This window comes from Leptinotarsa decemlineata, unplaced genomic scaffold, assembly GCF_025532065.1.
Source record: "Leptinotarsa decemlineata unplaced genomic scaffold, Ldec_3_MD MMD2_tig00000505_RagTag_RagTag, whole genome shotgun sequence".
Classification (NCBI taxonomy): Eukaryota; Metazoa; Arthropoda; class Insecta; order Coleoptera; family Chrysomelidae; genus Leptinotarsa; species Leptinotarsa decemlineata.
Genome location: NW_027412549.1, coordinates 9,642,607 through 9,777,260, shown reverse-complemented (window position 1 = coordinate 9,777,260; position 134,654 = coordinate 9,642,607). Strand labels below are relative to the sequence as shown.

The 134,654-nt window shown below is 35.5% G+C and overlaps 2 protein-coding genes and 1 long non-coding RNA gene across 6 annotated transcripts; 1 reads left to right on the top strand and 2 right to left on the bottom strand.

Moving 5' to 3' along the window:
- The first annotated feature begins 33,216 nt into the window (after positions 1-33,216).
- grnd (grindelwald) lies at positions 33,217-56,333 on the top strand. Its single transcript, XM_074173907.1, has 4 exons — positions 33,217-33,582; positions 41,272-41,340; positions 41,545-41,717; positions 54,897-56,333. The coding sequence occupies exons 1-4, from the start codon at positions 33,375-33,377 to the stop codon at positions 55,098-55,100; spliced, it is 654 nt and encodes a 217-aa protein (XP_074030008.1). The 5' UTR covers positions 33,217-33,374; the 3' UTR covers positions 55,101-56,333.
- A 2,408-nt stretch (positions 56,334-58,741) lies between these two features.
- LOC111510317 (equilibrative nucleoside transporter 3) lies at positions 58,742-119,847 on the bottom strand. 4 transcript variants are annotated; one of them, XM_074173903.1, is made up of 8 exons: positions 119,596-119,845; positions 94,071-94,234; positions 87,991-88,234; positions 73,689-73,739; positions 65,964-66,404; positions 62,353-62,438; positions 60,145-60,344; positions 58,742-59,066 (listed from the first exon to the last, which is right to left on the bottom strand). In XM_074173903.1, exons 1-8 carry the CDS (start codon positions 119,624-119,626, stop codon positions 58,958-58,960), a joined length of 1,326 nt encoding a protein of 441 aa, XP_074030004.1. In that variant the 5' UTR covers positions 119,627-119,845; the 3' UTR covers positions 58,742-58,957. The 4 variants fall into 4 exon arrangements, with proteins under 4 accessions (XP_074030004.1, XP_074030006.1, XP_074030005.1 ...); XM_074173905.1 differs by lacking the exon at positions 119,596-119,845 and adding an exon at positions 119,455-119,549; XM_074173904.1 differs by lacking the exon at positions 73,689-73,739 and having other exon boundaries at positions 119,596-119,847.
- LOC141481903 (uncharacterized) lies at positions 110,797-111,926 on the bottom strand. Its single transcript, XR_012465232.1, has 3 exons — positions 111,822-111,926; positions 111,297-111,600; positions 110,797-110,953 (listed from the first exon to the last, which is right to left on the bottom strand). It is a non-coding gene; the product is annotated as an uncharacterized lncRNA (long non-coding RNA).
- Positions 119,848-134,654: the final 14,807 nt, after the last annotated feature.

Genomic DNA, 134,654 nt, shown 5'->3' with positions numbered 1-134,654 from the left:
GTAAGTAAGACACTCGCCTTGAAAACCTCATGAAGTTTCTGAAAACCAAAGTTGAAAACGAGCAGCGTATTGAATTAGCTTCGGAGGGTTTCGGTTTCGTCAATCAAGGTAACGCCAGTGCTAATTTATCGAGAACTGTTTCGAACTCTCTGGATAAGAAAAATGTTAGTTCGCTGGTACCCACCGCCGCAAACTTGGTTTCTTTCAATTCGAATTCTGCATTTTGTGGGGGTTCTAATCACATTGGTAAACACTGTTTCAAAACACAGAACCGTCTTTGGAGCTAAACGTATTTTGATCAGTAACAAACTCTGTTTTAGATGCCTGAAAGCTGGTCATACTTCAGAAAGATGTCGTGGATATCCTAGATGTGCTATGTGTCAAAAGTCTCATCTGGTGATAATGTGCCCTGTTTTGCCTAGCAACAAGGAGTCTCTTGATACTCTTGATTATAGTAAGAAACCAGAGGCGGATCCTAACATTGACAAATTTTTAGCCACCTACAACAACTCACGAACCCATGTATTTTTGCAAACTATGAGAGTGAACATATTTGGTGCTAATGGGTCAAAGTACGTGAGGGTTCTGATCGATAATGATTCTCAACGATCATACATTCTTAAGTCAACTGCTGAGAAATTGGGATGCCAATCAGTGGTTAAGGAAACAATTATTCAATTGTTTATTTGGGGACTCTCAAAATGAATGACTTCATGAATGATATGTGATAAAATTGAAGAATCAGAATCATTTATATAATTTAGAGGTTTCAGACCAACCAATAATATGAAGCGAGGTTTCGCCTGTCTGTTCTGGACCATGAATTGAAAAGCTCAGAGATCTCAATATTGAGTTGTCAGACATTAGATCTGCTAGACCTATTGAGATTTTGATTGATGCTGATTCTGTCGATCAAATCTTCTTAGGAAATCGTCATCCATCATCCAATGGTCTAGTAGTTTATGAAACTTTAATCGGTTTGGGTTCTTCTTGGAAAAATACCAATGCACAATAATCTGAATACAGCCAACTCTTTGATCCGCTCTACCTTGTCGCTCAGTGAAGAATTCCGTCATCAATTCTTTGTATGATCTTGGTGTATTAGGTATTGAAGAACCAATCGAGCTCAGAACATGGGAGGAATTGGTATCAGTCGCCAAAGATATTTTTTCAAACACCGTGACAATAATGGAGGTCGTTATGAGGTCCCGTTACCTTGGATTGATGGTCACCCACCATTATCAGAAAACTATCGCCTTGCCAAAAGTAGACTACACAATACTGTTAAAAAATTACAGAATCAAAATATTGTTCCATCCTATGACCAAATCTTCAAAGGGTGGCTAGAGGAAGGAATAATTGAGATAATTCCATCTGAACATGACAAAAGCGGCATTTATTACCTGCCTCACAGACCATTTATAAAAGAAAATAGCTTTACAACAAAGATCCGGCCTATGTTTGATGCGTCTGCTCATGAAAAAGACAAACTTTCTTTGAATGATCGTTTGGAAAAAGGTAAAAATTACATCGAATTAATTCCGTCAATTTTGCTCAAATTTGGAAAATACAAGTTTGGAGTAGTTTCAGACATCCGTAAGGTATTTCTGCCAATTAGTCTTCACGAGAGAGATCGAGATTTTCTTCACTTCTTATGGGTTGATCAAGATTGAAATGAGTTGACATTCCGCCACTGTAGGGTTGTTATTGGCGTTAATCGCAGCCCTTTTCCCTTATAAGCAACAATTGAACATCACCTTGAAGAAATGTTGGGAAGGACTGGCGACACCAGATATTCCTGTAAAGTAATATTGAAGCTGGCAAATGAAGAATTTTATGTCGACAACTGCGTTACAAGTGCTTCTGATGAATTGACTCTCAATAGGTTATTGCAAGAAGCCGCTATGATTATAGCAGAAGGTAAGTTTGACTTAAAAGGGGGGGAGTTCACTAGAAAGGACAGTAACCATAACAATAAAGATGTAGTGCCTTTGCCAGTACGAGATACACTGAATATTAATCCAAGCTGCCTGAAATAAATGATCTCAGAAAAAGAATACATTACCAAAAGAATAATTTTGTCAATAGCTCAACGTGTCTTTGATCCTATAGGCTTTGTGTGCCCTGCTACATTAGTTCCAAAATTGCTGTTACAAGAATTGTGAGATAAGAACCTTACCTTGGACGAGCCTCTGGATGAAGACACGTCTGTTGAATTAAGAAATTGGTTTCATGAACTGTCTAGTCTATTAGAAACAGTTATACCTAAATGGGTAGATATTGCTCCAACTTCTAATTTCGTTTGCTCTATTCATACATTCTGTGATGCCAGTACCACAGGCTACTCTGCAGTTATATTTCAAAGTGTTGATAAGAATCAACAAGTATCTGACCATCTCCTAGTAGCTAAGTCTAGATTGGCTCCTATACAGAAGAAAGGGAAAATTTTTACAATTCCAAGGATAGAGTTAAGTGCAGCGACAATTGGCGCAAGATTGTTCAGGAATGTGATAAATAATTTTAAATTCAAACAAATAACGGGCTATTTCTGGAGTGATTTGTCTACGGTAATTTCCTGGATACAAAGAAAAAAACAATGGGCCACATTTGTGTGGAATAGAATTGCTGAAATCCGTAGTTTAACTCCTTCAGATGCATGGAGACATATTCCTGGGTTTCACAATCCTGCAGACCTTTCATCACGTAGTTATTCTCCAAAAATTTTACTCCGCTCGAAATGGTGGGAAGGGCCAGCATGGCTCTATGAAATGCCAGATAGGTGGCCTAGTGACACTGTCAACTGCAATGAAGAAGAAGTCTACAGTGTGCGTAAGAAAAAGTTGATTACTACACTTCTCGATAATGATTGCTATGATTTTTGGCATTTAACTGTTTTCTAAGAATTCTTCCAAACAGGAAAGGTAGTGGCTGCTGTCTTCAGATTTATATTCAATCTGAAATCTGAAAAACTAGACGTAATTGTGGACCACTGACTCGCGAGGAATTGAACGCCGCTGAAATCTTCATTTTGAAAATTGTTCAAGAAAAAAAAATTTCAGATAAAGAAAAGGATGAAACCATCATTAGTCTTTCTCCTTTATGTGATGAAAATGTGTTGATTTGTCTTGAATCTAGAGTATCATCTCGTACAGACTCCGACTGTTTTCGTTTTACTATTTTACTTCCTGCTAAACATCCTACAGTTCATCAAATCATTTTCCAGGAGCACGTACTGGACTATGAAGATTAAACAACTTTGGTTTGCGAGTGTGACGCTATAGTAAATAATACATCAATTACTTATGTTACTAACGATCCAGCAGATCTAGTTGCCTTGACTCCTGCTATGTTTTTAAATGATCTTGGTAATGAGTATGGTATGCCTGATTGTGATCAAATAGACAGAAATTCTCTCGTCGTAAAATGAGACACAAACAGAAATTGAGAGATGATCGACGTTTTAGAGTCGACGTTTTAGAAATGAATATTTGGGTACGCCAAAAATTGCATCAAATAAAGAGTGTCTTCCTTGGTGAGATTGTTCTGGTGGGTAACGACAATCAGAAGCGCATTGAGTGGTCAATTGGTCGAATTATTGAACTTTTACCTGGGAAAGATGGTGAAGTTCGCCTGGTTCGTGTTCAAACTAAGAACGGTCAAGTTCTTTGGTCAGTACAGTACGGATGTTTCTGTGAAATCACGCTCAGAAGAATCCCAGCCGCCATGTCTCCCAGTTGAAGAAGATGATAGTGCGGGAGTGAATTCAAAAAGCAGAGTATCCGATTACGATAGTGTTCCGCAAGTGCATTCGGGCGAATCGGGAGTGTCAAGAAGCAGAGTACCCGATTCCGTTATAAAAACGCGTGGTGGCAGAATTTCGAAAAAACCTGCCAGATTTGATACTTGATATAATGTGAGAAATAATATTACGAATAATAATATTTCTCAGGTGGGAGAATATAACGAAAATGTTAAGAAATCTATTTTGAATTTTGTACCAAACAATCCTGTAATATTTTTAATATTGAAAATACTATTTCTGTCACAAAAGTTGTCAATTTTTCCCAATGTATTAACGTCAATAAAAAGTAAGAAAGTTTTTGCCGAAAAATCGCATTGTTGTTGGGGTTTGCAGTAATCGCTGTACGAACAGCAGACACACATTTGAAAATTTCCATTGAACTGAGAGAACCGGAGTTGAAGGGTAGTTTTTCCTTCTGGACTCTACACTTTCCTTGATATGAAACCGTTGAGTACATGAGAAATTTCTTTCGAATCGTCAGCTATAATCTTTACGAAGTCAATCTTTACGAAGTCAACCTATTTTTTATTTCATATTTCATTCAGATGCTCGGGATCTGCATCGACAGGATTATCGACATTATTACTTGATCTATTCGCGGGTAAATCGTGAGGTAAGTGACTTTCTTGGTATAATCCAAACTCACTTTTTATGTACTTCTTCAATTGAAAAAAGTACTATGGTGAAATGTTCAGCACTGTACGATCCATCTGAAACTGGATTCGTCGTAGTGGATTTCGCGTATTATAAATGCAAAAGAGTTTTTCCTGAACCTTAGCGGTGTTTGAAAATAATCATTTTAAACTTTTCTGCCTTGTCTAGGTATGTTATACATCAAGATGTAAGAAAGATTATATATGTTCCTGTTTTCGTTTTCTTGAAACTTACTCTTATTTTCAACAAATTTTTGTAATACTATACAACTGACTGGAAATATAATATCTACCCTGTACGATCTAATTTTTTCCACACCCCTTCATCTGGCACCCAACGTGGAGCCAAGCAGTTAGGGGAAATAGGTTCGGACTATTCCCCATATAATTTCAGAAAACGTGATCACGGTAATGCTGGCGAAAATCAATTTCCTCAGATGACCACTAATGGAACTCCTGTGAAGCCAACATCGATACTGAAGAATCAGATGAAGTAGCGACAAGGGATCTTCGCGATTCTGACCAAGGTAGGACGAACAATTTATTCAATGCGGCCCACAATCTTTCTGCATCGGTCAGGGCAAACGTTCTGCATGAGGCGCCTAAAAGTAGTAGTATTTGGCCACACGGTGTGAGGTACAACATGAACTTTATCCTGCCTCTTCCCAGATGATTTATCTCGAATAACAGCAGAAGTCGTTCATTTGTTGAACTTGATGCCTAAAAATGCAAATAATGTTTGTAACGATAATAACTCACGCAATGCGAACATTTGAAAAAAAAGTTATAATTTTTCACACAACAGTTCCTTTCTGGGAAATGATATTGGCCCTAATGTAAATAATGAATAGGGTCATAGTAATGAAGGCAGCAACATTTTCAACTAACTTTCAATGATTCAAAAGACCTCCATCCAGTAGACTTTTCACTGAGTTGTAACAAAATTTGTATACCGCTCAGATCCCTTTTCATGTTGTAAGATTCTGCGAAAACTTGGGAAAATGCTTTCCTGAAATTCAAAAACGAGTTTTTACTTCAATGTTGGGGACCACGAAAGCAAATAAATGCCATTTTAATGAATGCGTGGCAGTCTCGCGTTACTTAGACCCACCTTTTTCTGATCAGAAAATTATAGCTCTGATAGCGATTCATTTCCCTCCCAATACTCCTGCAACTTTAATCGGTGCACAAAGTTCGTCTGAAGCCCTGGATAGACTTCGTCCAGCAGATTATCATTGTGGAATCGTGCTATTAGATACTTTTCTGACTATAAAAATAACTTAGTTTCCCGAAACAGAGGTGTTGAAAACGGTGCAAGCATTAATAAACATGTCCCTTCAGTAGAAGTAGGAGATCTGATAGTTGAATCGAAAAACTTCCTCCTACCTGAATGGGCCTACAGATAGGATCGATTTCAAATAGGGCCGAAGTCGTACTAGACAGTCCCCAGCAGGAGTTGTTGTCTGATGACTGTGACTCACGACATAGTCCACCGGATGACAGGGTCCCTGTCATATCTATTAAAATTTTTGGCTTCTGTTTCCCGGCGTTGTTTGATACAGCATGTTTGATATTTCAGCATTTCCTCTGAGAGTATGAAATTAATTGGAAATTTTTCACAAAAAATTTTTTTTTTTGCACTGGAGTGAAAATATGTGGAGCTTTCAAGGCTGAACATAGAAAAGTTATTCTCGTATCCTCACTCATGAGTTTCTGTTGATTACCGACTCAATGTATTAATTCATTTCAGGAATTGACTTTTTGAGAAAATTTCATGCTAAATCAGACCTGGAAAATAAAATTTTACTTTGCAAAATCAATAATGTTGAAGTTAGTATACCTGAAGTTTTCTACCTTCATGAAGATAGTCCCCTTGATGGAGTTTGTCTTTCAGTAGTCTTGAAAAGCGGTCCTATAAAAAGCAATACAATTTTTGATGTAGAAAAAAACAAAACTATTTCGGACGCAAATTTTCTGAAACATACTGGAAAAAATGACTTCTGTGGGTTAATGGAATAGTTTACTGATATTTTCTCAAATATTTCGGGTAAGATAGAGGAATCCTTTCACGAAATTCACTTAAGAGATGAAAGCGAATTTTTTTTCAAACCTCATCCTTTTCCTATGTCCCTTCGGGAGGCTGTTAATCGAGCTTCAGATCAGATGGACTCTTGGGGTGTTATTCAGCGCTGTGTGAAAGCTCCGTTTGTATCACGTCTTATGATAACTATGAAAAAGAATGGAACTGTCAGAATCTGCCTAGATGATACACATCTCAACACCTTGTTCTGGAAAGAGAATGTCCGAAACCTATTGACAAAATCCTTAGATCAATTCAAGGGCGTAAAATAATGAGTTCCGTTGATCTTGCTCACGGTTATTATCAGATTCGAGTAAAAGAAAAACACAAAATGTTATCGTTTTTGTCGTCTTCCCTTTGGTCAGCAGTCAGTTGTTTTGAACGCTGTATGCAGACTATTTTCAATCACTAATTTAGTTTGTTCTTGTACATGTATCTGAATGATTTGCTGATCCTGTCAGAAACTGTAGAAGAACATCTGAGGCATATAAGTGGGATATTCGAACGCCTCGGAACAGCGGGTTCCACTATTAAACTAGAAAAGTTTCACTTTTTCAGGAAGGAAATCACTTTTGAGCCAGACCCCTTGCGTATACAGGCCATTTTAGATTACGAAGTACTTGAAAATATGAAACAGTTACAGGTTTTTAGGTATATGTAATTATGACCGTTTTTTCTGTCCGAAGTTTTCTGCTCTTACAAAGCGATACTTTGCTGTATCTATTGAAGAACACATAAAATTAGAATGGAGAGCTAAAAATAACAATTATATACAATATATAATAAAACGAATAAATAAATCAAAATATGAAATGGAAATGACAATAAAGTAAAAAGAAATAAGAAATAAGATAAAAATTAACAAAAAATAAAAAAAAAAATAAAATATTTCGAATCAAGTTAAGAATATTGGTTCGTAAGTTTTTCAAAAAAAAAGTCAATGCAATTAAATAATAATGAACATTACAATAATGCTTAATATTAAAATAATAAATTAGTCGTGGAGTTTTCAGCTCCTGGCGAGACGATTATCGTCAGAAAAGAGGAAGAGAAACAGATAAAATATCGAGATTTCCTCTTCGAACTCCACAGGCTCTATCCAGATCACTCTGTTAAGATGGTTGTTCTGATTATTGGAGTCCTTGGTGGAATGATGTCCTCTACTCTCGAATCTTAAAATCATGCCAGCTTGCCGCACTAAGGCAGAAATCTCATCCACACAGATGCAGAAGGCTGTCATTCTTGGCTCACTGCGCTTGCTCAGGGCACATGATTCTCGGACCCAATGATCACTTAACCTACGATGTGGGGAGTGGTCATTGGTTGATAATGCTGGCGCGCCCTCCCGAATGTATCGAGGCTTCGGAGGATAGGGCCTGACCAGCGCACACTACGATACAGTATACGAAATAATTAGAACTACAATGGTACATAATAATCAGAGAGTAATACATATAATAATAATAATAATATAATAATAATAATTTATTCTCCTCTTATTTTACATTTTTGTACATACATATGACACAGTGCAGAAGATAAGCGGGGAAGGGGAAAAAATGGGCAAACCTACAGAAGATCAAGTCTGTGCGTAGGGGATTAGACGGGAAAATTCAATTGAATCAGAAGTTGCTAATGTACATATAAAGAATACAAAATACAAAATATCCAAATAAACAATATAAACAATATATAGTTGATAAAAGTAATATATATATATATATAATAATATATAAGAAATATAAAATAATAATAACAAAACATAACGAAGTACATACAAGGAATATAAAAATATATAAACATTAAGTATATAGTTGATGAAATAATATATATTTAATAATATATATGCTATATATAATATAATATAATATATAATAATATAATAATATATATATATGACATAAAATCAATTACTTATAATTTAAAAATTCAAATAAGCTCAACCATGTTATCCAAATATAAAAAAAATGGTCAACGGTTAAAACGTTTGAATTTATAAATGGATATTATATGGACAGATGAGCAACAAGGGGTTTCTATAAATTATTTTCTACAATTCTATGGATTTCATTCCTTGGTGTGTTTTCAATAAAGTTTTTCAGTTCTCTTTTGAATGAGATCTTTGGCGATATTTGCTTCAGTTTTTGTGGTCCAAGATACAGGTACGCTCGCTGCATGATATTCTTTTCGGGTTTGATGAGGAAAAAATTATTTGCATTTCTATACCTAGTGTTGTGGTGGTGTTCTATCGCTAGGAGCTCATATTTTCTAGAGTGTTGATAAACGGTAACCTTTAGGAAATACAGTTGACGTATTTCTAACATTTTGGAAATTTTGAAAAGTTCTTCTGTTGTGTATCTTTTGGGTTTTCGGTAGAAGGTTTTTAATATATATTTTTGGGTAGTTTCGAGTGCTGATATATGAGTTCTCAAAGCTGCACCCCATGCTATGATACCGTAGGTTAAATGGCTTTCTTTTAGTGTGGAGTATATTATACGCATTTGTCCGGTGTTATAAATGGAGGTAAGAATCCTCATTTTATATAATATAGTTCTTAATTTTCTCATCACGAAGTTTATATGAACATTCCATTTCAGGTTGTTATCAATATATACTCCAAGATATTTGATGTTTGTAACCGAGGATATAGTGATTGTCTGTTCATTTTTTTCAGTATGATCAATGTATTTTAGTTAGGTAGGTATTTTGTGTAGGAAGTAAAGGGTATATAGTGATTCTTTTTCACATTTATCGTTAAGAGTCTGCTATCGAACCATTCTGTAATTTTGGGAAAGTCATTTTCTGCAATTGATTTTGAATTTTGCCAGGTATCGGCTTTGTATATGATTGTCGTATCATCTGCAAAGCTCACTTTGTCACCTTCAAATCCTGCTTTGAATATATCATTCAGATAAACACTAAATAGTATTGGTCCTAATACGGTTCCTTGGGGAACTTCATATATCATTGTTCTGAATTTACTGATGTTGTCACCAATTTTGACACATTGCTGTCTGTTTTCAAGATAGCTTTCAACTAGTGAGTATGGTGTTCCTCTCATACCGTATCCTTCCAAAACTTCGAGAAGTTGACTGTGACTAACTGTATCGAACGCATTTTCCAGGTCGACGAAAATACAAAGGGTGGGTGTTCTTTTGTCAATACTTCCAACTATTTTATTTAGCACTGTTGATAGTGCATCTTGCGTAGACTTTCCCTGTCGAAATCCATATTGTTCATGAGAAAGAATATTATTTTTTCACAGAAATCAACTATCCGATTTTTCGGGGCTTTCTCAAAAATTTCAGCTAGGGTTGATATTAATGAAATGGGACGATAATTAGCCATATTCAACTTCTCTCCATTTTTGTAAACTGGACTAACAACTGAATTTTTAAAGGCTGTTGGACAATACCCTTCTTTGAACGACTTATTGATTAGATATGTTATTGTAGTAGTTATTTCATTAATAATAATTTTCAGGTGTTCTGCCCTCAGTTTATCTAGTCCTGGCGACTTTTTTTTTTTTATGAGATAATCAAATTGTATACTTCAACTTCATTTACATCTTGCAGAAATAGTGAATGGACGAGGTTTATGTTCGTTTTAAAGAAGGGTTTTGTACCTTTTTTTATATTATTTGCTAACCTTTCTCCTACAGATATGAAATAATCATTGGATTTCTTTTTTGTCATTCGTTAAACACCAATTGTTCAGTTTTATTTTTGCCATAGTTTTGTCTTGTGTTTTTTATTTGTCGATTCATTTACTGATTTCCATAGTTTCGATATATCCGTTTTGTTACTGTTCAATTCATTTTGGTAATAGTGTGTTTTTGCTTCTTTTACAAGTTTTCCGAAAATATTTTTGTATCGATTATATATTCTTTTATTTTCCACATTATTATCATTTTTCATGTTTCTATAAAGTTTCTCTTTGTTATTTACTGCTTTCAATAGACCATTTGTTATCCAAGGATTCCTTTTGATTTTTCCTTTTTTAATTCTTACTTTATTCGTACTTCTACCTATCATATTTCTATCATATTTTCGATTTTATGTACGAATATATTTGTTGCTTTTTCGATATTTTCGGCATCGTACACTTCGATCCCAGTTTCTTCTTGTGCAAAACTTAGTAATTTTTTATTATCAACAAAATATATATATGTCTCATGATTATTATATTGTTTTTGTTTTTCAGATATTATTTGTAGTATCATTGAGAAATGGTCAGTAACATCAGATTCTATTATTATTGGGTTGTAACGAAATATACTCGTAAAATCGTTTATAAAACAATGATCTATACATGAATTTGTATCTCTTTCTATTCTAGTGTATTCATTGAAATATGATCTGTATCCATAACTACTCATGATATTCAGATATTCATTACTGGTATTTGTGTTTCTTGTTATGTCTATGTTGATATCACCAATAAAGATATGTATAGTAGAGTTATTATTTTTATTGTTATTTAAATAGTGATCGATTTCATCAACAAATTCATTTTCTGGTGTTGAAGGTGAACGATATAAAGCAGATATTTTGAAATGTTTATTTTCAAATTCCAGTTCGATTTCTATTATATTCATATTATTGCTCAATGTTATGATTCTGTTTTCATGATCGATTTTTTTTCAACATATACGAATACACCATCATTTTGATTTATTCTACCTCCATTATAAACCATGTTATATCCCTCAATTTCATGCAGTGAGATATCCTGTATCTGCCAAGTTTCCGTTAGAACTATAATATCAAAATCGTGTTTTATTGTTTCTAATAACATTTTTATCGAATCTAGATTTTTGCCGATGCTTTTTAAAAAAATTTGAAATTACTGCTGGTACATTTCACATTCAGTTCACTGGTATTTCTAAAAACATTAGTTTCAATAACTTCGATTTCGAAGTTATTGATGTATTCGTCCATCTTCGACGTATACAAGTAATACAATGGATCACATAAAAGAGACACTTACAGAGAAAAAATATGATGATATTGCACGTGGTATGTTTGGGGAAGTGTGGATACGTTCACTGTTTCCTAGTTGACCGTGTTCGTTTTTCAAGCACTTGTGTTGGAGCTGCTTTAATTTGTTTTTTGTTTACTTCTGAGATTTTCGAATTGTTAGTTTTCTTTGTTGGCTGAGTAATGGTGTGTTGTTGATATTTTCACCATGCGTTATTTTTAGATCTATAGTTTCTCCAGTATATAGATTTAATACTACTGTATCTTTGTCATCTAGATCAAATACTGTAGTAACTGTAGAGGTGGTTGGTGCACTTTGGGACTTGGATATGTCAATGTTCCTTTCAATTTCCAAAAGTCCTTCAACAGTATACACTTTGTCATTCACATAAAGTATATTTTCCTCAATATATAACTTTTTTCTGGATTTCCCCTATGCGTTTTCAGGTGTGTTCTCAGAATATTATTTTCTTTCCGCTGTTCCAGGGTTAAATTATTAACAATGCTGATATTTGTGTTTTTTTGTTTCTCACAGTTTTTGAGAATCTCTATTTTTTTCAGGTAGGACACGAATTCTAGTTTGATTGGATTATTTTGAGTATTCTTCAGCTTGTAAAAATTATTGATATCTGAGATTTCGATATCTACACTTAATAAGTTTTTGATCTCGTCTTTGATGTAGGCGAATGAAAGTTCTCCTTGGTCTCGAAGACCTAATATGATGATGTTGTTCTTTTTGATGTACCTCTCTGTTCTTTCGTTTTTTTTCTGTAGTTCTCGATTTTCTTTCTCCAAATATGATACTTTTTCATTTATTGATTCGATTCTCATCAATACTATAGTTTCGCTTGCTTCTATCGAATTTTTTAATTCATTTCTGCTCCTGGAGCTGTTTCAACAAGTTGAAAATTGCTTGTCCATCCATATCACATTGAGTATTTCACGTGCGTGGTATCCTTTATTCAATTTCTAGTATCGTTTTTCCGCAACAAATCTTATCACTTTGGGTCACTTCTGTCTTTTGTTAGAATCTTACAAGAAATTGTGTTTTATTTTTTGTTAGGAAGTCACTGGAATTCAATTAATACTTTCTTTGAAATACCGACCCTCGCAAAACACGTCCGTTTGTTTGGATACTGATACTGATACTGATATACTCATAGTAACTACAAACGGAGACAATGGCAGTATCAGACTTTACAATAATATAGTAATATTAACAACCTCAGACGATAATACCAATATTGGAAGATTGTTATAGCTTTATTGAAAAAAGTACATAAAATCAAGATAACAATTTTGTTCACCATATACACTCAAGGTGGGGTATACAGGGTGATCCTCAAACACATGCTAATATTTAAGGAGGTAATTCTTAGACCCATTTTAAGAAAAAAACTTTCCATGGACGTATGTCCTAAACGCCTTAACTTTTGAGATACAGGGTGGCAAAGTTTTCAAAAATCAGTTTTTTAATAATAACTGAGATAATTCTGTAGACATCTTTGGCATATTTGGTACATAAGTTACATGCCTCAAGGCGCATTTTCTGATATACACAAATTTGTATTTTTTCAAACAGTGGCATCCCTACGGGTTTCGCATTGAATATTTTTGGGGAAAAAGTACTACGCCAATGCTTTCTTTTCAAAATAAAATCATTTTTGAAATTCTCATTTATTTTTGAGAAAATTTGATCTCGTGGTATTTCTTTGTGCGACGCATGATTTTCACTCAAAAAAATAAAAATCGACAGAAAGCAAATTAAGAAATTAGATCAATTCTAAAATGAATGAGAATCTGAAAATTGCTTCATAACGCATTACCAATTTCCTAATAATATTTGAAGACATAATCTGCAAAAAAATAAATTTTTCACAAAAACGAGTTTTATTTTATTTTGTGACAGTAAGTCTAAACGAATAACACAAATTTGTTAATTAGTAATAATACCAAAACTGATTATAAAAATTGTTGGACGTGGCCACCTGCACTTGGTATGCATGCTTCCGCCCTTCTACGCATGGAATTACGCACCCGTTCAAATATTCCCGGCGTATTTCGTATAGTTTCACACGAGGCAACTATTCGCTCTCTTTAATCTTCTGAAGTATTAACGGGAGTTTTATACACAAGAGTTTTAAGGTGACCCCATAAAAAAAAACTTAACTGTTGAGATCGCGGGATCTTGCTGGCCATTGCTGAGGTCCTCCGCGACCTATCCAACGATTAGGATAAACTGTATTTGAATGGTTTCGGACAATTACACTGAAATGAGCAGGGGCGCCATCGTGCATGTACCATATTCGATTCCTTAACGCAAGTGGCACATCTTCCAATAACCCAGGAACGTCTTCTTCAAGAAAGTGTAAATAAGAACGAACATTAAGGCGTCCTGGTAGAAAAAATGGGCCTATTAGATGATAACCTATAATTCCTGCCCATACATTAACCGAAAATTGGTGTTGGAAATGGGTTTCGGTTATTGCATGGAAATTTTCTTCAGCCCACACATGATTGTTATGGAAATTTTGAATGGCATTCCGAGAAAAATTTGCTTCGTCTGTGAACAAAATTTGTGTCTCAAACTGCGGATTTAGTGCAATACTTTGTAGATACCACTGACTGAAGTTCACACGCTGTGGAAAATCTCTGGGGAGTAATGCCTGCACTCTTGAAATATGGTATGGGTATAACAAAAAATCAACTAAAATACGCCAAACAATTTGATGACAAATATCCAGAGTTCTAGCGATCTTCCTCGTACTCGTCTCAGGATGTTCCTCAATTTCTTGCAGCACCGCTTCCTCAATTTCAGGAGTTCTTACTACACGAGGTCTACCTTCCGGAGTCCCTTTCTTGAAACTACCAGTTTCCCCAAGTCGACGATGAATATTTGAAAAGGTTCGGTTATCTGGTAAGGCACGATTAGGATATATTTTCTGATAAATGCGCCTGGCTTCTGTTCCATTACCATCGGCAAGGCCATATACGTAATGCATCTGCGCCATTTCCGCATTCGTGTAATATACCATATTTACTGATATGCAGAAAAACAGCGGACTACCAAAATAACTTCAATAACACTTCAAAATCAATCAAAACGCGCTGTGACAGTTTTTAACACCAACACCTTACTTTAAACCAACATCAATATTAGCTACTGACGTTTGTACATACAGAAAATTCGTTTTTTATTGCTATGGTGGGTACGCTGTTTTTTCTGCTTTCAATCTTTAAAAGAAATCACATATCGACAAACTCCATATTTCCAAGAGGTGCAGTAAATAAATTCTGCTACACGTCATTTATTCCAGGATAACTAAATTTATGTTTTCAAAAATTATTAAGCGGTGCTGCGTTATGACGTAATTTTAATTGAGAACAGTGCATCTGACAACAAACAAATACCTTTTAGATCTTCAATTATTTTGCAACAAATCTGATCTCTTAGTTTGCTTTCAGTCGATGCACGATACCGCATCAGATTTTTAAGGAATTTATCCTTTAGTAAAGCGATTTTAATTTTTTGAGCGAAAACCATGCGTCGGACAAAGAAAACCCAGCAAATCAAATGTGCTCAAAAATGTATGGAGATTTCAAAAATAATTTTTAATTCAAGATAAAGCAGTGGCGTAGTATTTTTTTCGCCAAAAATATACATTTCAAAACTCGTACGTACGCCACCGACAGAGAAAATTAGGAAAATTGTACATCAGAAAATGCGCCTTGAGGCATGGAACATATGTACCAAATATGTCAAAGATGTCTACAAAATTATATCAGTTATTATTAAAAAACTGATTATTTTTGAGAACTTTGCCACCCTGTATCTCAGAAGTTGAGGCGTTTAGGACATACATCCATAGGACGTTTTTTCCTTAAAATGGGTCTAAGAATTACCTCCTTAAATATTAGCATGTGTTTAAGGAGCACCCTGTATATTAAGGCTAAACAGATTTTTCAGGCATGATTGAACTTAATTCAAATAGTAAATTCATTTGTACTTTGAACGTAAAAACCGAACTGGAGGTCTCCGTTCCGATGGTAGAACGGAGACAGTCCTCTAGCTCTTTGTATAATTCACTGTTGTGGAAAACTCAATCCTGAATGAGGAGGTGGATCAGGGGATTTATGAACGCTTTATGTCATTGATCATACATTGTTTTGCTGACAAACTTTTAGTCTGAATTTCATTAAACTCATCCCCTGATAACACCTTATCAGCCAGAGATAACATACTAAGAGAGTTTCGAGCTTTAATACCCAAGATCATGTCTTTGTTACTGACTAGAGAGTAGATAATAAGCAATCATATAACTTTCTCGGTAAATCAGTCGCTATACTTTTGGCTACCACTGATCTTGATAAAAGTTTTTTATAGTTTGGCCACTACGTTCTGCTTTCCCATTGGAAGCAGAATGGTATCGTGGATTAGTACATGTTCAATGTAACGTTTTTAAGAAAATGACTCCAGTTCTTCTGCTGCAAATGGGGGCCCATTATCAGATACCACACATTGAGGAAGACCGAACTTACAAAAATACTCTTACAATTTTCGCATACTACTGAGAATGACGTTTGGGTCATAATCCAAGCTTCATGCCAGTTGCTGAACTCATCGACCAACAGAATGTGTCCAGGAAAAATTTGTTAATGAAAAAAACTGAGTATTGACCGTACTTTGGAAGGTCAACTCTCTTTGACCCACTGGCACACTTTGGAGGAAAAATCATCCTGTAAGGTAGCCCGCGAGACTTCTCCAAACGTGAAAAATTCATTTTCAAAATCTTCAGAAATAAAAAGACGTGGGCATTTGAAATTTTTGAAGCTTTTTTGTACCTAATCCGATAATTGTAGGCTTACAAGATGAAAGAACAACGTTGAAGACGAGCATTGGCAACCAACGGAATACCTTGACGGTCTGCAAAAATAGAGTGAAGTGGTTGGTGGTCTGTTACCAAAGTGAAGTGACGTCCTACCAGAAAATTATGGAAGTGTTTGCCACCAAACACCAACGAAAAGGCTTCTCGGTTAGTTGAAGAATAAATTTTTTCGGCAGGTGAAAGTTTTGTGGAGGTGGATGTAATTGGCTGCTTCATACAGGGGTTCATCAGGATCATACAACAATATAAAATATTTCTCACAAATCGACGACTTAGCTTCATCAAAAGCTACATCACATTCTTGAGACCAAAACCTACCAGAAAGTGTGTACTCCGTGGAAGGAAAGGATTAAGGGTGAGAGAAAGGATCACATATCGTCATCCGGATTGAGGACCTCATCAAATAGGATAGGGGATGGTGGAGGACTATCCTCGATAAGGATTGGGGATGGTGGAGGACTATTCTTGACTTCCTCGGACTCATCGTCATCGTCTCCATAGGGCAGTAGGTAATCAGAATCGGAATCCCATCAACCGGCAGGATCTGGATACTCCCCATCTGAAAGGTCCGCTTCATCGCTACCGGTTACATGCTGCACCTGCATTCTACGATCATGATTCATGTATTCAAATCCAAGACTGTGAGATGCAGTGGTCGAATGAACGAAACCTTCTTGGAGAGACATGTAGTATGGTAACTGAGGCTGCGAGAGGCTGTATGGCTTGGTAGTTGAATCAGGTTTCATGTTGGAGGTGGCTGATCAACTGAATATTCCCCCCCATCCCCCCCCGGTTTAGTGCCCTGAAGTAGGAGCTTCCCCCCTCATTTGTTAGCGAGGAGAACCTACTACCCCACTCCTTCCACCCCCGCTCTCCAAGCGGTCCTCAACTTACTGCTGGCTACTTCAGCAAGATTGACATCTATCCTCATTTTGGTAGAAAGTCAGCCTTTAGGTGCTTTTACCTTCTTATCCAATTATTATTTTATCTTTCTATTCCTAACTGAATTTAAGCATGAGGGCCCCCAAAAACTAACCGGCGGCTTTACTTTTAATGTCGGGCGTTCCTTATAAGAATACTAGAATCGCGGTCGAGTTGTTCTGCGGTGAACTCGCTGAAAGAAAATCTGATTAGTGTACTTACCGGAGTCTCTGGTTCTGTTTCGTCGGCCTTGGATGTTTGTCCCTTTCTGGGAACCTGGGGTCATCCATATTCAACGCATCGTGTAGATCGCGAAACGCTGGATTTAAGTGCGATCTGATTCTATCGAACGTGCTTTCTGCATGTTCTCTCATATACACGTCCACATATTACGTGTCCAGGTCTAGATCTCTGTATATGAATCTATTTGGTATATAGTAAGGTGCATTTACAGCGGCCCTCACGCTCGCATTCATAAATGATTGGATCTTCTTTCTGTCTGTCTGCGCACACTGGCCCCAGGCAGTGCATGCATACAGTATTATTGGCATTAGAATCGTTCTGATCATTAGTAGCTTGACTTTCAGTGCCATGTTACTACTTCTTCCTATGATCGGCGCCAGGCGTCTTCTGGCCTGTTTGGCTATTCCTATTCTCTGCTGTACGTGGTCCTGGAATGTTAGTTTCTTGTCTAGGATGACCCCGAGATATGTCGCTTTGTTTGTCCACGGAATCTCTTGTCCGTTGAAGATGACGTTGCCTTCCGGTTGTACGAACCTGCGAGTGAACAGTATCGCCTGACTCTTGTCAGGGTTGATACTGATCTTCCACAGGTTAGCCCACTCCTCTAATCTGTTTGCCTGCTGTTGTAGGTATCTCGTAACGAGTGCTTGACTCCTAGATCTCGCCAGCAGGGCCGTGTCGTCCGCGTAGAGCGCCAACTTGTTAAAGTTGTTCTCTGGCTTGGGTTGTACGAACCTGCGAGTGAACAGTATCGCCTGACTCTTGTCAGGGTTGATACTGATCTTCCACAGGTTAGCCCACTCCTCTAATCTGTTTGCCTGCTGTTGTAGGTATCTCGTAACGAGTGCTTGACTCCTAGATCTCGCCAGCAGGGCCGTGTCGTCCGCGTAGAGCGCCAACTTGTTAAAGTTGTTCTCTGGCTTGGGCACGTCTGCCGTGTATACGGAGTAGAGGTGTGGCGAAAGGACTGCACCTTGCGGGACTCCTGCCTCCAGTAGTCGAACTGTTGATAATTCGTCTCCTACTTTGCAGCGGCATCGCCTGTCAGCTAGAAAAGACTAAATTAATCTTACCATTGGTTTTGAGTATCCAAAATCTCTCGTCTTGGCCAGTAGCCCGTCATGCCAAACTCTGTCGAACGCCTTGGAGACGTCTAAGAAGATAGCTCCGGTGTTGTATCCTTTGCCAAGGTTGAAGCCTTCTGTCGCAAAGTCCACTACCCTCAGGACTTGTAGCTCTGTTGAGTGTTCTGATCTAAAACCGAATTGTTCGTCGGGGAGGATCCCTAACTCTCTGGTTTGTTCTTCTAGTCTCTTGAGGATGACGCGTTCCGCCACTTTGCTTACGGATGGCAGTAAGCTTATTGGCTGGTGGTTCGCTGGAAACAGGTGGTTCTTCTTGGGCTTTGGTATGTGGATTACCGTTGCCTCTTTGAACTGGTACGGAAAGTGTTGCAGTCTGAGTATAGCATTTATGATGTTAGTTATGGATGCTATACCCTTTCGTGGTAGCACTTTCAGTGCTCGGTTTGTTATGTTATCTGGGCCTGGTGCTTTCCGAGTGATAAGGCGTCTCAGAATGTCCTTCACTTCCTCAGGCGATGTCGGGGCCAGGGGTTGCGCATTATCTGTCCGTCGATTAAGCCTCCGTACCGTTCTTTTCACCTGGTTTTCTATTTCTTCTACCTCGTCTATGAACGGGACGTCATTCTCTTTGCACTGCCTTTCGAAGTTGTCCGCGAATGCTTCCGCCTTCTCATGGTCAGTGTAGACAATTCCTTGCTCGCCATGTATTGGTGGGCAGGGTTGTCGAGGTCCGTTTCTGAGTTTTTTTCTGCATTTGCCATGCAGATCTATCTTCTGTGCTCAGTTCTTCCGGACGGGTGGTCCACTGTCTTTCTCGGATTGCTTTCAGTTCTTCTTTCAGTATCCTGTTTGCTCTATGCATGCACCTTTGTCCATCGGTGCACGTGTTCTTTGGTACTGTCTTTTCAGGCGTCTTCTTATTCTGATTAGTTCCATCGTTTCTGGTGAAAGGTGCTCTTGGAAGTTATAGCGCGTGGCTGGGACTTCCCTCGCGCTTCTTTCCATTGTTTGTATGATCGCCTGTTGAAGCTGGTCCGTGGCGTTCTCCAGATCTGTTGTTGTCTCGATGCGTGGTATCTCACCCAGCGCGTCGTGTATGGCTCGCTGGAATTTTGTCCAGTCTATGACTCGCTTTGTTGGGTTGTCTGTTTCCACTTCTCCCCTTCCTATTGTGAATAGGATGGGGTTGGGGTCTGACGAACCTTCATCTAGTACTTCCATCTTCGTAGTATCGACGTTCTGTACTAGCGCGATGTCAAGAGTGCTTGGGACTGCGTTTGCTTGCGGGTGGAACGTTGGGCTGTTTGATGCTACCACCTCGATGTCTTCAAATTCTTCTAGTAATCTTACTATATCTCTGCCTCTTGTGTTTGAAAATCTGCAGTTCCAGTCTGGCGACTTTGCGTTGAAGTCGCCGATGGCCACTGTGGGATGGTGATCTGGGAATAGTTCTGCCATGTCGGTTCTTTCTATTCTTCTGTCTGTGAAACCGTTTATGTTCCACGACCCTATGACTAGTCTGCCAGGCACTCGTGCTGGCATTACTGTCGTCCGGGTGCTTGTGTTAGTGCGACTAAGACCGCTTGCGCGATCTTTTGCTGCTCGGCTGTCAGGCTGCTAAGTATTTTTACTAGATCGTTTTCGTTGCTTGATGGTGTTAGTCTCGTTGGAGCTTTTTTAGCCGATTGTTGTTGTGGTTTCGGCGTTGGTCTTCCCGCCTCTCTGGGCTTGTTCCAAGCTGAAGTTTTCTGCTTCGGGAACATCTTGCAGCCTCTGTAGCTTGCCGGATGCGCCTCCATACAGTTCGCGCATTTGGCCGGCGTGTCCATTGTTTTTTTACACTCTCTAGTGTAGTGGTTTTCTCCACACTTGACGCAGCGTGCCGTCGAGTGGCAGCATCTCTGCGAGTGGCCGAAGAACTGGCATCGATGGCATTGGGATACCAGTCCCTTGTTGATTCTCTGGGGTTCTGCCCGTACTATCAAATTTACGCATGTTCTTGGCGTAAAAATCCTCTCTTCACTTTTTGGTACTTTCACCAAAAACAGTGGCAGTACCTTCCTATATTTTCTAGAGGTCATCCTGTGACACTCTATCACCGTGTAGCCCTGTTTTGCCAAATCATTGGCGACGTCTGCGGGTTCTACGTTTTCCGGTATTCCGCGGATGACCGCGTGCAGTGGCATTTCTTTCTTCACTGTGTATGTATGGAAGTCCAGTTTCTCGGCTTCCAGGTATTTGGTGGCTTTTCGCCACTCGACTCTGAATATTCCAACACATACTTTTATACTCTTGAAAGGGAGTGGGGGAAGAGTGAGGAGGAGTGGGAAATAAGTGGGAATGAATTGCAAAATGACATAAGCTATATTCAATAAAAGAGATAATTGAATGGATGAAATGGAGTGATTAATTTTTGAGAAAGAAAGTTTTTGGCTTTCTACTACTCCATCTTGATACAAAAAACAAGGATGAGGGAATCTTCCAAGGAAAGGAAGGAAGTAATCAATTTTAAAATAAGTAACTCTATACATGGATGTGTAGATCATGCAAAGAAGTAACTTTCAGACACAAACTGAAAGAAAGTCCTCTTGAAACAGCTACTTTCATATAAACATTGAATTACACGAAAGAAAAAAATTCTTTCGAAACAAATACTTCTATATGAACACTGAATTATACAGAAGATACTTTTCTCTACCCAGTTTGTATTTCAAACATTCGTTGTGGAATAAAAATCAGATATCATTCACATGAGTTCTACTTTAAATGAATAGTATTGAACTGGTATGCACCGATGTTTCGCCTTAAGACACTTGCCCCAAGGCTCTTCAGTACCAAATTGGATAACATTATAGAAAATACAGTTCATTCATGAATTACGATTTTTTGATGTCACGGAATAAGCTTGATCTGCTTATGTCATCGATGATATCGTAATGTCATTCATTCACTTATTTGATTCAATCCCAGGAAAGAGGAATCTTATTTGAATTGAAGGGGTTATATTTTTAGGAGTGATTAATTTTTGGGAAAGAAAGTTTTTGGCTTTTTACAACTCCATCTTGATACAAAACACAAGGATGAGGGAATCTTCCAAGGAAAGGAAGAAAGTAATCAATTTTAAAATAAGTAACTCTATACATGGATGTGTAGATCATGCAAAGGAGTTCATCACTATCGAACTATGATTGACAGCTTGCTGTAAGTTTCTTTAGTGAACAATATATTTTCTTTTATCGTTTAAATTCGGAATTAATTTGGGAACTTTCGATTTTGCATATGGAGGTATCAATCGTTCAACTAAAAATGGAAAATTGGAATGTTCATCGTGAAGTTTTCGGGACTATCAACATCCACATTCATTATATCAAGATTGGGAATTTCATGAAAATTCCATGAAAATTCACCTGTTGGTAATGGTTGTGACATGATGTGACCAAATAGATTTGTTGCATCCAAATATGAAATGAATGAAGATGGTTCATTTGGATTATAATTCGGTAAAAATGTATCGTTTGCTTTATGTTTCCTTTCACTACATTGACTGATTCCACCGCGAATATCTTTTTGAAAGAAATGAACCATATCAATGTCAGTTAGTAGTTCAAATTCAATATTAGTATATTTCAACATGGCATCCCACGACAATCCGGATGCGGTGAAGTATTGTGCCGGATCCAATTTATATTTATCAACAGATATATTTCTGAAGTTTTCAAAAATATCACATAATAGCAACACATCTGACTTTAAATATAAATCAGAGTATTCACCCAAATTCTCACATTCGAACAAATTCCAAACAAGTTGAGCTCTCCCATAATCATTATCTGATATATGTTCACAATTGAGTTTATCGTAAAATTGATTTTTGGTTGGAAGTCTTGGATGATTCAGTTTGTCGATGTTATCAACGAAACTATAGGGAAATACACCTTTCTTTCTCATTAAATTGAAATTTTCAATTTTGGGAAATGTTTGCGCATCTCGATACACTGATCAGATGTTAAACTTGCTCCTAAATTCTCCAAAGAACTAGGCATGAATCTGAAATTATCAATGAATCTCAGTTTCAAATAATTCTCCTTCACCCTACCATCTTTATCCGTATAGAAGTGTGTATGGAGATGTTTCGTGAAAGATATATATTTCTCATTAGTTTGTGGGGTGACATACACTTTATCTTTGTTTTCATACAATTCCTTTATGAATAAGTGACAAACATATCCTCTCAGATTGTGAAAAATAATAGGAATGAAATTTGGTAAGTTGAAATTCAAATTACGTGATGAATGAGCAGCAGGGTACCATTTTTCTCCTGTGAGGATAACAATGATCCCTCACTTTAACTTCGCCATCATTGAATTGTATAGAACAAATGCCACAATTTGTAGCAGAAGCAAACTGTTCCTCTTCCTCAGGAGTTTGTGCATTCATAGGAATAGGAAACCTAAGATGATTTTCATAAATATTTTTCAAATCATCTTCAATTTTGCTGACGAATTTCTGGGCTGCATCCACACCCCTATAGAATACAAATTTTGACAAATCATCATTGTATGAACATTTAATCAAATAAGCAAATGAATAAGGCTCATGTTGAATGTCTTGATCGAGTACGAGTATTCAGGATTTGGCTTAGTGGTTTGAATCGGCTTGAGTACTGATTCAAAATCGGCATGCACTACAAATGGTACCTTCATTTGTTTCTGCAAGTTTTTAAACGTTAATATATTTTCAGGCACCATTTTCCCATATTCATTGACTTTGAAATTGGTTAATGGTGTTATAGTACTCAAGTGATCACATTCATCTATCTTATGACGTAATAGTAATTGCTCATTAGAAAAATATAATAAACATCCATCACAAAAATATTTCTTATGTTTATGAGCCGATTATTGGCTTGAAACTGATCTTGAAAGATCTTTGATCCAACAATAATGACTATTACCGAAATCATCTGTGATAAGTAACGAATTGATATCTCTCCTAAGTCTTCTCTAAGAGTAACGTAATGGTCCAATTATTTCACATATTATTTACCCTTCTCGAATTTACTTTCTAAACCGTACACATCAACTGAAATATTATTATTGTCCTCAAATTTCACAATATCCTTCAAATTTACCGGAAAATTCATACCTGTTACATCTATGACAGTATCGAAATGTGGATATAATGAAACTTCTGACGTTCTATCGATTGCAAGATGTAGTGCTGAAGTGATAGCCCATGCAAAACAATGCTGATCTTCATTACGAACATTAACCACGGCCTTCCTACGCTCGATTTTTTCACAAGTCCAACCTTAAATACAAATCGAAATTGCTGATACATCCAATCAAAACTTGGTAGAAATTCTTACCTGAATCACGCTCCTGGAATTATGTAGTTTGAGTGATAATTGATTGTTGAATGATTTGGTTTCCTTCAGGTCTTGTGTTTGCAGAATATAACTCCCAAATACTTCCATATTCACTTTGATGATTTTGTGAACCCTTATAGCTGATTCCAATAATTCTATAACTTTCTGGCTGATTTCATTAAAGAATAACATGTAATCGGTGGAAACAATGGAACTCTGCACCCTGTATGTAGCAATCCGACGCTTGAAGGCACTCTTTATAATTTGAACATCATCACTGAATTGTACACATGCATTATTCTCATGTTGCAGACTTCTTTTGTGAGAATTCACTTGAGTCAATGGAATCATCAAATTACAACAATTACATGTGTACATATGTGTTTCAGCGTCATCTAATCTCACTCGTTTCACTGATGGACCTCCTTGGCAACTCTGGAGCTGATGACGACGAAGGTTATCACTACGAGTAAATGATTTACCACAGTCACAAGAATACATTTTCTATTATATGCTCTCACTAACTCACTCGATGGAAACTGACATAACCAACACTCGCCCGCTTCTTGAATACCATAATCCACGTCGCCTGCGCGTCACCGTCGAGAGTGAGGGTAGAGCCATGCGTTACGTCATAGCCATCGCCACATCGAGGGAGGTAAGGGCACATCGATGAATCCGCATTACTCAGCCACATGCCGTGGAGTGCACATCTAGCTCTCCTAACGTTGAACGGTTGCTGCTGGGGTAGAGCGATGCGTTACGTCACAGCCTTCACCGTATCGAGAGAGGTGAAGGCAGACTGATGAATACTCAGCCACACGTCGTCAAGTAAACATCTCGCTCTCTTTCCGTTGAACGGTTGCTGCTGTGACGTCACACCACTTCTAACTTGGTTGGCTCACACCGATGGAACATTCATTATTTGGAGGATCTTTGAAGTATACAGACATATGTTTGTACAGAGACACGCGCATGATAAACCCTGTACCGTGCATTCTCTCACACACACACAAAATCCCATATGAAAAAAATCTGAACGATACTAGCACCAGACACTTCACGCCTTGACTTCACTAAACAACAAAAAAAAGGGAGGAGGGGAGGCTCAGAACCGGGAAAAAAATTCTGAATGATCCATGCATCAAACACTTCAAAGTCACATCGCCTTGACTTCACTAAACAACAACCAAAAAAAAGCAATTAATACGTCATAGTGGTGAGGGGAGGCTTAGACCCGCTCAAATCTCCTACTTGAATGTTTTGAATATTGTGAAACTGAATAATTTTTTAAATTTTGACAATCACTTTGAATATATACATAAGAAAATATAGAAAAAACTATATTTTCTCAGTAGAATAGCACAAAATTTTTCAATGCAGTCCAAAGTAACAGTTTACAATACTATTATTCAACCACACTCTGGTTATTGTGCGTCATCATTATTTTTATTTAACCTCAATAAATTGAATACAAGATCGAGGGATGAGAATAATCTTGATAACAAATCGCCGTACTCCCATGAAAAGTATGCTTGATTGTTTGAATTGGTTATCAGTTGAAAGTAGACTCTACTATTTTACAATGACTCTAGTATACAAAATTGTAAATGTAATGGCACCAGAATATTTTGAAGATTACATCAAATTCAATAAAAACATTCATAATTATAATTACAAGAAATTCCAATAATATATATATATAAACAGACCGGCATTCGCAAGTACCATGAACTCGTCAATTTTTGAGGGCTTCCACGAGTTCAATGAATCAACTGAAGAAATAAAAAAATATCTATTTTGAAAGATTTTAAAAGAGCACTCAAAGAATTCAAAATTGTATAGTTATGTGGAATTATTTGGGACATTATTGGCTATCATTTATTGTTTTTTCATTTATTGTTTTTGATTGTTTTCAATTGTTCACTAGGGTATTTGTATCTGTAATGGAACCAAATATCACTGTTTTAATAATAATTTAATGTTTATATGTATCTATATTTCATTATCTATTTAAATGTTACTTAACATATGATACTGAAATCTTTATACAGAGTGGTCCAACGAAAAGTATGCACCTTGCTTTCCTCCTTTTTTTGTAACTTAACGCAAAAATGCTCAGACAGGTCAATTTTGTTTTTGAGGGGTACACATTTCAGATGTATTTTTCTACCTGTACCTTCAACCCCCTAGCGAGGGTGAGTAACAACCCTAAAATTTGGAATAGAAAGTGGGGTCGAGTGATATATCATTTGAAATGGCACAAAATTATCTTTCCAATGATACCTAATTTATTGTATTTCACTCAAACATGTAGGTATTATGAAGAAAAACAACTACAACCCAGTACTTTGAAATGTGTAATTGACTTAGTGGAATATCCTACTCCAGCAAGTATTGAAAATGTGACCCATTTGCTTTCAAACAATAATACAGATTTTGTTCAAATCTATTCCTAACATTCTGTAGCATATCAGGTGTTATACTTCTGCACTCTGCTGTAATTCGTTGGCGAAGATCTTCTATGGACTCGGGCTGTGTAGCAAAACATTTATTTTTCAAGTGTCCCCAAAGGAAAAAGTCTAAAGGCGATAAATCAGGTGACCTGGCAGGCCATTCGATGGGGCCTCTCCTTCCAATCCACATTCCAGGAAACGGTCATCTAAAAACTCTCTTACCGGAGCAACATAGTGAGGAGGTGCTCCATCTTGCTGGAAATGAAGCCGATCATCATTATGATTTTGGTCATTTTCAATTATTTCTGTTATGAGAGGATCAATTATATCTTCAAGCATGTTCAGGTAGACCGCACCACTTAAATTCCCAGGAATAAAAAGTGGCCCTACGATATGACTACCTAATATGCCAGACATTGATTTTTTGAGGGTACTGGGTATGGACCTCTCGGAATAAATGTGGGTTACTGTCATCCCAGTAACGGCAATTATGCCTATTATGCCAAAAAATGTACTCTCATCGGAAAAGCACGTGATGAATGATAGGTGCGGATCATCAATTAGTAGCTGGCTCAGTTGTTCACAAATTTGCAGCCTTCTATCAGGATCATCTTCATTGAGTTCCTGTACTAATTTAATTTTGTACGGATGAAATTTATAGGTTTTTAATATCCGTATTATGGACGAACGGGAGACACCTGAGGCTGCAGCAAGCTGACGGGTACTTTGAGTATGATCCAATTCAACATGTCCCAAAACAGCGACTTCCACTGCTTCATTTCTAATCGGTTTCCGTGGCTGGTGTTTCACATTACAGACAGATCCTGTATCGACAAACTTTTGGACTAACTTGGCAACGTACGAATCATTCACATTTTTTCCGGGATGACTGTTATTAAAGACGCGAGCAGTGAGTCTAGCACAACTATTATGTAGATAATAAAGTTTAACACTTTCAACTCGTTCAGGAATAGAATAAACCATTTTTACAGTGAAGTTGAAATAATTTCAAAAGTAACCGAACTGAATCAATGAACGTTTGCCTAAATTCTTTTTGTACACTTATCTGCTGTTTTTATTTGAACCAAAAAACGCATGAGAGAAATTGAGGAATGTAGTAGTGATATAAATGCCGTTTTTTCCGCATTTTCATTAACACCAAAAATATCGAGAAAATGTTCTTGCTTTTTTTAAAACTATTCAAATAAATACAACAAATTAGGTATCATTGGAAAGAGAATTGTGTGCCCTTTCAAATGATATATCACTCGAACCCACTTTCCATTTGAAATTTTAGGGTTGTTACTCACCCTCGCTAGGGGGTTGAAGGCACAGGTAGAAAAGTACATTTAAAATGTGTCCCCATCGAAAGCAAAATTAACCTGTGCGAGCATTTTTGCGTTAAGTTACAAAAAAAGGAGAAAAGCAAGGTGCATACTTTTCGTTGGACCACTCGATATGTAATATTCACTGTCTGGCTACATGCTAGTTTAAATCTCAAACTGTTCAAAATAAAAATTTTTAACATACATTTTTTTATATTTCATTGTGCTAGTGTTATCATTACACTCGTAGATATGTATATTAGATTTCCTATTTCAATAAAAATTATTATATTATTATAAACACAGTAAATGTCAATGAAAAGTTGAATAAATTTCGTTTGGAAGCTATCTTGATTCGAAGAATGCATTGAAATAAGAACTGATAATTGGAATAGCCAATATTTTAAAAACTATTCGGGTTAGGTATAAGAAACTCCATAATGAAATGAAAAATAATTGAATTTTATATTGTTCAGACCAAAAACATACAGGTATTCTGTTTGAAATAACGAAGTTACCTTCGTCCGAAATTATAAAAATGTGACAATGAGTTTTGAACCATCTGTACAATATTAAGAAACGGGTTATATCTAACTCGATAGCCCAAAACCTTTTCATGCTCAGTCAGAATTCGAAGGCATGATTTATATACATTTCGATGTTATTTAGTTTCCAATTGTAAGGGTAAGTAGGGTAAAATGGCCATCCTAAGCTTTGAACCCACGTCAACCGAATAAGTGTTAACCTTTTTAAAGTTTATTCGTTTATTATTATTGGTGTACTTATTAACTTTCGATAGTATATTGTTTACACACCAATATTCTGATAATTTTAGCATAATTCAAGATCGAAATGGGAAATTGGCCACTTCACCTATCCTGGTCGGGCAAAATGGCATATACAAATTCATAAACGAGTAAAGTAGCCTACTTCAAATAAAACATCAAAATTATGGTATTTTAATAGATTTATTGAAATTTTGCATGAAAAAAATATTCAACTCAAACAACAGTTTCATAAAACTTTTTAAGTCAAAAGTATTGTAATTCTACATATTAATTCACAACAATCAACAGTCTTTCATTTTTCTCAATCTAAATATACTGACGTTTACTTATCACAAACAGTCTTTATTTACTTATTAACAGCCTTTCATATTAATTGCAAAAATCAAGTCTTAACTTGTTAGCTCCATCCCAATTATTCATTAATAACAAATTAAATCAACTTTCAGTTACTAATCTATAGAATATAAGTAACAACCTCTTCATTTGTACTTGTTCATTCATAATCGCAATAGAAAATATTCTTAGGAACAAAATTCACAATAAAAGTTATCATCGTTGTCATCACAACCCGAGCACGCTTCATTGGCCCATCACTTACAACTAGAACACTGTATCCAACCATCTACATGAGTTGATTTAGACCAAACTTCACCACAGTAAAAGCATTCAGGGTCATCATCATCCCATTGCCTCTGAACTGCATTCCTGCTGCTGTGACGTCCGTGTGTATTTATTTGGCATACCTAAAATAACACAAGACATTCTTTTTTTGCAGAAAAAATGAGCACTGAGGAGGTAAATTGACCTGTTGTGCCACTTTACCTCCTCAATGCTTATTTTTTGTTCCCTATTGGTGGGCCATTTTACCCGGTTTAGCATGCGGTGAAAAAAAATACAAAAATGACTAATGAGGTTATATTGATCTACTTTGCAGCGAAATGGATAGATCAATTAGTCCACTAAGTCTATAAAATCGTGCATTTTTTTTCTATGAACCTAATGACATTACTTTTCAACTATGTTCGTTTCACTCACCAATTATTTCACCATAACATCTGAAGACGAGCACTGACCCGGTATTTTTGGAGGCAATGTGGCGTCAACCAATGAATTATTTCCATATGTCGTTGACAGATAGCTCTTATCAGTTCATCCGGTAACAAAAGGTGGCTGGCCACTTTACCTGCCTGCGCCACTTTATCCATCCTTCCCCTACCTAGAATTTTCGTAAATAAAAAATCAATAACTCAAGAACCGTCAAGGTATAATAATTGTCAAACAAAAAAATATTTTATATGTTCTATTTCTTTTTTCCAATTCATCTGTTCAATTCACTGTTTATTACTCATTTCAACTATGAGTATAATTTTGTAGTGTTATTAAAAGGGAAACATTAAAAGCGAAAGCTTGGCAAAGTAGAGCAGAGTTTTGATTTCTGACTGAGAGACCCCGTTATCCCTTTTTTGTATAATCTCTTCAAGTAGTAACATGCTCTAAAGGTTTAGTGGCTTTTACTCTGGGTCTCAAACTTCCTACTACCAAGCGATTCCACAGGTATTTATGACCCTGAACGAGTGAAGTGGCGAACTGGTAGTGAGAACAGGGTTGTGGCTTGCAGAAGCGAAGTATGCAATGTTGTGAGATGTATGGCATGATAGTAAAACATCTTCGTGAATGCTTCGAAAACACCAAAAGCATTGCCAAAAAATCTGTTGAAATCTGGTAAAATCTATTATTTAGTTAACCCGCTGTCGGCCCCTTACGAACGACTACTCTTTACAGTCGAAACTTGTGCAAGCTGAGGACTAACGAGGTCTTACCTTTTAACTTGTGATTCCTAACACTGAGTGGAGCTGACCACCTACGTCAACCCACTGGGCTACCGTCCTACCAACTGCGTCAACAAACGAGATGATTTACGTAGATTACGTCATTCATGGAGATCATTACTGCCCGCCTCTCCACTCGTCTAGTGAACCTGTGAAACCATAGTCGACGCATGAGATTATGCAGAATGAGACCCTTGCAGAGATCAGTGAAGAGACCCGGGGAGTAGGCAGCTCGAAAGTGGATCCCCACTGTAGTCAAAGCTTCTTGAAAATGGCTTCATAGTCGAAGCAGAAACAACTAAAAACAACCAGACGACGAATCAAATCATCAGATTGCTGACTGCGGAAAATTTTCTGGTTAGCCGTATTTTGAAATTCTTGAAAGTTCTCATCTATATTGGGAAAAGAAGCATATATTTCACTGAGGTGTTTGATGTCAGATTTTTGTTAAGGCAATTAGTCGATTGAGAGATGAAAGCCATTTCCAGGAAAAAACCCTTGGACTCATTCTGTTCAATTGTGAGAACTCTCGTTGAATTGTAATCCATTAAGTATACTACCTGAAGACATTGTTGCCGAGAGTACATCTCTTAGGATGTTATCGACTATCACTTTTATGAGACTAAGTGCCGTATGCTCATCACAGATATGGCATGGTGTTGAATAAACTAATTCAGACTGCAAATTGATGGGAGTTATATCTCCAAATTACGAAAATAATGATAGTTCCTGTGTAAATTCAATGAATTCTTCACAAAGCAAAATGCACTATTTATCAGCAACTCGTTCATTTATTTTACATATCGAAAAAAGATTCAAGAATTGCACGGATATAGGTACTCATCTTTCAACGTTTCAGATTCCAAAATCTGCATCCGCTCTGAAAACTGAATGAATCAATTACAGCTGGCAGGTTTCTTCTTTGATTTGATGTATTTTCAAACTGTTTGATAAATGTTGAAACAGTTTTTAAATGTTAAATAAATCATTATCATTAATCGACATTCGATATAGTATCAGGTGTTCTCTTATATATTGGTCTATTGTAATTCCACAACTTTTCATAAGTATATTATAGGTCGATAAGTACAGCTTATCAAATCTAGCAAGAGACTTGAGAAATCTTTTCTCTCTCTCTCTCTCTTTTCTCTCACTCACTCTCACTGTCTTCTAACGAATGCAGATCTAGCGAGCGGGGTCATAACGGAATTCTTAAAGCTCTTTGTATATTTGACAAGCTGTACAATAAATTTCTGAAGAGATGTTTGAGATACACTCATCTTCAGATATGAGAATGCACGCTAAGTCCTTGAGTTCACGACTCTTATCGTGTGGTGAGTGAGAATTACAAGAAAAATACATGAAAAACGATTTTCATTCAACGTTCATATTCAACTTCATACTTTCTCGACTGTTCTATATTTTATTGTTTATTTTATATGGGGCATATCTACTTCAAAAATTAAACTTACCCTTTAGTAACCTTTTGAACCTTTTTCAGTAAATCATCCCACATACTCGTATTTGACCTTTGGTAGACTGACACTGATTGCAGATTTTTTCAATGAGAAACATACTTTTTTTCAACTATCAGTACAAAGGAATGATGCCTTTTCAAGTCGTGTAGATCAAAAATTTCTATGAACGTAATACTGGAGTCATTTTTTTGTTATTCCATACACAATCTGATAAAATATTTATTTTATGGGAACAAAATTTTGGCTTGTGTGACTGTGGTTGATAATAGATATGTTTCATGGTTAATTTTATCAGTTTGGACTTACATTTTCTAATATTATTCTACTATGATTCGAAATCTAAGATGGAACATGTGGAATTAGAATGAATAGCTAAAATATCGATTATATCAAACAATAACACATGATTTAAAAATACAATGAAACGAATGGTATAATAAAGATTAAAAAAATTCAACCTTTTTGGCATTCTTCTTCCCCATATGATAACAAAAAATGTGGTTTTCCTGTGAATGATGTCTGTCTCAATTCTATCGAATATTTGGGAAACAAACAGAATGGAAGAAGTGTTTTTCAAATAATTCAATGTTCATATGAAAGTAGATGTTTCGAAAGGGTTCTTTCTTTCATTTTGTATCTGAAAGAAACTTCTGTACAGGATCTGCACATCTTACAATTTCAAATTTTTTGTTGCCTTCTTCCTTTCTATGGAAGTTTCACACATTACTAGTGTATAGAGACGGAGAAGTAGAACGTCAAAGTGCTTTTTCCCCAAAAGCTAATCTTCCCTATGAAACATATCAGCTTTCGATTTGAATAGAGTTCGCTTATTTTGAACTCAATTGCTTTTTTCCTTTCATTGAAAGTTTCCCACATATTCCATATAAAGATGGGGAAGTAGAACCCCATTTATTTTGTGTTTATGCTCGAATTTGACGGGGTCGTTCCTCATTCAACAAATTGTTACACTTTCAAGTCCAGGATTGAAATAGGTACATTACATCAAATTAATTTTCATTTCAACAGAAAACGAACTGCGGTCGTCAAATGAAACGTCTTGAAAGAATTACGAAAGTAAGAAGTACGAAAAGGAAATGCCCTATGGATTTCACCGAAACGCATTCAACAAACATTTCAATAATCATTATTTAAGTAACAATACAATATATTAATTACTTTCTACAATGCTATTCACATTCAGGTACGGTCAAACGAGGTACCCCTCTCCGAATACCACTGTGGCTGCGCCCAAAAACGGTCTGTATTCACTGTAACAATACGATTCAAAATGGAAGCCAGCGAGACAATGACTCATACAGGTAAAAACGTAGCAGCAGTGTTACATAGAAGTCAACCAAAGACAACACCTGTTGCGTTCAGTGCACAAAAATTTTTGAATAGTGTACATTTTTCCAACTCAACGATGTGAAATTGGGCCCAAATACTAAACTCAAACATCACAATATTTCAACATCTCAAAAATGTTGAAGGGTGCATTGATTTTGACTTTGTGCGGGTTATCTCTTGTGGAATGCGGGCTTAGCCTGGCAGGTGTAAAATGCGGCGTCAAATCTTGCAAGTTGAATGAATATTGTTCAGAATTTGATAGGACCTGCCAACCTTGTTCTACTATCTGCAACGACAGTAGCCACAATTACGACAGGAGCCTATGTGAAAAAGAATGTCAAGGTAGGTGCCTCTTATCTCTCAAGGTGATAATTTCATTTTGTTTATTTATTGAATTCTTTTCGGTAACAAGTGACTCTTGTTTACTGATATCTATCGTAATAAGTAGGTACTTATGACGCCATTTTGCCTCAGTCTTGCCCGACTTGTCATGATAACATTTGCTTGGATTAGAGTTGATTCCGTTGAAAACTTTTAACATTTGCAAATAAATATTTCTAATTAGGTTAGTTTGAATTCTTTTCACATGTGAAAGTCGTTTTTGAAATCTTAGCGAATTGAATTCAGTACCCTATCCATGGTTATATAATAGAAATGCTAGTGTAGTTTCTAAATAACTGTATGGATTCAGAAAGGGCTATTATTTGTATATTCGTTTTTAAGAAAGAACTTCTTGGCTTCATTTCAGATTCAAGACTTTCAGATTAATTAACATTTCATGAAAAGCACTTTTTCTATTCAGTCCATATCAAATGTTTGAAGTACAAACTGAATAAAAATTATAGGTTTCGTGAGATTCAATATTTATATATTTGAAAGTATATGTTTCGAATGATCTCTTTCTTTCAGTTTGTATCAAAAAAGGACTTCAGTGTATGATCAAGAAATCTTTATGAAAAGTTCATCTGGTAATCTTAATTACTTTTTTCCTTCCTTTGGAAGTTTTTTCACATTTCTTATAGAGATGGAGAATTGGAAAATCAATAAGTTTTCTTGAAATGACGGTTTTATTCACTTCATTATTTTCAGAAAATCTTGTTATGAATGAATAATTGCAATGAACCTCCATTAAAAAGGTTATTCCCTTCATATCGACATCGAGTCAAAAATACCTTCGTTGGCTGTGAAACTCATTACATTTGTACATTTTTCAAATCAAAAGGTCGAGAATTGATATGACAATAATGAAAACTGTTCAATAGCCCAATTGTTCAGGCAGAATCAATCCCAACAATGGATTATGAGTATATCCACAAAACAATGTCTTTCAGACCAGAAAAAATCAAATTATCAGATATGTGATATGTTTCGCACTAAAACTTGTGACAAAACACATTCGAGAATCATTTTGAAGAATTTCCTCTAAACAAAAAAGAAACCAACAAACGTATTGAATGTAAAACTAATGAATTCTTATGGTTGAATCGACATCCATCAATGATTATACTGTTCGTAACTCAATTTTGAATAGAAAACTTCTGGAGGAAGGGTAACGTATTCAGAAGTAACTTTTTGTTCATTCCTCATTTTAATTACCGAATACATATTAGTTAACCCTCAAATATTTGAATTTTTGTAATATTTCTCACAAAATATTAACAACCGATATCAATTCTAGATCAGTTTGTTATGACCCATGTGCACGATATACTTTACTTTGCCAAGCTTTCGCTTCTGATTGGAAACTTCTTATGATTGTTTTAATAACATTACAAATTATACTTACAGTGGAAACGAGTATGACACAATGAATTAATATAATAACGTTTATTCATACTTTTTCATTACATATTTCAATTCTACCAATCATAAAATGAACAAAACAGAAAAAAACCATAAGGAAATGATTCCGCGCGTGGCATGAAATCTTTGTCCGAACATTTGACGTGAACATCATTAAAGTACAAATATTCTCTAATTTTTTTTAAATATAAAAACATACAAATCTAAAAATTGTTAATACTGGAAAATTCAAAATCCAAACCAAAGACTAAACAATTTAAAGTGGAATAAGATTATAAAAGTTTAAACTGTCACATTTCTAAAATATTGAATTTCATATCAGATTAAAGAAAAATTTTGGCACTAATATCACATTCCAATAATTACATCCGAATAATTATATTTGCAGATTATATTATGAGCAACACCTCATGCAAATCTGACCCTTTTCTTGAACATTTCGTATGAGTTGATCGTTTTGAGTTCGAGCGGTAGCTCATTAAAAAGTTTTGGTCCCAAAAAAGTATAACATTTCTGCCCTTTCGTTTTTTTTAGTTCTGGGTATCACAGCGTTAGTTTTATGCCTTGTGTTGTAATGGTGCTGAAGAGGTACCAACGACGATTTATGTCTATACTGCCTCAAGAGAATCGCAAAAACAAATATCTAACTTACATTCATTATCGTCGTTTCTCTATATAGGCTACATGACGGATATTCTCGCGGTTTTTTATATATCATTTTAAGAATGCATTTTTGAATTTTTTGTAGATTTTCGATAAGTGTTTTTGAGGCTCCTCCCCATGCAATTGGGAGCCTTGAACATATAAAGTGAAACATGTGAAGATATTTTTTTGTTTGATAAATGTCATGCCTGTCATGCCTTCACATATATGTCATTTTTCAATGAAACATGATGATTTGATAAAATAATAGTTAATTCTGAAGATACGATTTTCATGATTATTATGTTTTTGATATAGTTTCATTAAGTTACTATATATGCTGCTGAGATTATCAATGTGATTTATTCTATTCAAACAATCAGAAGACATACTGATTTCGGTCATTGAAAAAAAAAGGCGTTTGGAAATATTATTTCTGTGAACAGGCCGTTTCTTTCATCATGTGGTAACATTGCTATATTCTGAACCGTAACAGATACGAAAACGTTTAAATGGGAAAAAAGGTAACTGTCATCGGGAATAATACAATGGTCGAAAAAAATTCACGGGGATTCTCGCCCTTCTCGAGTTATATGGATAAACAAAAATGCTGTTTTTCGTTTTTTTTTGAATGGAATTGTTATTTCGGAGAATATAAAAAGATGGATGAAGAATGTTATTGTATTCGAAGTTTACTATGACGATGTAATGATAAATATTCGATAAAACGTTTCGTGTCAGCATGGCCACCATCAACTTTTTTTTTGAACGGACCTGTCTTTTTTATTACAAATATTGATAAAGCAATAAATTCGCAATTCAAAGGTATATCACATTTGATATTTTTATAGCGTTTCATTTGAAGTAACTACTATCATCAATGACAACAATTTTGAATAACTGTCTTGTGTAATTTTTTTATAACTTGTTTCGATTTCTTCAAAATATAATTCAGACGACCCAATCAATTCGACAAGTAGGTGCCCTAACACAATGAAAATTTCGCGCTTTTACGTTTAAGAAATGTTTGTATTGCCATACCGTCCTTTTAAGGCTTATTTCTCCCTAATCAATTATAATTCGTAATATTTTTATAATTCTCAATCCTGGAAGTAACGAAAATATCAGTTTCTGATCAGAATTCGATTGTTGTATAACTTGGTATGATCAAATAGCATCTCAATTCATTTACCATCTTAAACGCGTGGGCTTTGCTTGGTTTCTATGGCAGGAAAAATGAATGCGTTGTTGATATCTGTTGAGAACTGCCAGCCGTTCATGAACATATCAAAGATGTAACCAAATGATAAAAGCACTGATATGCTATTTAGTTATGCAAAATCAATTAGAAAGAAATTTGAGGGACTATGGTACATTTGACAGAAAGAAAACAAGAAAATGTGTGGTTACTGGAAGTATGAGGAATCAAATAAATGTTGCATGTATCAGTATTACACCTATTATGCTAGAAAATTGCCACAGAAATTGTCTGGACCGACAACTTATGTGCATTCAACGAAGATGTCGTCAATTCGAGCATTAAAAGTAGATTGCCATATAGCTTTGATTTTCCGTATTGGTTTCATTTTTTCCAAAAGTTTTTGATAAAATGAATTGTTTTTCTGTTTGATTGTTGTCACTGATGATGGTGATTTCAAATTTCAAATTAACTATGAAAATATCAAAAGTAATATACCCTTGAATTGTGAATTTATTGCTTTATCAATCTCTGTAATGAAAAAGACAGGTCCGTATTTTTCTCGCTGGTGTATTCTTCATATCTAGCTTCGTTTAAAAAAATTGAAGCCACTTTGCATATCATGAACATCTTCTTTGGAGATCAGCTGACACTGATAGTGTTAACATATCAGTGAAAGTCAGAGTTGTCAATTAGCAGTGATTCCATCATTAATGATTTGACTAACGCTGAACTGGCTGGCATGCACTTTATTTATGGATTAGCAAAAAATGCGAAAGAAGCAAAGAGAGTTTACCAGGACATATGCATTAACAGAATTATTGCATGTGCTAAAACATTTAGTACGTGCAAGATTATGTAGAACTGGGAGTTTTGATAAAAATGCAGGTGATGGGAGACCAGAAACTCTAACGACGCCTGAACTAGAAGAAGCTAGACCTAATGTGATAAAATATTCTTCAAATAGTACCAAGAATATTGTACTGCAGCTGCCAAAATTTTCATAAAGCATACAGTGTGGACTATTCTGGTATGGCTTTTATAGCCATATCAGAAAAAAGGTGTTCTTCAGTTTTGTTTGTCCCTGTGTGAAAAAAGGGAAAATCAGCATGATTTTGAATAAAAAAACGCTATTCTTGAAATTTTTTTATTCAATTTGTTGTTAAATGAACCTATTTTCTAATATGAATCTCACAATAACTTCCAAACTTTGAGGTATAAACCCTAATAACCGTGGATTTACTAAAACAACTTTTCTCAAGAGAGTCAATTATAATGTATATACAGTTTCATTCTGAGAAACAAAACTGTAATGAGTCACACATTTATTAGGCAACCTGTATATCGCAACTTCGAACTCTGCCTTCAGTAATTGGAGCACCTTGATTTAGCAGATATCTCTTAGAAAGTTTCTTATTGATTCAAACTTCCTTTGTGGCACTCACAGTAAAAATTTCATCAATGAGTGAATGAATTTTGGTTATACAATTATAAATTCTTCTACTCTTGTATAAAAACATACATGAACTGAATTCAGATATCGTAAACTGAAAAACTTTACATAACTCGATGAATAAAAAATCCCTGATATACGTTTCAAATTATATTTTTTTTCAACTCATCATTAGAAGGAGGTAATCAATCTTTCTACTTTGTGGAAGGGTGTCTACTATTCGAACTGTTGATATTGTTTGGGTTACAATTATTTATCAGTTCAATGACAACTAAAAATATCCGACATTCGCATGCCAAAAAAATTTTCACGCATCATTCTTCCTTGAAAATAATATCTTAATGGTTAACGTTTATAATCATAAGCTAAGTAACAGTGAATAAGCAGAAAATCAGATGATAATTATTGAAAGTGTTCCATAAATGCTGTTGTAGATAAAATCGTATATCAACGAAATTCAATAGCTCGAAATATCCTTCAATTTATCACATGTTTTGTTATGAACAACTTGATAACTTCAAGATAAGCTGCAAGGTCCACGAGTACAATGTTATTCATCATACATCTGCGATATTACAAATAATTGTTTTCAGTAGAACTCTTAGATCGATAAAATATTCATGTGCGTACCATAAGGCTAATCACACACACACACACACCGATTTTGGACGGCCAGTATAAAATCGGCTGATATTTCATTGGTAGCGGGTGCTTGCAATGATTTACCGTGATTAGCACGCCCCACCAAAACTAAATTAATACATAGTAACTACAATTCCACCGAACAGTCGAGGAATGGTCGGTAAAAAACCGGTGAGTATGCAAGAGTGTATTTAGTCACGTACGCCACTACTTCCCGGTACTGCCGGCGATACAGTGGACGACTGCTTACCGGTATTTTACCGGCGACGATCACCGGTCGGCGTGTGTGCCAGGTCCCGTTCCCACATGTGGTTTACTATTGGAATTTGGACGACCGGTACAAAGTCGGCCGTCCAAAATCGGTGTGTGTGTGTGCAACTAGCGTAAGACTAATTGCACACACACCGATTTTGGACGGCCGACTTTGTACTGGTCGTCCAAATTCCAATAGTGAACCACATGTGCGAACTGGACCTTGCACACAGCCGTCCACTGCCATTGTATCGCCGGCAGTACCGGGAAGTAGTGGCGTACATGACTAAATACACTCTTGCATACTCACTGGTTTTTTGCCGACCATTCCAGTCTCGAATGTTCGGTGAAATTGTAGTTACTACGCATTAACTTCGTTTTGGTAGTGCGTGCTAATTACGACAACAAAGCAACTGATTGTTTGACCGATAAAAATCCGGTGAGTGTGCAAGTACCCGCTATCAATAAAATATCTGCCGATTTTAAACTGGCCGTCCAAAATCGGTGTGTGTGTGCAACTAGCGTTACGCTAGTTGCACACACATTTCACCGAGCATTCGAGACTGGAATGGTCGGTAAAAAACCGGTGAGTATGCAAGAGTGTATTTAGTCATGTACGCCACTATTTCCCGGTACTGCCGGCGAAACAGTGGCAGTGGACGGCTGCTCACCGGTATTTTACCGGCGACGATCACCGGTCGACGTGTGTGCCAGGTCCCGTTCCCACATGTGGTTCACTATTGGAATTTGGACGACCGGTACAAAGTCGGCCGTCCAAAATCGGTGTGTGTGCAACTAGCGTAAGACTAATTGCACACACACCGATACCAGTAAACATTGATAGTGATATAATTCTTTACATTCCGGAATAAACTTTTTGTGAATCTATCAAAACATTAAGTTTCACATATATATTTGTTATAGTACTTGTTATAGTACGGTACTTGATAAGCTATTGTTATCGAAACCTTTTAGCTACAGAAAAATTGAGATAAATACCATTAGTTAGTTTTCATTTGATATATTTTTTCACGTATAACGTAGATATATTATATAGGTGTATTTTCAACAGCGAATGAACGCTTCTTTATATCACAAGTTGATTACAACTTTTCAGCAGAAGTTTCCTCCTTCTAAACATTCCATTTCAGAACAAAGAACACATGGATGATAATTTTCAGATTAAAATTCGAAATTGTTGTGTCAACTTTAGTTTTACTATGTGATGGGCTGATCCTATTTATATTTGAAAAATATATTTGAAAATTATGATGAAAATATTTTAGATTCAACACCTTGAAATTTTTTGATATTTTTACTTATGAATACAGTTTATGTGTGTAAATTTATTTCGGTATTTTCACTTTCATGACATATTTTATTTTCATCCATTTACATGTATTGCGGCCCTGAAAAAGGTGGAAATTTCCACAGAAATATTGACTGAAGTAACACGAAGTAGTTTTTTCTGTATGATTATTCGTGAAAATATACCTACTCAACCAAGTAACTCAACATTATTATTATTCACTGCAAAAACAAGCACTTTTGCCGATCACCAGAAATATAATATGTTTCTAGACGAACTCTCTGTTCATATAAAGACCGATTTCAGAGTTAGAAATCGGTTTTCTCCATCTTCTAAAGACGCCAACTTGGTTGGTGAAACCCACATTGAGAAGAGTATTGTATTTCTGGCGATTGGGAAAACTGCTTGTTTTGGATGCACTTGTATATTCCATATTCGTTGGAAATCCATTGTTTATGCAACCAATTTTAAGTAAGAAAAGATTATTATATTGAAAGAACCCACTTTGAACACGTTATTATTTTCAAACACCAAGCCTTGATAACCAGATTTTTGATTAATCAACGTGATTCATCACGTAGAGTATCACCAAATATCTTCAATATCTTGACATTGCATGTCACTTATAGTCATTGACCTTGAGTAATAATTTTGTTCATTTCGATAAAATATCCATGAACCCGTATATACGTAACCTACACACGTTCGTAATTTCCTTCGATGTTTTTCCAGATTTCATCCACGACAACTTATATGTTAGAAAAGACTCTGTAGGAGGCACTGGAAACGATGATCTGAGAGGTAGGAAATGCAAATAAATATTCATTAGCTAAAATATTTCTTTCATGCAGACGGGGACAACTCGCACTTTTCGAAAATATAGAAATCTTTGTTGTTTGAATGAATATAACAAAAATAATATTTCCCATACACTTTTTATTGGGAAGTTGATTCAAAGGTCTTAAAATTATCACGAACTAAATCCCAGATTACTTTTTTTTTCAGGTACTGTGGAGCGTCTTTCTCGCATAGTGACCGGTACACTTATTATTGTTTGTTTGATGCTAATTGTTCTATTCTGCTTCTTGTGCTTCCAGTTCTACAGATGGAAAGATAAGAAGAATATAACATTTGCTTCTCTGAAAAATAAAATTTTTGGCAAAAAAGCTTCTACAACGGTGAGTGTTTCAAAAATACTATTCACAAGAAACTGACAAGAGACTGTCATTATGAAATTTTACATAAACATTTTTTACAGGTAGAGATTACTGAGATTACTGTTTTTATATACGCTGTATATTAGCTTCACCTGTATGTATGTATGTATGTTTGTTTGTAACTCTCCTTTTCATCTCGTATCGTGATCTATATTTGACAGAATTGTCGACATTATTGCTTGATCTATTCGCGGGCAGATGGCACTGTACGTAACCTCCTCGATGTAATTCGAAATTACTTTACATGTATTTTCTTCATTTGCCATACATAAATACAAATTTGTTTAATATAATCGCAAATCAATTTTGCCCTCATATAGAAAAGGATTTAGAGTCATTAAGGATTACAGAAAAGTGAACATTTCCTAGCTTTTCTGAATATAAACAGCTGGAATAGCCGAAAATAAATAGTGAGGTTAAGTGATGGCTTCCCTGTGCTGTAAATGCAATAATGAAATGAATTTCGACAAGGAAATCTACAAAATAGCCTGTGACTCCTGTGGTGGACGCCTCCATGAAAAGTGCTCAGGACTGTCAGCTATAGAACTGCGTTTTATACCACTAAAAGCAAGAAATTTAATGGTGCTCTGTGATAAATGCCGCTCTTGCTTGAAATCAATGCCCCAATTGATTAGAATGATCAACGAAATGTAATGTCAGATAGCAGATTTATGTAAGGAAATCAAGGAAGCAAAAGAAGTTCACAAGGGTGATGATGAGGAAATCCTAACAGAAGTTGAAGATCGTATAAATCGTTCGAAAAATGTGATATTTTATAATGTTCCAGATTCTATTGAAAATAATATGAATAAGAGAATCGAGGATGATACAACGAGGATAAAAGAGATACTGAACAAGTGTAAGTTAGAGTACAGCACCACAGACAGCACTGTAAAAAAGGTTCGACTTGGGAAAAACGCTACACATGGTAAACCTCGTCCACTCAAGGTGGTATTTCGAGATTCTGAGACAGCGAAACAAATATTAAAAAGTAGGAATCGAATTAACATTAATGGAATCAAGATTGCTAATGATTTAACCATTAAACAGAGAGATCATCTGAAGTCGTTGAGATCGGAGCTTACAGAAAGGCAGAGTAATGGTGAGAATAACTTAACGATAAAATATATAAAAAGTGTATCCAGAATTGTTGAAGTACAATTAAAAAACGAATAAACTCACAAAATATCCTAGTATATTATCAAAATGCTGGTGGAATTTGAACAAAACTTAACGAACTGCATATTAATACACTGTGTTGTGAATACAACATTATATTACTAACAGAATCATGGCTAAATAATGATTTTTCTGATTCTGAACTTGGGATGTTTAATTTTAATATTTATAGATCTGATAGATAAGTGAATTCAAACAAAAGTAGAGGTGGTGGAGTGCTAATTGCAATAACAAAAAGTATTCAGTCGAGACTTTTGAAATATTCTGACGATACCAGGTACGAAGAACTGTTTGTCGAACTCAGAAGTGAACAAGACAAATATATTATTGGCTGTGTTTATATACCTCCAAACTCCCACACAAATATTTACAAAGCACATTGTCTGTCTGTGGAAGATCTTTGTCATAAACATCCAGAGCATAAGTTCATCATTTGTGGTGACTATAACTTACCTGAAACCTCCTGGGATAATGATGATCTAGGCCTGAAAGCAACTTGCCCTATGAATTCTAATGGAAACATTCTTGCAAATGCCTTTGGTTTTTTACAGTTTCACCAAGTGAATAGTAGAGGGACTTATTTAGACTTAGTTTTCTCTCATATATATGATGTGGAAGTTATACCTGCAGCTGACTTACTTTTCCAAAACATCATTCATCATACTGCAGTATCATTTTGAATCAAAACTGGTAACAAGCCAATCCCATTGTGTCACTATTACTATGATTTTAAAAATGCAAATTTTGTAGGCATTAATGATTATCTTTCTACATTCAACTGGGTTGATATCCTTGAAAATTTGGATGTCAATGCTACTTACATATTTTATGAAATCGTACAAAAATCAATTGATATATTTGATCCATTAAAATTATACAAACCTTCAAATTTCCCTAACTGGTTCTCATCTGAATTGAAGCAAATGATTTCTGAGAAGAAACGCATTCACAAACAATTCAAAATTCACAACCGCAATGAGGATTACATGTTGTTTACTCACTTAAGATCTCAATGTAAATATCTCACGAAAGTCTGCTATGAAGCTTACTTAAACAATATCGAGCCAAACCTAAATAATGATCCGAAATATTTTTGGAAGTATGTAAGTGACAAAACAAACTCAAATGATATACCTAACTCAATGTCATATAATGAACATCTTTCTACAGATATCCATAGCACAGTTAACTATTTTGCTTTTCTCGACAGTCTGTGTAGAATCCGATCCTTTCCTTATAATTGATTTTGAATGTAATAATACAATTAATCTCTCTATTTGTGCTTTCGAATTGTCTAGTGTTTTTGAAGCCATTTGTATGATGAAATCTACATCATCTAGTGGCTCAGACGGAGTTCCTTCATGCTTATTGAAACAATGTGTTTACTCATTATCATATCCACTTTTTCTTTTATACAACAAATCCTTAGCTACTGGTATATTTCCTGATTTATGGAAACAGAGCTATATACGTCCCATTTTCAAAAGTGGCTCGAAAGAAGATGTATCCAACTATCGAGGAATATGTATACAATCAGCTATTCCTAAACTTTTGGATGGATTGGTCAGCAAAGTGATAACTAATATTTGTAGATCAATAATTATACCAGAGCAGCATGGGTTCACAAATGGTAGATCTACAGTGTCCAATCTAATTTATTACCAGCACTATATAACAAAAACACTTTAGAGATCTGCACAGGTTGATGTTATCTATACAGACTTTTCTAAAGCCTTCGATCGGGTCTCTCATGATTTATTGATTGAAAAACTATATGCCATTGGGTTAGGTGGTAGGATGTTGGATTGGATAAGCAGTTATTTGATAGGTCGTTTTTAATAAGTGAGGTTGAATGGTATAATCTCTGAACCTTATGCAGTAAAATCAGGAGTACCTCAGGGATCCCATTGTGGTCCCTTGCTGTTTTGCCTTTTCATCAATGACATTAAGACTAAAATTCAGTATTCTGATTTTCTTCTTTCCGCTAATGATCTGAAGATCTTCAGAGTAGTGGCAAATATGTATGATGCTAATCTTCTCCAAATAGATCTCAATAATATAGCAGAATGATGTTATGCAAATTGTCTTTATCTTAATATAAGAAATGTTTCTCAATGGTGTTTAGTAGATCACAATCAGCAATTCGATTTGATTACCAATTAGAAGATAATATGTTAGATAAAAAAACAAGAATGTAAAGATTTGGGAATATTATTAGACAACAAGCTTTGTTTCAATAACTATGTGAACAATGTCTCCCAAAGAGCGTTCAAAATGCTTAGTTTTATTGCGAGGTCATCAACAAATTTTTCCCCTTCTACTATAAAAGTTTTATACTGCTCTCTAGTCCGATCCATTGTTGAATACAATACCATAATTTGGAATCCATACTATGGAATGGAATCCATTCATATCCATCAAATAGAAAATATACTTCAAAGAAAAATTCTGAAAATCATAGCATACAAACTAGGTCTAGTTGTTGGTGAATATAACTACAATGAAGTAATGAACTTGATGAGTCTACCTAGTCTAAGTGATCGCAGGATCATGATATCGTTGGTTTATCTCTTCAGAATAATCTCTGGCATAATCGATTGTCCGGAAGTTCTCTCTATTATACTATTCAATGTTCCAAATAGACAAACCAGACAAAAAAACTTATTTGTTGTACCACATCACTCAACTAACTATGGTTTTTATACACCCATCTCAAATATGTTAAGATTGGGAAATACATATTGTCATAGTGTTGATTTCTTCTGCAAAAATCCAAAGATTTTTAAGAAACAAATAGCTAGATTGTTGTTCAATTGATTTCTATTTATGATTTTATGATTAGTGATAATGTTGTAAAATTGAAATTTTATTATTTTATATTTATATATTTCAGATATTATTATATTTTTGTATTCTGATGTGATTTCAATGTGATATAGTGCATAAGTTAAACGTCGCAACATATATGTTATTTCTTAACTGTATTGGGGTAACCCGTTTATGAATAAATAAATAAATAAAAGACATATCAATAAAAATTCACTGATTTTTGAAATTATAAAAACTTTCGTGTACTTCTTCAGTAATGAAATTGACATTGTTTTCATTTGGATCAAAGGCAATTCGGATATTGCCGAAAATGAAAAAGTAGGTGTGGCAGCGAAAGAAGCCATTTCTCTAGAATTGATAACTGATATCAGCTCCCCGAAGATATAGTCTCAGACGTTAGATATGAAATACGACTAATTTGGTGGAGACTTTGGAAAGAATTCTCTTCTAAATGAAAATATCATTATTCAATAATCCACCTCACCATCCTTGAAAGTATCCCCCACATAGATAACTTCAACTTTTCAAGATTTTACGCCACTACCATCACACAGCTCCATCACGCTGGAACCCGCTTTGAAAAAAATCTACTTTTTTTAGCCTACTTAACCTACAAAGTATACTAATAAATGTAGTAATGTTCATTTTTTTGTAGTCTTATCGGTTACTGAGAAAGTACTATTGATATTATTCAAACTACGAAATACAAATAATAATGTGCTAAAAAGTTTTGAAATAAATTCTTAATTGATTGTAGTTTATTGTATCAACAACACAATATCAATTTATTTTATATTCTTTTGTCAAATACAGATCCCGAGCATTCAAAAGGGAAAGGAGAGTTACAAAAAACTAACATACATACATACAGGTGAAGCTAAAATAAAGAGTGTTTTTTTTAAACCTCCCCCTGGCATCAAACTGGAGTTTATTTTGCCACAGAATTTTCGAATCAATCGAATTACTACTTTTTATATTGATTTTACAGATTTAATTATGAATTTTAGAATTGTGTTGTCTATTTTTTTCATTGAGTGTAGCTAAAAGCACTGTTACATTGGTTGGAAACGAAATATTCGAGGAAACCAAATTATTTAAGAAATCAGTCCGGTACAGTTCGAAGTTGGGACATATGAATAGGATGTGATTTATATACGCTAAAGAAAAATTGTCTCTAGAGCATAATGGATTCACATATTGCGCGCATGCTGCCTTGGGCTTGGTAGCTGACTTTCAGGCTCCCTTTCCGGAATCGGAAAATATCAGTGGTAATTTTTCTAAACAATATACGGCTGATTGATCCCAAAGTTTAGAGAAAATTAATATAGTTTGAAAAGATTACAGAACACGCTTTTATAGCATACGAAACTGAAAAATGAAAAATAAATATAGTTTAAAAAACTCAAAAACAAACTTTTAAAGAACATCGAACTAAAAAGTTGAAAATTTTTTTTTAAATGAACTTCAAACAATAACGAACGAAAAATACTAGTATTATTATGAAAAAAGCGTGGGTGCTTTGTGCCATATTTTTTGTATATCAAGCGCCCGTCATTTTTCTCACAATAATACTAATATTTTTCGTTAGTTATTGTTTCAACCTTATTTTTGAAAAAATCAACTTTTTAATTCGATTTTCTTCAAAAGTGTGTTTTTTAAACTATATTTATACCACTTTCATTTGTAAATATTTGTAACTAATACAATCAGCTAGTCCATATAGGACAAAATTGCAGTAGTTACAAGTAATAGTGGTAAAAAACAGAAAGTTTCATTTCCCATTTTTCATGAGTTACGTTTATGTACATTATACCCAAGTGTTATTGTTAGTAATGAATCAAACTTCAATACATTATTCGATGAGTCGAATTTGGAACCTTTGGTGTGAAATAAATCTATTGAAAACACTTTCTCCTAACCAGAGGACGAAGGTGAGGAAAAATTAAATCGCCCATAGATGTAGTACATGGAATAACAAAAAAAAATTATGAGAAACATTTCTGAAAGATGTTACAATTATTTCCAGGAATTCATATCTACACTAAGTGTTTGACATTTATTCACTTCGAAATACAAGGGAAGAAGGGATTCATTTTCACGTACTTTCAAGCATTTGCAAACAAAATCTCTAAATAAAGTGGAACTAGCCTACCGATTCCAATTTAATCCATTAAGAACATCTATTCGTAACAGAATATTTCAAAACAATCCTGGTAATATGATTGATTAACTACATGTTTGAAAATAAGTATTCATCAGCAAAGATCTACTCAAAATTACAGATATTTCTCTGAACGCATCTGATGATCATTTGAAAGAATGTGGCAAGTCGGAAAGAAACCGACAAGTTTCCGCCATTTTCAAAGCTACAAAAGAATCTTGGGTGAGTGAACCCTATTAATGGAATTGATAGAAATACAATATTTATTTCTTTATTTTTCTGAAATATAAATCCGTCAAGTTCAATGAGATACAAAAAAGAAATTTGGTGTGTACTTTCAATGTGCCAAACTCTTCTGATAAGGTAATAACCATTTGACTGAGTCGGTCAATCAACTCATAGATTGCCTAAACTTCACATTCACATGCGAACTTATATATTATAAAATATTTTTCCAAAAGATGTATTTCCAAAATTTTCATACAACTCAACAATATTTTTCAACGAAAACGATGTATAAGTTGATATACTTACTCTTTCATGAATATTTTAGCTCCCTTGATAATCGCAACCTCTCATAATCCCCATAGCAAATAATTCTCTTTCGTTAAAAATATTAACGAAAATATATTCGTATGGAGCGATTGGGATTTCCATTCGCAAATCTGGACCTTATTTCCATTTTTCACTATCTGCAAACATCATTTTATTCATTTTCCGTTGTGTTTGCTTCAGTACACAATTATAAAGTCTGATGAAAAATGAAAAATCACCTACAGAAAAATAGCCCTCGATTTTCCTCTTTCGCTTGTAGTAGTCTGCATGATAACTATAATTCATCATTTCCAGTCAGAGAGGACAATATAAATCCGGGCTTGCTCCGACCCAAATTATTTTCCCCACACATCAGCGTCATTGAAATCTGATTTATTATTTTGTGAATGGTGTTATTCCACGATATTAAATTTTGGACCATTCTTTTATTCAACTGTTCAGAACTTGATTCTACTTAACATATGTTATGTTATAACGATTGTTCAACCCAGCAATATTAGAATGAAATAAAATGTTTTTAGTAGAACGTTGTTTCAATGAATGGCAATAAAGTCAAATACATACGGAAGCGTAGAAGGGCAACATATTTTTATCATTTTTTTTTTTGAAAATTACGACTTTAAAACTCGAAATTTTGACTTTCATCTAGGATTGTAGGTACTTGAGCCGCATTTATTCGAATCCGAGGCCGAGTCGAAAGGTCTCGAGCCGAGCCGAATTTCGAGCCGTTTCTTGCTTTTTTGAATTATGAGAGGGTATTGTCTTTGTTCATCCCAAAAACAGTGAATGTTTATGAATAGGAATCAACTAAATTGAATAAAATTCAAATTTAACAAAATAACAAAGTTTCTAATAAGAAAACACTGGTAACTTATATAAGCAGTGAACATTAAATTTGCTAATAGGTATTAGAAACTGAAATATTTTGAAGTGAAACTTATTTACGCACGCTAGACATGGGGAGTAAGCTGGTTATTGAGTGACAACAGCGTTACAAAAAATGTGATCGGGCGATGCTAACGGAAGTTGAGAAGGAGGTATAAGTTAGTGAAGATAGATAGAGATAGAGTTGTGTTTCATATAGAACTGTAAGGGCAAGAGAGAGAGCACACATTTACGGTCGAGTAGGCTCTGAAGAATTAGCAGAAAACTATCATACGTTGCCTCTAATTTTAACAGGAGATTTCAATGTTAATTTCGCGTCCTAAAATGGACAACTCTTGGTTAACTTTCTACAAGATAAATTTTAACTACAGATAAATAATAACCGAAATTAGCCTACAAGACATAGCATAACAATCGATGTAGTTTTCTTAAGATATCTTGTCAAATTCCATTCGAGAGCATATGTATCTTATTTCTCATACAACGAGCCTTTTATTACTAGAGAAGTTTTTCTTCAGTCGTGTGGTCTAAAGCACACTCGATTTTTTTATTATGAATAATCGAATAAAAAAACATAGGTTAAATAATCAATATGAACACTTCAATATGAAATTATTCGTATTTAATATAAATATATTCAGATGATTTTGGAATATGAGAATACAGAATTAAATGATTTACATTTAATTCTGTATTTTGATTCTTTCATTTCTTCAGAAACTGTTTTATATAATAATAATTCCATCATGATGAATGGATTTGTTAAAATTACTTTTGTTTGTGTAGGGTTATGACTATGAATGTTGATTTTAATGAAATTTTGGTTCAAAACTTTTGATTTATTTGTTATTGAACAAAACAAACAACAAAATTTTTGTTTGTATAGTGTGTTCAAATCTACTGACATTTTTGGTTTAAACAAATTTACTGTCGGTTCTGGGTACGATTATTTATATATGCTTCCAATAGTTCAATTTTGCAAAGATTTCAACGGTTTTATTTTAGATTTATTGGCTGATCTCAAAATAGAAATGATATAATGCAGTTGTGAATATATAAGACTGGAATGAATATTTTTTCAAAAATTTAAGAAGAATATAATTCTTGATTTTGAAAAGAATACCAATGAAGGGTGCTACGTTTTTCGAATAATTTCAGTATGATGTGTCCACGATAAATTTCCATCAATCCTAGGAATTCAATAGAATTAATATAAGATGAATTGTCATCAATGATTATAGGATTGGTACAACTATTCGATAATCTTTTAGAAATATTTATAAATGAAGATTTTTGAAAATTTTTAATTGATTCATTCTCTTCAAGCCAACCCAAAATTGTTTACATGTCTGTTTTTATATCATCATGAATTTTGTCGAAGTAACTTGAAGAGTATAAAATTGTTGTATCATTAACAGATAATTTAACTGATCCCTCCAGAGGTAAATTTGTTAATGACCCCTATTCACGCCTTAGAGGTAGATTCATAAAATAACCAAATACATGTCTTCAAGTTTCTGAACAAGTGCAAGTTAATTTCTGCCAAACTATTTTTGCAAATTTCATAATTTCAAATACTCAGAAAAAACACGCCAATCTAAATGTTTCTGTTGTCAAATTACGCCAATATTCTCGAACAAATATTCACAAACATCAGCTATGAAATAATATACACTGAACTATACAACATTTCAATGCTTCAAAATGGTTTTGTTTCATTGAAAAACGTACATTCTGGAGCTACGCAGTTCACAACTTTTGGTATCAATATTTTTCCTTCACTATCTGTCTTAAGAAACTTCTGACAAAGTTTCTTATTTCTGATGTTGTTAATGGCTGGAGTAGCCTACTATAAAGAGGTGTAGTTGACTTATTGTGTCCTTCAAAATAGAAATTCCAAGGTGTTGTTTCATATGTAGCGAAAATGCTCTAAATTATTTTTTGTTCACAATGTTCAAAATTATGAATGTGCCAGAAGAATGTCTAGCCGCCTTTTTTCTTCAATATCTAAACAAGATGCAGAATACCATTTATAATGTTAGAAATGACGAAGGTTTCGTAATCTAGCCCTCTTTTCACCCATGTAGGGGTGGAGTTTCCGAAAATCCTTCATATTCCTTACCTTAATGTTGAAAGGTGCATGTGTATGTGTCAAATTTGTGCTTTCTAGGGTTGGACGTTGACGCATGGGTGTTTTTTTCTATATTGAAAGAAAGGAATCAGCTCGGCTCGATTTCGACACGAGCTTGGAGTCGATCCCCGAAGAAGAATTTAATTTTATTCGAAACGTCGGCAAGAAAACGATTGTTTTTTTTTTTCAGAAAAAATTGATCCTGTTATCATCCAACCTTTTTTCAGTAAAAATTTTGCTGATAACTGATAATTGAAATTACGTGTTACAAGACTACACTCCCTTGATTCTCTCGAGTAACCTGTGCAACTTTGGCCTGTCAGCTGTAAGTGACGTTACTTCAGCTATGCACGACTTTTCCACCTCTGTTTTGAACCTGATTTGGCCTGAGGATCTGCAAAGCAGATCTGAACATTTTTTCCTGATTCAGATTCTGCTTCTGCTGTTCAAGAATTTGAGACAAAGGCAGATTCATGAAGAATCCCTCTTTCGAAGAGGTAATAGATTACTTCTTGGTTGCACTACTTAGCCTTTTATATTTGTTAATAGGATCTAGGGTTGAATGACTGCGAAGCTCTTGTTCTGGATCCAATCTCACAGAGAGACCAGTTGGAGTTGTTTAATAATAATAATAGCTTTATTGTCCAACAGTTACCCATTTACAGGACAATATAAAATTTTATTCACAATGCTTAACCTTAAACGAAAAATGAATTGAACAAAAAAGAAAAACTGATTCTAATAACCTAATTCAAGTACATGTTAGCAATTCTAATAATGTTGTGGAGGTTAGTGAAGAATAAATCACCATGAGCACAAATGCTATTGAAATTTGTGCACATAACATATATTGGGGAATTGAGCATAATATTAGTTCTTGCTTTGAGAGGTCTAAGAATGGACTGAGATCGTGAAGCTGGCCGTGGTACATTGAAGTTAATTTGTTCAAGAATTTTAGGACAGTCAACTCTCTCATTCACTAACTTGAATAAAAATATGAGCGACGCACATTTTCTGCGATGCTCTAAACTAAAAAGTTCCAAACGTTCATATATAACATCATTACTGATACCTCTCTCAGGGTAAGAACCATCTATTCTGGAAATAAGTAATTTACAAACATTTCTTTGAACTCTTTCAATGGCTATGTTATGAATCTCATAGAATGGACTCCAGACGATACTTGCATATTCTATCTTCGAACGTACGTAGGTAAAATACAACAGCTTCATGGCTTCAATATTATGAAAGTTTCTGCAATTTCTAACAATGAAACCATAAGCTCTGAGAGATTCTGAAACTCCTTGTGAAATATGTCTACCAAATGTTAATTTATGATCGAATGTTACCCCTAGGTCTTTGATTTCATTACATCTCAGCAGATCTGAATCCTGTATTACATACGGGAATGTATAAACTTCTTTTTTTCGACTATAACTCACTACTTCATATCTCTCCACATTGAGTCTCAATTTATTATTGCTACACCAAGCAACAAGAAATTCTAATTGAGATTGGAGATTTACACAATCACCTACTTCCTTAATTATAGAAAATAATTTCAAGTCATCCGCGAAGCATAACCGCTCACAAGCTGAACTTCCACATAAGTCATTAATGAACAATAAAAACAGAATAGAACCTAGGTTGGAGCCCTGAGGCACACCAGAAGAAGCTATATATGTTCTAGATTTATAACCGTTATAGTAGACGAATTGTTTTCTACATGTCAGATAGGATTGCATCAGCTGACAGGCAGTATTCGAAAAACCAAAACTCATCAGTTTATTGAGCAAGATACCATGATCAATTTTATCAAATGCTTTAGAGAAATCCGTGTATATAACATCAACTTGGCCATTGTTATCTAATGCCTCGGAAATAAATTGAGTAATAATTTCTAGATTTGTAACAGCAGAACGCTTAGTAACAAATCCGTGTTGATGTTGAGATAGTTGCCGTTGAACAAAAGATTATTAGCGATTATATAAAATAATCTCAAAAATTTTAGAAACCATACATAAAATAGATATGGGTCTGTAATTCTCTATACATGACTTTTCACCGCTTTTGTATACAGAACATACTTTAGCTAATTTCCAAATATCTGGGAATGTTGTTTATTCGAGATCCATTTTCTCTGATTACTGTGACCAGTTTGGCGCTTGGTCTCTCGAAGGTTCCGTTACTGATACTGGCTGGATTCAGGGTCCTATGTCTTTCTTGACGGATACAAATATTTTAGGATGAAACGTCATTTAGGAGGACTTTCACCTCCAATGGTTAAACCTCACTCAGCAAGGTTAAACCATTGAACCTATTCGAACTGAGTATCGATTACTGGTCAATAAATTATTGTTGCAAGAATACCAAATTCACATTGCCGTGTGGCAATAAACCCAAGATTATACTTCAATAACCACGCAAGCTGGACAAATGTCTACTGTTTTTCCAGCAGACATTTGTTCATACGCTTCCATATGTTTATGGTTTTTTAGAAAGCGATTTCATTCTCAAATTGTCGACTCAATCTCCATAGTCGAAATCTATGTTGAAATGTCGCAAAAAAACGACGTGTCCACTCGCATTGATAGTTTAAATTCATTATAATGTTTTTGCAATTTTTTTATTATGAATGAGAACTATTTGTAGAGTTGACAATAAAACCAGGATTATTGAGTGCTGCCCTTTTCACACGATGAGAATCGATATACTCGTAAAGAATAGTTTATCGAATGCTTGGGACCGTATTCCTCTCTGCAAGGTTATTTGTGCTTACTTCGAGGTATTTCTATAACTTTAATGATTTTTTGGTTCTTTCATTTGGTTCTCATAATATGGAGCTTTCAAATTCCATACCATTTCTATTTCTCATGTAGTGATGTTAGACACACTAATCAAATACATATATCACGTGATGAATCGAATCAATCGTATTAACAAATGGGAGATATAAAGGAGGAAAGTTTCAATAAGAGAAAGAGAGTGATGTAGAGGTTCACCTTGTTTCAGTTCTGCTGTGCTGAGTTCATCTATAGTTAGTGAAATTACATCATAATATAAATCATCGAAAAGCATTCTTCTTCTGAAATACAGACAATATTTTCAACAAAAAACTTTTATTTGGGATTGACTCGGTCGTTACTTGATGAAGATCTATAGTTATTTCACAAATTACATCGAAAAACGATTTGATATTCTCAAACTTTATTTTGAAGAATATGACGACGTTTCGCTTTTTCGTTTGGGAAGATCAAGCCGTTCTCCTGTGTAGTTTATGGAACAAAAAACTCTGATGAAATGGGATTGGCAGTGTTGGTTCTTGAAGAAATATGAATAGCATTATAATCACATTAGGATTAAAAACTTCCCCAACTAATTGACCATTATTGATTTTCAGTACCCTGAAGAAAATCCTGCTGCCATGACAAATAACTCAGGAAAGAATGAAAAAGTTGACCTAAGGTTGGAAATGCCGGCCATAAACACGCAGGGATCAGATCATAGCCCTGTAACTGTTACAACATCCATAAGTAGACGACCTGCAGAAGACAGTACTCTGGAGTACGCTTATGATAACCCAGCAATGACACCTTCCCGGTGAATTTGTTTGTGAACTTCAAGAATGTTTTTTTGTGTCTTCAGCCTATTCGTTTCATTTTATCTGATGCAAGATAAGTTATTTTCATTTCAAGAGAAATACGTAGTTTTTATTAACTATGCTTGATACTCAAATGATATAAATTTTTCCCAAATAACTGAATATGAGAAAATATATGAAGTTGGAAACGGAATCAGAAGAAGAGAAAATAGTTCGTGACAAAGATTTCTTTTCAAATTCCATGTAACACCGTTATTGATTTAATTCATTGAAGTACCTTCATAATGAAAATTTGTAATAAAATATTTTCTCTGTAAAAGCAACAATTAAAATATATCTAAATTATAAACTATGATATCTCATAGAAATGTTAATGGAAAAATAGGTGTAATTTCTACTGTACTAGTACTGGACGAAATTTGTTTATTGTGAATATTGCATTGATTCGTGTTTTCCAATGATAGAGAATCATTTGATATTAATTAGGTAGTAGAAAGTTGAAATTATCCTTCTTCATCACAGAATTTGTGCAATATTTTTGACACTTTTTCATTCATTTCACATCATATTCATCAATGTACTTAAATACTAGTCAATAATGTACTGAAAGTTATTATCACTTGGTGTTTAAACATTCATTCTACAGTGTGTGTATCATCTAACATCCATTAGAAATTGGAGGTGAAGGAGTGCAGTTTCCAAATTACATCTCATTTTAAAGTTCCAATGAATCTGGCTCTTTTACGTTATTCACCAATATACTGGGAACTTACTAGAAATCGAAATATGATCTTTCTAAAGTATCTATTTCCGAAGATAAATCTGTTGAAGGATCTGTTCCACTCAGACTTTCTCCAACTCGTTTGATCATTTCTCAGTAGTTCAGTTATACCAAGGAAGAAGTCAAAGAAAGGTCTATCTGACCATTGTGGTGACCAATTATTAGAAAGACCAGTTTCATTGGCAGTATTGATTACAATTTTCTATATGTGAATAATTTCGTTCCTAAGATTACAGAAAAACTCTAGAAGCCAGTAGTATTTGATCTCAAACCAGTTTTCAATGAGTGGATATGTAATAGATAAGCAACTGAAAATGAAATTCCATATCCGTAGAGTTATACTTATCTTTTAGGCTCCGTTATTTGTTGTGCGATTTTTTCACGGAAGATGAACGGAATGAAAAAAAATCATAAACAAACTGACTGGAAGTGGAAGGCAAAATATCATTATATTACTTACTTACTTACTTCACTCAGAACACTGTATGCTTTATATTGGTGAATAATCTGAAAGCTTATTTCACTTGTTACTCAAACTCAAACTCTTATGAACATTCTTTAATAAATCTACTCCACCACAAAGTTATAATGGATGCTGCATGTGAGACTGTATATGGCAATTTCGATCTTATATAATTCATCACGCATATATCTCAGAAGAATCACATTTACTCTGGTATTTCAGAATCATATAGGTAATAACTCTAGGTTGCCATTTCTGGAAACGCCGACATCCAAATCTGTTTATGTCATGGAATCATTTTCTTTAGAATGTCTCTCCACTATCTCATTTCCGGATCTTCCCATTCAGTTGGAACACGAACTGCGTTAGAATTGAAATCGATCAGAGTTATACCATTTTCTGAGTTCATTTGACATTCGGGAAGGTGGACCCTAGAAGAGTTCCAGTATTCTTGTGGAGAACTTATTCTTCTGGAATGAATATTTGCCAATTCTCAATATCGTCATTAACCTCAATCCAAATATCAATTGTGAGATTTGTAATTTTTGAAGCGGCAATATGTACTTATTAGTTTAAGAATAAAGTGAGTTAATAGTTGAATAATTTCAATGTTATTCTTTAGTTCTAATGCAGCGGTAATCATCCATACTATACATTCCACTGTTGTGTATTGAAATTATTGTTTTATTATGTGATATATCTTAGTAATTTTACTGCCTAATCGTAAAGTGTTAATATTTGTGTAGTTTATTTTCTTATTCAACTGAGAATGGTGGGAACATCAATGAGAAGTATATGTGAGAACAATCGAAAAATCCCCAGAGTATAAATTCGAAACATCAAAAAATCATCCTGATGTATTCAAATGTAATCTCTGTAGTAATTTCGGCGAGTTAATTTGGCAATGCTTTTCAAAAAGTAGTATTTTTTAAATACATGTATTCTCGTTTGTTTTCATTCTATGAACTTTTGCTTCTTCTAGTGACCCCAACAAACGCTAGTTGATATATCCTTTTCGAATAATCATACACTTTAGGATTATTTTAGATTTAATGTTGAAATATTTATAATATGATTTGTCCTTTATCGTGTCCGTCCATATGCATGTTTGTCCAATGTGTAATTTGTAAGTTAGTCAGTATAAGTATGTTCATAGTACTCATTTAGGATTTTTAAAATTTCACTTGTTTCGTAGCAGTGTTGAGAAATCGTATATTGTATGTTTTCAAATGTTGAATAAATGACTAAAATACCAGTTTTATTATTTGGGTGCTATGTCACACGAAAAGTGAAGCATCAATCTGCTCATTATATGATGCGGACGTAAAAAGTAGACCTTCTCTGAACTTCCGAACGGGACTAGATATCAAAGTGGAACATTATTAACGTAAAAAGGCTTGATTTGTAGTACTTTTTGATGAATAAGAAAAGAGTTCCCGAAAGGGAAATGGAATTGAGAAACTTCTGATAACTACTTGTATTTCAGTTTGTTATTCGACACAGGTTCATTTTTGAAAATCGAATTAGCCGTTCCTGAGTAATTAACAAATTCATATTTGTTTGTGGAACCTGCAAACAAACCAAAATTTCATTACAATTATAATTACCCCCCCCTTCCTGAAAATAATGTCTGTTCACATTTTTTTTTTACATTACGATACATGTTGTTGGGGTAGTTTCGTTGCAAACACCTCTTTTTCTCTTCACGATTGCTGAAAAGGACTGGCGGATGTGTTTCGTACCACAAGATGTCACCTATCTTCTAGAAAACATCTGGTGGACCCTTAGGAGAAACTACGTTCGCATATTAACCTGACTAATACAAATGAGGTTTCAACTGATGTTGAAACCGTCCTATAAGACGGGATACCTACACGTTACGTCAGGCTGATTCGAAAGAAGCTAGATGCCAAGTATCCAAATAGTTGTATAAGCAAACGTGGCCTCTGAATGACCGCTTAAATGTTTCTGAACATTCATAAAATCAGAATTCTATCTATTTCAGAGACCGATTTCATTATTGTCATTTTACTCGAAATTGGAATATTTATTGATTGTTTGCAAATTGCTGGTACTGACGCGTTCGAAACATTATGAGCATTCGAGAAGTGTCTCATGCAAGTTTATCTGGTTCATCACAGTAATATTTAAACTGATCACGATAAAGTTAAGGAGTTATGCCAAAATTACCATCAAAAAGTTCATCTATTCAACCCTCCCCATGACCTACAATTTTTTCATCACTATATTGGTTTAAAGGAAATAATCACTCTGAATTTGGTATTATTTACCTGAAGTCATCAAAAAGATCTACAAAAGCATTTTGCTTGAATCTTTTTGCAGACAAATTATTTTTTATATATCATCTCATTTTCATCAGCAGAAATCGATAAGCATTCATTTATATTTCATAAATATATTATCAAAATAATCAATTACAACTATATATTCTGAATTTCTCAGAATTACGCAATTACATGTGCTTTAATTGTTGATTTATGAACTTTTGATAAAGTTGCCATAATAATTTCATAAAGAAAGATCTTCTCCTGGTTATAAATCACAGAGAATCGCAACGAATGGGTTATCTGCATTGCTTGTCGTATGTACCTCGTTTCATAACAATTTCACAACTAACACACCATTAGCAGAAAATGCTGCCGCAGTAACCGAAATGGAAAGAGACATCAATTTCAGAGCGATTTCCGGTTTTCCTTCTGAGAGCCTGAAAAAAATTCTTACAAGTCAGTTGTGATTTTATTCGAATAAATTCACTTGTTGAATAATAAAATGATTGCTGTAAATACGACCACAAATAATTGTATATGCGTCTGTTATTTGTGATTGTGATTGGTCATGAATATATTACTTCTCTTATGATTTAGTGAAAGAAAAGGTTTGTAAAATGTGTTCATAATGGAAACTATTCTGATTATTCCAAAAAATATATATTCATCCTCAACGCAGGAATGAAAAATAACAATAATTCATTGTTCAGAAAGATCCAAAAATTCTGCAGTCAATTCCACAAATTATCTCTTAGTAGGTAGGTAATATTGTTGCGAAAAAATTAAATGAGTCTCTGTTAGTTTTCAAAAAAAATAAGTGAGAAAATTCAATTCAATAATTGTTCAATTCATCAGATCATGGTAGACAGTATGTAATTAGTTCAACCAAATTTGATTGGTATGTGTTAAAGTGCTTGATTTCTCTCATCTTGCTTTTGGATGCACCGTTCTGGCGGAGACAGGAAACACCTGTCTGTAATTCGCATTTTTGGATGCTATGCCTATGAGTTATTCTCACCAATTGCTTGTCTACCAATTCAAATATGCCACATATCTCACATAACTTCAGTGTTCTACAGATTGGTGTAAGATTTTTTAATATACAATTTCTGTCTAAAAATTTTTTAGAAAATATTTTATATCAAAGAGAATCTGCAGATTTATTTGCCAGCAAAGAAGAATCTTAACTGAGGTGATCTCTCAATACTTTACTGTTTTATACTCTTTTTTCACAGATAAGTTATAGTCATATATGTACCAAATTGTCAAATCTCTTTCTAGATACTTTGCCAAATTTGTTATTTTCAGGAACATTGCACCCTAACATAGTAATTCATCAAATTTTCACAGAAAACTTTGATTGTTTTGCGGAAATTTGTCGAAACTGAGTTTTTTGTTACATTTCTTGGGATCTACAAATCTGTTCCAGAAAATGATCTCGTGGAAGTGACTAGCAAAAAATTTAGATATGAGAGAAAAATCGTTGGAAAACTTTTTGTCAACGTTCATACTCACCTAGGCACACTAAGACAAGCGACGTTCATTAATAAACTGCCACTTATATTATATAGAACAATGAATAGAATGAACTGCCAATCTTCATCAAAAACCACCGGTAAGTGACTTCTTGGACGAGCATTGCAAAAAATAATGAATCCCACTGAAAGGACCGTTCTTATCACTGTTCCACCCATCCAAAAGATAAAATTGGATCTCTGAAAAATGAGTGTTGAAAAAGAAAAGGATAATATATATATATATATATATATATATATATATATATATATATATATATATATATATATATATATATATATATATATAACAGAATAATTAGTGACTGGATTAACTATAAATCGATTTAATTCGTGAGGTTGCAGTCAATAGCTGGGCTGTTACATGTTTGTTATATGTCAAGCTTTCGGTATATTTCACACCTTCGTCAGGACAACTACAATAATAAGATTATATATCTTGTAAAAAATATATAAATATGGAGAACTTACTAACGTGAGAATAAAATGTAAAATGGTTCAAAAACAGATAGAAAAACATTAATAAATGACAGTTGATAAAAATTTTGGCTGACAATGTCAAGTGGGAAAATTCTGAATGATACTCGAATTACTAGATTTTTTATTTTCTTTATCATATTTCAGTATATCATATCTAAAACAAATGTCACTTCTATATCTAAATTATACAGTAAAGTAAAAGCTCCAATTTCAAATAAACAAAAATCCAATTTAGTATACAAAATTTCTTGTATGGATTGTTCTAAAACATATATAGGACAAACATCTAGACCTCTAAGTAGTCGCATCACTTCCCATAAGAGCGACTGTAGACGAAATGTTAATTCTTGTGCATTAACAGAACATGTTAATTCGGAGGATCATAAAATGAATTTTGAAAATCCAAATATTTTAGATAGAGAAACTAATACAACGAAAAGAATATTTTTGGAAATGATACATATTAATAACGAAGAACATTCAATGAATAAACGAACTGATATTGATAGTCTTAGCAAAATTTACACGTACCTACTGAAATATGATAAAGAAAATAAAAAATCTAGTAATTCGAGTATCATTCAGAATTTTCCCACTTGACATTGTCAGCCAAAATTTTTATCAACTGTCATTTATTAATGTTTTTCTATCTGTTTTTGAACCATTTTACATTTTATTCTCACGTTAGTAAGTTCTCCATATTTATATATTTTTTACAAGATATATAATCTTATTATTGTAGTTGTCCTGACGAAGGTGTGAAATATACCGAAAGCTTGACATATAACAAAGAGTTTTCTTTGTAACAGCCCAGCTATTGACTGCAACCTCACGAATTAAATCGATTTATATATATATATATATATATATATATATATATATATATATATATATATATATATATATCGGTATAACACAGTCATAACTGAAAGACAGTATTTCTAAATTCAGCAACAAAATGAATATACAAAAGCAACTCACAAAAGTTCACAATTGTTTATGAGGATGACAAATTTTGAAATACTCCATATTACTTTATGATAAGGCATAATTGTAAACTAAAAAGAAAAATTGACTAGTTTCTTTATCTTCATAATCATCTCACTCCTAGTAATCCTGATCTATTATATATACGAGTCGTTAGATTTTTTAAATTTCTTGATAACATAAGTTTCAGCATAATTATTTCTGAATCATGTAGCTTTTTGATTTAGCTCCTATCTGAGTATTCTGAAAGATATGTGACTCACTATCTCTTATGTTTTAGATCAGGATTATCTGTGAAAATTCATGAAGTACGAATCGAAACATTTTGCAAATTCAATCAAGAAACTTTTGCATAGGAGATTCTGTTGAATTGGGACAAATTGGTCTATTTCAGAAGACTATCAAATGATGACAAAAAACGGAGTGGTTTTTTGTTTAATTATCTGATATACAATCAGAAATTTTTTCATATCAGACATCATCAGACTGTATATATGAACTTTCGAAGAGAGTGTCTTCCGACGTGCGCCACCCTAAACTTTGAAATTTTAAACACAGACCTTCCTATTATTTTAGAATTTTTTTTTTCAACGTCACATATCTTACAATAGCTTCTGACGAAAGCTTCATTGAAATGCATCCTTTACCAGTCGAAAACAAAGTATCATTCATTGAATATTGAAACTACAGTACCTATCCTTCATCACGTGAAATATCTTACCTTTATTTTTCCCAGAGAAATTATTCTTCCCACCATGCCACTAACATCGGTTAACAGAAAAGCAATAACTGGTGTGAAATATTTATCTGAAAAAAAAAATGAAAAGAGAACAATATTATGATTATTTTCTCAAGATCGACTATTATAGTGGGAATGTTTAGTCATATTATATGGATGAACTAATCCTTCACTTGATGAAAATCAATAACACTATCCAGAAAATGCAATGTCTTTCATTTTACTGAGAAAATCAACAACAAACAACATCAGTGGAAATGAAATCAAGACATGAATAAATGATGCAGTCGACTATCGAAAGCTTTTAATTACATTATTTAAGATGTTCGGAGTCAACAATCAACATTCGCCAACAATTCTCTGTCGCAACTCTTATAGACTTATAGAATTTACAGTAACCCTATTGACATGTACGAGACTGTTAGATTTTCCTGCAATGGTAGTTTTTCCTGGAGCCAATAATCAACAATAATATTCAAACAATTGTTTTCAAAACACGTCCAACTACACGATAGTTCCATCAAGTTGAATTGGTACATCAAACTATTCTACAATATTTTTCATACAGGCGTTCTAACGAAAACTTAACCGTCAGTAAAAAATGAATGTGTGATCTGAAATATCGAAGAATACGTGGATTTTTCTTTCTAGCGAGACTGATTTTGTTATGAAAATCATACACGAAATTTCATTACCTTGCAGTCAGCGGATAGCAGCTAACCCCACAATTTTTGTTTCAATAGCATGGGAGTCGAGTGATACATTGCGTGACATATCTTCAGTTTCTTTATTACCGCTATAGGTTTTTTCAAAACTGTTATCGTTGACTGTTGAACGTATTATTACGCCGTTTCTTATAGTGAGGAAATCAAAAACAAACAATATCAATGGGAACAAAATCAACAGATTAATTGTTCGAATTGATCTCCACTCACAGTCGACTTTCGAAAGCTTTCCTTATATTATTCAAAATGTTTGGGGTCAGCAATCGACATTTTCGAAGAGTTCTCTGTCACAGCTCATATAAATTTGCAGAATTCACTCAATAGTCGCCCTGTAACCGTTTTGATATGGACGAGTCTGTTAGTTTTTCTAGTAACTAGGTGTTGTAGAACAAAAAGAAGATTTTCGACCACTGTCACTTTGTCACAAATTATTATTTATCCACTTTTGTCCACAACTCCAGGTTCTGTTCAACATGAAGTATTCCCTCTTGTCAAAACTGAAGAAGTTGAAGTTGAACTTTCAGAACATGTACAAATGGAAAATCAACAATCTATCAGACAAGTAGCTCAAGCTTCTGGTGAATCGGCTACTAGTATTTTTTTAGTATTGAAAGCCCACAGATTCTTGCTCGCCGACTTCAGTTTCGTGAGAAGTGCAGCGAGAAATGGACCAATAACCGGAAGGTGATGTCAATGTAGATAGTAGTAGGATTCAGCAGAATGATGCACCTTCACTTTTCCATGTTCTGATAAGACTGTCTTTTGAACGAATGCTTTCCAATGCGTTAGATTTGCAAAAGGGGTCCAGTGAAATGACCAGTGTATTCACCTGATCTTACACAATAGAAATACTTTCTGTGGGGACACCTGAAGTCGATAGTTCAACCTACTATGCTTACAAATATAGGAAAGCTGCCACAAAGAATTGTTCGGAAACGCAGATTACTGACCCCTCGAGATCTTGAATAATGAAAGGAAAGCTTTCCGAACTCGACTCTATTATTGTATGGAAGTAGGTGAAGATCATTTTGAGTAATTTATTTGTTGATTTTGCTCTAATTGATAATGTTTGTGTTTATTTCCTCAATAAAAAAACAACAACATATTTTCAATACATTCGACATTTGAATTTTCGTTAACATATTATTTACTATCGGAAAAACTCCATTTCTGACCCACTGAGGAGGGTTAAGCTTTCTTTGGAACTCCTTGTATAACAATTACAGGTAGATTTTGAAAAAATAATCACAACGTAATATTGGAATTTTATGAAATTTAAATTCATATATGATAACATAAATTCTCCTTTATCGAAAGTAACTTAATCTTTCTTAAGAATGAGTATATTTTGGACTACTGAAAAGTAAAAATTGCCCATGAATCTATTATTTAATTTGGATTTGGAATGTGAAATAATGATGGGAAAAAAATAAAAAGGTATTTCACGAATGTGTGAACACAACCAAACTGGAGAAAAAAATATCTATAAAAATCCAAAAATTTAAACAGATAACAAGATTTTGAAAGAAAATGATGTGAAAATAAATGAAAGAACAAAAAGTAACAAGAATATAATTTAAAACATTCATTTTCAAATTATCCGAGAGATTCCAGAAAGATAATAGGTCAGTGAAGCGAAAGAAATTGCAAAGAAAAGAAAATTCAGTGACAAAAAGAGGGGAAATAATAAAATGAGCCGATATATTTTGGAAACTTTTTGAGGAAAAAGATTTTCAATAGGTATTGTATCAAATTATTTAGCATAATTTGATTTGCCAATTCCATTTTTGAAAAACTATAATCACAGTAACATAGTCATCATAATGATCCAAGTTGAGTTAAACTCTGTAATTGGAATTGTCACGAGAAAATATCAAATCAGAGTTTGTGATGAATCTTAAAAAGGTAAAATATCAAGCGATACTGTGAAAAATAAGTATTGAACCATTCGAATTGGTCGAAATCAAATATCTGAGACACCAAATATTCCATATTAACGCGTCCATTATAAAGTTCACTTCTATCTGGACATGCGGAAATGTTCTACAAAATCGACCTCCTGATATCTGAATGTGGACCAGAAGCGTGTAAGGATAGAAACATCGCGTTCGATCCGTGTTCGGTTTGAAGAAGGTGCAGATTTCGTTACTGTAGATGAAACCTTTTACGATTTAGAAACAACGCATCAATAGATATAATAGAGACGATCTGGTTCTCAAAAGCCTGGAAAATTCGTGTTGGCAAAGCCCTTGGTTGAATTTTTTGGGATTGCCAGTTATCACGATTGATTTCCTGGAGAAGGATAGAACAATAACTGGGAATCAGTATTCAATAATACTGACCACTGTATGAGAAAAATCATATTAATTTGTCCAAAGGTATTTTATTTTTGTAGAACTAATTATCCGCGAACATTTCGTATGTTGCCATGCAAACAGTCCAAGATGAAGGGTTCAAGTTACTAGAACACCCTCCTCATTCTTCAGATCTGACTCCGTCTATTGTCAACTAAAAAAAAGGTTGTAAATTTTTTTCACCGAGTAAGTTGGGGAAACCTGGTTTGCACACATAGAGTTCTATGTTATTACAATAATTGAATCAAAAAATTATAAATTCAACTTCCATTTCTCATGTTTCACGATGATCTTCTATCACGTAGTAACGGCTAAATCCATAAATTCAATGATTGAATAATATTTTTTTTACAAATTTCATTTGCTCTTATAGTAGGCTGAGAATTTTTCAATATATCCTTTCACATACAATCGCAAACAGAATATTTCAGGCTTGTGATTTGTTATTGAAATAGTACTTCTTATTTTTAGGCATGAAAAGTATCAAACTTAGTAATAAAATTATTGTACTTACTTCCCCAAGCACTCCCATCTCCATGTTTCTGAGATACAACCAAGCTTGTGACTGAAGGATGAACGCAATTCATTGTAAACATCACGATGCCGATGATAGTAACTGCAGGCCATATCAACTTCATAACCTCTTTCATTTCTGACCAAGATAATGTATCTTCTTTCGTTTCATGGTCTCCTGCGCAGTCTTCCGTGTAATAAGCATATAATTTAGAGTATTTTATGCCAAGAGAAATAATAAACTTTACCGCTATCAAAACAGTTCCTGTTAAGAAATAAATGAGGGCTCCATCTTCGTCTGAGTCGGTGACAGATATAGAAATGACTTGAAGTAGGCCTGTAAGTATTCCTCCACCTTGTCCCAACAGAAACCATTTCATGAAATTACTAGGAAATTTTGCCACTAATACCACTGAAAACAGTTGGTAACCGGCAAGTGCAGCTGGAAGTCAAGAAAATAAATTTTATGTTCATATTTATGTTAACTCAATTTCACCTAAAATGGGTATCACTAATTACTATTATATTGGATATGCCCGGTAGAGTTTACTACATTAATGAGAATTTCCAAGATATTTTCATAATCTAGTATGTCACCATATTTTTATTCGTAAGAATACTAATTTCTGGTACCAACCAGTATGAAACCATACACCTGTGCTATTTAATTGAAATACCGTAATCAGTCATCAGGGCGTAAGATCTTCATCGGGGTCGAATACAAAGATAAAAATGACCCTTAAAATTATAATGATGAATTTTCAGAATTTCAAATCGCAAAAAAAATCCGGGCAACAAGGAAGTTGTGATTCACTATGAATACTTTGAAGAACTGATAAAGTACAATAGTTGCCCCTATGATATGACATATCATCTGCATTTTGCCACCTCTTATTCAATAGTTTCTGATCTGAAGAAGAATGCCTCAGGAAATGGGGTGGAGTCAAAATGATACTAATTCTCAAACCAGATCAACCATAGTTAAGTTGCACAAACATATCGGCCTATATTTTTTTTCAACATGTTCAGTGTATAAAATTCTGAAATTATATTTGGAATAAGCTCATTCATAGCCAAGAACGCTCAGAATTTTCTCAGCAGGCAAAGTCCGAATCTTTATCCGAATCAAAAGGCAATGATTCATATAAGCATAAACGTTTATCGGATACAAACTTTGTAAAGAATGTGAAGGTTGGCGGATACCCACCAAATGAACAAAACCACAACAAAACAGAAACTGTGTCGATCTCGACAAAACAAAAACTTGAGTCGAAGTGTCCTCTCAGCAGGTGGAAAGATCAAGAGGTGTTGGTGTTTTGTCTGTGTTTTTATAAACAAAATTTGTTATATGGAAACGGTAGGGGACATTATTATTTTAATTGAAGTGTTCATCTGTGGTGGGTATACATTTTGATTATCGTTACCTAAGAAGGCTATTTTTATTGATTTGTTGAGTTTTTTATTTCAAACAAGAAGGATAGTTAATTTTCCATTGTAGAACATGGGCAAAAAAGCAATGGACAGTAGAATGACGGAGCAATTTAATCGCTGTTCATGTAGTTACTGTCGGTAAACTCACCTAAACTTACCTGTTTTCCACCTGTATTTACGTGAGAGTGTGAACAAAGAACTCATTCGTTTGGGAATAAACATTCAAAATTGAGTAGTAATTAGGCTAGGAGAATTCCAGCGCAAAATCCCATGTATTTTCTTATGGCGCTTCATTCTGGCGTTTTTTGGACCTCAGGCCCACTCCACACGGAAGGGGCAAAGGTCAGCGCCTCGTCTCTGCCAGACGTTCATTATGTGTAAACTGAGCCTTAGCCTTCAAAGCTCACTTCAGACCATCTCCACTTTTGAAGTCATTCAGTCAACCAATCAGAAGCTATCGCGCATATAGCGGGAAATTCAAACCAGTAGATGAACAAAGAGACTGCTGGCTCAAAACCCCATGTATTTTCTTATGGAGCTAAACTTTTTGCAATTTTTGGTTCAAACAGGAGTGGGGAACCGTGTGACGTCATCGACGCAGGATGGAACGAGTATTGGAAAGCGTAGAACTCCGTCCCTTGGTACTCCGCCCAACCTATCAGCCCCCCTTGGAACTCCGCATCACCCCTCGGCCCCCTTGTCACGTTCCAGTCACGTGATTTTAATTAAAAAAAGTTTATAGTTATGAGATTCGAACCTGTATCGTCCGCGCGGTAGGCATTGTCCTTAGCCTCTACACCAACGTAAGATATTGAAAGTAACTGCGAATGTTGGGTATTTATAGCGTTAGTTTTGTCGGGACCGAAATTGACTCATTCATTATACTTGACAGCATTTTTTTTTATTTCCGTAGACTGTATTCATCATTATCATGTTGAAGATAGGAAAATATACTTAGATTTGGGGAAGAATTAACATTTCATGTAAAGATGTGTATGTGTGTGCAAAAGCGAGAGACGCGTGTGACGTAATCGAGGCAAATAGAAATGGAGATGGTATCGAGGTCTTACTGGTTGCTCGCGCAGGCAGGTGTTGCCGGTTGTACAATAAATCGTTGTTTATGGGGCAATGTAGCGTTGCCGGTTTTGACATTAAACGTGAACAACTCGATGAAAATTGGAAACGCGAAAGTGATATATTAATAATAATGAATCAGATTTAAGAAAAAACATTACAGATTAATGAGGCTATATCGTTTCAAAGTGCGATCCCTCAATGTTACAAGGTATCTTAAAATACATCATTGAAAACGAACATGGCGTCGAAGTGTACAGGATGCGTCAAAATACATCATTCGAGAAAAAAAAAACATAACAGTTCCACGAGGCTGTAAGTTTTCAACGTCCGATCCCTCAATGTGTACAAGGTATCTCAAAATACATCATTGAAAACATAATGGCGTCGAAGTGTACAGGGTGCGTCGAAATATATCATTTGAGGAAAAAAACATGTCGGTTTAAAATATGATATTAATGTGTATACAGGGCGTTTCAAAATACATCATTTGAAAAATGAACATGTCGATTTAACAGAAGTCTAGCGTTCCAACATGCCAGAAGGACACTAAGTCTCGTTCCTTTGTTAACCAAGTTAGCGTCATCAGGAGAAGGAGGAGGTGGCACTAAAGGTGTCGAGGGTTACGGGTTATGGACTCAACGTGAGGGCAATGAGAGAGCGGAGTATCCGACCGTTTAACAAACGTTCCGACCGTTTTACGTGCGACCGTTTTGCGTGCGATCGTTTTACGTGCGTTTTCGACCGTTTTCGATCGTTTGCGTGCGTTTTCGATCGTTTTCCGTGCGTTTTCGATCATATGCGTGCGTTTATTCGTTATCGTTTCATCTTTATTGTCGTAACGGTTTTTCGTGTTTCAATATGACAGTCATTTATTATTTAACGCGTTCCGCTAACCAAGTAAGCATCATTAGGAAATGACTAAAGTCCATGCTTTGTCGTATGAAGAATAATTTTGCGAATTTTCAGAATCTTGAACGGAACCTTGTGGAACACGCAACCTAACTTCTGTTACAGAGTAGTGTCGGTTAGCTAATCAGAATGAAGAAATCAAATATCGCTCGATTGATTGTGCTAGATGAAATTGAACTAGAGAATGTGGATCGAATAATAATAATGATAGTGATAAAATCTTGAAAGTGACGTAGTCAGCGTGGGAGGTGGTGGCGTGTGTGAGGGTTTGAGGAAATCAATGGGTTATTACAAAAACTAATAGCGCAACTGTCAGAAGGGCACTAAGTTGTATATTCACTAAAAATGATCGGATCGTCGCATACAGCACGTCAAATGAAAGGATAAAAAATGCAGAATTCATCGACAAAGGAAAATCAAAGATGACGCAACATGTCAGGTAAGCACTAAGCCAAATCTGCGTTAATGATAGTTGAATCTCAACGTGCAGCACATCAAATGGAAAAAAAAGAATACAGAGTCTACCGACAGAGAAAAAACAAAGATGGCATAACGAATATAAAGCCAACGTCTGATGTGAAATAGCATAGGAAGAATTGCAAATTCAACAAAAATCATTGAAAAAACTTGGAATTGAAAAATGCTGGGTTATCAACAACAATAAGTTTATTTCAATTGCAGAAGCTTCATTCAAAACGCAGAATTTATTGACAAAGAAAATGAAAAAATCATTATATACTGAAACATATGATACATTTGGATTCCTTAGGGTGAGAAGGTTTCGATTCCATCAAAAAACGACCACTTCTGGTTTCCACTTCCGGTCGTCCGATTTCGATGATTTCGTAAGTAATTCAACCAACATCAAGTACATTCCATCGCCCAATACAAGATTGCCCTCAGCCCTGAAGATGATAAGCGTTATATTATTCCAGATTCATACAATACGCTTCCTTGGGGTCACTATTTTATCTCTCAAACATCAAATGCTATGGATATAGACGATTAGCCCATGATTACTAGTATATATGTATTTGGCTGCAGTTCAGCTGAGAAAAGATTTATATATTATTATTGAATGTTCAAATACCTACTTTATTTCATCAGTGAATTCAAGGTATAGAGATTTAAAAAACTTTTATAGCGGCAAAATGTATCGATACTTCTAGAATATTTTGTAGAAGATTTTTTGAATTCATGAATAATTTTCAAACCCATCCCCTTTTCCGGTTGAACTAACATTCACTCATAACTAACATGATGATAATTACAGTCAACGAGCAATTTATATCTATTCGAAAGGTGGAATATTGCTTCTTTACGTGGCGGCACCGTTACGAATCTATATGATTCAACCAAAGTAGACTGATTTTCTATTTTTACTAATATCCTGAGTGACAACTCTCTATACAGAAAAAGTTTTTGATTGACTCAATTTCAATTGTTTGACTAAATAACAATTTCCAACATCTGTGGATGGTTCAAACTGACACGTAATGTTACATTACATATGGGTTTTTGGAGAAAATGGGTTTTCAAAAATACGTGTTTTTTTTGCTGCGGTTGAAATGATCAGAATAATAGTTTTATCGCGTTATATTTCTATGAGAGAAATGACCGCTTCATATAATAATACGTCACTTTTTTTATTATATTGGCATTACCTACCCTAATCACTAAATTGGACGTGTAGGACTACATAATTAGCCGGTTCGCAGTCCTGATATGATTCCTTTAGATTTTTCATTTAAAGGGTCATCGTTTGTTTATCAAAACTTCTGTACTAGGTATGAATCACTTGAGGAGTCGAATAATTGACAGATGCAATAACATAAGGAACTGGTATTTTTGAACGTGTCAGATAATCAATGTCAGATCGATCGCAGTCGTGTATTTTATCGGACATTTCGCTCATTCACTTCAGGCTCGAAATAGTTTATTATTTACTTTTGGTCTTCACCCCACCATCAACTACACACAACTTCACGCCAACCTAGCCAGTTTAGTGATGACAGTGTGATAGTGAAACTCCAAGTTTTAAGGCCCCTTCTGGTTTGATTATGATTCAAATTGCTGTTATTGAATTTCACTTATAGTTGTTGGTAACCTAACAATATTGAATTTCAATTTTTTTCAATGTTTTTTCTTTGTATTTGCAATTCTCCCCTTGTTATTTCACAATGGATGTACGATTCTATATTTTTCATAATCAGCAAATAAAATCATTTGAAATGAGTACTAGAATAGCGAAAATAGGTTATGAGGTTCTTTTGGCTTCGTGAAATGAATAACTATGTTTTTTTACATCTAAACAAATCCATTGATATCAAAATCATCGGAATCAGACGACCGGAAGTGAAAACCGGAAGTGACCTGTTTTTGACGGATTCGAAACCTTCTCACCCTAAGGAATCCAAAAATATCATATGTTTCAGTATACAATGATTTTTAATTTTTTTGTCAACAAATTCTGCAATTGGAATAAACTTATAGTTGTTGATAACCCAACATTTTTCAATTCCAAGTTTTTTCAATGATTTTTGTTGAATTTGCAATTCTTCCTATGCTATTTCACATTAGGCGTTGGATATTATATTCGTTACGCCTTCTACCCTCACACACGCCACCACCCCCACGCTGACTACGTCACTTTCAAAATTTTATCACTATTATTATTATTATTCGATCCACATTATCCAGTTCAATTTCATCTAGCACAATCAATCGAGCGATATTTGATTTCTTCATTCTGATTAGCTAACCGACACTACTCTGTAACAGAAGTTAGGTTGAGTGTTCCACAAGGTTCCGTTCAAGAGTCTGAAAATTCGCAAAATGAATCTTCATACAACAAAGCATGGACTTTAGTCATTTCCTGATGATGCTTACTTGGTTAGCGAAACTCGTTAAATGATAAATGACTGTCATATTAAAACACGAAAAGCCGTTACGACAATAACGATGAAACGATCACGAATAAATGCACGCATACGATCGAAAACGCACGGAAAACGATCGTAAACGCACGCAAACGATCGAAAACGTACGGAAAACGGTCGAAAACGCACGTTAAATGATCGCACGCAAAACGGTCGCACGTAAAACGGTCGAAACGTTTGTAAAACAGTCGAATACTTCGCTCCCTCATTGCCCTCACGTTGAGTCCACAACCCGTAACCCCTCGACACCTTCAGTGCCACCTCCTCCTTCTCCTGATGATGCTAACTTGGTTAACAAAGAAAGGAGACTTGGAACGCTAGACTTCTGTTGAACCGACATGTTTATTTCTTAAATGATGTATTTTGAAACGCCCTGTATACACTTTCATATCATATTTTAAACCGACATGTTTTTTTCCTTAAATGATATATTTTGACACACTCTGTACACTTCGATGTCATATTTGTTTTCAATAATGTATTTTGAGATACCTTGTACACATTGAGGGATCGCACGTTGAAAACTTACAGCCTCGTGGAACTGTTGTGTTTTTTTTCTCAAATGATGTATTTTGACGCATCCTGTACACTTCGACGCCATGTTTGTTTTCAATGATGTATTTTTAGATACCTTATAACATTAAGGGATCGTACTTTGAAACGATACAGCCTTATTAATCTGTAATGTTTTTTCCTAAATCTGATTCATTATTATTAATATATCACTTTCGCGTTTCCAATTTTCATCGAGTCGTTCACGATTAATGTCAAAACCGGCAACGCTACATTGCCCCATAAACAACGATTTATTATTCAACCGGCAACACCTGCTTGCGCCAGCAACCGGTAAAACCTCGATACCATCTCCATTTCTCTTTGCCTCGATTACGTCACACGCGTCTCTCGCTCTTTCACACACATACACATCTTTACATGAAATGTTAATTCTTTTCCAAATCTAAGTATATTTTCCTATCTTCAACATGATAATAATGGATACAGTCTACGGAAATAAAAGAAAAAATGCTGTCAAGTATAATGAATGAGTCAATTTCGGTCCCGACAAAACTAACGCTATAAATACCCAACATTCGCATTTACTTTCAATATCTTACGTTGGTGTAGAGGCTAAGGACAATGCCTACCGCGCGGACGATACAGGTTCGAATCTCATAACCCGCCAAGAAGCTAGTCACCGCCGCCAGGAAAACACCAGGAAGAAATTACAAAAATCGACGTTCTTCAAATCCAAAAAAAGAGACACTGAAAACCTCGCCCGCGAAAGCCCAAACCATTTTGTCAATATTCCCTTGTATACTGTATACTGATAATTAATGACTCTGTAGTAAAACGGAACTTCGAATACTTACAGCTATTTACTGCCAGCAGTATCATGGACACAACAAAAAATCCTGTTTGCCCTAGAAAACAAGCATGATTATTTTTTTCAATAGCAAACATGATTACATTGAGATTTTTACATTTTTGCTTCCTACCATCAGATTCAATGAGAATTATATTAAAATATTACAAGTAAATCGACAATAAATATATTCGCAATGGATATAAATGGATGATTGTCTATATCAAATTCTCCAATTTTCAACAATTTTCTGAAAGAAGTATGATTCGTTTTTACCCATCATTTAAACAATTGCATGATTTCATAGTCAATATTACTGATAATTTTTTGAAAAAATCAATTTTCACTGTATGAAAATGAAAAAAAGGCCAATTTTGCGGACGTTCCGTTAATAAAAAAATCACTTTAACGCGTCAAATTTTATTTTGAGGATGAAATATCTGACGCATGTGCTAAATCTTCTCACATAGTGGTGTACTTTGATGCAACTCTCGAATTCCAGATGAGACTGGAGATCAAGTGATACTTCGTTTGTAGGTCATCATTTTTTTTTTCACGCAGACATAGGGAAACAACGGTACATGGAAAGTATTCCTGATAGATCATAACTTTTTTCTTTTTCACGCTACAAACTTTTTTTTCGAATTGACATAGCAGACATAGGGAAACAACCGTACATGGAAAATATTCCTGGACACGTATGTCACACTCATTCCACATTGGAAGTATTTGTGCATTGAATTTTCTTGTTCATTCAGTAATAGTACTCAGATATCCATGTTCATGATGAGGAAATGAATACAGTTTTTGCTATTTTTTGTTGAAAGTGAAGTGATGGATTATTATCATTTGATTTGTTGACATTCTTGACTTTCCCATTTACAACGACAAACATTTTTGTCAGTCAAGTGGTTCACAAGTTCACTTGATTTAGATTATTTAGATTTTTGTAGGATCGAATGAAAGCCTCAATCCATACAACATCTATCCATATCAGCTATGATGACGATCAGATGAATAATAAAGATCATCCAATGTCAGAGGCCTCTGGTGAGTTGCGCTACCACTTGCCCAAGCAACTAGTGCAAAACCGGACCAGCAGCACAAGCACACACGGAAGGAAAAATTCAACACTTGTTTTGATGCCAACAATGGATCTGTTAGGCTAATATCTTATACTTGGATGAGCAGTGAACCACAAGGAGAGACCCCCACACCCGACCCTATTGGAACAAGCGTTAACGCGTGGGGCCCAAACCAATCATTTGCCAACTCATAACGACCGCAACGACACCGGACGCTTTTTAGTGGACACATGAGTTGAGATCTGGCGTGAACGTTGGTGTGCCGGCACGAAGAGGGACTTGGCACTTGTACTTGTATTCTGTGGTGAGTATTGCATCCAGGGCATGCTGCTCTTTCTGGTGGCAGGGATATATAACTTTTCCGCCGCCCAGCTATGTGAGTGGTCAAAGTGGCGGTTTCACTACCCGTTGGCGTGAAGAGTAGATTAGCATCATTACACAAGTTGAAACACACGAAACACACTGTGCGCTGGTTTGGATGCGAAGATTCACGATGTTCTTGAAGAAGTGTATGGCACGGTTCAATCGGTTTCTGAATCGAAAGGATAGATTCTCAACCTTGTGATTCAGTAAACTGAAAGATGGATGTATAGAAGAAAGCTAAGATCAAGTCGGAGAAACAACATACGTCTGGTATTCAATGTGTAATAGACTATAGAGTGGCCAACAGGTATTTCACGCCCTCCATGAACCGGATAGCCTCTAAACTAGGACGTATCGTTCAAACTTTGAGTTAATATTTCTGTACTGCAGCATTGTCTTGACAGAATATGTTTACTGGTGACTGCTGAAAAGTCACTGGTGTTGCGAGCAAACATTCAGAAGGACGTTTATGAATTACGCAACGCGTTAACCCCGAATGAATCAAAAATAGTCTTGTACACCTAGCCCAGATATACCGAACATTTATCGATGAAAAAATTAACAGGCACCCACCGCCTTCTCGAGTTATCAACTAATGACTGGGGTGTGGGCAACAAATTTGGAATTCGGCGGTCCACTATTATCCTCAAAACCAAAGATTTACAGAATTGATAAAATTTATTCAATAATCTCTCTATGTCTTCTATCGATTACTGCAAAACATTCGATATAACATGATATGAGCCTATCCTCCATTTGCTCATATGCTTCACTGCATCCGACAAAATAGTGAGATGCGTTAAATACGTGATAGCATTCTGTAAGACTATCTTCACAATAACATCTGGTTGGGCTAGAGCCCAAACAGAACGGTTGTTTTTTTTCTAACCATATTGGGATTTTTTATTCGAAAATATCTGCAGAGGATCTGCCCCTCAAAGGGTTGGAACGGCGAAAGAGCACACACATACTATCGGTATTGAATTCAGGAAAAACAAATGTTCAGCAGTCCATTCCAAAAGAATACGAAGAGTGGATTACGGAGAGAATGTTTAGCTTTTAGATGAAATTATCCTGCACTTGTATGCTGGATAGTTGTTTATTCATTTCTGGGTTGAACAACATCTCTCAGAACAGGTCACCTCAGTGAAGAAATCTCTCCACGTCGATAAAGGCACAAACTCCAGCTAATGTGTTAGTCGAAACTGTCGAGAAAGAACAAAGTTACTGGTACAAATATACTCACCGTTTCGATTTTGCGCTACTTTTATCTGGTAGTGCATGCAGAAGTTCATTTTATGTGGAAATTTCAAAGAGATGTAGACAAGTTACCGTTACAACCCTGGTTCCAATATGGGTGAAATATAGATACGCTGATTTCAAATTGCGATAATGGCATAGTGGAGCCTACTTGGTTTTTTATCAGTTTGTTAATCAGTAATTGTCTAGAAAAATCAAAAGAATCTTGTCATAAGAACCTCTCTCCGGATAACTTTCCTGGCTTTTGAAATGAACGAATTTTTGAAATTTTGTTGAACTTTTTCGAAAGTGCCCAAACTAAAAGGATTATAATGCAAAATATTTTGATTCAGATCTGACTCAGTGCACCTCAAACTTTACTGTTCAAGAAATATATCATTTGGAGAACTGCATTTGTGTGGAATAAACTTTCTGAAAACGTTTTTCCAAATCACTAGCGATTCAAATACAATGTGAATTGCTACTCTTGCACAGGCACTGCTCATAGAGTACCTTAAAGATTTTTCTGTAATGCTTGTATTTTGTCCTTAAGAAATTTGAGTAGAAAAACACACAGCTCAGCGGTTGTTTCGCATCGCATTAGTTAGCTAGTTCAAATATTGAAGGGTTTTTCAATGAAAATTGTTACGTTTCTCCCGTAGTTTTGCCAATAATTGACTACACTGTACAATCAAACACTAAACACTTGAACACTTTTATGTGGTAAACATAGAAATTTTCATTTCTCTTCTCATTTTGATTTCCTACCACGTAGTAACGGCTACATCCATCAATTTATTGAAATATCTATCGCCTCATTAGATCACTTCGTAGTGCAGTTTTCACTAGAAACGACGCGACATCTAGAACAATCTAGAAAAACAAGTAGAGTTGAGTGCGACGATGGACAAGTCACAGTAGATCATCAGAGATCATCAGGAGATGATTCACAATACCAACCCCTTCCTTGAGGTTTTTCACCCCGAACAGATCGTTTATCTTTTTGGTTACCTAGTGAGGTCCCTGTCATGATGTCTGCAATTTGGGACACAAACCATTTCAACATCGGGGTTGGTAGAGCCACAATGCATCGGCTTTTTGTCAAATCTTATCTTCATCCTGTCACTGAAAAGTTATAATTTGAATTTGACGAATTTGTATATAATTTCCAGTCTCTCCTTCAGATCATTCACATACTTTGTGTTGTTGCTTTTAATTAATTTGTTCACTTACTATGTTGAAATAATTGATCATGTTTTTTGTTGATAATAAAAGACGATTTTGACATTGACAATAATTTGAAAGATATAAAATAAATTTATTGACTTTAAACGTTTGATTCCTGGTTTATTTCGACTATAAATCAGAGGAATTCACAGTAGGACGAACATTGGTCCTTCGAGCAAAAGAAAAAGAACCAAAAGTAGTAAATTACAATATGTCCATGCCTAACCTGAGAAGGAGTGAGAGGAAAACTAAAGGAGTTCCTCCTGAAAGATATAGCGACGTATGTTATGACCCACGACAATTTTCGAAGTTGCAGAAACGTTCTTAATTGGAAGACCCATCTAATGCCGAAGACAAATCAAAAATTACGAAATCTTCAAGCTATAGACGACGAATGTTGAAAATAGAATTGGAAGAAATGAGAAAATTGGCCGAAATTGAGAAAAGAAAAGCCGAAATAAAGAAAAGAAGAGCCGAAATTGATGCTGAACTAATAAGGAAAGAAGCACAACTACAACGTGTACTGATTCAAGATTCTTCATATAAAAAGTCTACAATCTCTAGTGGTAGTGGCAAAAACATCATTGAGTTGGAAAAAATGACGCTACAAGTAAAAGTTGCTGAATGGAAAATCGAAGAAACAGAAAATAAAACCGATTTCGTACCGACAAACAATATTATTACGATGACTACTGATAATTTCAACCAGATTTTAGACGTTCTGAAGATGAATAAATCAAAATGTTCGGAAAAAACAGACAATGTTAAAACAAATTTACCGATTATCGATGGGAATCCAGAGGACTGGCCTTTGTTCTACAGTCAGTTCGAACGTTCCACCAAACTTTTTGATATATGTGAAGATGAAATGACATTTGGAGCAACTTCCTCTCCCTTGATGGCACAATTCGTCAAAAATAGGAACGCTGAAGAATTTTCTTCAAAATTTCCAGAAGCAGCCAGGGCAATAATCAAGAAACATTATGTAGATGACTACCTGGATAGTGCAGAAACAGAAGAAGAAGCAATTCAACTGATTCTGGAAGTTATAAAAATCCATGAGAAAGCCGGATTTGAAATACGTAATTGGATAAGTAATTCTCGGGAAGTGATTGACAAAATTCCTGTGAATCTTCGATCACCAAATCAGAAGAATCTTAGCACTCAAAACCCTGAGAGAGTATTGGGACTCTGGTGGAATCCAGAAGCAGATAGTTTTACTTTTTCGCTGAACCATCAGAAATTGGACTCAAAAATCTTGAACAGAACCAAGATTCCCACGAAACGAGATGTTTTGAAGGTGGTCGTGTCAGTATTTGACCCGTTAGGTTTTTTGTCTCCACTGGTCGTAAAATTAAAAATTTTCATGCAGAACTTATTGAGGATTAGAATAGGCTGGGACGATGAGTTATCCACGGAAATGAACACAAGATGGAAACAACTCCTAGACGAACTGACAAAAATTAATGAAACGAGTTTACCTAGATGCTATGGAATCGGATTGTATGAAAGCAAACAAGTTGAACTACATGGTTTTTGTAACAGCAGTGAGAAAGCCTTTTCAGCTGTCATTTATCTGAGATTTGAATACGATGAAAAATTCAAATTATCTTTCGTAAGTGCTAAATCAAGAGTGGCACCTATGAAACCGATGACCATACCCAGATTGGAGTTACAAGCCGCGGTTATGTTGAGCAGACTCATGAACACTATCAAAAACAACATTGAAATACATATTACTTCAACTCATTTATGGACAGACTCAAAAATTGTCTTGCACTGGATTCGTTCCAAATCTAAAAGATACAAAACTTTTGTATCGATGAGGATTGCGGAAATTACAGACATCACTAACATATCTGACTGGCACTGGGTCCCTGGAGATGAGAATGTAGCAGATGAAAGTACCAGAGAAGATAATACCGCGAACAGAAACGAATGGCTGACAGGGCCGAACTTTTTGAAACTTCCTGGATATTACTGGCCAAAAGAGACACAAGAAGAAATAGAAGAAGTTGAAATGGAAATGAAGAAAGAGAAAATAATGACAGTTACATTAAAAGACATGTATCTGCCAAATATCGAAAGATTCTCCAGATATGGAAGGTTAGTTAGAACAACTGCCTGGATGTTTCGCTTCATAAATAATTGTAGAAAGGGTAAGAGGAATACAACGAATTTAGATACGGAAGAGTTAGATGTTGCTGAGAAAGCTCTGATCAAGTATAGTCAGGAAGTCAGCTTCTTTCAAGAAATTTCAGTGTTGCGCAATGGGAAACCTGTTGAAAAATCAAGCCCAATATATACTTTCATGCCAATACTCGACAAAAAAGGTATTTTGCGAATAAAAGGGAGACTAGAAAATGCTGAAGGCTTGAACTATTTTCAAAAACATCCAGCGATTCTTGATCCAAAACACCGTTTCACGAAACTTCTAATTGAGAGCTATCATATTAAATTTGGACATGGACACCAGGGACAGGAAATTATTATGAATGAGCTGCTTCAGAAATTTTGGATTTTAAGAATGAGAAGTGCTGTCCGAAAATGTAAAAGTTCTTGTTTCTTCTGCAAGAAAAGGAAAATACAACCCCGCGTACCTGAAATGGGTCAGTTACCGGAGTGTCGTCTTCAAAGTTTTGTCAGGCCGTTTACTATCACTGGAATGGACTACTTCGGACCGGTTTCCGTAACAGTTGGCAGGAAACATGAAAAACGCTATGTAGTACTATTTACCTGTATGGGCGTACGAGCGATTCATCTAGAAATGGCAAATTCATTAAATACAGACTCCGCTATCATGGCGATCAGAAGATTTATAAGTCGACGTGGATATCCGAGAGAAATTTACTCAGATAACGGTACGAACATGCATTCTGCCAATAAAGAATTAAGAGCAGCTGTCAAGAACATAGACGATACTGAAATTTTGGGTTTTTTTCCCTTAAGAACATTTCATGGAAATTCATTCCATCAGCATCTCCACATATGGGAGGAAGCTGGGAGATGTTGGTGAGGTCGGTAAAAAATGTTCTCAGCGTTACACTGAAAGAGAGACACCCCAAAGAAGAAGTGCTCATTACCCTAATTACGGAGGCGGAAAATATGATAAATAGCAAACCTTTATCATACATTTCAAATGATCCTTCAGAACCGGAAAGCCTCACACCAAATCATTTTTCAATGCACTGTTCAAATGGAGCTGCACCACCATTGGAAAAATTTGAGGAAGTCGAAGTGAACTTGAGAAAACAGTGTAGAGTATCTCAAGCCTTAGCGGATATATTTTGGAGGAGATGGCGAAAAGAATATTCACTTACACTGAATAAACAAATGAAGTGGTATGAGAAGGGGGACGACTCATCGGAGGACGATGTGGTACTCGTCATTGACGACACATTACAAAGGAATTTGTGGCCACTTGGGAGAATTGTAAATGTTTATAGGGGAAAAGATGATAAGATTAGAGTTGTGGACGTCAAAACAAAATCAGGAACCTATAAAAGGCCAGTTACAAATATCTGTAAATTGATGAGTGGTACAGGTTCTTAACGAAAATGAATACTATGTCAAATGCAATGATTTCATCACGAGGGGGAGAATGTTGTTGCTTTCAATTAATTTGTTCACTTACTATGTTGAAATAATTGATCATGTTTTTTGTTGATAAAAAAAGACGATTTTGACATTGACAATAATTTGAAAGATATAAAATAAAGTTATTGACTTGAAACGTTTGATTCCTGGTTTATTTCGACTTTAAATCAGAGGAATTCACAGTAGGACTGACTAGTCTGAACACTTTGGAAGGAGTACCTTTCGAGCTGCCACACATTGCACACATGGAAAGCTTCAGTTGTCGACCAGTTATCAATATGGATGGTGTGTGCATCATGTTGGGAGCTCCTATATGCCAACAGGAAGAAAGGAACTGATTGATCCAAATTTTGAAGACAAACATCAAGGGGTAGTTATTTATGGTGTGATTATGTCTGTCGACCATTTCATCGGACTGTGGGTGAAGAGCGGGTGTCTTTGTCTCCTTTATTTCTTCATTTTCTTCCATGAATCGGATTCGAAGTTGTGGTCCTGATTCAAGTGTAACTTCTAGGGTAGTGGTACTTCGTGTCTGGTAATTATGTTCTGAAACAGAGCTTCTACTACAGCCGTTTTAGCCTCTTGCTTGGGTGAGGCTACTACTTCAGGCCATTTGAAGAGATTATCCATCATAAACATAAGATACCGAATGTGGTCATAGGAACTGGCTCCAGAATGTCAACTGCAATTCTCTCGAAAGGGCACACACTGAGGTACTGGTTCAACCTACCTTTCTGCCTTGTCTTCGTACCCTTTCTGGAAGAGCACAGGTCACAGCGTTCACACCACTTCTTCACGTCTCGGCGGCAATTGACTGAATAATACCTCTCACGCACCCTTGGAAGAGTTAGTTCTATTCACTCTGAAATGCCCTCCAGTGAGACCGTCGTGGAGCTGTTCGAGTATATTTGGGATACACGTCTTTGAAAGGACTGCCTTGAACCAGGAATTCCCCATTTCTCAGTAAGGAGGTTATTTCGGAGAAACATGGAGCTCCACTGGAGACAGTTAACTTTTTTCTGCTGGCCGTGTTTGGAAATCTCTTGCCATTTCGGCTTTACTACTTTAACACTCCATTCTCATACAGTTTTCAAGTCCGGACCCTCCTTCTCCGCTACATGAAAGTAGTGTCACCCTTGTAGGCTATTACGATCGTATCACACAATGGCCAGGTGGTTCTTCACATCTTATGTCACCTTCCTCCCGAAGCAGCGAGAGGTAGGGGTGCTTATCCTATCAGAGCTGGCCATAAAGAAGTATGTTCACTACCTTATGTAAAGTTCTTATCCCGGTAGCTGAGTATACATGTCCTCCTGGCGTTTACACAATTTGCATCCGGATGTCAGACATGGTCTTATTGAAGGTCTATCTGCGTTTTCGTGACTCTTTCCTTCCCAATGTCGAATTTCAAAATCGTAAGTTCGTAACTTTTCAAGTCATCTTCTGAGGTTTCGAAGTTGAGAAACACCAAAGGGCTGAGTGGTCTGACCTGATCAAGACTTCACGGCCATATAAAAAAGATTGGCAGTGATTCACCGTTTTGACCACTGCGAGGAGCAATTTTCTCGTAACGCAGTAATTTTTCTCGAATGTTCCTAGGGACTCACTGAAAAAGCTGATGATGACTTCTCCTTCTTCTTATACCTGAGACAATACTGCTCCTATTCCATGTTGAGATGCATCAGTATCGAGTATAAAGAAGCCCCACTCCTTCAAGTGTGCCAAGCCCTCCACGAAAAGCCGGTAATTTCTACGAAGTCCAAGAAAGCTTCAGACGTCGTGCTTGCTCTTTGGTGTGAGGAATTCATGTTGCTGCAAAATATCGACTGATCAAGTGCTTTAAAGTTACAGAAATATTTGTTTTTCAGTCTTACGCGATAGCAATTATGTTTGGGGATACTTGTTCTTGATCCACCAAAAAGGGCATGTATGATTTCTTCTCATCGTAAAAACTCATATCCCATCTCTTCAACTACAGATTTTGTGACCAGGACTTCTGGGAACCCGAACTCTTCTCGACTTAATGAAACCATTCAAGTTCAAAACTGATTTCTGTAAACTTCAGAATACACACCGTTTCATAATGTTTTTTTCATCAACTACACCTTTCGATTTGATCACTACAAAAAAGCTACTGTGTTAGCGAAACATGTCATGATATATTTCTTCAAATGAAGTTTGTGGAGATCAAATCGTAAGGTGTAGTTTATGAAATTACTATAAATCTGCATCAAGTAACGGACGAACCAATCAGAAAATAATTTTCTATATCAGTTTCTCTTTCAATAGATTTCATCTTTGAATTTTCAGATTTTAGACACATGATTCTACCACCACGAAGTTTACATGTTACGGATACACGACATTTCCAAGAAATGTGCTCGTAATTCAGTCATATGTAACAACATGCTTTTTCACATAATTTTTGTTTGCGATCACAGAGTCCACTTTTTGTTTTCATCACATGAACCATCTTAATATATTGCACTACAGAAACTATATTCGTTGTGCAGTTGGTAGACTCCGAAATTGTAAAGTATCTTTTTTTCATTTACCGTGAATGTTGAATCCTGACACCGGCAAAGATATTCTTTCCTTGCTTTTCACTTTTTTCTGAGGAATATCATTAATTTATCGAGAAGATTCTCAAGAGTGGATTCACTATCGTGAAGTCTACTTTTCTCTCGTATAAGATCTCAACGGACAAGAGATTCCATGGACCAACAAAGCTAGATACTTGGGGGTCAAACTAGACAAAGGATTAACGTTCATGTATCACGTACGGCAGAGAATAGGAATGGGGATCTGCCCGACAAAACCTATTACCAATAATAGGTCGAAGAAGCAACATGGGAGTGAAAGTGAAGCTGCTGATGATAAAGACCGTAATATTACCGATAATCCTGTATGACTGCACTGCCTGGGGCCAGTGCGCAGCGACATACAGAAGACAGATCCGGTCGTTTATGAACGCGTGCGTAAAGGCCACCGTAACCGCTCCAAGATATGTACCCACCAGGTACATATTCCAGGATCTAGACACTACTAGTCCACTACGTGGACGCATACATGAGGAAACACGCAAAGGACACGTTCGACAGAATTCGAGCGCAAGACAACCCAGCGCTAAGCGAGTTACATAACGCACTAAACAGGGATGACCCCAGATTTCGAGAGAGGGACAAAAACAGGAGGCCAACGAAGCAGAACCGAAGACCACCCCCGCGGCTCCGGTAAGTATACAAATTTCTCAACCAGTTTCAAATGAATCCCTTTTTCAGACTCACTGAGAACCAACACTCGCTCGCGAATGAAAAGACACTCGTCTCCGGTTACTTTTTGGGGACCCCATGCAAAAATTCAGTTAGGAAAGTCATGATAAAACAATTTGACAAATCAGAAGGTGAAAGCACCTAGAGGCTGACTTTTGACCAAAGAAGGTCAGATGTCAATCTTGCTAAAGTGCCCTTCAGTAAGTTGAGGACCGCTCCGGATGAGCGGGGGTGGATGGACGAGATGGGATATTCTGCACACATTAACCGTGTGGGGAAGATTTCAACTCAGGGCACTTAACCCGGGAGGGGGCATGGGGCGGTATAAGATCTTCGGTAAGACAAAATTTCATTGGAGGATATGGCATATAGACGTATATGCACAAGTATCCGAAGTTACATCGAGGGCTTGTATCGCACGTAACTGAGATTCCATTTTATCATAAAAGACACTCGAATCATTATGGTTAATATATTGTTTAATATTAGCTTCAACAATTTTCGCACCAGAAAATTCCACTAGAAGATCTTTCTTTCTGAATCGTTTCTTCAAGCTTGTAATTACTATTTAATAACTTCACACGCTGAAATACAGGAATTTATTTTCCACAGCAATGTCTTCATCATTATTGACCTTTTGGAACTGACTTCGGAAGGAAAGCCAATCTTTAATTTTGCCACCGAACTTTTGAAATCAATTTCTGGCTTTATACTACTAGAACATTGAGAAAGATAATCAGCCAGCAAATCTTGTTAATTGTTCAATATTCAATTGTTGCTTGTGTTTTATTTCATTGTAATCTTTTTTTTGTTCAATATAATTTTTATTCAGGTAATCTTTTTAATTTTATTGAGTCTTTCAGGGATTCCAAATCATTTTATATCATGGAAGTACGAACTATTGAAATAGAGGTTATTGATTCTGATTTATAAACATTTCATGTTACCTTATGAGATCGACTTGACGGAAATAAAAAAAGTAATGGTTGTTGGCTGAGGCCTATATTTTTCTATTTCATGCATGAATAACATCAAACTAACCTAATAACGAAAACCTGACGACGATGATTTACGGCAACACAACGTTACTGAATGTTGAAAGGTCACACATCAAACTTCTACTAATTCCAGTTGAAAGTTACTGGAAAGTAACATTTGAACATGGAAAAAGTTACCTATTATACTCAATGTATTGTCGATTCAGAAAAGTGTTTAAAGAATATATCGATGGCCTTTTAAATGTTGGCACGTGACCCCTAATCCTATTCAAGATTTTAGGGTTGAATTCTACCCTCCGACGTTTGAATTCATGAAGCTGAAGACATGTTTGAAAGATTATCTCCTCAAAATGGAAATCAACGAATTCAAGCTATTTCATTTTCAACACGAATTATGGTAAATCAAACTTGTACATAGTCCAGTCAATGACCTTTTTCCTGTATATTTATGCCGAACAGAACCGATATTCATACAATTTTGAATTAGGATTTAGCTCAACCTAATTTCAAACGGCTTTTCACGAATGATTCAAGAAGTGAGTATCATATTAAAAAAAGCAACCTTATTAGAAATATAGCGTGTTTTTGCAGCTCCAATACAAACGGAGTAATATTTTATTGAAAGTTGGATCTTATTATTCAAACACTTGTATCAAAAGTAATCAAAACAATTAATTCCTCTAGGGAAAATCATAGAACCATTTTTGACGTATTCGAAGAAACTTTAACTTCTGGTTTTTAAAAAAGTTCCTTGTATATATATATATACATATATATATATATATATATATATATATATATATATATATATATATATATATATATATATATATATATATATATATATATATATATATATATATATGTATATATATTTTTATCGTATTATCACTTTTTTTTTTCGAAAATATAAGTTAACTTTTACAGGATTTGAACAAAAATTTCGAATTTTGAAGTACAAATCAATTCAAAAAACTAAGATTATAAAAAAAAAGAAAGAAGAAAAAAAATCACATTGAAGGTGCTGCTTCGTTCCCTCCTGTTCATAAAAAAGGACATATGCCTCATTGCTCACAAGTGATTTTGGCGAAATTGGGAACACGTGTGAATCGTTGTATTCATGCCACGTGCCACTATATGGGTGTATGCATTATGCTGTGTAATGTCCGTTGTAAGTAGTCCCACTGTGATTTGAAAGTGCATATAGATTATACCGACAAGGAGCCACATTGTCTGCTGCATAACTGCTCATATCTAATCCATCTGAAGAAAAGTCAATGGAACCATTCAATTTGCCTCTGAACCTTTCCGTCGGAGAGAATCTTTTCAAATGAATTAATAAAATACGGAAAAACTTTAGATTGATAAATACTTTGTACATTTTGTCCTTTGCTTGCACCTCGAACACATTGGTTTTCCATCTCCATCCAGAGTTTTCTCTCTTGTGAAAGAATCCAAGCAATGTGACAAACTCACTTGGCCAGATCTTTGTGGTATGGGAAGGGACAAATCCCAGAAAGGATCAAAGGTTACTAATGAGTGTCCACAGTGTGTGCCCTTCATAGTGGATTTTAATTGACCAACGAAATAGTCTACAATCTTGAAGTTGTTCATATTCAAAGATCTCTGCCAGGACTCTTATGTTTTTCCATTATCGCTCAATTTTTCGTCAATCTCGGTTAAGATCGGTTCAGGTTTCTCAGTAATTTTGTTGAGGTCCTCATGTAAACCTTCTAAAAGATATCGAAGGAATTCTTGGGCGTCTTGATGGGCAGAACCCATGTATCGAGGGGCAAATCTTTGAATCTGATTTTTGAAGTAGACTGTGTTAATTACTCTATCAGATGAATCTTCTGACCATAATTCTTTGATAACTTCTGCGAACGATTTGATTAAAACACTTTTCATACTAGAAATACTAGTATTGATATCTTCCATGTATGCATCCTTTTTTAGGTATTCCAGCAACCATCCCGTGTTTGATAAACATTGGATTATACTGTTCATGAAACAGGTGTTTTCAAAATTTTTTAAACCATTGAACCCAAGAGTTTTGATTGAAGAATGTATCACCGATCTATTGTTGCAACTACGTTTGCCACTACTATCTTCTTCTGAGTAAACACGGATTCACTCCTTCATTGGACTGGTAGGATAAGGAATTCGAAGCAAAACTGCTCAAAACTGAATTAGATATTAGTTCTTTTGAGGGCTCAGCCAGAGGACCAAACTCAGCCTCATTTAGAGTTCCCACTTCCTTTTCTGTCAAAGCTTGACAGTTTTTCTGCGAGTCTTCCACCAAACTGCACAACTCCAGTAATATGTACTAGAAGTTTGGCCGGTTTGAAGAGCTCTTTTGGAAGAGATTGGAAATGAAGACGAAAGAGCATTTCAATTTTGCAGAAAATTCACCTTTCTCAGAATGAATCGAAAATTATCAATTGCAACATTATTGAATTCACATTATACCTTCATTTTGATCATCATCGATTTTTTTTGAGTTATTTCCAAGTTGTATGTTTACTTACATGAGTCTGTATTAACTCTAGTGAACAACGAAAAAATCAGGAAAACAGAAAAAATGACAGCCAAGGAAAACAAAATAAATTTTCGTGCGTCAAATTTTCTACCGTAAATTGTCCCTAAAAGAGTGAATAATACAGTTGGTACTGAAATGGCAACCGATGATGTTGACTGGTAAAGAGACTGCAATGATGTCCTGTTTCCATCATCTGCTGGTGCACTGGCATTTCTGAACTTGAACATCCAATACTGAAAACAAATAAGTCCTGGTTATTCATAATATCATTAAAAACACACCTGAGGATAGATATATAGTATATTAATATACATGAATATTCAAAACAATTGTATGTGATTTTGAAGAGAGTTTATTATTGGAATTCAACTAATTCATTGAGGGATATAATTTCATTGAATTCATATTGAAAAGATCATTCAGGTATTAACAGGGATAAAGCTATGCATTTTTATTGTGAAAGTATTCACCAATGGGAAATTCAAATATGCTAGTTCCAAACTTTTGTCGAATAATTTCTTGAGAGCAGTTTGCAAGTTGTATAGACATTAGATTTTTTTGAACATTTCGGTAGATTGAACTCAGCCTTCCAGTGGGTGCATTAGAATACCACTACCGGGGAAGTGGCATCCATGGAGGTAAGAGTCCTTCATCCTAAAGTGTGCATATTCGAAAGAATATATGTCCTCCTTTTCTAAGTCAGTCGAGAAACTCATGAATCAACCAAAAATTACAACCCGGTGTCTGCAGTAGCCGTAGACTAAACGACAACAAATACCCTCTTCGTAATATAGATTCAAGAGCGAGAGCTCCAACTCTCAAACGCGTTAACAAACCCAGAAGATTTGTTACCTATAGAGATAGGTCGTATAGCAGAATCAAAATCTCCATCTGGAGAGGAAAACAATCTGCCCAATTCTGCAAATGTTCACACAAACGATAACTTCATCAAATTGAAGGCGAAAAAGCCTTGCATAACTGAATATAATGTTTCGCCAGGTATAACTGACTCATATGGAAAAGTTGCTTTGGGCACTTGAGGTGAGAATCTCACACGTTGAACATCCGACAACCTCAATATCGATCGAATAACAAAAATCTCTCTCGTACACTGGTCAGATTCCACAGAAAGGAGTCTTCTTGCTGGTGGTTGCAATTATTACTCGTAGGACGTTTCTTCCCTGAAAAACCTTACAGGAGACCTATTTCCCAAGCCACACATTTTTGTTTTTCACCTACATAACGAAGGTAATTGCAGACCGATCGCCGATAAGGTCTTCACTAAATTGAGGTGATATGTCAACATTGGAGATCATTCTTTCTCACGAAAAAATGCAGGCTCTGGTTATAGTACAACAGATGCTCTGTGCCTGCCCTATCGGATACTGTGTTAGGAATCGCACGTTAGAAAGTGAGCTCTTGTTAATCCTCACATCTCACAAGTTGTCGTCTGACAGTCTCGTTCTTGCCAGCTCACATGGAAAATCACTACTGAATAAAGTTCATTCAAGATCTAGGTTTAGGTCTAGGTCTAGATCTAGGTCTGAGTTTTATAATATTAGCACCAGGTATATCTATTGAAAACACTTCCCTCTCATAATACCTAACAGTAATGCTGCATTTCGCTAACAATGTTAGAATCATCGGGGATGATATTCCACAGATATCGTAATCATGAACGTGATAATTAATCAAAAGTTTATCATGTCCACAGTTTAAAAAAAATGTTTTGAAAATAATGTTATGAGTACCAACATTTTCCAGTTGTCTCGATAAAAATAGATAAACGGAAAATTTCATATTCAATTTTTCATTATGAAATGTCCGATTTACGGAGTCGTCCACAGTTACCTACTAATCGGCAGTTCATCCTTGTGAAATATAATATTTTTCGATTCAAATATTAGTTTCTGGATTTTGACTATTGACAGCGTTGATTTATTTTTCAACTTGGCAAGTTGGTAAATTTGTTTTTGTATCAGAATAAAAGACATATGTCATCTTCATACTCGTAGAAGTTGAGAGAAACGATTATTGATAAGAAACTAGATGGAAAAAGCCTAGCGGAACACCACTTTGGTTATATTCCACACTGAAAGTTATGTTGTCTGAAAGATCGACATATTGCTCGCAGTTATGTGAATACGGTGCAAGAAATAAGTGAGTTACATCTCTAACCTCATATGCCCACTCTGCATCATATGCAGAGTGGGCAACAAATATAATTTGTTGCCCACTCTGTTATTACAGCTTTATATTGCATCCTCAGAGTCGTTAACTCTGCTTTCTGGAGCAAGATTAATGAAAACCGTATTGCTCAGTTATTTCCAAGTAGAGAAAAAACTTTTTAAGAAATTCATTAGTAAAATATGCTTCGTCAAAAAATGTTTTTTTAAGAAAGTATTATTGTCTGATGAATTTGTTAACACTTGATATAACTCATTGGAAGTCATTCCATCTATCACATCGTCTGTGTTTTGACTTTTATTATAATTAAACCACATATTACAATGAATGTCCACCAACTTCAAGCCGCTTTTCTAATGATCACCGTTCATTTGGACAGAAAAATAGCTTACATTGGCCCATTGTTGTTTTCTCTACGTTAGAAAAAATATCTTGCGAATTCATCATAATTGTCGAAATGATTTGATATAATCACACTACTGGGTAACTACCAGTAACTGGTATTATAGGGGTCTGATACCCAGTATGAGAGTAAACAAAAATTGTATCAACTTTCAATGTACTGTCTTCCAGACGTTTATTGTCGCTAATTCAGAAAGCAAGAACCGCAAGATATGCAAAGTTTAGGGACCACTGTTGGTAGGCCCTCTTAGACCTTGGCTCAACGCTAAGGGGGCGACGTCCAGCGTCATAACACTCATGGGTTGAAGACGGGTGTCTCGCCGTCCCGTCGTGAGTTACGAAGGTTTCAACTGGAAAGTTTTCTTGGAAACGGGTGTCGGTATCTAACAAACGAATATTGTCCGGAATAAATGGAATATTGTCACGAATACAAGGGCCGTTAAGGGACGACGTTTGTATGGAAAATAGCAGTGTTCTTATGAAAAATAGGAATTGGAATCTTCTGTTTTTACCATTTTCACCACATCAAATTAATATATTAATTTGAAAATGTCCTCATAGGACGAAACTGCAGTAACGTTAGTTAAAAATAAAAGTGGTGAAAAATATAGAAAGTTTCAATTCTCATTTTTCATGATAATTTCCTACCACGTAGTAATGACTACATCCATCAATTTATTGAGCAGTGTTGTTCATTTTTTTGTATATGGTTCGTTTTGATAATGCAATGAGTGAACATATCCTATGAAAACGCCGGATATTCAAGAAGGAACGTTCAGAGTAGGTCAAATTAGACACTTTTGAAAGGAAACTCCTGTTTTCATACTAGATAGATGAAAACTGACGGTTGTGTCTGAGGGTCAAATTTTTTGACAAACTCAATTAAGAAAATCGTTTATTGATATCTTTCATAATTTCTGAGTTACAGCGTGTTTTCCGAAAATGTAAAAAGATTTCCAAGGCACTCCTTTACGGACAATGAGATGTGATATATCATGATATGAAATATCGATAGTTATTGAAAACTATTTTTTCAATGAGACACCCTGTAGATTCCTGAATATTTCAGAAGAGCTTGAAATTACCTTTTCAAAAATTTAGCACACTTGATGTTTTGCTGGAATCGTCTTAGAATTACAGAGCTTTAGGTTTTTTCATGTAGACTTTGAAACGCACACTTTGATTAAGTTAACTTTGGACGAAGCGGCGATATAACAGAAAAAATTATTCAGTAGTAACTATCAAATGTTGAGAGAGCTTTCCACAGCAGTAATTGAAACGCATAGTTTCAATAAAACTGATAACAGTTTGTACTATATTTACTACTAATAAATGAAACTTCAACAATAATAATGATAAAGAAAAACAATGAAAAATATTTTTTTCAGAAAAGGTGTGCGAAATGTCTACCAACTTTTCCTACACGCCTTTTCTGATCGTTTTTTGCCGAATTAATTATTTCAATAGGATAGGGTGAGAGAAGCAAAACTTTGCATCACTGCCGCTTCCAGTTCGTATCTAGATTCGGAAATTGAAAATCAAATTTTTCAACTTTCTCCAGAAATGAAAGTTCATAGGCGTTAGGTCCGGTGACCTGGCCGGCCAACGGTTAGGTCCTTGGTTGACTATCCAATTATTACCAAAATAAGCAGCCAAAAATTGATGACAATTGCAGTGTTGTGAGGCGAAGCCCCGTCTTGTTGAGAATATATTTTTCAGAGCTCCATTGGTGGCAATTCATAAACATTGAATATTTTGCCCTAAAATTTCTAAATACATCTGGGATGTGGGAATGTGATTATGAATGAACGGGCCAATAATTCTACCTATGAAAAAACCTGCCCACAAATCTTCCTTAACTTCTCTACTCCACAATAGAATGAGGATTTTGTTGTGCCGGCAGTGTTGACACAAGCTTTGTCTGTCCAAATACAATTTAATGAAAAATTATGCACTTGGTTAAAACTTTCCAGAAACCACTAGCAAAAAGCCATGCTGCTTTCAGAATGTCTTGGTCTGAGTTGTTGAACTCTTCTGGTCCTATATGGCTTAAATTTGTGTTTTATCGAAATCCTTCTAACATTAGTTCTTCGTAGGCTATCAGTCTTCATCTGTCCACTTTGAAAACTAACCACAATACATATTGGAAAAAGTTCACACATTCAATTTCATTTATTTTTTATTTTATATCATCATTTTGTCGAGTAGCTAAATACGGAGGTTGATGACTTCATTGAATTGAATCAAACAGGGATAAAATGATTTCAAACCTGAAAGAGTACACCACTCTCGCTGCGCAATACGTTTGTTTTTCTGCCTATATATTTCTGAGATGTTCTCATTGCAGTGGTGAGTTTCATTCTTGGTAATTGATAAAGTTGTTCAGAGCGGCAAGGTAAGCATTTTGAGTAAAAATTCCGAATAGAGTCAATAGAATCAAAGACATTTTCATATATTGTTTATTGTTTTGTTACATGTTCATGTGAAAAAATTACAGTAGTTCTTAATGTTCTAATGTATTGTGTTCAGTATACCAGTGTCAGTATTTAATTTATTCTGCTTGATTTTATTTGTTCTTTTGTGTAATGAATATTCGTTTGAAATCTTGGACTTCCTCATTTCCTCTTCAACTGAGAGAAATACCTTCGAAGTGAGAGAAAAGAAAAATTGAAAGTAGTGGAGTCTTCAGCGAATGAGATAAGAAGTAAATAGACGAGTAGAAAATAGTGATTGAGAAATGAAAATTGAGTTGAGGTGAGTAGGGGAACAAGGCCGGTACGAGCCCGCTTCAAGGTCGCGCGTTCAGAATCATTCTGGTCACGAATAGAAAAGACAGTACTTCAAGGAGTAGTTACCAGATGATTAGATTTCATAGGTTGTGCCTTGAAGCATCGCACCAGATTCCACATAAATAATGTTTTAGAGTAGCCTCTCATTGTGATATTTTCAATGAACAGTTTACGAAACTGCAACATGTATTTCACTATGCAACAGCTCCTTCGTATGTAGATCTTTGAAAAAACTATCATATAGTAAAACACGTATTGGCGTTTTGTTCAACTCCTTTCTGAAGAATTCACAATGAAGTTTTACTCAAATACAACTACAAATGGACTCTATGGAACTACATAAGAAGATAGAGCATTCAGTGGCCACCACAAATTTGTCCCCCGTTGATTCAAACAATCATATCACATTTGAAATATATCGGAATGTGCGAAAACGTTTGTATTTAATATTCTTACATATAAAGAGGGTTGTGGTCATATTAATAATAAGTGGCTGGATGCCAAAATGTTTTTGTCAGAATTTTGAATATGGAAGACAACTGTAAAAATACTTTCGAAGCTGCCACATGAGAGGTGGACGGAATAACATCACAGTGAGGTATGATAAGTGACAAATATTTCATAAGTTATTATCGATGTCTTTCAAAACAAGCTTACATTCAATAAGTATAATGATGATATTTGTACTCACATTAGCTGCTGTTCCGATAAACATCATTGGCATTAATGTCATAAATCCCATGAAGAAAAAGAAAATCAAACATAAAAAAAAAGTATCCTTCGGCGCATTCTTGATTTTCTCAGCAAGCCTTTCATCGTCATTTTTTGAAGCTGATAACACAGAAATTAGAGATTCTGCAAAATGAAAGTCTATTGGATTTCGATACGAATAATAGGTCACTTATGCTAATTTAAATAAAACAACAAACAAATTGCCTTGCCTATAGAAAAATCAAGGTTTTGCTTCTTCAGCCAATTATTCATGTCACGGAAAAAAAAAGATTTTTTGCTTTAAAGAAATTCATTCAGTCCAATTTATTTCATCATTTTGATTAAATATCATTCATTTCAAACGACGTGAATTGTATCGATTAGATGATAATTTTGCCGATACAAAATGAAATTCTCATTTTAATTTCTCTAATATTTCAATTCAAGAGGTCTCAGGAGGTCTCAAAAGGTTATTGAGTTCTCAAAATAATTCGGTTATGCCAAACAATATAATTTCATCAAATCGAAAGTACGTCTATTGAATGGAAACTTTCCAATTCAGTTTAGCAGTATGGGGTGCTGTTTTGACACTAATATGTAATCGAATCTGTTTAAAAAAAATCAGTTCTGAAATCTGTTTTTCCGTTAATCAGCTGCCGCCCCTATACGAACGACAACTCTCAGAAGTTGAGAAACTTGTGCGAGCTGAGGACTAACGAGGTCTTACCGTTTAACGTGTGATTCCTAACACGGTTGAAGAATCATTCCAGCTTCAACCAGATAAATTCTCTCGAGAAAAATATCTGGTCGAGGCGGGAATCGAACACAAAACCTTCCGATCTTGAGTCGGACGCACTACCACCGCGGCCAATTCCACAACTAATATGAATATGTATTTTCACTTCAACACTTATATCAATACATTTAACTAATTCTGGAAATAATTTCAAACCCAAAGATAATTTCATTTCAGTATTTTTATTATCTGTTGGTTTGAAAAATTAAATTATTTCTTTGAAAGGAATGGTATAGTTGAAATACATTTAGGGAATAAAGTGCCGTTCGGCACCACCAGCGTTTGCGCAAGAACCGTAAACTAATCGCGAATGGAATTAGAGTTAAAAATGTGTTTTGTGTTTTGCAAGGAAATGACGAAGAGGTTTACAGTTTGAAGTTTTTCAGTGTTTTCACAGGTATGTTGATATTTATATACTTTCTTTCATTCCATATTTTGAAATAATTATGAATAGCATGTATTGGATGAACAGACATCGTTTTTTTCAAGCACGTGCCCATACATTTTTCTCGACAGCTATCCTCCATAAAAGTGGTTTGAAGTTCTTATTGTTTAATGTAATGACTGAAGGAAAGCTTCGATGTTTTCAATTCTGTTTTTGAGAAAGTAGAAGTTGTCGAGTGGAATGATTATCATTGAGAGGTAGGTAGGTATGCATACACTGGGTACCTAGTTGACCTTTGGATACGGAGGAATTGGACATTTTCAGAGTGAATAAAATTAAGGTGTTTGCCACAGAAATAGATGTAGTTATACAATGACAGCGAAGAACTGTACTTTTATTTCGAATTGTAAATTTCTTACATCATAAATAATTGAATAGTGCCGTAAACAATGATTTCATTTTCATCCGGTATAATAGTTGACTTCAAAAACATGATAGTATATACTGAATCCTTGAAGGAACCTCTTTTTAAGATTTTTCTTTTAAATAACATTGTGAAATAATCACAGTTTTCTCTTGTATTACTTTTTTAAAATCAGTAAGACCAAAAAAGGAAAGTTATTTGTAACATATTTACAGGAGAGATGACATCCAACAACGTATTCTAAAAACACTATTGTGTGATTTTTACCAGACAGTTTAACAAAAATGCAACACGTGTTTCGCCATATACTGGCTTCCTCCACTCAAAACATGCAATATAATCTCTTTTATTTTTAGACATGGAGAAATTTCTCAATAACTTGGGATTAAACGACCTGATTGGCATTTTTAAAGGCAAAAAAATACATATATTATTTACCTCCCACTAATATAGATACTTAAAACACATACTTTTCAAACAGACATAGCTAAAAGGCTCACTGATGAAGAAATCAAATGCATGATTCCCTCAATTGGCAAAAGAAAAATATTCAACCAAGGAAGCAATTGATGGAATAAATTAAGGATTATATACAGTGTGTCCAAGATAAGGATCCTAAGCATGGGAATCTCAGTACCTGTTGGAGATACAGCTTAGGTTAAATTAGGAAAAAGTTGTGTTGTTTAAAGCTTATTTACATGCCGTTTAGAAACTTGAAGAATTTTCATGGCCTGCTGAGATATTTGGGAAAAACGAGAATTTGACAATATTAATTCATTTTTTTTCTGACTTTATTTGAAAAGATATCAAAAAATGAATAACACTTTTTCATTGGCACTTTCAAGGTACTACACGATGGTATTTTTAGTTTTTATATCCGACGTTTCTTTTTCAAAAAACCATCATCAACTTTATTTTTTTAAATAGCCCGAAAAAAAAGTACACCCTGTATCTGATTCCATTTTTTATTACAAATTCAACGATGTAACACATGCCATTGTTTTCTTTTTAGTTTAAGGGAAAATTGCATTTTTTGTATTTTTAAAATGTATTTTTAAGTAGGTTAATAATGATTTTTTTAAAGTAATGAAAACAACAAAGAAATTAACGTATTTTTTATTTAATTCAAAGGAGGTGTTCAAACAGGTTTCCGTTATTTTCCAAACATAAGTATGATCTTCTAGCTGTAGAAATTAAAACATCACGTAACATCTCTGGTGTAATACTGTTATATGCGACAGTTACACATTCTCGTAACTGCTGTTCAGTTTCAAAAGAATGTTGATAAACCCGGTTTTTAACAAAACCCCATATGAAGAAGTCCAGAGGAGTTAAGTCAGGGGATCGTGCTGGCCAAGACACTTCACTAAAGGTTCCAATCCACCTTCCAGGAAATCGCTGCGAAAGATACTCTCGAACTTGTCTAGAATTATGTGCAGGAGCACCGTCTTGTTGAAACCAACAGTTATTGACCTGTGCCAGAGGTAAATTATCTAAACAGTCTTCTACATAGTTTTGCAATAAATTATGGTATCGTTCGGCGGTCAAAGAATTATAGTAAAAAAACGGACCTAGTATTTTAGTTCCTAAAATTGCACACCACATATTAAACCCAAAACGTTCTTGATGTCTTGATATTTTCTTAACACGCGGATTTTGCTGAGCCCAGTGATGCGTATTGCGGCGGTTGAAGATACCATTATTAGTGACCATACTTTCGTCGGACCATATTATTTTTGAAGGGAAATTATAATCTTCTTCACACGCGCGTGTATACCATTCGCAAAAATTTCGGCGCCGTTCGAAATCCCCTGGTTTAAGTCCTTGGCAAATCCTAAATTTATAGGGGTGATATCTATTTTTACGCAAAATAAATTGAGCTGTGGATTTGGCTACTCCTACATTATTTTCGATTTGCCTAGTTGATATTTCAGGGTTCTCAACAACTGCTTGTAAAACATTATTTTGGGCTTATTCTGAAGATTCCTTTTTTCGAGATAAAACAGGCTTTTTAAATGAATCATATTCTTTTATTCATCATATTTTTTTTAAATAGAAAAAATGTAATTTTCCTTTAAACTAAAAAGAAAACAATGGCATGTGATACATCGTTGAATTTGTAATAGAAAATGGAATCAGATACAAGTTTCTAAACGGCATGTAAATAAGCTTTAAAGAACACAACTTTTTCCTAATTTAACCTAAGCTGTATCTCCAACAGGTACTGAGATTCCCATGCTTAGGATCCTTATCTTGGACACACTGTATAACAGAGGTATGTTTTCCATTCATAACTTGTATAATGAATATGTATACCATTACAATTAAAAACATATTCAGTTTTCTCAAATATATATTTTTGCGATTTGCTGTAGATACTTATTATTCAGGTATGTACCTAAGTAATTATATGCTAGAATTCTCAAATTTAGTACATTTGAAGGCCTGAAAGTTATGGTTGGAGAGCTAAGTGAATTGTGTCATCACAGTCATATTTTTAATCAAATTTTTCTGTGATGCAGTACGTCATTGTTTTTTTCCTATCATCAAGAAATAAGGATACCTTCGTCTGTTAAATTGGATTTGTACAAAAAAAATAATTATATTTTTATATTTCTATGAGATAATATACAAGCTAGTCAGTAGTAGTAAGTAGTTAGTAGAAATGTATCCAATAGTATTATTGCAAAAATGTAGACAATCACAAATATCTGTTCTCTTTCACTTCTTCAGTGAGAGGATTCGAAATCGACTCAAATTTTTTTTTGGTAGATAACACCAATAATAATACTGAACAATAAAATATGTTGATGTTTTAGATAAGGCTTAACCATTTGTGACGAATTTATATTTTTATTTAACTATTTGTAGGAGTCTATTATAATTTATTAATTGTTTGAATAAATTTGTTACTAGAATTTCTCGATTTTTATTTATATTTTGCTCATTCTTATGTTGAATTTTTTTTATGGCATTTACATATTCAGTATTAAATATGAAATATTATCCGCAAAACTCCCATCAGCAGCTGATTGAAAGCTTGTGATACGTAAGTAGATCAATAATCCAGTTGAGAAAATGATACAAATTGTATTTCATGTATTAAGAAATTGGTTTGCTGAACAAATTATAATATATTCTTACAATTATTCAATAACTTGATCTATTTCGATTGGAGATTCATGTAAATTCAATCACTGACTCTCTGTATCTTTGATTCTACCGAAAAGTACTTTTCTCAATACTAAAACTACGTAATGCTTTCTATCCACAAAATCCATGTACTAATCGAATCAGCATTAGCAGGAGATGACAACAATCGATGGTCTAATGGTTTTTTTATGGGAAAATATTTTATGGTAAAAAGCATATTGAAGTTTCAGAGAAGAGAAAAGTAATTTTCAGTAGAACCGATCTGAAGCTCCATTACTACCAACGAGATGCTGGTACTCAAATTAGTATATTTGGTTGATTGAATCCAATAACCAAATTCAAACAAGAGGGAAGGATTTTGATTTGTAACTTTATTTCATTTTGTTCATCATTATTCATACTCATTTTGAACTTTCGAAATGCTTTCCTCAATTAGCAAGATACTCATAATGAGGTATAAACATTGTTCGTTCAACTACTATTCATTCTTTGTTTAACAAAATCATTACTTCAGTGGAAATTTTCCCATAATCAAAACAAGCAAAGTTCTCCATCATCCTGCAGATTTGTTGTTTCTTCAACATAACTTTTACTCAAATAGAAAATACATTTGATTATTTCAATCAGTTGATTACCGGAAAAACAGATATTGAACAGATTTTTTCAAACAGTTCCACTATTTCACCCATTCTCGCTATCAATTGGACAAAATATTACTTGAATTCAATTCTTCTTTGAATTGAAATAACTGATCGATGTAATTGTTTCACTCAAAGATTTGTTTGATACAATGAACATATGCTGGAAAAAATAGTTGGAAGTCAAGAATTCTTTTTTATTGCACCAACAAAATATTTTGTCGTGCATATATGACACTTTTATTTCTTTGAATGAAGTGAATTTTCTTTCATTCAACAAATCTTTTTCCGTAAGGGCTCACCAATAGTCTACTTTAAGATCAGAAAATAAATCTTCAATTATTTTTTATTGACTCAAAAACAGTATATGTAACTGATAATTGCCCTCAATGAATATAAAGGAAGAAACAGTTGAAGACTGTAGTAGACTCGGCCCCGATTGAGCCAGACAGACAGCCGGAGCGAGCCAGACAGCCAGGCATCCAACCGTGGTGTACCAGTGACGAACAGTGGCGTCACCAGCCAGTCTTACAAATTGTCACGGGTTGTCAGGCATCCAATAGAGCGGCGAACCATTGTCACGCGCAGAGCGTGCATCATAGTGGCGGGAGATTTGATCTGTGGAATAATTCAGAATAAGCGAGTAGGTAATACGTTATAAAAAAAGTTTTGTTGAGGAGTTGAACGCGGAACGTTTGGTATCGTAGCTTTTGAGTATAATATCATCGCTAGCGAGGTATATTGAAAGTAAATGCGAATAGTTGGTAGATACGGGTTGTGGTTGATAAGCGCGTACTGATAAGTTGGCTGTTATTAAAACAATGACATAATCACGAATTGCGAATGTTGGGTATTTATAGCGTTAGTTTTGTCGGGACCGAAATTGACTCATTCATTATACTTGACAGCATTTTTATTTTTGATTTCCGTAGATTGTAATCATCCGTGTTAGGAATCACACGTTAAAAGGTAAGACCTCGTTAGTCCTTAGCTCGCACAAGTTTCTCAACTTCTGAGAGTTGTCGTTCGTATGGGGGCGGCAGCTGATTAACGGAAAAACAGATTTTAAACAGATTTTTTTTAAACAGATCATTATCGTATTGAAGATAGGAAAATATACTTAGATTTGGGAAATAATTAATATTTCATGTAAAGATGTGTATGTGTGTGTAAGAGCGAGAGGCGCGTGTGACGTAATCGATGCAAAGAGAGATGGAGATCGAGGTTTTACCGGTTGCTAGTGCAAGCAGGTGTTGCCAGTTGTACAATAAATCAATGTTTATGGAGTAATGTAGCGTTGCCGGTTTGAAAATTAAGTTATAGAACACACAGAGTCATCTATGAGTCACTAGCTGAACTATCTATTGGTTGAAGAAGGACACTGTAAACACTAGACTCATAAGACTGCATCTGTCAAATGTCAATACATGTCAGCATGGCAGGTTCGGCGTTGCCAGTTGTACAATAAATCATTGTTTATGGAGTAATGTAGCGTTGCCGGTTTTGGAATTAATCGTGAACTACTCGACGGAAATTGGAAGCGCGAAAGTGATATATTTTATAATAATGAATCAGATTTCAGAAAAAACATTACAGATTAATGAGGCTGTATCGTTTCAAAGTGTGATCCCTCAATGTTACAAGGTATCTCAAAATACATCATTGAAAACAAACATGGCGTCGAAGTGTACAGGGTGCGTCAAAATACATCATTTAAGAAAAAACATAACAGTTCCACGAGGCTGTAAGTTTTCAACGTGCGATCCCTCAATGTGTACAAGGTATCTCAAAATACATCATTGAAAAACAAATATGACGCCGAAGTGTACAGGGTGCATCAAAATATATCATTTAAGGAAAAAAACATGTCGATTTGAAATATGATATTAATGTGTATACAGGGCGTTTCAAAATACATCATTTAAGAAAAAAACATGTCTATTCAACAGAAGTCTAGCGTTCCAACAAGTCGGAAGTCTCGTATCTTTGTTAACCAAGTTAGCATCATCAGGAGAAAGAGGAGATCCAAAAGTGTCGAGAGGTTAAGCTTTGTGGACTCAACGTGAGGGCAATGGGAGAGCGGAGTATTCGACAATGACATTTCAAAATACGTGGTTTTCCGTGCGTTTTCGATCGTTTTTCGTGCGTTTACGATCGTTTTTCGTGCGTTTACGATCGTTTTTCGTGCGTTTTCGATCGTTTTTCGTGCGTTTTATACCGTTTTCCGTGCGTTCATTCATTATCGTTTCATCGTTATTGTCGTAACGGTTTTTCGTGTTTCAATATGACAGTCATTTATCATTTAACGCGTTTCGCTAACCAAGCTAGCATTATTAGGAAATGACTAAAGTCCATGCTTTGTCATATGAAGATTCATTTTGCGAATTTTCAGACTCTTGAACGGAACCTTTTGGAACACCCAACCTAACTTCTGTTACAGAGTGGTGTCGGTCAGCCAATCAGAATGGTGAAATCAAATATCGCTCGATTGATTGTGCTAGATGAAATTGAACTGGAGAATGAGGGTCAAATAATAATGATAATAGTGATAAAACATTAAAAGCTTGAAAGTGACGTAGTCAGCGTGATAGGTGGTGGCGTGTGTGATAATGAATGAGTTATTACAAAGAATAATAGCGCAACTGTCAGAAGGGCACTGAGTTGTATATTCACTAATAATGATCGGATCGTCGCATACAGCACGTCAAATGAAAGGATAAGAAATGGAGAATTCATCGACAGAGAAAAAACAAATATGGCGTAATGAATATAATATCCAACGCCTAATGTGAAATAACATAGGAAGAATTGCAAATTCAACAAACTTGTAATTAAAAAATGTTGGGTTATGAACAACTATAAGTTTATTCCAATTGCAGAAACTTGATTCAAAACGCAGAATTTATTGACAAAGAAAATGAAAATAATCATCGTATACTGAAACATATGGTATTTTTGGATTCCTTAAGGTGAGAAGGTTTCGAATCCGTCAAAAACAGGTCACTTCCGGTTTTTACCTCCGGTCGTCCCATTCCGATGATTTTGACATCAATGGATTCGTTTAGATGTCAAAAAACATAGTTACTCATTTTACGAAGCCAAAAGGACCTCATAACCTATTTTCGCTATACTAGTCGCAACAGGTCGGTGTGGGTACTCATTTCAAATGATTTAATGTGTAGACTATGGAAAATATAATATCGAGCGCCTAATGTGAAACAGCATAGGAAGAATTGCAAAGAGAATCATTGAAAAAACTTCGGATCGTTACGTACATCATGTCAAATGAAAGAAGAAAAATTATAGAATTCATCGACAACGAAAAAACAAATATGGTGCAACATGTCAGAAGGGCACTAACCCACATCTTTATAAATGATAACTGAATCTCAACGTGCAGCACATCGAATGAAAGGGAAACGAATGCAGAATTCATCGACAGAGAAGAAGCAAATCTGACGCAACATGTCAGAAGGGCACAAAGCCACATTTTCGTTAATAATAGTCGAATCGTCACGTACAGCACGTCAAATGAAAGGAAAAGAAATGCGAAATTCATCGACAGAGAAAAAACAAATATGGCGCAGTATGTCAGAGTGACACTAAGCAACATCTTTGTTAATGATAGTTGGATCTCAACGTGCAGCACATCAAATGGAAGAGAAACGAATGCAGAATTCATCAACAGAGAAAAAAAAACGGAGACGATGCCAAGAGGGCACAAAGTTGTATCTTCACTAATAATAGTCGCATCATCACATGTAGCACTTCAAATAAAATAGGGGAAAAAAAGCAGAATTCATGTGTTTGTTGCGCTATTCAAATCCAAGGTGACATGGATCAATGTCAACGCTGAATATGCATCTAACAAAGACTCTTTGATTTTCTTTTGTTTCATTTCAGAATATGTCATCACTAATTTTTATATTCAAACCCAAAGTGACATTGATCACTGTCAATGTCGAATCTACATCCGGAGATACGCAGTTCTCAAAGCGACGAAACAAAGGCTCTTTGTTTCATTTAAAAATATGTCATCACTTATTTTACTATGAATACGTCATGCATGGCGAAATGAGTTAGTTGCATCCGTTGAAAGTGATACCAGTGACAAGTGCACCGATTCTATTTGAAAGTAAGTGTTTTAGGTTTGACTTTTTCCTCAGATGAATTTATTCAAATGTAATTTAATTGAAAATTGGTGAGAATTGTTGAATCATTTGATTTCCAAAATTTTTCTCGATATATATGTTGGATGATTTCAGTCAAATGTTTCACATGTCATGGTTTGTTTGAGATAGTATTCGCATATATTGTGAATCAAAACATAAAGCTTTCATTTTTTATTTTTCACAGATGGATTCACAAAAGTTGATTGCAAGTTCGATCGTGAAGAGAAAGTCAAGTATCAAAGTAGCAGATTTGCCTGTGGAGATGCCGCAGAGGATATTCACTGGCAAAATCGTGAAAGGAAAATTTGGTGAGGCGGTCTTGTTAGATTTGGGAGATAAAGTATCATTTCTACCCCACCGAGTGACGGAGGCGTATCGTCCTCACTTAGAAGAATTTTCATCAGGAAAATACGCTATTGTGTTCAAAGGGTTAATGGACATTGGGAAACCGAATCTTGTCGTTTCATTTGAGATTGTACAGAATTAAGGTTAGTACTGTTTCCAATTTTTCTTTGTTTTATAGGCAAAGAGTTTTTGGATGTATACAATATTTTTCATTCTGGTCGAAAATTCTCACTGACAGAAATGATCCGCATGAAGTAGTGTTTTCATACAATATTTTTCCTTCACTTAGTGCGTGCAGAATATGTGTTTTAAATTCTTTATTTTGGATGACACTTGATTTTTTATTTTCATTATAAGTGTAGCAATTACTTCATGAAAGACATTACCCTCCCTGTTGCCAAAAAATTTTTTTTAGTGTATGTTTTTATTGAAAAATCGAATTTATTTCAGTGTATTTTTTTACTGAAAAATCGAATTTATTTCAGGATAATACATCAACGTGTGCAGTATCAGTCAGAGTCATCTCAACAACAACATTCAAAACCGTCATAGCAACCTTTCCAGAACGAGTTTGAAATCTCAGCAGTTTCCATTTTTGTCAGTCTATAGTTGCACATTATGAGGCTAGAATTTGTCGATATTCAATATATATAAAACCGTAGTGAATTTGGAAGACTTTGAAGATTCATCGTGGTGTGTTCCAAAATTCAAGAAAAACACGCCGTTCTGTATGGGTCATTCCAAAGGGAATTTGTTCTGCTGCAGTCTCAATAACGTTGATATTCTATATAAATGGCTTTATAATATACTACCAAAATAAATAAAATACATATCACACACATCTTTTTTTGAAAATGAAAACTTATCTTATACAGGGAAAGTTGTCAAAAATATGCAATAACAAAAAATTATATACCAGATTTTATAGAGATGAAGAAACATCATATTGAAAGATACTAGGTTGACAAAAACAGGACATTTTAGAAATGAAGAAAATAAGTTTGTCCGTCATTTTAAATTCTGATTCGTTGGGTCGATATAACAAAAAGTGGCATTTTATATTTTGAATTTTATTCAGGACATTATCATAGATGATTGACATTTCACATTAAATTTCAAGTGTGATATTTGGAAATTCATTTCGTATTGTAGTTTTTTCGAAATTCCCATTCAAAATAGCATCCTTTGATATAGATACCGAACGAGTCTATTATGTGTAGATAACCTGAGTTTCAATTGTTCGGAGTTCTGAGTTCTTGTACATATAAACATAACAAAGTAACGATACAGACAAATATGAAAAATCGTCATAAAATAATTCAAATCCATTCAAGTGAATTCATGAACTGAAAGATATTTTAACCTCAGTTTCGATATTCTGAAACAAAAACACACAGTATTCACAATTCCATCTTTCGTTATTCCAAGTTCATAGTCATCAAAATTGATACGATTATAATATATATAGGAATATAAAACTATCTTCAAATACAGTTGCATGAATGCACATCAAGCATTTTGTCGTAGTAAGGTGACCGGGGCAAAGTTACAACTTCAGCATAATATGAATGTTTATAAATATTAGGGAAGATCAAGATCATCAACAGGTATTAAGAAATTCATTCGGTGTCCAAAGCTTTCAGAATACAATGCAAATAATATTCTTTATGACTATTCGTTCGATATTAAATATTATTACCTCAAAATATATCGAAATCATAACACGTTTGCGATTCATTTTTTCAGTTACATTTGAAAAGTGAGTTTCAGTTTGCAGAAATAATAGCCCACACATGTTGGAAATTTTGCCATAGTGTGGTGAAAATCGTATTGAAAATTCTACGAAATATAAGCGCATACATACAGAGTGAATCAATATTTGAAATACGTCGTTTGGAACCCCCCATAACCCTTCTCTATCGAATTTTGGCAGAAATAATGCTGAGTCGTATTGTAGAGTTAACGTCCGAAATTGGGGAAAGTGAAGTATTCAACAGTTTTGCGTGCGACGGTTTTGCGTGCGTTTTCGAACAGTTTACGTGCCTTTATTCGTTATCGTTTCGTCGTTATTGTCGTTTTTTTTTCCTATTTCAATATGACAAGTCAGTTACCACTTAACGCGTTTCGCTTACCAAGTAAGCATCATCAGGAGATGACTAAAGTCCACGCTTTTTCGTATGAAGGTTCGTTTTGCGAATTTTCAGATTCCTGAACCGAACCTTGAGGAACAATCAGCCTAACTTCTGGTACAGAGTGGTGACGTAAGCCAATCAGACTGGAGAAATCAAATATCAGTAGAATGATGGTTTTAGATGAAATTGAACTGAGGAATGTGGGTCGAATAATAATAATAATAGTGATAAAACATTAAAACTCAACTTGTGTTACAGAGTGGTGTCGGTCAGCCAATCAGAATGGAGGAATCAAATATCGGTCTAATAATTGTGTTAGATGATATTGAACTGGAGAATGTGGGTCGGAAAATAATAATAATAATGATAAAATGTTAAAACTTTGAAAGTGACGTAGTCAGCGTAGGAGGTGGTGGCGTGGTAGAAAATGTGTGAGGATTTGTGGAAATGAATGAGTTATTAGAAAAAAAAATGGAGCAACTGTCAGAAGGGCACTAAGTTGTATATTCGCTGATAATAATCGAATCTTCGCTTACAGCACGTCAAATGAAAGGACAAAAAATCCAGAATTCATTGACGAGAGAATACAAAGATGGCGCAACATGTCAGAAAGACATTAAGTCACAATTTCACTCATGATATTTGGATCTTAACGTGCAGCACATCAAATGAAAGAGAAACGAATGCAGAATGTTATCGACAAAGAAAAAACAAAGATGACGCAACATGTCAGAAAGGAACGAAGCCACATCTCCGTTATTGACAATTGAATCTCAACGTGCAGTACATTGACTGAAAAAGAAAGAAAAATGCAGAATTCATCGACAGAGAAAAAAAACAAAGACAACGTAACATGTCAGAAGGGCAATGAGCCGTATTTTCGTTAATAATGATTTGTTCTCAACGTACAGCACATCAAATGAAATGGAAACGATTGCAGAATTCATCGACAGAGAAAAAACAAAGATGGCGCAACATGTCAGAAGTACACTAACCTGCTTCTTCGTTAATAAAAGTCGCCTCGTCACGTGCAGCATATCAAAGAAAAAACAAAAGAGGCAACCAAAAGGGCACTGAACCATATTTTCGTCAATAATAGTCGGATCGTCGCATTTGACATGATTCATTCACTCAAAACTGAAATATTTAGAAGATATCAAAGGAGATCTCACGGTGACTATAAGTTCTGGTATGCTTTGTTAGGTATCGAATGATGCGTGCAATTTCGTTGATTCCAGCGACATGATAATTCCAAAACATATTGGTGTCCATTTGAACCTCAAAAAACTTATCGAAGCAGAAGGTGGAACCCCAAAAACTAGGAGAGGGTCGAGGGGCGGAGTTCTACGCTTAAATCGCTACGATACTCGTTCCATCCAGCGTGCCCCCTTGGTACTCCACCTAACCTATCGGCCACCTTGGTACTCCACCTAACCTATCAGCTCCCTTCAATCCCGATAATATTGAATGTTTGGTGGTCATACAATCGGGATAATAATGAAAATATGGATAACGGGTGTTGGTCATATAGCATCAAACACGTCTACAAAGCGTTAAAACGTTGTTTTTTTCTATTTCCAAACCCCTTGTATTCAACGGATTCTAAATGATAAACAATAAATATTGTCATCTATGGTGTATCGCAACAAACATCCTCCAGAGGACGCAACCAGTGAATTTAATGGAAACCTCCCTTACACACTACCGACACATACTTAACTTTAGTAGATAGAAGCATTCCGCAGCTGAGTTTTGTCTTTCTGTTACAGATATTTGGAAAATTTGAAGAAATTCAAACATTTTTCGGCAGAAAAATGCCGCTCTTCACTGACTTGGTGTACTATATCTCCTATTTTTTGGGTTCCACCTTCTGCTTCGATAAGTTTTTTGAGGTTCAAATGGACACCAATATGTCTTGGAATAATCATGTCGCTGGAATTAACGAAATTGCACGCATCATTCGATACCTAACAAAGCATACCAGAACTCATAGTCACCGTGAGATCTCCTTTGATATCTTCTAAATATTTCAGTTTTGAGTGAATGAATCATGTCAAATGCGACGATCCGACTATTATTGACGAAAATATGGTTCAGTGCCCTTTTGGTTGCCTCTTTTGTTTTTTCTTTGATATGCTACACGTGACGAGGCGACTTTTATTAACGAAGAAGCAGGTTAGTGTACTTCTGACATGTTGCGCCATCTTTGTTTTTTCTCTGTCGATGAATTCTGCAATCGTTTCCATTTCATTTGATGTGCTGTACGTTGAGAACAAATCATTATTAACGAAAATACGGCTCATTGCCCTTCTGACATGTTACGTTGTCTTTGTTTTTTTTTCTCTGTCGATGAATTCTGCATTTTTTTTCTTTTTCAGTCAATGTACTGCACGTTGAGATTCAATTGTCATTAACGGAGATGTGGCTTCGTTCCTTTCTGACATGTTGCGTCATCTTTGTTTTTTCTTTGTCGATAACATTCTGCATTCGTTTCTCTTTCATTTGATGTGCTGCACGTTAAGATCCAAATATCATGAGTGAAATTGTGACTTAATGTCTTTCTGACATGTTGCGCCATCTTTGTATTCTCTCGTCAATGAATTCTGGATTTTTTGTCCTTTCATTTGACGTGCTGTAAGCGAAGATTCGATTATTATCAGCGAATATACAACTTAGTGCCCTTCTGACAGTTGCTCCATTTTTTTTTCTAATAACTCATTCATTTCCACAAATCCTCACACATTTTCTACCACGCCACCACCTCCTACGCTGACTACGTCACTTTCAAAGTTTTAACATTTTATCATTATTATTATTATTTTTCGACCCACATTCCCCAGTTCAATATCATCTAACACAATTATTAGACCGATATTTGATTCCTCCATTCTGATTGGCTGACCGACACCACTCTGTAACACAAGTTGAGTTTTAATGTTTCATCACTATTATTATTATTATTCGACCCACATTCCTCAGTTCAATTTCATCTAAAACCATCATTCTACTGATATTTGATTTCTCCAGTCTGATTGGCTTACGACACCACTCTGTACCAGAAGTTAGGCTGATTGTTCCTCAAGGTTCGGTTCAGGAATCTGAAAATTCGCAAAACGAACCTTCATACGACAAAGCGTGGGCATTAGTCATCTCCTGATGATGCTTACTTGGTAAGCGAAACGCGTTAAGTGTTAAATGACTGTCATATTGAAATAGGAAAAAAAAAAACGACAATTACGACGAAACGATAACGAATAAAGGCACGTAAACTGTTCGAAAACGCACGCAAAACCGTCGCACGCAAAACTGTTGAATACTTCACTTTCCCCAATTTCGAACGTTAACTCTACAATACGACTCAGCATTATTTCTGCCAAAATTCGATAGAGAAGGGTTATGGGGGGTTCCAAACGACGTATTTCAAATATTGATTCACTCTGTATGTATGCGCTTATATTTCGTAGAATTTTCAATACGATTTTCACCACACTATGGCAAAATTTCCAACATGTGTGGGCTATTATTTCTGCAAACTGAAACTCACTTTTCAAATGTAACTGAAAAAATGAATCGCAAACGTGTTATGATTTCGATATATTTTGAGGTAATAATATTTAATATCGAACGAATAGTCATAAAGAAAATTATTTGCATTGTATTCCGAAAGCTTTGGACACCGAATGAATTTCTTAATACCTGTTGATGATATTGATCTTCCCTAATATTTATAAACATTCATATTATGCTGAAGTTGTAACTTTGCCCCGGTCACCTTACTACGACAAAATGCTTGATGTGCATTCAAGCAACTGTATTTGAAGATAGTTTTATATTTCTATATATATTATAATCGTATCAATTTTGATGACTATGAACTTGGAATAACGAAAGATGGAATTGTGAATACTATGTGTTTTTGTTTCAGAATATCGAAGTTGAGGTTAAAATATCTTTCAGTTCATGAATTCACATGAATGAATTTGAATTATTTTATGACGATTTTTCATATTTGTCTGTATCGTTACTTTGTTAAGTTTATATGTACAAGAACTCAGAACTCCGAACAATTGAAACTCAGGTTATCTACACATAATAGACTCGTCCGGTATCTATATCAAAGGATGCTATTTTGAATGGGAATTTCGAAAAAACTACAATACGAAATGAATTTCCAAATATCGCACTTGAAATTTAATGTGAAATGTCAATCATCTATGATAATGTCCTGAATAAAATTCAAAATATAAAATGCCACTTTTTGTTATATCGACCCAACGAATCAGAATTTAAAATGACGGACAAACTTATTTTCTTTATTTCTAAAATGTCCTGTTTTTGTCAACCTAGTATCTTTCAATATGATGTTTCTTCATCTCTATAAAATCTGGTATATAATTTTTTGTTATTGCATATTTTTGACAACTTTCCCTGTATAAGATAAGTTTTCATTTTCAAAAAAAGATGTGTGTGATATGTATTTTATTTATTTTGGTAGTATATTATAAAGCCATTTATATAAAATATCAACGTTATTGAGACTGCAGTTGAACAAATTTCCTTTGGAATGACCCATACAGAACGGCGTGTTTTTCTTGAATTTTGGAACACACCACGATGAATCTTCAAAGTCTTCCAAATTCACTACGGTTGTATATATATTGAATATCGACAAATTCTAGCCTCATAATGTGCAACTATAGACTGACAAAAATGGAAACTGCTGAGATTTCAAACTCGTTCTGGAAAGGTTGCTATGACGGTTTTGAATGTTGTTGTTGAGATGACTCTGACTGATACTGCACACGTTGATGTATTATCCTGAAATAAATTCGATTTTTCAGTAAAAAAAATACACTGAAATAAATTCGATTTTTCAATAAAAACATACACTAAAAAAAATTTTTTGGCAACAGGGAGGGTAATGTCTTTCATGAAGTAATTGCTACACTTATAATGAAAATAAAAAATCAAGTGTCATCCAAAATAAAGAATTCAAAACACATATTCTGCACGCACTAAGTGAAGGAAAAATATTGTATGAAAACACTACTTCATGCGGATCATTTCTGTCAGTGAGAATTTTCGACCCGAATGAAAAATATTGTATACATCCAAAAACTCTTTGCCTATAAAACAAAGAAAAATTGGAAACAGTACTAACCTTAATTCTGTACAATCTCAAATGAAACGACAAGATTCGGTTTCCCAATGTCCATTAACCCTTTGAACACAATAGCGTATTTTCCTGATGAAAATTCTTCTAAGTGAGGACGATACGCCTCCGTCACTCGGTGGGGTAGAAATGATACTTTATCTCCCAAATCTAACAAGACCGCCTCACCAAATTTTCCTTTCACGATTTTGCCAGTGAATATCCTCTGCGGCATCTCCACAGGCAAATCTGCTACTTTGATACTTGGCTTTCTCTTCACGATCGAACTTGCATTCAACTTTTGTAAATCCATCTGTGAAAAATAAAAAATGAAAGCTTTATGTTTTGATTCACAATATATGCGAATACTATCTCAAACAAACCACGACATGTAAAACATTTGACTGAAATCATCCAACATATATATCGAGAAAAATTTTGGAAATCAAATGATTCAACAATTCTCACCAATTTTCAATTAAATTACATTCGAATATATTCATCTGAGGAAAAAGTCAAACCTAAAACACTTACTTTCAAATAGAATCGGTGCACTTGTCACTGGTATCACTTTCAACGGATGCAACTAACTCATTTCGCCATGCATGACGTATTTATAGTAAAATAAGTGATGACATATTTTAAAATGAAACAAAGAGCCTTTGTTGCATTCGTTTCCCTTCCATTTGATGTGCTGCACGTTGAGATCCAACTATCATTAACAAAGATGTTGCTTAGTGTCACTCTGACATACTGCGCCATATTTGTTTTTTCTCTGTCGATGAATTTCGCATTTCTTTTCCTTTCATTTGACGTGCTGTACGTGACGATTCGACTATTATTAACGAAAATGTGGCTTTGTGCCCTTCTGACATGTTGCGTCAGATTTGCTTCTTCTCTGTCGATGAATTCTGCATTCGTTTCCCTTTCATTTGATGTGCTGCACGTTGAGATTCAGTTATCATTAATAAAGATGTGGGTTAGTGCCCTTCTGACATGTTGCACCATATTTGTTTTTTCGTTGTCGATGAATTCTACAATTTTTCTTCTTTCATTTGACATGATGTACGTAACGATCCGTAAGTTTTTTCAATGATTCTCTTTGCAATTCTTCCTATGCTGTTTCAAATTAGGCGCTCGATATTATATTTTCCATAGTCTACACATTAAATCATTTGAAATGAGTACCCACACCGACCTGTTGCGACTAGTATAGCGAAAATAGGTTATGAGGTCCTTTTGGCTTCGTAAAATGATTAACTATTTTTTTTGACATCTAAACGAATCCATTGATGTCAAAATCATCGGAATCGGACGACCGAAAGTAAAAACCGGAAGTGACCTGTTTTTGACGGATTCGAAACCTTCTCACCCTAAGGAATCCAAAAATACCATATGTTTCAGTATACGATGATTATTTCATTTTTTTGTCAACAAATTATGTGTTTTGAATCAAACTTTTGCAATTACATAACACTCGTAGTTGTTCATAACCCAACAACTTTTAATTTCAAATATGTTCAATGATTTTCTTCAAATGTGCAATTCTTTCTATGCTATTTCACATTAGGCGCTCGATATTATACTTTTCATAATCTACAAATGAAATCATTTGAAATGAGTACCCACATCGGTCCGTTGCTGCTAGTATAATGAAAATAGGTTATAAGGCCCTTTTGGCTTCGACAAATGATTAATTATGTTTCATGACATCTAAACGAATCCATTGATGTTGAAATCATCGAAATCGGAGGACCGGAAGTGAAAACCGGAAGTGGTCGTTTTTTGATGGATTCGAATCCTTCTCACCCTAAGGAATCCAAATATATCATGTTTCAGTATCCAATGATTTTTTTCATTTTCTTTGTCAATAAATTCTGCGTTTTGAATCAAGCTTCTGCAATTGGAATAAACTTATAGTTGTTCATAACCCAACATTTTTTAATTACAAGTTTGTTGAATTTGCAATTCTTCCTATGTTATTTCACATTAGGCGTTGGATATTATATTCATTACGCCATATTTGTTTTTTCTCTGTCGATGAATTCTCCATTTCTTATCCTTCCATTTGACGTGCTGTATGCGACGATCCGATCATTATTAGTGAATATACAACTCAGTGCCCTTCTGACAGTTGCGCTATTATTCTTTGTAATAACTCATTCATTATCACACACGCCACCACCTATCACGCTGACTACGTCACTTTCAAGCTCTTAATGTTTTATCACTATTATTATTATTATTCGACCCTCATTCTCCAGTTCAATTTCATCTAGCACAATCAATCGAGCGATATTTGATTTCACCATTCTGATTGGCTGACCGACACCACTCTGTAACAGAAGTTAGGTTGGGTGTTCCACAAGGTTCCGTTCAAGAGTCTGAAAATTCGCAAAATGAATCTTCATATGACAAAGCATGGACTTTAGTCATTTCCTAATAATGCTAACTTGGTTAGCGAAACGCGTTAAATGATAAATGACTGTCATATTGAAACACGAAAAACCGTTACGACAATAACGATGAAACGATAACGAATGAACGCACGGAAAACGGTCGAAAACGCACGAAAAACGATCGAAAACGCACGAAAAACGATCGTAAACGCACGAAAAATGATCGTAAACGCACGAAAAACGATCGAAAACGCACGGAAAACCACGTATTTTGAAATGTCATTGTCGAATACTTCGCTCTCCTATTGCCCTCACGTTGAGTCCACAAAGCTTAACCTCTCGACACTTTTGGATCTCCTCTTTCTCCTGTTGATGCTAACTTGGTTAACAAAGATACGAGACTTCCGACATGTTGGAACGCTAGACTTCTGTTGAATCGACATGTTTTTTTCTTAAATGATGTATTTTGAAACGCCCTGTATACACATTAATATCATATTTCAAATCGACATGTTTTTTTCCTTAAATGATATATTTTGATGCACCCTGTACACTTCGACGTCATATTTGTTTTTCAATGATGTATTTTGAGATACCTTGTACACATTGAGGGATCATACTTTGAAACGATACAGCCTCATTAATCTGTAATGTTTTTTCTGAAATCTGATTCATTATTATAAAATATATCACTTTCGCGCTTCCAATTTCCTTCGAGTAGTTCACGATTAATTCCAAAACCGGCAACGCTACATTACTCCATAAACAATGATTTATTATACAACTGGCAACGCCGAACCTGCCATGCTGGCATGTATTGACATTTGACAGATGCAGTCTTATGAGTCTAGTGTTTACAGTGTCCTTCTTCAACCAATAGATAGTTCAGCTAGTGTCTCATAGATGACTCTGTGTGTTCTATAACTCAATTTTCAAACCGGCAACGCTACATTACTCCATAAACATTGATTTATTGTACAACTGGCAACACCTGCTTGCACTAGCAACCGGTAAAACCTCGATCTCCATCTCTCTTTGCATCGATTACGTCACACGCGCCTCTCGCTCTCACACACACATACACATCTTTACATGAAATATTAATTATTTCCCAAATCTAAGTATATTTTCCTATCTTCAATACGATAATGATGATTACAATCTACGAAAATCAAAAATAAAAATGCTGTCAAGTATAATGAATGAGTCAATTTCGGTCCCGACAAAACTAACGCTATAAATACCCAACATTCGCAATTCGTGATTATGTCATTGTTTTTATAACAGCCAACTTATCAGTACGCGCTTATCAACCACAACCCGTATCTACCAACTATTCGCATTCACTTTCAATATACCTCGCTAGCGATGAGATTATACTCAAAAGCTACGATACCAAACGTCCCGCGTTCAACTCCTCAACAAAACTTTTTTTTATAACGTATTACCTACCCGCTTATTCTGAATAATTCCACAGATCAAATCTCCCGCCACTATGATGCACGCTCTGCGCGTGACAATGGTTCGCCGCTCTATTGGATGCCTGACAACCCGTGACAATTTGTAAGACTGGCTGGTGACGTCACTGTTCGTCACTGGTACACCACGATTGGATGCCTGGCTGTCTGGCTCGCTCCGGCTGTCTGTCTGGCTCAATCGGGGCCGAGTCTACTGACTGTTCATTGGGTTTGTGCATGACCTTTTCAACCGATTAGAAGAACATAAATCAGTACTCCTATATTTCATATGAATCCTTAAAATTAGATTTCTTTTTCTGAAATCATTCTTAAAATATATATTTTTCTTGTACACCAATTTCTAACAATCATAATTCTTGTGTCCCATAATTTTGAAAATGTTACTTTCGAGCGAATGCTTTCGTGTACAATAATTCAATACAGCAATTTATCTGAATTCAGAAATCTACAAATGGACAGCAATCTTTCACACATTCTATTGAATATAATTGATTTGAATGAAGAAATTTCAGAGAGTAACAAAACTTTAGAAATTGTATGGATTAAGGGTCATGCAGGAATTGAGGGAAATGAAATTGTGGATAAAATGGAGAAAAAAGCAGGTGGGAACAATTTTTCTAATATCAAAATACCATACACGGATCTAACGAAAGTGGCAGAAATTATACCCTGGATCAACTTCTGGTCAGAGATATATGATAATTCAGGAGAATCTGCAGAAGTCTCCGTGGTACAGATATGAAATCAATAGAAACTTCATCAGATCAATCTGCAGAATGCGAACTAGACACGCAATTTACCTACACAGAATATAAGTTCAAAATAGGATTAGCTGAAAATCTAAATTGCTCATGTGGAAAAATTGGTACGTTAGATCATCTGATTCTAGAATGTATTCAAATAAAGAATATATGTATTGATAACCTATGCGAAATACTGAAAAGTGAAAATATGACATTCCCAATAAGAAGTAACAGCTAGCTTATAAGTCGCGTTCTGTCACGTCCCAAACGAATGTAAATCCGTTCGTATAGTGTAATGTGAGGATATAAAAACAGAAAGAAGAAAAAAAAAAGAATGGAAATAATTAAAACGAATTGAATAAAGAGAAAAAAACTAAAACAGGAGAGAAAAAATGTGTACCTTTATATTTGAATTCACAGATAACTCCCACAAAACGAAAAATTGAAAAAAAGAAAAGTTAAAAAAAAATTTAATTGAAAACAAATATTGAAAAATGAATGAAATAGTAAGAGAACAAAATGGAAAAATGAAAGGAAACAATTCATTATGACTAACCGAATACTAACTTTTAGAACTGAATAATAGTGTATTATAAATCTAGAAAATATCAAAATATTGTAGAAATTTTACATGTTGAAATAGACTGGCAAATTGGTTATACCAATGCCATTTAAACTCATCATACACACACACACATACACACACACACACACGCACACACAACCATCTAAAATGATGGCTTCGACAACGTTTTTCATTAATAATGTATTTTCAGAAAATTATTGAATTACTAAAATGTCTATTGAAAAATAGGTTTGGTGATAGAAGGGTAAAAAATGAAATAATGGTTTCATGTGTTTTTATTGCCAAATTTTAGAAATAAAAAATTATACCATAAAAGTTTAAAAAAAATAACACCCTCATCACTTGGGGGATGAAAAATAGATTGAAACCTACCGAAAATACATATTGATAATAATAGATGGAACTTCAATCTGAGGAGTAGACAGATTGAGACCTTGGAGAGAACTCGTGACGAGACTTGGGGAATAGAAATAATAGTCGAGTGACCTCATTTGAGGATTGTCAGTTCTGTGTCTAATCCTGATCATCAGAAATAACGAAGGAATTACATTCGTCCTATTGGAAAATACGCAGCGTTTGACAAAGTTATTCCATTCATCGCCAGTGGGTAGTACAAACATTTTCAGAATTCACCATTGACATACATTTCACCGGTATGAAATGAAAATAGTTCAAAAATTGACCGAACGTGATTTCGCTAGAGAAGTGGCAACAAGTCGATCGTATTCCAGCTTTTCTGTATACCATATGGTTCTCGGATGAAAGAGCGACTTTTTTGACTAATAGCTTGTTTTGATTGGAATGCGTTCTATATAAATACGTATATAGCAAGCTTATAAAATCGGTGACAATTTGAATCTATACTTATAAATGCAAAAGTCACTCACTTAACACTCACTCGTTCATCCCTATTTCTCCGAACTGGTAAATCGTAGGAAGCTGAAATTTGATATAAAGATGCTTCTCAGGTCTTGGATGCGCACTAAGGAATGATTTTCAAATATTCCCACTGAGGCTCCCCCCGTGGAGATAAAAGTGACGCGTTTACATCACTGTTTCTTCTTACCGCCATATTTTCGAAATATAAAATTTTGTATTTAGGATCGTTTTATGTTGCTGATGTGCAAGGGGCTTGTTTACATATGAAGGTTACCTTTTCATCACTGTTTTTCCATACCGCTATATTTTCGAAAGCTCAAATTTTGTATCTAGGTATGTAGGTCTTATGTAGATGTGAAATGAGAAAGGATATTCAAATATTTTGACTGGAGCGCCAGCCTCGGGGGTAAAAGTTGCATCCATAAAACAAAATTATCTTTTCATCACAGTTTCTACATGCCCTTAAATTTCCGGTGGGTGAATTTATATTCAGTATCAGCATTGTATCAGTGCGGAGCCGGCCCAGGTCACTAGTGAATTCATAAGAGTGAAATATAACGAAAGCGAACTGAATAACTTCGAAAATAATATTATTTTACAATGTATTTCAAAAACGGTCAATTATTCTACTGATGGGAGACCATATTGAGTATCTGCTCTAACAATCATTTACGATAGTGCTTGGTTGTACCAAAAGATGTACTACCGTGAGGCTGCTGCCTTTTTCTCAAAAATTTCAAAATTCTGTTGTATTTTTGAAATAATTCCAGAAGTTTGCCCTTTCACTAAAACTTATTTCCATATTTTCGTTTTCATTTTGTTGAATCGTCAAGTCCTTATATCCTGAGGTCAGCTTTCTCCCACCTGAGACAATATTCTAGATGTGCCCTCGTAGTAGACTGCAGACTGATCAATTCAACCATAAATAACTTTGATAGAAAAAGTTCTGAAAGAAGTTTCGGTTGTGCAAAAATGAAAAAACTATGTCTAGAAAGAATGAAAAACAAAGAAAATCCAAAAACAAGCACTTTTCCCAGTCAACAGAACTCCAATGCTTTTCTCGACGCGTGTTTCACCAACCAAGTTGACTTTTTCAACAACACGTTTCACATATTGGGTGAAATGCCTACTTGGATAGTGAAACTTCTTTCAAAGAGAGTTTTGAATTTCTGGTAATTGGTGAAAGTGCTCGTTTTTGGAAACTATTTACGCCGGAGGTTTCAATTTTGTTTTATATTCTAACAAATAAAATTTAATCTGTATTCATAATGTATAATCAGTCATATTTTCATGATAGCTTCATTCGAGAATCAGGTACTTGAATATGAAAAACGATAGTTCTTTGGAAACTTAACCAAAAATCACAGTTACAAGAACAAGAATCAAGAAACATATTGAGTATCAATTGAGGGAACAGTTCATTACCGGAACGGAAGTCATCAACCCTTAGATGAAACGATTTAGGTTTCGCTTTCAGTATGCAATACCTACTCACTTCATTGAAAAGTTATATTTACATATTATCTGAAATTATTTCAAGCTGAAATAACACTTTAAATATCATAATCAATCACCAATAAGCGTGAGTCTGACAATACGATCTGTTCTATTATCTACTGAGTCATGAACATAAACATGATAGATTTTACTGGTTCCTTAAATTAAACATATATTGTTTTTGATCATTTTTCAACAATTATATATTTTATTTTAAAACTACACCTGACGATTTGATCTCCACAAACTTCATTTGAAAAATATATATCACAACATGTTTCGCTAAAACATCGCATAAAACATTAGCTTTTTCAAGTGAAAAAGCTAATGTTTTAGCGAAACATGTTGTGATATATATTTTTCAAATAAAGTTTGTGGAGATCAAATCGTCAGGTGTAGTTTTTGAAATTACTATGGATCTTCATCAAGTAACAGCCGAATCAATCAGAAAATTATATACTTTATTAATTCTCAAAAAACTTCCATATTGCATGAAGAAATGGCAATGAGCCTTTTCATTATTGACACTTCATACTGCAGGTATCATGTTGTGAAAATAATATATAGAAATTATATAGATCTTACCAGGAGGATCCCCTTGGAATTCCTATGAAAATTGTCACATATTTTGAAAATTCGCATTGAAAATGACAACAGTCTATTTTGGTTCTATGTAAATCGTTCAGAATCCAATTTAGCAAATGTATGAAAAATATTTCTCCTTACCTCTCCTTAATATTTCAATGGGTGGCGTCATGATGAAGTAATATTACTCGATAAATGTCTCACCAGTATCAAAAAAACATTATTCAATACAAATCAACGACGATATGAATAGCCATTCAAATTTTATCTACTTTTACTTCGATTCTCCTATTAAAGATTAAATATATATCGCTTAATCAATCCTCTACGTACTCCATGAGAACAAATTCCTTTCAGATGATGATAAAATGGGTGTTGAGAATGAACTAGATAATACTCGCCGGTATCTGATATCAAACTATTGAATTATTGGCCTTTGAAAATTCACTTTCTACTTCCCTCTGCTCTTTTCACGGCTAGCAGATAACAAAGTGATATCGGCTCCCAGGGGCGTTGCGTTTACGATCCTATGACACAGCGATATTTGGATCAGCCAAAGATCTCATCAGGGGTACTAGGCCATATCCTGCCAACAACATTTGAACTCATTCTGACCTAAAAACAACAGTGAGTGTGAAGAGAAGGTGATATTTCCATTCACAAAAACGTAATGTATAGGATCGACAGACCATTTAATACCGCTCATCAAAGATGAACACGTTTTGATTCAATTAGATATATAACGAAACTATAAAAATTCTCCAGAAGCAAGATTATAAAATTACTGATAATAACAGTATTATTGTGGATGCATTTATGAAATTTTTGTGTCTTGTTTCCTCAAAAGTAGTCTCCCACACTTGTGCCAAAGATTCGGCTTTTATCTTCTCAATCGTCGAAAAATGCCGTCCTTCCATGGGTATCTTTTATCTCGGGAACAGAGAAAAGTCTCAATGGAACAAATTCCGATGAATACGGTGGCTTAGGCAAGATTACGGTGTTATTTGCGGCCGAAAAATCACGAACAAGCAATGAGGAGTGAGCAGGTACATTATCGTGATGCAGAAACCATGAAATGTTTTTCCATAACACTGGACGTTTCCTTCGTATTGCTTTTCGCAAGTAGCGCATAACTTCAAGATAAAACTCCTTATTGGCAACTCCTGATATACTAGGCCATAGTAATCGAAGAAAATAGTGGGCAAAACCTTGACATTTGATCGAAGTTGACGTGCCTATTTTGATACATTTCATACATTTATACATTTCATGCTCAAAATGATTTTCCGTAATAATTCCCTTCACATCACCAACATTTATCAGATATTGATGTGCTGAGGCGTCCAGGGCCAGCGTCGTCATTCACATCTTCTCGACCTACTGTCAAAAGCGTGTACCACTGGTAAAGATTTTTCTGACTCAGACTAGAATCACGGTATGCCACTGTTAACAATGTTAGTGTTGTTGAGCACTCAATTCTATTCTTTACACAAAATTTGATGCAAATAGTCCACTTTCTCGGGTGATTTTTCTATGCATTTTTGTATATCCGGAATGAAGTATAATGTTGCAAAATTGTCATAGTTCCCATTCAATTTGCCATCTATCCAATGTTTTCTCATTGGTTATGCTTTTACTTATTCGGAAGTACCTTTGTGGCCAACGAAGTGGAAATTATACGGAATTAAAATACGTGCAGGTGACTTTCGATCATAGGCTTATGTGAAATCTCCATGTTCGAAAAACAGACTATGAGTCCAGAAAGGCCCTGAGAATCTGAAGAAGGATGTGCGGAAAAAACTGGCGGTTGATCCCAAACATGATACTATAGTTACAAGGGTAGCGACCCATGGTAACATATATGATGTCGTGGTGAATAAGAACGAAGCAATCGGTGACGACGACAAATGTTAACTTGCGTACCAAATAAACCCAGCTTTTTAACGAAGCTGATTAGTTTGTATGGTGAGTGGTCTTTCAGGTCAGATGGTGAGAGTACGGCTCTGTCGAACTCTAAAAACCTGATTCGGTCCCCAGCCGGGCAGGCACAAAAAATATGCTCCGCTGTTTCATCATTTTCCAAACAGAGGCGACACAAACTGTCTTCCGACAATCCGAGTCACTGCATATGATGATTCAAATGACAGTCACCTGTAAGACTATAGTCCAACATCTGTTTGATATTAAGCTTCAGAAGGTGAATAAACTTCTGCCAGAAGTACATAAATCTTCTTGTTCTGACAAGTTCTGGTCCGATGAAGCTGCTTGCAGCACCCTCTTTTGCAAGGGAGTCAGCAGCTTCGTTGCCTTCCAGGCCAGTAAGGCCAGGAATCCAGACCAGAGACAATCTGTTAAGTCTTTCTATCGTTTCCTATCGCAATTTGCTACCAATTTAGACATTGCTATGTAGGAGCCAAGAGCTACCAACGCCGCTTGACTGTCCGAGAATATTTCTATTGACTTGTCTGAGAGGTTGGATTTATTCAATCTCTCCACACACAATTCAATAGCGTAAATTTCCGCTTGAAATACAGTCGCATAAGTTCCTAGGCAGCTAAATATCTCTGTCCTGGGTCTGCGACTGAAAACACCTGTTCCAGAACCGAAAGGCGTTTTTGATCCATCTGTGAACCAACAACTTTCTGCCCTTAATATTTTCTTTTTCCGGAGGATCCAGTTCTCTCTACTCGGGAATAGTACTTTATAAGGCAGTTCGTAGTTGACAGTTGGAGGCATAGAGTCGGAGGTCATTTCCAGAATGCTGTGACTTCCAGTGTTAACCTACAGTCTGTTGTACTCTGCATTAAATTGATTTGTGCAATTGGTAATGTGCACAAGTCTGTAAGCAGTCCATCCAGCTTTCAGAAAAATGTGGAGAGGAGGTAGATCTAGAAAGATTTCCATGGCCGCTGATGCACCATTGATAGTCAGACGAGCCTGTCTCTGTGAGCCAGAGAGCTTCGCTTGGGCCGTTTTCTGTAAAGCTTTCGACCACCAGACAATTGCATCATAACTGATCATTGGTCTAACTATCGTCACATGAATCCAGTGGATTTGTTTGGGACCTAAACCCCAAATTTCATCACAAATCCGTCGACATGTCCATAGAGACGGTCTGGCTTTGTGTAAAACTTTTACCAAGTGAACGTTTCAGGTGAGTCTTTCATCAAAGATAATGCCAAATTATTTCACCTCCGTTCCAAATGGAATGACCTCACCATTGAGGGAAAGTGGCGTTAGACCGTCCAATTTTCTCTTCTTGGTGAAGGGGATTAACACAGTTTTGCTGGGGTTGACAGACATCTGCTACCTCAGGCACCAACTGTGAACAACGTCCAACGCGCTTTGGAAGATATAACAAGCTACCCTTCCCTACGTGGACCCTGTCGGGATGACAAGGTCATCTGCATAAGCTCGCAGATCAACTTTTCTTCTGTTGAGGGCATCGAGCAGACCATCAGGAGCGACCACAGAAGGGGAGATAGTACCCCTCCTTGAGAGCAGCCCCTGGTGACCCTGAACCTAATTGCGTCGCCTTCAAGAGTCGTAGTTGCAGTTCTGTTTACTAGCATGGCATAGATCCAGCCAGTTATGATCGATTTTATACCCTTCCTAACCAGGGACAATCCTATAGATTTAGATAGTGCATTGTCGAATGCTCCTTCAATATCAAGAAATACAGCAACGTCAACGATGCTATGCAGAGATGTTGAAATGAAGCTATAAACTATATGAAGAGATGAAGTCAGATGAAGATCTCTGATAATCAAGAAGCATCACAATAGATCTGCAAAGGTGGAAGTGGGAGAGGATGCATATTTCAATATTTGTCTCATTGAAACTTGTTTCGAGATTTTCGAGTATTATAGTGAAAATAAATTTATTCAATTCTACTGAATTTCAGTTTGCACACATTTATCACTTGGTGAACAAATTGAAAATTTCTGGGCATCGGAAATGAAACAACAAATTCTGGGAGGTGTGTAGTTTCATTTACTCGGAAAGTTTAAATGAATTTCTCGAAGAAGTGGATAAACAAGCTTTCTCTCTTCAATACTCACATATTCCACATCAAACGTGATATATCTAGAACTGGACACTACCACAATATGTCATACTAACCAATGAAAATAGTCCCATTGTAATGATCAAATACCAGTGATTATCAAAAATATACTTACATTTATCAGTTGCTGAAAGAATAACGTGAATCAATACTGATTATACCGATGACACCAAAGAAAGTCATGAATTTTGTTAACTCATAGTTAGTAAACTGTTTTGGTTGATTTCCAGATTTTGCCTTGACCAACTGAATCAGTTGATGCGACAAGAAGAGTACTTTGACCACGCCACTGAAGAAGATTGCCACAGTTGCAGTTGAAACTTTTGGAGGTTATAACCAAAGAAGACCACAGCAAAACCCGGAAATCAACCAAAACATTGACCGCACACGTGAAAGCCTTTACACGTTCATTGTTAATACTTGGTAATCGGTGCTTTTTTATTCACAACAAATTAAAGGATGAATTGAAAAATAATAGCGGCGAATGAAATAGTGTCAAAGGAACTTGTTTATTTGAAGCTTTTTTCTTGGTATGTTATTAAAAATGTGATGGATCATTCTGCTCCATTCCTGAACAGCGATGACCTGTGTAAAGGAGCACTCAATTCCATACCTCAATAGTGTTGACCAATTCATTCTTCTGAAATGAAAATCTTTTGAAAGTTATTCAAATGGGGAAGGCATATCACTGAATCTACCCAGAAATGTTGTTGCGTTTAAATTGAATTCATAGATGTTTCCCCAATTTCTCAACTTTCACCTTCGTAAATCAAGAAACAAAAATAATAAAATAAAATTTCGAATTATTAAATACTCCCTTTCAATGACGTATCGAAAACTTCTTCTGTTTCCTTTTTTGAATGCTAATGAAAATAAATTAAATGTCAAATACACAATAATCAATACATATCATAGTCATCTTCATTTTCATCAGCTTGGAAATTTTTTCCCTTACCCTTTCAACTGAGATTCGTCAGGAGGACGAATGGTTCATAACGTAAGGTATTTTGGTGGCGACATAAAGGTCAATGACCTCTATGCCGCTCTGGCCTTGTGTACCCCTTCCTGACTGGGGTATTTGATGAACAAACAGTTCATTTCAACAGACGTCGTGGGGCCCTCACTCAACCGAGCGACGGGGCCTTCTGTATCGAGTGAGGTCATCTATAGTGTAATCTACAGCTCTCCTAACTAATGGGTTATCATGAGTTTCCGCTGATTCGAAAACTCTCTGATTCTTCGACTAAATGGACTGCCGTATAGTTAACAGCTTCAAATCTCTGCGGATGGCTTCATTCCGCACGAACCATGGAGCATTCACCAGCATCCTGAGAAGTTTATTTTGCAACCTTCCCAAAATGAAGAGGTTTGATGGGGCGGTTTGTCCCCAAGCACCTGAAGCATACATAATGACAGGCATGAACATCGTGTTGTATAGTAAAATCTTATTTTTAAGATTGAGTTTTGAATTTCTATTGACCAGAGGATAGAGTTTAGCTATCCTCATCTGCACTTTGCTCTTGATATAATCAATGTGATTTGCCCAGGTGAGTCGGCGGTCTACCCAAAGACCTAGGTACTTGACTCGCGTTTGCCATTCGATCTCCCTGCCTGAAATCGTGACCCTTGTATCTGGAGAAACTTACGTCTCCCCAAGTCTATCGCCTGAGTTTTTCCTAGATTCACTCGAATCTTCCAGTCAAGGTACCAGCGTTCGAGGTCATCCAATGCGCGTTGCATGTAGACGACCCCCAACGCCCGACCCATGGAAGAAGCGAGGAGAGCCGTATCATCGGCGTAAAGGGAAACCTTCACGTGATCAAACCTCCGTAGGTCGCTCACGTAAAGGCTGTACAGTAGTGGAGACAGCACAGCTCCCCGAGGCACTGCCTTTCAGAAAGGACCTAATCCACCGGACCAGACCCCGAGGCAGATCGAAATCGAGCATTTTGTGTAGCAGGCCTTCGTGCCAGACTCGGTCGAATGCTTTCGAAATATACAGAAGATGGACTGTCTTCCTGTTGTTCAGCTCTGAGATGGAGTTTGCGATCAGTCTCAGGGCCTGCAGCTCGGCGGAGTGTGCCATCCTGAAGCCGAATTGTTCGTCAGGTAGAACATTTCGGTTTTCAAATTCTTCTGTTAGCCTTTGCAGCACAACTTAGCCGTTGTGCAAAGCAGACTAATCGGACGATGATTCTGCGGAAACAGCAGATTCTGGCCCTGTTTCGGAATCATGACAACTACGGCATGCTTCCATCTTCGAAGAAAGTATCTGAGAGTGATTGAGCTGTTGATAATGTCCAGCAGGTATCTGATGAAGTTCTCCGGGAGCTGCTTCAACAATCTGTTGTTGATTGAATCAATTCCCGAAGCCTTCTCGGGTTTGGAGGCCCTAATGTACCCCTTCAGTTCTTCCTCTGAAGCTGGACGGATCACGTCGTCATCATTTTCTCTAAGGATGCGCCAAACCCGGTGTTCCAGCCGGATATCACGGTCAATATCATCATCCGGATCAACGTTAAGTCGAAACTGACTCTCCATTGTGTCTGCAAAGACCAACGCCTTCTCGGCGGGGGAGTAGCAGATGCCACGCTGTCCGTGGCATCTGCTACTCCAAACACTCGCTCCACCTCTCTAGAGAGTCCGCTGATAAACTCGTCTGAGTCGATTTCTCTCCCGGATGAGGTTCTTTATCCTGGGAGGAAACTCATTGTAGCTCCGCAGAGGACACTCTGTCCTGGTTGTGACTGCGCGGAAAACGTTGTTCACAGACAATTCGAAATCTTCCACTGCCGTGTCGAGACCGTTGCGAGTTTGAAGCGCCTCACGGCGCTTCAAAATAGGTTCCAAAATAGGTTCCAAAATAATTGTTGTATTTGACGGATATTCAGACTACAGTAAGAACGTAAAAGCTATGGAGCAGCAGAGAAGACCTGCTGCACTTTCAAAAACGTATGAAGTTTGTTTCGATGAAACAATGGTTGTACCAGTTACTCAAGAAAAATTCTTATCAAATCGAAATAACAAAGATAAGTTCATTAATATGTTAGTTGAAAAATTACAAGCTGCAAATATTACTACTAAACAAGCCAGAGATGATGCGGATATTCTTATTGTTGAAACTGCAATTGAAGAATCAAAGTCTAAAAAAACTGCAGTTATAATAGGACAAGATATTGATTTACTAGTCATTTTAATTGGGCGTACACTGTCTTACGAACAAGAAATTTTCTTTAAAAGAGTTGGGAAAGGTAATGTAAAAACGGAGATATACTCGACTAAAAGTTTTGATAATTATCCTCATTCTAAAAAACATATTTTATTTCTGCACGTATTAAGTGGCTGTGACACAACTTCTGCGCTTTTTAAAAAGGGAAAAAAATCATTTTTGAAAGTTTTTGAGAAACTGACAAATTTGGATGAACTAGCTGCAGCATTTGAGGAAGAAAATTGTTCGGCCCAGAGATTATTAGAGAGTGGAACTCAAACCTTATTGGCAGTCTATAATGCTCCAAAATCTGTGGAAAGTCTCGATCATCTTCGTTATATGCATTACGTCAAGTCTACAAAACTTAATAAACCTGTGCAGCTTTCAAATATTCCACCAACAAGTGCAGCTGCTCATCAACATTTCAACCGTGTATATTATCAAGTTCAAACTTGGTTAGGACATGAATTTGGAACCCCAGGTATGGGGTTGGGCAATGCGAAACGATTTTCTGGAGCCTATCATGACAATTTTACCACCTGCTCCAGAAGATTTGCTAAATACAATTTTCTGCAACTGCAAGAGTAGTTGTGGTTCGCGATGCGGATGCAGGAAAGCGGGCTTGCAATGCTCTTTAGCTTGTGGCCAATGTAATGGGCAAGCTTGTCTCAATGCTCTACCATATCAGAGCGACATTAACGAAGATGGAACCTTTGACCCCGAAATCATGGAAGAACTTGAGACAAATGTCGTTGAAGACGATAATGAAGACCAGTTTGAAATTTACCAGCAGCCAGAAGACGACGATGAAGAGGAAAAAGATGATTAAAATTATAAATTGTAGTTTTTGTACCCTTTATTCCATTTCTTTACTTTCAATAAAAATAAATGTATTCAATGATATTTTTCAATAAAAAGATTAATTCATAATTTATTTGTTTTTTTTTATCATGTAAGAAGTTATGAATATCAATTAGGTTGAAATTCAAATATAATTCCTATATTTTCATTAACAATCCTGCAATTACATGGGCAGGTAAGTGTTGTTAAATAAATTAATACTGAATAAAAAGTGGATAAGTTAGGCAAAAAATGATAAAATATAATTTAATAGTTAATAAAAATTGACGAATATTCATAATCATTGATTTATCGATAGTTCATCAACTATATATGGCGCGTTTTCAACCGGAGGCACCGGTTGACCTGAAGTGATGCTGTGACCGCGTGCTCTCCGCCCTCTATCTCGAAAACGGTTCACGGTATAAAAAATGTTTTTAAACAAAATTTGTAGAGAATTTTTTTGACCTTTAACCTTGAAATTTAATAGTTACTTACACCCTACCATATGTAGGTTTTGAGACAACTTTTAGGGTGTCAATATACAAGTATTTACAGACTTACAGCTGGGTTTCTCGAATTCCGAAGTGAACTTACTATAATGACTGGACTACAAGAGTAGGCGATGAACAGTTCCGTGAAAGTGATAGTTTGAACGCACTCACCAGAAGTTTGGAGGGTCCTTGCGCACTACAACCAACGCACTTACTAATAGGAGATATGTAACTACTGGTGAATGGCTGATCATCCACCAAAAATAGTCGTATTTGTGGAAGAAACTTCAAAATTATCGCAGCGAAAAATATTCTGTATGTCAGTTTGCCAGCTAACGTGTCTGAACTATAATCAATACATAGTATGAAACAAAGTCGCTTCCCGCTGTCTGTCCCTATGTATGCTGAGATCTTCAAACTATGCAACGGATTTTGATAGATATATTTTCAATAGGTAGAGAGATTTAAGAGGAAGGTTTGTATGTATGTAACATGCATAATATAGTGGAGAAACACTTATAATTAGAGTTTCCTAACGTGATGTCGTAAATGAACACATTTTTTGCGCTTACTTTGCAAACGCTGGCTGAACCCTACGAGATAGATTGAAAATGTACTACAATATTGAACACATATTTGAAATAGTTAGAATTGTATGCCAACTGATATATTACTTCGGCCTGAATCGGGCAGATCTGCATGACAATACAGTGCCAGATTCTGGGGCCGGCTGTCACTCGTTGACAGTTCGGAAACAAGACGTGTCTACTGCTCCACCTCCAGCGAACTTTCCTTCACCTCCTGTGTGCCAGAAAAATAACGCATCAGTGAAGATTTTCCTCCGCTGTCTGACGTGTCCAATCGTAAAGTAGACGACTGGATTCGTCGGGAAAAACCTAAAAAGGCTAGGTCTAAGAAGCTACAACAGAAGGCCGTCCTCGACAATGTCAGAGATGAGGCCAGGAACTACTACTCGACATCCGAGATCTCGAATCGCCCTATGACCCAAAATCACGAAAATGAGAAAATGGACGCTAATCAAAATATGTCAAATGATAGTGTTTCAAACGTTTGTGGAAGCACTGTTACAACTACTTAGGACAAGAAGCCTATTTCTACTGCCCCTCTCAGGCAAATGGAACATCCTTCAGTAAAAAAGGTTGTTCGTCAGAAGGGCAAATGGATGGAACTGACAGGAGGAGGATGAACACAAGAGGTTTCAGACATCTGTTCTGCATTGAATCAGACGAAAAAATTGTTCGTCTGTCGAAATTCGACTGAGCAGATGTTGTCATAAACTAATCTCGGTTTATAACCCTCCGACTAATCGTTTACTCCCTGAATCACTGGATGATCTGCTGATGGAAAACAACATTTCGACAATTGCTGCTGATGACTTTGAAGCCAAGCACCAACAATGGAACAGAGCCACTAATCGTAACGGCCAAGCGATCTATGCGCTATCTAGAGTTGGGCCCGGATGAGCCCATGTACTATCGTGACCTTACTAGACCTGATATATTATACATTGCGCTTTCCAAAACCGTCTGTCTGATCAGCTAACTCTATGTTCTGTTGGAAATGGATTCCAATCATGATACGGTGATCTTGTTACTGGGTGATGATCTTTCTTCTTGGGATTATTGCGTGAGATCATCGACGGATTTGGATGCCTTCACAGCCCATCTCGGAGAGACGCATACCATCCTGAGGCATTTCACTCCTCCGACGAACACGACGTGGCAACTGAACACTTCGATCATCCGGTGCATTCGATAATGCATTCCGAGCGACCACCTCTAGGGAAGAGCTTCCGCTGAAGAGCTATAACGAGTTTCTACCGCAGATTAAATCTCAATACGTGAGAGGAACCGTCTCCCAATAGATAAAGTTGTGGCTAGCAGAATGGCCACTCAAATAAAACAGACTATCGTTAACTATCGAAACGAAAGATGGAAGAAGCTGTTGGAATCCTTTGAGACTGAAAGAAGAATGCTCCGTCACCCATTCGAGGAGAGCGCGGAGGGTACTACTCCCCCGCCAACAAAGCGCTGGCCTTTGTCGATACGACAGAACGTCAGTTCCAGCTCAATGTCAACGATCAGGCTGTGTCTTCGGCGGCTCAGCTGACTGAAAGAGTTGTTCTGCAAACTCTCAACGAAAAAGTTGCGGACCGAAATTTTTTGTTTCACGAAACATTCAGCTTCCGGAAGGAACAATCCACTGAATTACAGGCTCTAAGCTGGTCGAAAACACCATCCAAGAACTGAATACAAACTAAAAAGTGAATATTGTTTTGTTGAACATCTCGAAGGCCTTCGGTACAAACTACCTGCGTTCGACCTCTCTCGGGGCCTCATTCGATGGATTGGGTCCTTCCTGGAAGACAGATAATTTCAAGTCAGAGTGGAGGGATCCCTGTCTGACAACAGGTAGATCTTCGCTGGAGTGCTACAGGGGGCCGTGCTCTCTCTCACGTTTACCGTCTTTACACCAGTGACCTGCCAAGGTCCGAGCGTGTGAATTTATCTCTGTATGTTAATGATACCGTTCTCCTCTCATCTCCCATGGATCGAGAGGAGAACGGTATCGGATCATCTACATTTGAAGTGCATTAGACAACTTCGACTGTTGGTACCTCAATTGGAGGATTCGAGTGAACCTAGGTGAAATTCAGGCAATAACCATGGAACGAACGATATCTTCTCCGGCCATGTAAGTGAGAGTCTATGGAAGAAAGATTAACAAGTGAGCGCAGATAGAGTACCTTTGTTTTCTAATAGACTTGTAATAGGCTCTCCTGGACTCCGCACTTCAATAGTGTAAAAGCAAAAATTGAGGAAGGAATCAAAAGCCTGTACCTTCTGATCAATGGAAGATCCAAATTGAGCCTATGAAATAAACTCACGATTTATAACATTATGTTCAAGCCTGTCTTTCTCGTCTGGGGGGATTGCAGAATAAGATAATGCGAATAATAGTGAATGCTCCGTGGTTCGGGCGAAATGACGCCATCTGCAGAGATTCGAAGCTGCCTTCCATTCAGCAGTCCATTCAGTGGATACATCGGCGAGTTCTCCATAGTGTGGAAAGTAACGATAATCCGTTAGTTAAGAATGCTTCAGATTGTGCTGTGGACGACTCCTCCTGATATAAAAGGCGCCACACTCTATGTTATGAGGCCCCCATATTCTACGTTAACGGATGAGCGATCTTTACATCTATTCACCCCAGCCAGGTAGGGGTATACCGTGAAAGGCGGTACTGATATCTTAGGACTTTCATGCCGATATACAAAACTCAGTACATTCCATTTTTCCTTCTGACAAACACACGCCGAAAGGGTCAAGGAGCCTGGCTCGAACCTGTTCAATCAAGACTTCAATCGGAGCGCCCTATAGCCCTTCATGATTAGCAGTGATCGCCCACGTTTATGTGCATTCACAGTACACGGAATGTTTGATATTGCTTGATATTAAATTTTTCCAGTTTGTCTTTTTTTCTATAGGCTGAATAATTTTGCACGTAAATGAGAATATTGCATCATGCATAATTAACTTCGATCTTACATGGTCGCCTCTCTTGAGAAAGGAACCTGAGCTGAAAACATTTCATACCAAGTGAAATAAATTCAACATCCACTGTACTATTGATGCAAAAACTGTAATTCGATTTCGAAAAATTTTACATTTACTTCATTTTGTGCGATTTCAATCAGTTTCCCATCAAGAATCGGGAACTGGTAAAGAGTTAGTTTTCGAAACGTCATTATTGATCTGTACATAGTCACCTGTCAGGAATAAAGTTTCATTTTGTACCACTGACTCACTGTCGAACCCTACACGTACTTTTTCTACTGAAGCTATCCGAATGATGAAAATCAATGTGAATATGAACCATGTACAATGATATCTGACGTAATTGATTATACATTTGAAAGAAACAGTTTAGGAAAGAATATACAAATGATACGTCGTTACGACTAGCCACTGTCAGAAGCTTCATCATTGACAAAGTTCTGGATTTTCAGGTCGTCTTATGGAAGAATTCATTTATTATGAACAAAAATATTGTTAATTCGAGAATTGAACTCTGTATTAAGTCAGCTTTGATTCCTAGTTATATTATGAAAACTCCACTACGTTATATAAAGATCAATTCGTGAATAAGTTGGTCAATAGCTGACATATTCTTATTTTACGAAATGTAATATTCTTCAGAAATATACTTTATTTTTGTTGTTTAGAAAATAGATACAAAAAAATGAAAACAAACATTGTCGATACTCCAGTCAAAGGTTTTACAGACTATTCTTGGGAGTCTTGGTTACATTTTGTGAAGCTACAATAACAATAAATTCAAATTGAAAGCCTTTTCAGTTCGTTTGCTAATGAATCGAAGTGTATTTGAAATTTTCTTCTTAGGTTTTCTAGATTCAGGAGCTACGATGGATTGATAGGTAGTGTTAATTACAAAATCTCAAATTGAGACTATAAAATGAAAGATATTGGTAATGGTGGCGGACGGAATAAATCGCAATATACTGAACTTTATGAATACTCCGACAGTACTATCTAACAAACGTGTTATGAAATAATTTCAAATTTCTATTTTTGATTTGACGTGGAAACACTTAATGATTAGATAAGATTTGTTTGGAAATTCAAAGTACGCGGTTCCAAAGTGTTCACATTATAAATCGAGCTATTTATAGTCCGTTCATAATTTGTTGATAGCTCACTGCAAGTTTGACCCTCATTAGAGAACTGAAATACAGAGAGGACAGCTAATATGATATAATAACAAAAACCAAACTAAAACTGGCAGTTTAAGATGTTTTCGACTAACCCACCTTGTATCTGAAGAAATACAATACAGCTATAAAACTTTTAATCCGATTATGTAGGTATTTTGAGTGGAAATGAGTGACCAGTGTCGTAGAGTATATGATTAAAACATTAGTTACTTTAAATAAATAAATATATTAATATTCTTAAACTGTAGGCACTGTAAACTGTATTTTTATTTTAAAAAATTTCTTTATTTTATTCAAAAATAATAAGTTACTTGCAATTTGTAAAAGATACATTTATTTAATTAATACCTATTTTCAAATGATATAGGTAAACCACAATTACTTACAAAACTATTCAAATTCAAAATAAACAGGATCATCTTCGGAATCCGAGTCGTCTTGCAGGTTAATAATTAGCGGTTGTGTCTCTACAGTCGCATCAATTATATTGTCAAGATCCCACATTTTTTGTTCTTCTTCTATTGCATGTCTTACTGCATCTCGCCAATTTTGTTCTGTAATATGTTGTAAAGACTCATATAACAATTCACGTACAGCTTGTATTTTATATGACGTATTTTTTCTAGCCACATAGCTTTTCATTTGTGCCCAAATGAGTTCAATTGGATTTAATTCGCAGTGGTAGGGTGGAAGTCTAAGGACTGTGATGTTTCGTCTTTCCGCCATTTTGTCAACTACGTATTTCTTGAACTTAGATTTGTGTTGCCAGGCAACACAAAGTTCTGCTTTAACCATTCCATCTTCGTAAGGCAGGGACTTATTCCGCAGCCAGTCAATGATATACTGTTTCTTCCATGCAGTCGTTGGAATTCTTTCAACTAGTCGTGAATGATAAGGTGCATTATCTAATACTATAATTGAGTTTGGTGGTATATGTTCAATCATCTGCTCAAAATACTCTTCGCAAACATCAGCTGTCATCTCCTCGTGATAGTCTTTTGTGCTTTTGGATTCAAATTCCAACAAACCATGCTTAGCAAATCCTTTTTCACTGCCAATGTGAGAAACTATTAATCTACTGCCTTTACCAGAGGGTGGGGAAATACCAGTAGACCAACCTTCCATAAAGGCTTGCCTGGAGCTTGATATATTTTCATCTGTCCAAATTTTTGTGAGAGTATGACCTGCGTTTACCCACGTTTCGTCCTGATAGTAAATCGGCCTTCCTTCAGCTCGAAATTTTCGTATAGATCTTAGATACTTTCTTCTCCAACATATTATCTCTTCCCGGTCAATCAAAAGTGATTTTCGGTCTGATTTCTCCCACCGCAAATTTAATTCTTTTAAAACTTGCCACAATTTGGTTCGTCCGACATGAGGCAAATCCGGGTCGTCTCTAACTTCTTGTAAAATTTTGTTTAAGTTGGGTATTTCTTTTTTGTAAAAAAATTCGTGAATTTTCTTTGGAATACCATTTTTGGCAAATTCATCAATTTCAATAGGTTTTCTCCCCTCTTTAAGTATTCGTTTGTATTTGGGTTAGCTATACCTTTTTTTTTTCTTTCTGATAGGAACCTATATATTGTTGACTCCCCTACGCCCGTCATGTTGGCACAACTCTTGATTATGTTCTGAACAGTGTTTGTGGGATTCTGAGAAACCAGAGCATCGTGAACATTCAAAACAATAGTCTTCTCTCTTGGTGAATAGACAGACTTACTGACTGTACGCAACAGTACCGGTGTAAAACTTGATGATGTTGATGATGATGACGAAGCCATCGCAAGCAATCAAACAAAACAAGCAGGAACGAAAGGTACGTATATGTTTGTAGGA

Coding starts and splice junctions, on each gene's coding strand:
- grnd (XM_074173907.1), top strand. CDS start 33,375: ATGTTGAAGGGTGCATTGATTTTGACTTTGTGCGGGTTATCTCTTGTG. Junction 41,341..41,544: donor TGGAAACGATGATCTGAGAG/GTAGGAAATGCA, acceptor TTTTTTTTTCAG/GTACTGTGGAGCGTCTTTCT. Junction 41,718..54,896: donor GCAAAAAAGCTTCTACAACG/GTGAGTGTTTCA, acceptor ATTGATTTTCAG/TACCCTGAAGAAAATCCTGC.
- LOC111510317 (XM_074173903.1), bottom strand. CDS start 119,626: ATGACGCCACCCATTGAAATATTAAGGAGAG. Junction 88,235..94,070: donor TTATCGGAACAGCAGCTAAT/GTGAGTACAAAT, acceptor ATTTGTTTTCAG/TATTGGATGTTCAAGTTCAG. Junction 60,345..62,352: donor TTTCTCTGGGAAAAATAAAG/GTAAGATATTTC, acceptor CTCATTTTTCAG/AGATCCAATTTTATCTTTTG.